At 28.8% G+C, this 133,119-nt stretch overlaps 4 protein-coding genes and 3 non-coding genes across 8 annotated transcripts in view; 1 reads left to right on the top strand and 6 right to left on the bottom strand.

Moving 5' to 3' along the window:
• The first annotated feature begins 24,287 nt into the window (after positions 1-24,287).
• On the top strand, positions 24,288-63,050 carry LOC107455750 (somatomedin-B and thrombospondin type-1 domain-containing protein). The gene is made up of 4 exons (XM_016073433.4): positions 24,288-24,978; positions 50,671-50,865; positions 57,599-57,719; positions 61,146-63,050. The coding sequence occupies exons 1-4, from the start codon at positions 24,729-24,731 to the stop codon at positions 61,423-61,425; spliced, it is 846 nt and encodes a 281-aa protein (XP_015928919.1). The 5' UTR covers positions 24,288-24,728; the 3' UTR covers positions 61,426-63,050.
• Positions 63,051-70,866: 7,816 nt separating this feature from the next.
• On the bottom strand, positions 70,867-82,825 carry LOC107455762 (flotillin-2). Of its 2 annotated transcripts, none has more exons than XM_016073451.4 (10): positions 82,723-82,825; positions 82,367-82,482; positions 81,974-82,055; positions 78,775-78,989; positions 77,517-77,749; positions 75,731-75,850; positions 74,962-75,176; positions 73,031-73,214; positions 71,796-71,942; positions 70,867-71,137 (listed from the first exon to the last, which is right to left on the bottom strand). In XM_016073451.4, exons 2-10 carry the CDS (start codon positions 82,413-82,415, stop codon positions 71,108-71,110), a joined length of 1,275 nt encoding a protein of 424 aa, XP_015928937.1. In that variant the 5' UTR covers positions 82,416-82,482; positions 82,723-82,825; the 3' UTR covers positions 70,867-71,107. The 2 variants fall into 2 exon arrangements, with proteins under 2 accessions (XP_015928937.1, XP_015928936.1); XM_016073450.4 differs by having other exon boundaries at positions 82,603-82,805.
• A 7,775-nt stretch (positions 82,826-90,600) lies between these two features.
• Positions 90,601-98,511, bottom strand: LOC107455758 (negative elongation factor E-like). The gene is made up of 3 exons (XM_016073446.4): positions 98,300-98,511; positions 95,235-95,570; positions 90,601-93,593 (listed from the first exon to the last, which is right to left on the bottom strand). The coding sequence occupies exons 2-3, from the start codon at positions 95,552-95,554 to the stop codon at positions 92,936-92,938; spliced, it is 978 nt and encodes a 325-aa protein (XP_015928932.2). The 5' UTR covers positions 95,555-95,570; positions 98,300-98,511; the 3' UTR covers positions 90,601-92,935.
• Positions 98,512-108,670: 10,159 nt separating this feature from the next.
• TRNAN-GUU (transfer RNA asparagine (anticodon GUU)) lies at positions 108,671-108,744 on the bottom strand. Its single transcript has one exon. It is a non-coding gene; the product is annotated as a tRNA-Asn (tRNA).
• Positions 108,745-108,920: 176 nt separating this feature from the next.
• On the bottom strand, positions 108,921-108,994 carry TRNAN-GUU (transfer RNA asparagine (anticodon GUU)). The gene has a single exon. It is a non-coding gene; the product is annotated as a tRNA-Asn (tRNA).
• Positions 108,995-109,161: 167 nt separating this feature from the next.
• On the bottom strand, positions 109,162-109,235 carry TRNAN-GUU (transfer RNA asparagine (anticodon GUU)). Its single transcript has one exon. It is a non-coding gene; the product is annotated as a tRNA-Asn (tRNA).
• A 16,498-nt stretch (positions 109,236-125,733) lies between these two features.
• LOC107455759 (meteorin-like protein) overlaps positions 125,734-133,119 on the bottom strand; it is a 17,219-nt gene continuing 9,833 nt past the window's right edge. The window contains exons 3-4 of the mRNA XM_016073447.4: positions 129,270-129,326; positions 125,734-127,864 (exon numbers count right to left, since the gene is read on the bottom strand). Coding sequence (XP_015928933.1) covers positions 127,527-127,864; positions 129,270-129,326 — 395 coding nt within the window. The 3' untranslated portion in view covers positions 125,734-127,526. The remainder of the gene's footprint in view (positions 127,865-129,269; positions 129,327-133,119) is intronic.

Here is a 133,119-nt window from a genome sequence, read left to right as displayed (position 1 = left end):
CACAGCCCTAGAAATTTTTTGCCCAGAAATCAGACAAAAGGGTGTTTCTGTGGAGAAGGACAAAAGAGCCCACAGCAATTTAAAGAAGCTGAAAACATTTCCCACAGTGTAAAATTGAGGCAGCTATTTGACTACTCCATGGAGTCTAGAGTACCGCTTTTAAGGATCCATGGACTACTCCCATCACTGGTAGCTACGAAAGCTACAGGATATTTTCATCAGTCAAAAGGCCTTTTTATTGCTCTTTTGGTTAGAAAAGTGAAGAGTAACAATTATTTTATATTTGTAAACACTTCTATTAGATTTTGAAAAGCGTTCGCCAATGTAAAAAAGAAAAAAAAATGTATTTTAGTTTTCAGAAGGCTCCAGCTTTGAATAAAACTTTAAAAAAAGATGGAAAAAGTTGAATCTGGGGGCCCTTGCCATCTCGGGGCCCCAAGCTACAGCTTATTTAGCTTATAGGTAAATCCGGCCCTGGTTTTCATCAGTAATGAAAAACATGTTTTCGAATAGCTGAATGCATTCTAATAAAATACTTGCTTATTTATTACATATTTGTTTTAATTCACATTTTTCCAAAAGTAAAATAAATACTCAGTACCAAATTACTTAATTTTTATCAATAATTAAGACTAGGAACATTACTGTTATAACCTAGTATTTTTACTCTAGCATTTATTTAATTTAAAATACTTCTAGAAATTTTTAATTGAATGAAAAATAACAAAAATTAAATCTGAAATTACAGATACTTTTTAATGACTGAATCTAATCTACAGAAAAGAAAAACGACAATGATACGTAATAAACTATAACGACGTCTTTCATTCATTATATCAGACTATCATATTAGTTTACCTCTCTCCGAAAACACTGAGTCTTCAGTTTTTCCTCTATATTCCGTGGGTCAGTATCATTTCAATAAAGTAATAACAACAGTCTTCTTGTAGCTGAAGAAATAAACTGTAAACTAGCCGAGGTGGTATCATTTAGCTTTAGTTTTCGTGGTCAAAGCAGTAACAATGGAACAGTTGTCTGAAGGTCAAAAATACAAATATTTATTAATTAATTTATTGTTTTTCTTTTTGGAGGTTTTTAATGAAAAGAAAATGGTCTTTGACGTCACACAAACATAGCTTGAATTACATTCACTTCATGTTCATTTTTTTTTTTCGTTTTTACAACGAATTTTGCATCGGTTTCAATATTTTTATTACAAAATGCAAACGATCATTGGTTAAAATTAAGTGAATATCTAGAAACTGAGTAAAGTATCGTACGAAACTCTCAATAACCTTACACAATTTTAGAACATTTAACAAATTTCAATGTTTTATAAAACAGTATCGACAATATTTCTTTTAAATCCATATAGATAAAAAGCATTTCTTGCATCTATACAAAAATTTCTTTTATTTTAAATACTTATCAATCACTAAAACTTACAGTTTAGAACAAAATTATAAGAGAAAATGTTTTTGTTCAGTATTTAATAGCATATTATTTAAAAAATAATAACTTTCTGTTCTGAAAGTTAAAAATACTCTATTTAGTATTAATTCTTTAAAATATTTGAAATTTTTTTTTCTGAATGTGAATGAATATTCGCAATCGCAACGAACTATAGGGGTCGTTGCTTTATGAGACGAATACCTGCGATTTCTATATGAGCAGTCATTCAGTTACTCTGGAGGCATCTTTAATGTAGCGTTTAGCATTGTAACGTTCCTGCTTTATTATGGCTTATTAAATTTAAAAACGAAAAATGTTTGATATTCTTTCTTATGCAAACAAAAACAAAATGTTATCTTTTTTTTTTTTTTTTTTTTTTTTTTTTTTTTTTTTTTTTTTTTTTTTTTTTTTTTTNGGAAAAATATTTGTAAATAAACAGGAAAAAAAATATGTATCTTCTTATTAGAGTTAAAACCTATTGCCTGAGAAATAGTTCTACTAAATTTAATGATGTAACATGAAAGGCCTATTTAAACTTTACATTCCATAGTTTTAAGAATCATATTACTTCAAGCATTAAAATAAACAAAAAGTATACATAAGCCTCATAATTTTATGTAATTTAATTTTGCAAAAAAAGTTTTTTGACCCAATTTTTATGAAAAAATTTCAAGTTTGAATAAAAATCATTATTTAGAAACTAAATAAAGTAAAATAAAGAATGCTTACGAAAAAAAAACTAAAAATTCCTCACATTAAAATAAAAAAACTTTCATGTTTTTTGTGTGTGTGTTTTTTTTTTAACTGTAATCAGTATTTATTTTTTTTTTCAATTTATTTACAGGGAAGGGATTATTTATCAAGAAAGGAAATCGATTGAAAAATTTAAATCTGTGTCTCATATTAGATAACATAGGAGACTAATAAGAGATCATAATATTTTTAAATCGTTAAAGAAATAAGAAATTGCGAATCATGTTTCAAATAAACCCTTAACATATTGAATTAGTTGGGAAAGTCCGAAATCGCAATATGTTCAGATATAGCCAAAAAAATATATATTGTTTCAGTAAAAAATCTAAACTATAATGTATTTTTGTTGTTTGATGAAAGGGGATGGCTCGATCTATATTTGTAGGATAGCCTTCGGGGGAAATGGGCACCTTAAGAAGAATTGAACACTCTCTCAAGAAAGTTAGTTCAATTTGATAGATATTATGGTTCATATTAACAGTATATTAAGGTTTCAGAAATATAAAAGATATTATGGTTCACTTTAGCACTTTCTTAAGTTTGCTGAAATTTAAACGATATTATGGTTCAGTTTAGATCTAGACTAAAATTACCGAAATTTAAACGACATAGCCAATTTTCAAGATTGCAGAAATTCGATCGATACTATGATTCAATTTAGCCCTATACTAAAGTTGCAGAAAAATGAACGATATTATGGTTCAATTTAACACCACATTAAGGATAGATAACTTTTGAAGATATGTTCGATTGTGCACGATATTAAAGTTGCAGAAATTTGATCGATATGATAGTTCAACACGATCAAAAGTTTCCTACGAAGTTAGAAAAAAATTTCTGCATAAGTAATAACGAATATAATAAGCCATCAATTCAAAATATGACATTTATTTTTCGTTCTTTCTTTTCATAAATTCAAAATTAAAATAAATTACTTTACAGTTCAATGTAGTCTAAACTAATGACTATTTTGCGCCAATCATTCCTACATTTTTTTTTAAAGATTCGTGTTAAGATTTTTTGTTGTTGTCATAATTACATCAGGGTGTCATTTACGTTCCAGACAGTCGGTGTTCTTCTCTTTAATTTGCATTTTATTTTTGTGTCCTCTTGCCGGAAACGAAAGTCATCTTTAGAGGGGAAAAAATGCAAAAAAAACTACAAATAAACTCTTTCCCGAAATAATGAGGTTTTCATTTCCGTTGCAAGCATGGTGAACTCTTATGATAGATTCCCCACCTACAGCTACTTATGTTTCCTCTCCAAGTTTTAATTAACATGTAAATCTGCAAAAAAGCAAAACATATCATGTTTTCGAATGACTTTTTAACGAGATATATTGTGATTTTTCTTACTTTAAAATTGCCATATTCTTTTATAAGAAAAAGTGCTTGAAAATCGCATTTGGCGATGAATCCATTCTAATCTTTAATTTATAAATTATTCTGATTGAGCAAATAACTATAGCCGTATATTTCACTTAAATTTAAATCTTCAATAAATATTAAATGCCTACATTGTTAGTTATTTAAGAGCAGTGTTCCCCAACCCCCGGTCCGCGGATCAAATGATACCGGACCTCCCATTTCATTGAAACTGAATTTAAATTCCTAGGTTTATACCCCAAATTAAAAATATCTGTGCCCCATTAAAATTTTATTTATTTAAAAAAAGGGGTCCCCCGAAGATAGTGACATAAATTTTTTAATGTTTGTAATGTATCATTGTCTCCGATTACCCCCAGATGGAACCGTCTCATTGCAAAGAAACAAGCTCAGGGTTCTCATTGATTTAACGTTCTAGTAAGTTAAAATGTTAAATCACTTTATATTTATTTTTTGGTGTAACTCTATTTTATTTTGAAGGCATGGTTAAATACAATTAAATTAAAATTAATAAATCAAAATAATCTAAAATATGAACAATCAACGTCCCCCCCCCCCAGCGGGCCGCGATGAAATTATCAAACATTGTCAGGTCCGCTGTGATAAAAAGGTTGGGGAACACTGTTTTAGAGCACATCGAACCATATCCTTACTATGGTGTACAGTTGAACCTTATTATTGCACTTCTTAAACTTGATTGCATAGTTTAACTTGAAAGCATGGTTCAGTTTAACGTCTTATTAAATTTGCTGAAAATTTACACCGTACAGCGTAGCCTTTAAACAGAGTTTTTTGAGAGTTAGCAAATATAAGAGCTCTGTAAACATCCCTTACATTTATCTAAGTAGGGTTCTCTTTATGGTAACAAATAATTAACTAAATCAAAATCAATTAAAAACAGACAGCAGCCGCTTCGGTCCAATGAACTTTTAGCATTATTATCATTTTTATTTTCAGACCTGACTAAGAATTAGGTACTGTAGATACGAAAATAAAATTATATTTTTACATACTACACCTAGAAGTAACGTTTCACTCTGAGCTACTCTAACAATTAACGTTTAATTCTTTGATATTCAACCTACAAATAAAGTGTGAGTTACACAAACAAAAAATAATTTTATTCAAAATGATTAATCATTTGTCTACAATTCCTGATCTCCACAATTAACGATCTCTGAGACGCGGTGGCTCAGGAAGTAGAGCGTTCACCTCCCAATGAGATAACCCATGTTCGAATCCCAGCTGAGGATGGCTGATATGAATTTTGCTCTCAGTTCGCACCGACCTCACTGTTGAAGTAAAATATCCTCAGGGATAGACGGATCATCGGTAAGGATCCCCTAGCCATTGGTCATACCTTGGAAAAGTTTCGTGGTTTTCCTCCCGATGTAACTCAAATACGGGTTAGTTCCGTCAGAAAATCCTCTTCGAAAGCTAGTTTGCCTGAATGCTTGATCCAAGGGTCCCCTTGTCTTGTGGGTTGGGTTCAAAACTACAAGGCTACGGAGTTAAACACTGATAGTCATAAACTCAGAATCGGATCGGCTCTTAAATGCCGGTTAAGAAATAAAATAAAATTAACGATCTCTCTTAAACACAAGTTCAAGTTTCTCCTGAAAATCTTTATAAAGTTTCAGAATCTTGTATTTAATTTTAAAAAAAGTGTGCATTTATAAAACAAGTAAGTATTATAATTACAATATATATCAACTTCTAAGTTTAACGAGCACTTATTTCTTTGAGTAAAAACTTCTCCTAACAACGCCATTTTGTTAAATAATTCATACTGCAGACAGTACCGCTTTCATAACACCCCGCCTTCTAATTGTAAACGGAAATTCTTTTATAATAAGACGTTTGAAACTCAGAAATAAAGAATTTCGGCTTATCGAGAATTTGTTCTCGAAACTAAGACCATAGACCCCATTGAAGATTGTTAAAGCTTGTCTTCAAATTTATGCTCCTGATTGCTTTGTTCTGATAAAAATCGTCTGACTCACTACGGGTGTGAAAATGAGTAGGCAGTATGGGCGCCCCTTTTTTTTTTCTAAACCACAGAGGACGTCACCCAGTTTCTATTCCAAACGACATTTACTGAATTTTTGGTTTTTTTCTGAAAAAATAAAAACTGCCTTTTGTCCGTAAATCATCTATCCAGAGTTCTAATGTCGTTTGAAAAGGTTCTTATTCTTCGAATTAATTCATCTGTATCCTGAAGGCAACTTCTTTGTAAATTTGGTGAAACAACCTTTGAGGGTTTAATAGGAGCTTAAATGCTGCGGCGAGGAAAAAAAATCGATTAAGTTGAAATAATGCTAGCGCCATTTGGCGCGACAATAATAACCGAATAAAAAATCTTAATTTATATTGCATTACCATGACTTCTGCCGATTAATGCAATATTAAATACGCCAATTTATATTTAGCTTCCATAATTCTATTACAATAAAACTAAAATTACACCAATAAAATTACTATTTAATAATACTGTGTAATATTAGTGCAAACTTGTTTATCATTGATTTATGACTATACCTATACTTGATAGAACTTTTTTTTTAATTTTATTGCACAAATATGTTAACATAAAAAATTATTTTTTTAAAAAAAAATTTATAAATATTATTATTTATTATCATTGATATTTTTCTTTGATAATAAGTTATTTGATCTATATTATTATACTTATCATTGACGTTAACAATGGCTTCATTAATGTTTTTATTATTTTATTTCCTCTGAGGAATTCAATTTTGGAGTTTCATTTCGTTTTACTTCCTCCTAATTTTTGTATAACTTTGGAAATTAAATTTATATTATGATTAAAAGAATCTTTAACATTCTCCGTCAAAGCCCACGTGACTGTTTAATTCAGACTCTAGAATAGAGCCACCTTAAGTTAATTTTTCAATTCTTACTATTAGTTCACACTCTCCCTATATCTTGTTCAAATTTTTAATCGTTCATGAAATACTTTTTATTCAAGTTCAAATACAACTGCATTAACTTGATGTTAATGCAGTTTTTTTCAAATATTAATTAATTAATTAAATTAAATTAATTAATTTTATTTTTTTATGGAAGAAAAAATTATAGTTATTTAATAAAAAGTGACGCCCGGTGGCTGAGCGGTAGCGCTTCGCTCTGTCGTGCCACAGGTCCCTGGTTCGATCCTCGGGCCGGGCAAGGTTGACTCAGGCTTTCATCCCTTCAGTGGGTCGATAAATGAGTGCCATGAATGCTTGGGAACTAAACACTGGGGGTTCCGCGTTCGGCTGACCACCTGACCGGAACATCTGCTCCCGCACCCCAGAGCCTAAGGTCAAGAAAACTGAGATGGGTACAGTAGGCCTTGACCCTCTATGGGCTGTCGCGCCGCTGAGTTTAGTTTAGTATTTAATAAAAAGTAACTAAAAAAATTATTATCTGTTTCTTTTCAACTAATTCGTTAAAATCTATAATTTTTTTTAATTTGATTGACTGATTTTACTATTTTTTTTCACATTATTAAATTATTTCAAAATTAAGATTTTTTTTTTTTCCTTTTAAAATTTTGCTCATGCTGTTAAAAGTCAGTCCTCCTCTGAATCCACAAGACACAAGAAATCCACAAGAAAGTCCATAGACAAGAAATCCACAAGACACGGTTCCCAGAAGATCACCAAACTCATGTATATATCTGCGGTCTGTGAGCGGGTAGGTGACCACTTTGATCAGCATACGAAGTATCCGAGGATGCAACGAATCGGTCATCGTAAAACTGTTCTACTTTAAAGTGCTAGAATTCGAGCGCAGTTTGATAGTCTACTAAAGTGGTTGAGCCATTCACTCTGCAGAGGATCAAAATTATGAAGCTTCTTCGGATAATTATTAGGAATGTTTCCCAGACCACTAACCAATATCGTGCAGCTTTAGTGCAACGTAGAGAAAATTCTACTACCCTGAACCTTAAATTTTTTTTCAACTCGCTGTCATGGAATAGTTAAGTGTAACTAACCTGGATCTGCGTGGTATTGGAAAGGAAACCATGAAAAAACTTCATGGTTCCATGAAAAAACTTCAGCTAGACTATAGGTATTTTACTTATCTATGCAGATAATTTTATGTCATCCCTTTAGTCAATTAAAAAAAATTATGTATATATTATAAAAGTTATATAAATTAGCTTACGCTACAGGTATATCACGACTATAAAGCCTTCAAATTAAGGTCGTATGCAAAAATAATGATAATCCACGTTTTCAAATTCATTAGGAGAACAATTTTTGAGAAGCATTTTTTCGTAAGAAAAAAAAATCTAAATTTATATTTAATCCACTACACGTGTATTTTGCTATTTTCCTGTAGAAAATTCCTAAAACTTCTTACGCACATCTCCAAAAACTATTTACAACACAATTTGATAAAAAAATGTCACCTTAGAAAAAAAAATGTGGCTTGTCGGCACAAAGCCTTTTTTACATAGCCCTATGTTTCGCATGCCACGATTGAATTGTTCTTTAAATAACACCATCAGATTATAACAATTGGAATTCATATTTCAGGAGTACTTTCAAATCTATTCTGATTTATGCTACGTTCTTTAGAGAAACTTAACAAACAATTGAAAAATTAGGGTCCTAAATGGTTCTGTCATTCCATTAGTTCCTGACATTAGTGAATTCTATTAAGCAACGTAGAGGCAATTTGAAACTCAACACACTCGAGCTCTTTGGATTACTTCAATCCATTTTTAGCGCTAACGAATGAGCCTTTTCAACAACTTGAATATTCTTCAATATTCTGCAATTCTTCAATTGTTCTTCGATAACACCACCAGATTCTAAAAATCGGAATTCACTCTTCACGTCTACTTTCAAATCTATCCTGATTCATGCTACGGTTTTTTTTTTTTTTTTTTTNTTTTTTTTTTTTTTTTTTTTTTTTTTTTTTTTTTTTTTTTTTTTTTTTTTTGAGAAACTTGACAAACATTTGAAAAATTAGAATCCTAAATGGTTCTGTCATTCCATTAATTCCTGACATTAGTGAATACCATTCAAGCAACGGAGGAGGCAATTTGAAACTAAACACACTTCCAGCGTTTTGGATTACTTCAATCCATTTTGAACACTAAAGAATGTGCCTTTTCAACAACTTACTAAAAAACATCCAAGGTCCCAATCTGTCTAGTTATTATTTACAAAAAATAAGTAAATAAAATAAATAAATAAATAAAATAAAGAAAAAAAATACCATTAACTTTCGACCTCCTCTATCAACAACATTGCTGGATCTTAAAAAAAAGGAAAAAAATTCACCCCCTCCCCTCCTTCTCATTTTCTCTTATCCTCTACAACGATCCAAGATTGCTGCGATTTATTCATTTTTATTTAATGGCATGTCTGCAAAAGCTATTATTACGTTCGTCGAAAATTTAATTTCAATGCAATTTTTGAGTAGAATCCTGGTTTGAAATATTGCAATTATGCATAGATGCACTGCATTTCAATTTATATAATTTAAAGTTAGTTTTGAACACTATGCACTTAGCTTTCTTTTTTAATGTTTTTATTGTTAGTGACTTATCTTTTAAAATGGATCGTCCCATTAAAGTAACGGTAAACCTTTAACGTTTGATGTAAAAAATTTTTTCAAAACTCGAAATGTTAGATTTAAGGAGTAGAGGTTAAAACGTAATTGAAAGATCGACATGCAATATTCAAAGAAGTAAATAAATAAATAAATATTTTTATTTATTTATTATAATTGTAATTAAAAAAGAATTTTTTAATTTTAAAATAAAAAAAAGCCTTTGTCTAAGTTAATTTCAAGCATTTAAAAAAATTCTAAGTATTTACTGTTATTTAATTAAAATAAATTTTTAAGAGCATAAAAATTGAGTTTCGATAATAATAGTTTTAAAAAAATTTAAGAGTAAATTTCTGCTTTTGATTCAGTAATACCTCATGAAAATATCAAATACCTCCACAATGCATAACAAAATCGTTAATTTTAAAAAACATAAAGAAATATGATGGCTTATTTCTATAATTAATGTTGTTTATCAATTTAGTTAACAATACTAGCCACCTCCTGCAAACAGCTGGATAGCTTTTAAAATGTACCTCGGAGCATTAACACTTAAAAGAAAAAATCCTATAGCGTGCAAAGAATGCTTTTAAAAGTTGCTTTTTTAATAAAGAGTATAGGATAGAGGTATTTTTACTTGATACACATCTGTTAGAGTAAATGACTTAGCAGTACTATAAACATAAATCATTTGTGAAAGTACTTGAAGTAAGCTAGAAAACGTTTATCACGGACTAGTTATCATTTTTAACCACTTCTTTTCTTCTATTCTTGGTACGATTTCTTCTTCCTTCTAATAACTACAGCACACTATCAATTATTATTCATTCTCACCTTAAAATCAATTATGATTTGTTTTAGGTTAAACTAAGACAAATGAAAACATATGTTAAAAAATTTCAACATCCTCGTATAATTTTGAAAATGGTGTAAGATTTCGATGTTTGGCAAGAACATATTCAAGAAGGTTTTCTTAGTGAAATTTTTTATATGAATTACGAGTTTGCAAAAGATTTTGCTATATGGATAAGACATTTACTAAATATATACCGTCAGGATGCGTCTGTGCAAAGCATTTCCGATATTATTGCCTTTATTGTAATTATGCCCTTATTGTAAATAAAATACCTGCATTTTTTTTTTTTAAATAATTAACTTCTCCTCTAATACATATACTTAAATTAAAACGAAATTGCACCCTTATAACGTAAAATAATGTTTAAAAAAACACTTAACTATATTACCATTATTTTAAGGAAGTCTTTTTCTTTTTCCCTGTTGCTTAGATTAGTGATTCCCAATTTCATTTCTTTTATTCCGACTGTCAAACCATAAAGGATAGAACTTCTTTTGGCTGAACCCGGCTCGAATCTGAGCGATGGCTGGTCGATTCCACACCCGGCTTGCAATCGACCAAAGAGCTGATATAAAATATCCTCAGGGGTAGACGGATGATTGGTTAGTCTCCTGTATCATTAGCTAGTCCCCTTGCCGTCAAGCTAATTGTTGGAGGTTTTCGTGGTTTTCCTCACCATGCAACGCAAATGCGAGTTGGTTTCATCAAACGAGGACAAATTTTTTCCTAATACTTAATCCAGGAGTTCTCTTGTCTTCTCGAATAGGTTCAAAATTACAAGGCTACGGAGTTGAGCATTGGTAGTCATAAATTCAAAATTAGGTCGGCTTTTCAACGACTGTTTAAAAAAAAAAGAATTATTTTAAATTATGAATTAGCTCATGGTGTATGCATACGTTGAAAGTTAATTAAATAAGCTGAATTACGGTTTTTCAAAAAAGAACAGTTATTGACATTGTGAATAACTATCAGAGAAACGTTATTCTTGAATTAAGTTATTTTATTTTTAATTGGAAAGTTCGATGAAAAATTCCTTTTAGAATTTTTTATAAATGCATGGATTATTGATTGGATATAAATGTAATATCCTAATTTTTGGAAACCTGTAATCCTTCCATAGATCCCTACGGTTCCGTGGAACACCTTTTGAAAATCGTTTGATTAGATCACTTAAATTCGTATAACTAATCTTTGAATTCTGGTTTGTACCATTTTAGACCAAATTCACCTTGTTTAGTGATGAAATTTTTTCATTGGAATTAGCCACATTATTAACCACATTCACCTTCATAAGCGTCAAAGCTGGAGCTCTACATAATTGTAAATTCGCCATCAAAAGTGGTGACAAAATTTTTTTTGACAAAATGACAAAATTTTGACAAATCATGGCAAAATTTTTGTTTAAAAGTCGCTAAGATAAGTAAGTGGGGATATTTTTTCATTATATATTTGTGAACAGATTAATAAAAATATCTGCAGGTTTATCTATTGAAATAAAGTAGATAAAGCATACGTGCTTTGCATCGAATTTGTTTTGTATGTAACTGATACGTTACTAAACAAAATGAATACAGAGATAGAGAAAGTTTTTATTTTTTGTTAAGAGCTACAGTTAAATTTTATTTAAAGAATATAAAAATAAAAATCAATTAAAAACTAAAAAATGCATCTTTTCTTAAATTTTTAAAAATTGTTTACTACTTTATTAGCAATATCCTTTGGAATGCTTAAACCCTAAATTAGACTACACTAAAAACTTTCAGGTAGTTGTTGCCGCAGCTAAGTAATATTACAATTTAATCTGTATTTTAAAAACAAACTATGAAAGACTGTTTTAACTTCTATCAAGTAGTAAATAAAAAATAAATAACGCTTTATTTCACGTGTATCTTAAAGCACTTCTCGACCAATGATTTTGAAATATTTTTTATGTGTTTAAGATTTGATAACTAATACTTTTGACATGCTTGAAATGAAATGTTTAAGTATAGTAAAAATTGCGTATTCTTTCAAGTAAGGTTTTTTCAATGTTACTTAAAAATCGAATACTATTTTATTTCCTTTGTCTCCAAATTGAATTAGTAAATACGCATTAATTTCTTTCTTAATTGAATTCACAACACCTATTATGAGTCATGATGGTACAATGGTCATTTTTTATGCATTACTGTTCACTGCGTACTTTGAATTTAAAACCACTTGATGACGATTTTAATTTATTCAATTTTGAAATTAAATGCGCACTAGAAAACCGCTATTTGTTTATTTGTTCGATGTAATGTAATATTTGACATTGATAAGCTTTATGGTTCAATCAGATAGTAAATCTACTCAAAATAAATCTTGATCAAATCCGATATTTTTGCTATGCCAAAAATACAACTTAGACGAAAAAAAATATGAAATTCGATGATATAAAGAGAAGAGTATATTGAGCGCTTGCTTTTATACAAATTAGTTTTATAATTATGCACTGACAGTTTCTATCAAGTTAATAGAGTTTAATCTGTCAAATAGGGAAGAAACGCAGCAAAATGAATATTTTAAATAACTAGCATTTGCTTTATGATTTTGCGTTTTAATCAAGGTCGAGATGTCAACGACTTCCGGCTTTATTTTGATGTTTATTTATTCAGATTGATAAAATATTCACTTGAAATAAGTGACTTATAAAAATTCAACAGATGTTGCCTTCCTAATTTGTATAAGGCGTAATATTACTCTTATTTCTGCCCTCGTAAACTAAGAATTTTTTTTTTTTTGAAAAATATTTCAGGTGTATCACATTAAGGATACTAAACTACTATGAATTGTGTGTTCTTATTTTTATATTATACATCAACATAAAAAGTTTAAAATTAAAAATTAGAAAACGATCATTGAATGAAATATCTTGCTGAAATAATTATTTCAGCAAACGATTCTATAAATCCGTAAATTCGTTTGATCTGAAATCTAATAAAACCATTTAAATCTTCTGCGTTTTAAACTTCATAACATCACAGTGAGAACCAACGTCGATTGTTTCATTCTAAATTTCACTACACAATATGTATGCATTTTTTTAAGTAACTGATATTTTGTATGGAGAGGCTACCCACTCCATAGAAAAATTGTTCTTTCTTTTTCAAAGAAATAAATTTTGAAACATTTTCACAGTCTCGTAAAATCTATTTCTGCAAGTATTTTTGTAATCCAAGCCTGTCCTAATTAACCTTATTTTATTCAAATATATTAATATATCTTGCTTTATTAAAATTTCTTAATATTTCTTTATTCGTTATTAAAATTGAATTGAACATGCTGGTCACCGGTAGTGGCTAGTTTTATTTAAAACTCTTAATTTGTTTAATTTCATTAAACGTCTCACTTTATTAAAATGTCATAATATTTTTTGTTTTCATTAAACTATCTTTATACCTCTTACTATGTAAATATTTAAATAGTTCCTTATTTTATAAAAAAATTCTTTTACTACCGTTTAAAGTGAAAAATTTGAAAAGTATTCTAAAATCATTATGTAAGAGAATTTTTTTTTTTAAATTTTGTATTCTGTTTCTTAATGCTAAGCATTTTTTAATAAAATAAAACACAGCAAGAGACTTTTTTGACTAACAAATTATTCGGCGGAAATAATTTGCGAGCTATGTAAAATCTGATTGTTCATTGGGACATATTATTTTTAATAGAAAAATGTTTCATTTAAAATGAAAGGAAACCAATTTATCAACAAACCATCATATTTAGACCCCAACAGATTGTTGTACCTCTAATGAAAATTGAACTTTAAAAAGGAATTAAAATAGTTTTTTTTTCAACTTAAAGCATTTGTTGTCATTAAAATACGATAAAGTGCTGGTGAATGCGACATTCACTTAGTGGCAACTAATTCGATACATGCTTAAATTATTATCATCTCGCATTCAAACGCATATAGAGGCATTCAGCATGCATTGATATTAAACAAAATATTTAAATTAATACTGTTTCTTATTTAACCCTGTCATCAAAACTTCTTAGTACGTTATTTATCGTTGGGTGTGCGAAATAATTATTAGCAAAAATATTCAAATCAACTTTTACCATCAATGTCGATCATATACAGTTTAAATTTTAAAAAAACCTGTTACAATTAATTAAATTTTTCTGACATTCCCTAAAGCTACTATGTAAATGTCAGCATTTAATAAATTCTATCATACACAGTAGCATACATAAGACAACACTTAAAACAGGCTATATTGTATTCCATTTTCACCTTTATTCTATGCCTAAGATTAAATAACTTACAGTTTTAAATGAAAAATAATTTTATAATTAAATTATAAAACTATTTGATAACAAAGTAAGCATAGCAACCGATAACGTGTCACACATTTCTCATCTTTAAACAATATCTTTCTCCTTAGTTCGATTTGTTTGGAGTTTGTTCAGATTACGGCAAGTGTTACAACAATAAGCTACTCCGGTTCAACACAGTAACACATATATAACTGAAAACAAAATTTAAGGCAAAATATTCCAAAGTTGAATGATTCTTTTGAGTCAAGCGTGATTTGAGGTAGAAAAATAAAACTTGGTCATTATTTTATTATTTTAATTTTTTTTTAAAAATATAAAATACAAAGTAAACATAACAACCGATAAGGTGTCACAAATTTCTCATCTTACACAACATCTTTCTTCTCAGTTCGATTTGTCTGGGGTTTGTTTAGATTACAGCAAGTGTTAAGAAAACTATGCAAGGACAAAAAAAAATCTCTCCACCTTCTTATCAAAAAGTTTTTTTTTTACTCCCCAGGGCAGTGAAATTTTTTTTATCATTATTTTTTTTCTTCATCTTTTTCTTTGTGAGAGCCTCCCATTATATTTCTTGTTTAGTTGTTTGATGTGTGTGTACACACGGAGATATGCTCACGCGCATTGACAGTAATCAAGTCCTTTTTCTGCATCACGTGTGTTCAGAAATCCAGATGAAGAGAACTCCAAGAGCGAAGTTCAAGCAACCTCTAGCGAAGGTTGCATTGATGGAGGGAAGAAAATTTTCAATGCCAAATTATCGCCAAGAGACAAAAACCTTACAGTCTGGTTTTCCTTTATTATTTGTTAGAATTGTTATTAGAGATTTTTTTTTAAATAATGCAAGAAAAATAATTAATGCTAAAATATCTTTCACTTTAGTGAAAATTAGAATTCTACTTGCATATAAGAAAAGTTAGTTGCCACTTAATAATCCCCAGAAACTGAAGTTTTTACTTGAAAATGTATTACTTTATTCACAACTTTATTTGCTTCAGAAATCATTATGGTGGAAGTAGTCAACATGTTTCGAGCGCTCAAAAATAGAAGCTCATTCTCACGACTCCTTCTGACGTGACGGAGGAAAATATATTTAAAATAGAAATCGGAATGACAGAGAAATAAAGCTTTAGAAACAAACTAGAAAAACCGCGATAGCTGAGGTGAGGATCTTTTGTCGTTAACTAGGGCATCTGCATTCATATAAATGAAACAAGATTCCAGGACGTCAAGATGAGCTGATGTGTCAGGAGTGGAAAGAATTTTTGCATTATCGAAAATATAATTTTGCTCAAGGTTCAAATAATGTGCGACAATAGATGATTTATTGAATTTTCAGTAGCGAACATATTTGTCTTGTTCCTTTCATATAAATTTTAGAACAGTTCTGGTTCGTTCGATGCATTCAGATAGCATTGGTAAGGTATCTGGGTTCGATTTTCAATGCTGAAAGTGAAATGAACTTAAAAACTTAAACGGAATGGTATATTAACTATGTTGCATTAAATGGAGGAGAAAACGTAAAATAACGTAATTAGGTACCACGTTTGGAACTAAATCATTAATATGTGTTAGAAAAGCATGTATTAATTAATTTCCATCAAAATTATTACGGATCGAAATCTGCATTAAAAAAATCCCTGATTTATAAACAAAAAAAAAATATTTCTTTTTAATCTGTTTTTATCCCAATTTATTGGTGGTAAACTTTTTTTTAGAAATTTTGGTATGAAAACAGCAAATTATGGCAAAATTAAAAAAACTTAAAACTCCAGCTGACTACGCAAATTACTTAAATTTAAATTGAAAACATTATTTAGTGTAATATTTTTTCTACTAATAAATATATTCCGATATGCAGTCCAACCTTGTTAATTTGAAGTCAAAGAGTAGCAAAACTCTGATAAAACTATCCGTATAAAATGTTATAAACCGATTCGAATTCACAAGAATTCGTGTATAAACAAACTGATATAACAGCAAAAGTTATCTAGATTGATTTTAAAAAACAGAGCACTTAAGGGGACACTTCACGATGAAAAACCCAAAAATCGACCAAATTATACTTTTTTCAATTTTTGTTTCAAAAAATAATAGTTATATCTAGCTACAATTTAAAAGAAAAATTTTTCAATTTCAGTCATTTTTTGCAAAGTTATAAGCATTTCAAGATTTGTAAACAAGGTTATGTAAACTGTCTGTTTTTATAGTTAAACTGTTTTTTCTCAATGTTGTTTTTTACGATAATATTCAAACTTCGAAAAGTTCCTTGCGCATGAGTTTTGAATAAATCTTTATTTTTTTCTCATATATATGATTGGTCTAATGTTCCGTAACCAATGTGATATAAATAAAAGCTGAATACTCACTGAATATTTTTTAAATTACTTTAAATTGTTATTTAAATTTCAATTTTTAAAAATTATATAAAGACTATGATATTTTGATTTTTTATTTGTTTAAAATTAAGTGCTAAGTTGTTCAAACATATCCAATTTTATTTATACTTATTCAAACTGTAATATAAATGAGTTTCATACAGCTACGATAAAAACTCATGCGCAGGAAACATTTTGAAATATTGGAACATTTAGTAATTTAACTTGCGGATAAATTATTAAAAAAATTATAACTTTTCAACAAATTAATATTTTTGCTTCAAATTTTGGGAATATCTTTCTAAATGCTTTATTCACAATCTATGAAATTTTCATTAAAATTGGTTGATATTTAAAAAAAATCATTCTGAACCTGAAGTGTCCCCTTAAGCAGAGAATACAAATTTAAATGACAGCTATAATGAAATTTTTTATGGTCATTCTAAATTATGCAAAGTTATATTTTTTATGCAAGGAGTTACCCTTCTAGTATGATCCTAGAATACAAGTTCATATTAAAGAATGCAACTATATTTTCCCCAGATAATGCTTAAGTCTACGAAGGTCATTGGCTTATAAAAGATTGCTTATAAAATATGCTTATAAAGGATTGATGGATTGATCTAATTGATTTATTGAGACTAAAGGAAATAATTAGCAATTAAGTTTCGCTTCGAATTATGGAACGTAACTTATAAACAGCTCTCACAAAAATATTGTTTTATGTATCATATTGTTTAGAGGCAATTAAATGAAATTGCGTGGAAACACTAATGTGCTTTTTCTTTCTTTTCTTTTTTTTTTTCATTACAACTATGGAACAAATTTTTTTGTTGCGTATATACAATGTACTTTATGTACATATGTACTTAATCTTACCTAAGTTGTATGTGAGAATTTAAAAGCTAAAATTAGTTTTGTTCGAAGGGCTACAAATATTTTACAAAATGGTATTTTTATTTTAGTTTATTTTTGTTTGAATATCTAAGCTTATAAGAAACGCATAGGTTTATATACATGCGTATACACTTGTCTGATCTTTTAAAAATATCACTTAAGACACAAAAAAAACTAATGACCTTAACGTATCGCATCACAAACTGAAATGCATTATGCCCTTCTTCCTACAACGCCTTACGTAGCAGAGAAGTGGGTACATTATATTCACCTGAGTGAATTTAAAAAATCATGGTTACGAATATTTTTATTAAAATGCATGCAAACCATAGCTTATTAATAGACACAGATTGCAATTTTGAAATTAGTGGGCACGAATATATAAACGAAATATTTGAAATCCATTCAAAAATCTCTTGCAACAAAAAAAAAATTTCCCAGCATTATTCATAAAGAATATTTACGTTCAAAGTCTTTTTTATACTTTGAACTTGTTATGAATTTAGTCGTAAAAATGATTGACTTTCTCCGGTTCAAATATAATGTTAAATTTACAATAAAATAAAAAAAATGCAGCAATTTACACTCAAATGAATACTATTACTCACTATTCCCGACTATTATCCGCAAAATATTTTAGAAAAGCATCAGTTCATCTCTTCCAAGAATAACATTTATTTTAAATTTATAATAAAATTTAGAAAAACTTCAAATTAGCAATTTCCACAAAAATTAACTATTACCCTTAACTACCACATTTCTTTATACCTACATTAAAACGTGTGCCCTCCCCCCGAATTTAATGTGCCGGTCCTCTAGCATAAAAGGATCAAGACCCCTACTCTAGGTGGTCCTGTTGCTTATATTACTATAAATTTTAAATTTTAGAAACAATTTTGAATTTTAATATTGTACAATTCTTAAATTTAAAAAAAAAATAGTAGTATAATATATCATATTGTTTCATAATAGTAAATAGTCTAATGGCTTTAAAATGAAGTTTATAAGTTTATTAAAAAAATTAAGCTCATTTCCAACAGGTAGTCTTATTATCTTTTAAATCTTCTTATAATTTCCCACAAGGTCACACAAACCTTTAAGGTTTCTTTTTTGCTATCTTCTCAAAGTGCAATTGAGTAAATGATCGTTATCTGAATCTTCCATAGTCTTCTACGCAAAATATTACAGAAAATTATCATTTCTCTTAGATGAAAAATTATCGTCGAAGACAAGGATATAAAAAGAAATTCTATAATATCGTCTAGTACAGATTAAAAGAACTTATATTCCTGATATGCAGTGATCAAAGTGATAGCCCCTATTTATATTCAAGGAATATACTAACCTCATTTTTCATTATAGTTTACAGTCATTATGTTTTTTCTCTACATGCTAATCGTAGAGCTAAAGGTACTCTATCTTCATTCGAACAACAGCTTTGATAGCTTCAGGTAAAATATAATAAAATAAAGAAAATGTTTTATAATTGTCTCATTTAATGCACTACAGCATTAGCAACAGCGGCGATAAGACGATTTTGGGAAAAAAAAACTTGAAGGATCAGCTTTTTAAATTACGTAATACATGCATGCCTTATTTATTGGTTGATTTTAGTGATAAAAGAGTCAAAAGTGGCTTTCCTGAGCCAAACAAAAACCACATTAAGTTCTCCATCTCACAAAATTAAATGGTGTTATAAACTAAGTCTGGCACAAATTAAAATGAGGATTACTGATTAGGCTGTCTTCAAAGCTGTTTTGTATTTCTTTTACCAAACTTGAGGCTAATGCAAGAGAAGTTTAAAGATTTTGCAATTAATTTCAAAGATGTGAACTAAAATGCGAAAACTGAAATATTAAAAGTAACTTAACGACGTTGGTATTTTAACTTGTCTCCTTACTAAATGGAATCTTTTTGTCATATTCTCTAATTTAGACTGCCCCCTCCTATTTTAATACAACCAAAATTTAATACTAGAAGATGCATTTTTGTATACTGCTCAAAATAAAAAGAGATTTTTTAAAGCTCGACTAAAGATACGACTTTTTTTAAAGTTATATTTCTCAGAAACTATTCTTCCGATTTTGTTGAAGTTTTATAATTTGCTAGAAAAAAAATACATTCTTTAAAATGATATAAAAATTTGTATACCTCACAATTCAATATTTAAGACGATAGATCAAGGAGGGCGAACCAATGGCACGCGCGACACAATATTTTGGGCACACTACCGATCACATTAAATATTAAATTAAAATTCACAAAAAACAAACAATGATTGACAGAAGAATTAACAATTAATGCCAAAAAAAGCAATTAATAACCATAAAAAACAAGCTAACAATAAATGACTATCAAAAAAAATTAACAGTCCTTCCTAAGCTAACATCTTACAATCTAATATAAGTTATTTGTCATCTAATCTGCAATACCAGAGCAGTAACACTGATGTTACTTTAAGTTGAATTACGCGTAAAACTGAGACAGTGCAAAATGTATTTTTTTTCTCAGTAAATAAGGAGTTTTGAGTTGACACTATTTTGTATTATTATTTTCCCAATAATCACGAAGTCAAAATTATTTGACGGCACTTCTATGACCTCATTAAACAATTTTTTAGGAAAAATTGCGCGTTGGTGCATAGTGGTTCGCCACCCCTGCGATAGATATTCGTAACTATTCTAACAATTCTAAATTTTTTCGACTATTTATTAAAATAAAATATAATAAATAATTATTAGAACTTTTTTTTGCACGGAAGTATCTTTGAATAAACGAAATATACATTATTATACGCTAAAACTTTTCTATTCGCTACAAAACTTATCGATATAAGGAGAAAATTCACAAAAAAGTAAAATTAATTTCATGGGTTCAAAATTGAGACCGCTCTCCTGACCTAACTATTCGTATCATATTTTGCAGATTGCGTCTGTCTTCTACACTTTGGGGGTCAGGAATCATAATCCATTCCGTCGAAAAAAAGACATGTTTAATCAAAGAAAGTACGTTTTTGTGTCTGATTTCATTATTAAAATATTTTCTGCACTAACTAATGAGCTAAGTTGAGGCCACCCCCTCGAACCATCAAAATTGAGTTCAAGTACATAACAAGCCGAATATTAGATTAAAAGTTATTCGGGGAGATAAGATTATTTTGTGCATTGTACTTTATTATTTAGCTTAATTGTCAGTGTCATTAATTAACCCTTTGATGCAGATGGGACGCCGGTATCCCTTTTATATATAGTTTCTCTGACTCTCCAATTACAAGCAAAAATGTATTATGGTATTTTTAATTTTAAAAAAAATAATCTAATAGTTAATGAAAAAATCTGTCGGATTCTTAAATGTATGTACTTAAAAATAAAATCCTAAAAAAAGTAGTTAGAATTTTTTTTAAATTTTTACTCGAAATCTTATTAATAATTGATTTTGCAAATTGAATAAATTTCAATGTTGGATAACTATTTCTCTTAGATCTAAATAACAGCAAATAAGGGCGAATTTGAAAAATTATTATTTTAAAGCTTTTGACACAGAAGAAAACACCGATGTTTCATGCTGTATTGTCAGCATAAAACATATTATATTTAGCATTTTAGCAACCTTAAGTAATTAAAATGCTAAATCTAATATTTTTCACCTAATTTGACCTAAATTAAAGCAAAATTATGAAGAAAATATGAGATATGTGTTTAATAAAATGTCTGCATCAAAGGGTTAAGGAAGCATAAGAATAATGAAAATTTTAATTGAGAAATTCTTCACACATTTTCTTAAATTAAATGCATTTAAGTTTATGTAATAATGAAGTATGTCAGGATAATTAGAAACTATTGGAGACATTTATAATTAGACAGGCGCATCGCATAATTCAGGTGACAAGAAGTCGGAATTTTCAAATAGTTGACATCTGTACAATTAAAAATTATTTTTACTCAATACAAATACTTTGAACTCATTGGAAAAGCCACGAAAAAAAGTGTTCTACTTTAAATAAATTTATTTAACAATAAAATAAATGTTTCACATTTAAAAATACACGCATGAAAAAATAATATCGATTAGACATATAAAATGGATTTGCCCCAATTAACATTTACGAATGCATATATTTTAATTATCTGTAAAAAAAAGTATTCCACTGTAATTCAAGTTTGTTCAGTATAAAAATAAATAATTTTTAATTAAAAACATGACACCCACATTAAAAATATCTCTCATATCACAATTAAACATGCGACTTTGCTCTAAAAAGCAATTAGATTTATTAAGTTGTAATTATTTTTAAGGGGTCTTAACTTTTTGTAAAACATTCGCATCACTAAAAATAACTTGAACTCATAAAGAGGGTTTTTTATGCAAAAAAAAAAATTTATTTTACTATAAACAAATTTAATAACATTAAAATAAATATTTTACATTTTGAAACTAAAATATAAGTTTGAAATACATTATCAATGCAGCACTCTGCATTACAAAACTGATTTGCACTTAAATATATTTTTAAACTCATTAATGGCGTAAGTAGGTATTTATATTTCATTTAGTATAATATTGACATCACTAAAATAATAATTGAGCCCAAAATAAATATTTTTTCACGAAAAAGAAGAATTATTAGTTAAACAATTTATAAAAAAAATACTTTGCATTTAACATTAGATACAAGCATGAAAAATATCACTTTGCACCTTAAAAGTTAAAACAAACTTGCACTACATTTATAAGTGGTAATTATTTGTACATAGCTTATGATTCGTAACAATAATTATTTGACTCAAAGCAAATAGTTTGATTTCACAACAAATATTATAATTTAAACTTACAACAAATTATTTGAATTTATATCAAACAATTCGATCTCATAACAATTAATTTGAACTCATAGCAAACCTTTGCAAGTGAAAAAGTATTACTGTAAATAAAATTAATCTAATTTGAAAATAAATATTTTGCCATTAAAATATGACACACACATGAAAAATACCGCTTTTAACAGTTTAGCGGCGTGAAACGGATATTTTGCATTAAAAAATTAATGCTTTCCTTCCTGAGAAAATTGAATTGATTATATATAATTCTCTAACGTGGCTCCCAAATTTTGGCTGTATTTTTTTCCGCCGGTGGCAACGTTTGCTTAGTTTTGTTTACGTTACTATTTCTCTTACACGGCGAATCGACCAATGATTGTCGCTAAAAATGTCACATGCCAAATCTAGCTGAGGTGGCTCAACATATAGCGCTTTTAAAAACGGAAACTGAAACAACCAGAGAGCATCAGCTGCGGCAACTTCGAACTATTAAGCTAGGCAGAAGTGAGTAGTCTTTGTATATGGATCTCTATTTTAGTATTTGGTCGAAAGCGCTTTTTCTCACGAATTTAGGCTCCCAAATTTTGGCTGTATTTCTTTTCCGCCAATCGCAACGTTTGCATTGTTTTGTTTACGTTACTGATTGCCGCTAAAAATGTCGCATGCCAAATCTAGCTGAGATGGCTCAACATATAGCGCTTTTAAACGGAAACTGAAATAACCAGAGAGCATCAGCTGCGGCAATCTCATACTATTAAGCTAGGCAGAAGTGAGTAGTCTTTGTCGATAGATCTCTATTTTAGTATTTTGTCGAAAGCGCTTTTTTTCACGAATTTATATATTACGAATTTATTTGACGATTTTTGATTTATATCACGAATTTATTTGTTTTACTAGAATTTATTTGTTTATGCAGGTTTTTCCATTGCAATTCACTTATTTCAATTTTTAATAGACTTAATTATAGCCAAAATTTTAACCTTTTTAAAGAGATATCAGTTTTAGAAATTTTATCTTAAGATTTTATACTATAGCACATTTCTAATAGGTTTAACGAATTACATGTCATTTATTTGAATTCAAATTTATTTTAATGACTTAGTATTTACTAAAAAGATGTAATTTTTTTTTTAAAAAAAAGTTGTTATATGGATTTGAATGATTGTTTTGAATTCTTAAAATTTTGTGCATTTGCAATGTACCTAAGTTAGTAGCGAGCGAAGCGAGCTTGGTTTGCGAAGCAAACCATATAAGATTGCGTAGCAATTTTCGGGGGTTGGCGAGCGTTAGCGAGCAGGGGGCACAGCCCACTAGTTTATGGTAATTTTATTTATTAACAGCAATTAAACAGAGGATAAAACCAGATACTTTTTTTTCACATATTATAGAGGAAGAGTTATTTACGAAGCATAATGCTATTAAGTTAACTGCGCAACTTTAAAATACTCAGGCTAAACTACTTAGCGAAATACTCAAAAATCGAAGTAATGAATAAGTGCCTCTTTTTTCTACTTTGAGTTTTCTTTTCAATTTTTACCGTTTTATATAGAGAAGAAAATTTTCCTTTAACTTAAATTGTAGAAGTCATTTAAAGCTTTAAACAATAATGAATGGTGTTTGTATAATTTCTTCCATTTAATCAGATATTTAAGCGCCCTTTTTCCTATTGTCCTACATCTATGTTATTCCTTAAATATCTATGGTAAAAAAAAAATCACCAAGATAATCACGCACTAATTATTCTCGGTATTTAGCGCAATGCCATTCGCAAACAAATAAGCTCCAGAGCTAATTAATATCAAATTCACTAGCGTTATCGAACGTGCCAAACTGGCGATAAAAGCAACAATCTGTTATTCCAAAATGGAGCCAAGTCCCACCCGTCATCACTGTTTCTTCCAAATTCATTGGCCGCGGATCATATTCCTTTCTTTATTTTTATTTTTACTCTCGCTCTCTCGTTCTTGAATCATCTGGGGGCCTTGTTTTTACTCTTCTTTTTCTATAAACCTTCGCACTCCATTTCTCTTTCAACCCTACACCCCCTGCTCCCACTCACCCCGAAACCGAACTATTTTATACACCCGACACAGCTAAACAAATTTTAAATGCAACTCAGGCCTCTCGAAAGCCAGCAATACATTCAATAAGTTCTCTTACCTATATATTACCTTAATTCGAACATAATTTGTTTATGATTATTCGATGAAAACATTAATCAATCTTAATTTATGAAATGCGTTGTTAATTTATTTAATTTTTGTGTAAGTCGCTAATCTATTTTTAATTAGTTTTTTTTTTTTAAGAGAACCTTATCATTATGTTTTGGGTGGCTTTTGCAACCTTGCTGGCTTTCGGGTCCTGCCATATGAACCAGCCCTCAAAAGGTCCCGGGGCGGGATCGTGTCTGCGAGCGGGGCTTTGTTGCCCGGGCAGGGACAGCACGTGTGTGGTTCAGGAAGCGCCCCTTAATGCCATTATCGAAGATTTGAGTGACAAGCCCTGTTATTGTGATCACGCCTGTCTAAAAGTGGGTGATTGTTGTCATGATTTTAAGGAAGCTTGTGAAGGTATGTCGTCTTATGTTTTTTTTTTTTCTTCTTATTTTTTTGTAGTGGTGTTAATTGTTGCAAATATAATACATCTCATATTAATTAATTATACTTGCACCATTTAATTTTTACATGTTTCAAGCAAATAAAAATCTAGAAAAAAATTTTCGAATTGCTTTACTTTATTCATGATATTTTTTAAGACTTAGCATAGATTTATGTTAAAAGAATTTTTTGAATAAACTTTGTACAAGAAGGAATAGTGAATTATTTTACTTTTTCTTTTCAAAATTTTAATTTCAAAAGCAAAAATGTATAAAAAAAAATTTCTTTTTTTTTTTAAATTTTATGTATTTTATACTTAAGTGAGAGCGTTGTCGTATAGACTTGGAAAAAGCGAACTATATGCGCATTTACTAGCATTCGCTGCATTTCTTAACATCGATTTTTAAAAAGAAAACCTTCAAAAAAACTTTTTTTTCTTCAATTTTGCATGTTCTGACAGTTTTTATTTGTGAAATAATTGTTTTAAAAGTTTAAATTCATATTACGAAAGGGCCTATTGACTTGGTGCTCACGCGTATGGATAAAATAAACCTACGCAAACTAGTGTTTTCTCTATACAACCATTTTATACTAAACTCCTATAACTTAGACACAATAACTTTATTTTCCACCCGATTCATTTTTAAATTTAGGGGCATGCATAAAAATTATGTTAACTTCCTTGAAAAAAGGATTTTGTTCTTATTATGCTTACAATTTTTGATTAAGGAACAGTTAAGCCATAACTTTCAGAAAAGACAAAAGTTAGGAGTTGTATCCGTATCTATTGTTCTCAGATGCCTCAATATGTGAGCCATACATTATCGACTGAGTGGCCATTTTGTCTTCTATGCTTTATATTATTAACCAGTTTAGATTTAGTTTAAAATATACTAATTAATGCAAAAAATAAATGTGTACGTTTTTATTTACTTAGCGATTTTAAATTCACTGGGGGAAAAAACATCTTTCTTTTATACTATCACGGTGTTCTTCTCTTCAAGAACTGCAAAAGTTATAAATCAAATAAACTCTTGAATCAAATAATTGACTTTACTAATTAAATTGCTTTTATATACGAAATACGCGTAGATATTACGTTAAAATACGTCATCGATATTTTGTGGGAAACAAAGTATTTAAAGAACTTTTTTTCCCTACCTATAGTAATATGAATAATAATAAAAATAATAATAATAAAGATAATATAATAATAAGGAATGTAGTTAATCAAAAGTTAACAATGTTGCTAACAGCTTTTTAAAATTGTTTTTGCGGTAAATGTAAAATTAATAAATATTATATTCTTTGCATTAAAATAAATATATAAAATATGATTTGGGTACAATGTTGCCTTATCATTAAAATATTCATAAAGTATTAAAGAGGGTTATTTTAAATTTTATTTCAATGTCCATGAAAAGTCATGATTCTTTAAAATATAATCTTCAATTTTATTTACCTAATTGACTCAAATTTCAATAAGGAAGATACATAAGTATCTTTAACTTTGAATCTAATTATACGAAGAAAGATTGTGCTTCTAATCAGGTATTTATGTTATAAACACTGCGAATGACATACAATAAATAAGTCTTAATTGCGAGGAAATATTATTAACGATTCTTATATTTTGGTATGTGCGTTCATGCAGTATGATTATCCCAAAACTTAATTATTTATTCCTAAATTTCGTTATTTTATTTTGAATTTCAAAGTTCGATGAGAAATACTGATGCAATAATTTGTTAATGCATATCGTTTAGCAATTTATTCAGTGCATTGATATTAAAAAAATTATTTTTTAAAATTTCCTATTTCAATTTCATTACAATTTTACAAAATAATTTCATAAAAATAACTTTAGTATTAAGTAAATAATGGATTATTGGTGGAGCCTATTATTCCAGTCCAGTACAGTCCATCAGTTACCAAATGAAAACCGGACCAAATGGAATAACTTTTGATCTAATGATCGGATCTCTACGTCCTAGGACTCATTCTTAATGGTTCGAGGGGGTGACCTCAAATATGCTAATTAATTAGTGCAGGCGATATATTAAGTTACGTAATCAGACACAAAACACATTTTCTCTGAATAAACATACCCTTGTTTCGACGTATTCGGATTACTGATCTCCAAAACATAGGGGGGTAGCCGCAATCTTGGAAATATAGCCCTCATAGTTTGGTCAAGAGAGCGGTCCAAAATTTACACCCCCTAATGTTAATTTTAATTTTTGCATATTTCCATACATCTCGAGAACTTTTTAAGAGAACTGAAAAATGTTAGCATGAAATTATGAAACTCGTTTATCCAAAGATAATTCCATGCAAAAAATAACTTTAAGTAAATATTTATTTATTTTGTATTACTTTATTTAATAACAGTCGAAAATATTTTGCGTTGTAAAGTATACAATTCTTTAGATCATTTCAAAGGATGTAATTTTGCATGGAAAAATGCAAAATGTGAGCTACATCTGTTGAATAGTTCTTAAGAAAATAAATTTTCAAAAGATTCATTTTGAAAAAATGAATCTTTTAATAATAATGAATAATTAATTAGTATATTTGAGGTCACCCCCTCGAACCATTCAGATTGAGTGCAAAAATTTTGAGATCCGATCATTAGATCAAAAGTAATTCAACGTGATCCGTTTTTCTTTTATTTTGGGCGCTGTACGTGGTAACTAAAACGAAAAACTGACATGCTAACACAACGGTTTATAAACCATCGATGCCGAAAATATCGCAATGAGCCTAAAGAATGCGTTTGTTAAACATTTGGTACCCTAAGTTAATGTGAGACTAAAAAAATTTTTACCTTCGGTTGTGAAAAAAGAAACTTAGTATCGTTTTTTTTTAATTGTGTGTAACCTTATTTTCAAATATATAAGTATTAATAAGTATGTGCTTATCCAGAATAAAAAGAAATGCGATATTAGAATATTTTGTTTCAGAGGAAGGTATTTCATACTAGTTTTCATAGACCTTAATAATTTTATAATGTTTAGAATTGTATGCTTATAATTTATATAAAATATTTCCATATTATAAAATATAATAAATTTTCATAATGTGTAAATCTTTTTTTCACAGAAAAAGCATTAGTTTAAAAAAAAATCATTGATGTATTTCAAAAATTATTTTACAATTTCCGTTAGTATTGCGGGGTTAGTTTTCACAAATCTATATAAAACTATTCCTTAAAGCACGAAACAAAGCAAGATTTAGAGAATAATATTACCTTTTCTAACTTTTTATGAACATTATTTACATTATACATACAGTCGAAACTTTTAAAATAAGGAGAGTAATTTTTGTTCGATTTTTTAATCAACTCAGAGAGAATTGAGTTAGCATTTAACTTACTTTTTCCGGATAATTTTTCTTTAAAAATCACAAAAAAGGTCGTATTCGTAAATTATAATCGAATGCAAAACGCATCCTATCCAAATTGTTGAGAAAGCAGTTTTCAAAAATGAACGGCTATTTTTAATACCCTGTTAAATTAAGAACCTTAAGATTGTTTGGATATCTTCCGTTTATAAATTACTTCAATTCATGAAACTCTCCAAATGCATTCAATGCTTTAAAAATAATTTTAAAGAACCTGAGGAATTATCTTATTTTAAATGCTATGCCACATCTATACAAAATGGAATATGATTTTTTTTTTTTTTTTTTTTTTTTAATTTTCAATAGTTGCCAGTCTCATTTGCATAAGGTANTAAATTACTTCAATTCATGAAACTCTCCAAATGCATTCAATGCTTTAAAAATAATTTTAAAGAACCTGAGGAATTATCTTATTTTAAATGCTATGCCACATCTATACAAAATGGAATATGATTTTTTTTTTAATTTTAATAGTTGCCAGTCTCATTTGCATAATGTAAGTATTAAAAAATAAATAAACTCTTTAATACTTTTAGCGAGTAACCGACAAAATTTATTCAATGCATTTTTAAAATCAAGCTTTTTCTCAAAGAAAAATGAATGTGGACCGTTATATTCTAATTTACTATAATAATTAAAAAATTATCTGAATTGAAATATTCGTTCAAAATATTTTTAGCTGCAATAAGTAAATCATAAATACGAGCACTAAAATAAAATGTGTTTTCGTTTTGTGAAAATATTTGTTTCATTTTCGTAATAAACAATTAAATATTGATCATGCTAATATTGTTGCTGTCCGTATTTCTATTTTCAGAAAGGAAATATAAAACACTTTTTATATTTCTTTATATGATAAAGATATATTCTAAAAATATATCTTTGTTATATATAAAGAATCGCTGGAAATATTTTTATGTGATAATTTTTACACAATAATATTGACACAAATTGTTTTTAATTTCTTTTAAATTAATAAAAAGTGCTCAAGCTCTAAAAAGTGTTTACTTAATAATGTTGCATTTTCTTATTTTTTTAATTCTGATCCAAATTAAGTTTTTTTGTTACATCAAGAAAAGAAGTTAATAGTTCGTTTAATTGTTGGCTCATCAGCAAGTCCCGACGATCTCGCCAACTTTGAGCCAGATAGCTTTTAATTTAACTGCCTTTAAATGAATGAAATGAACAATTAAAAACTCTCAGTGTCTCACAATTTAAATAATTACATATAAATCATATTACATTGTAAATGTTGTAAATACTACACTTAAATTCAAGAAGATACAATGGCTGATGGCCAGTCATTAAAATATTAAATTACTTATTATTTTAAAAAATATTAAATTATTACTTTATAACAAAATTTGAATGCAGTAAACAGTAAATTAAATTCAGTTTTCTTTAAAAATAATTTTAGATTTAATAACTTTTTGCTATTTTGCATACCGGTATTAAATTTTGGAGATTTTTAACCTTTTTTATAAAAAAAAGAGGAAGATTTTAAAGAAACATCAATTTTTAAACTAATTTTAAAAAATGTTTCATTACATTTAACATTTTTATACAAAATAGTATTCCAGATTATGATCTGGATACAAGAAAAATAATGTAAGGAAATTTCAGAATATATTTAGTTTATTTTTCTGAAGTAATTTTTTCAAGCATTTTTAATTTCTATTGTTAATAATATTTCTTTAAGACATTAATTTTTTGATTTTAAAATGCGCAGCTTTAATTTTGTTAAAAATTCAATGCCTGCAAATATCAAAAAAGTCAACTCAAAGGTAAAAATTACAGTTTTTCTTTCGTATACAGTTATCGGGTAAAAAAAAACGTTGAAACAAATTGCATGCGTTCCATAAAATTTTATAAATTTCATTACTTTTATTGGGATGAAACTTATGAAATGTGAATAGGATATTTTTAAATTTCGTTTCTTCATTTTTTTTCTTCATTAACTAACATTTCCTTCGTTTCTTTTTAATTTTAGTGTCATTTTCCATTAAAATCCATCATTTTCCTCTTTAATGTGTTTCAAGTGACGCTATTATTGACATTTTAGCTCATTACTTTCCTGCTAGACGCAAGGAAACAATTTTCATGGAAAAAAATGTCAAAAACTCTTACGTCATTCTTTTTACCTAAGGTAAATAAATTATACTAAATATGTATTTAGTGACGGCAAAAGAAGAACGAAAACATTTTAAGTTTAATAGAAATACAAGCGTTAAGTTTTTTTATTGTTTTGTAACATGTATGTATAAAAATTCAAGTTCGGACGCAGCACATTAATTCTTGAGTAATTCTAAAGCATAATTATCTAAATAATTTTCAAGTTGTTTTGTTCAGCGTTCGTTAGGCGACAATGAATTTAGTTTTTATGTTAATTGATAATAATTCAATTTTTACTTGGTGTAATAAAAACAATATTAATTTAGCATAAAAATTAAAACCTAAAAGTATAGGAAATAAACATAATATTTAACAAGTATAAGATTAGTGTTTCTAAATAAAAATAAATAAATAAATGAAGTTTTGCACACTTTGTCTTCTTTTAAAATAATAAAATTACAGCAGATTTTTAACTTTTACTGCGGAAATAATAATTTTATATTTTTTAACTTATATTGGGGAAAAAATAATTTTACATATATCTCTAAAAATCTTATTCATTTTTAAATTTTAAACAAATATTTTGACTGCATTTGTTTCAATGTGTATTTGTTATAAAAAAAAGTTAAATGAAAACATAATTTTCTTAGAAGATTCCAAGATATAAACGTTTTTGTGTAGATATTGTCCAATTTTGAGTCGAATATTGTCCCATTCAAGGAAGGCTACATTTGGTTCCCAAGCTGCCAATTGTTCACCCCCAACGAAAGAATATAAGAAGGAAAAAATAACGATGAATAAAAATAATAAAATCTCATAAGTGATATATATACCCCTCCAAAATTATTATTCACAAAATTTATGAACAGGATGTTTATTTGAAAAACGACATTTTCTCGATCCTTCCATAATTTTTAACAGCATTCCACCACCAACCCTTCAGTTTTCAAAGAACCTGACCCCATTGTGTCTTCTACTGTTAATTGTTCCCTCTCATTTTGGGTTGCTGTTTCTTTGTGCAGCTGTTTCTTTTTCGATCATTGCATTCTATTAATTGGACATATTTTTTACTCCCCTTCCGACATCTGATGATTGAAAGTAATTGAGACACGTGATTAGGTAATTTAAGGTTATCAAATCATTTAGCGTTACTTTGGAAAGAAACAGTTTCTTGATCTTATTTGGAAATTACTGAGAACTGATTTTCTAGTCTTGATATTGATCGTAGCTTTTCTAGAACTAAATTAACGAGTTCTACAATGTGAGAAAAGACATAATCAGCCTAGTTCTAGTTTTTTTTTTTTCTTTTTTAAAGAAAAAAAGAAAAGACAAAATAAACAGATAAAGGATTTATTTGGATAAACCTGGGAAATACTTAAAGAACTTCGTTAAACATATCTGATTTTTTTAGGACTATTATGCCAACCATTCAGAAGCTTGCTATTTCCATTATATTGGTTAGATATTTTAGAGGTTTAGAAAACATGGTAATTTGAAAAGCAATTAAAGGACTTTATAACATGTCTGATCTTTTAGGACTTTTAAAGCCAACCGTCCATAAGCTTGCTATTTCCATTATATTTGTTGCATATTTTAGAGGTTTAGAAAACATGGTAATTTGGAAAGCAATTAAAGGACTTTATAACATGTCTGATTTTTTAGGACTTTTAAAGCCAACCTTTCATAAGCTTGCTATTTCCATTATATTTGTTAGATATTTTAGAGGTTTAGAAAACATGGTAATTTGGAAAGCAATTAAAGGACTTTATAACATGTCTGATTTTTAAGAACTTTTAAAGCCAACCGTTCATAAGCTTGCTATTTCCATTATATTTGTTGCATATTTAAAAGGTTCAAAAAACGTGGTAAAGTAAATAGAAGACTTTTATAGCATGCCAGACTTTTTAGAACTATTATGCAAATCATTCATAAGCTGGCCATTATCTTTATATTTGTAAAATATTTTAAAGTTTCAAAATTTGATATTTTAAAAAAAAAACTCATTAACATCATTTTTAAGTTAGCCCTCCCTCTTAAGACATTGCACTTGAATATTGTAATATCAATAAAAATACTGACCATAACATCAATAAAATATTATAAATGTATAAATGTCAGTAAAAATATAACCTATAACTATTAAATATTATTTGGGAGAAATAATTAAGTTACATTAAATTCTCTAATTTAATTTTTTTCAGTGCTTTAATAAACTATAAAATAATTTCATCAAAATGAATTATTATGTAATTTTTTTATTTATTCCAAATTGTATACACAAATCGTTTTCCTAAAAACTACCAACCATCAAGATAAAAAAAAAATTATGAATACAGATACATAACCTGTTTCGTGTAAGCATGCTTTTAGAGATAATAGCTCGCCTTTGAGGGTGTGTCTGTGAAAAAATTTCTGAATTTTATTTTGTTATTTTAATCAGAATTTTTTTCCATCCTAAAAGCTTTCTAATTTGATTTACAGGTTATCAGAAACATTGGCAACACCCCTAGAATCATTTTTTTAATCTCTTCGTCTTCTGCTCTTAAGGATTAAGAAGGTTTTTTAGGTTAATCCTTAATCCTATCAGTCATTTCGAAATAAACGTACATCTAAAATACTGCATTAAATGTTCTTCAACTATTTTTTTATCTAAGTAGTTAACGAATATTTTAAAAACGTTTTTGCAAACGTTATTTATCCTGTTAATATATCTTTGTGATTGAAACAAAAAATTACTTTATAATATAAAATGAGTTTTAAATTTATTCCAAATGTAACTTCTATCAATCTAAGGTATAAGGAAAACAGTAAAACCTGAATTAATCTTGTTTTTTTCCCTCTTTCTTTTCTTTTTACTCTCACAAATTGAAAAATCATGTTTTCTCCCTTGTTTTGGGCGTAAGAGGAAAATAACAATTTTTTTTCCTTTTTATTTCAATAAAAGAGATTTAAAAAATTATCCTCTAAAACGAATACTATGTTCTACAATATTTTGCATGATTGCGCTTGTGATTTCTAGCGTGCAATATATAATTTTTTTTTAATTCGAAATCAATGGCAGGGGAGAATATAGAGTTTTTAATTTTTTCTTTTCTTTTCTTACACCCAGACCTATGATAGCTTATGTTTAAATATTTCTTAGTTTTTTCTCTATTTTTAAATAGCTTTTGACTATTTGACAGGTCGATAATTAATTCGAAACTTGTTTAATCCATTATGAATAAACTCAACTTTATCAATTCCTCTTCTTTAAGGCGTATAAATTGGATTTTATTTTCATATACATTTACCCAAATAACCTTTTTTTAAGCAAACACTGCAGCAAGATAGATAGATATGGCATTTCTTAAGTAAATTGTCAATTTTTTGTGTTTGAAATTCTATGTCAGCTTGTGTAAAGAGAATATGGATTAGCAATCATCATTTCATGCATTTTATTGATAGCGCTCGCAACTGCAATCGTTACCCTGAATGATTCTTAATATGCGAGTAAATAAAGGATGAAAAAAAGGAGGGACGAATTGACAACTATCTGCTAGTATTAGTGTATCAGTGTGTCTGCGTATGTGAGTGAACGAATTAATGAATCAAGGAATCAGAAAATAAAAGGAAGACAGAAATCAGTTAGTTGGTCTAGTGATGAATCGGCGAATCAGTTTGTGAATATTTAAAAGTGTATTGGGTCATTTCAAATTTGAGAATTGTGGGAACATCTTAATAAATTACTCTTTATTTGCTAGCAATGCCCCTGTTCTGAAATTTACTTTTTTTTCTTAATATTAAAGTAGCTTGAGCTAATTTTGTCTAATCTTGGCCCCCCAGTAGGACTTAAAATTGGCTCATCATGGATCCTACAAGAATATAAGGTTCAGAATATAAGGTCATGGGGTGTTAAGAGTTTGCATTATTGGTCCTAGAATGGCTTTCAATATTGGACCATGATTAATTTATATCTAGGACTAGTATTACAAAATATAGTGTTGGCCTTATCTGGAAGAAATTAAACTTAACCCATTACTGAAAGCCATTCTGGTACAATTTGGAATCTAAACATTTGTTATCTTTTTCTGACTAACTTATTAGAAAACTGTTATATAATTCTATTAAACTGCATCTTCCAAATTAAATAGGCCTAAATCCAGTTAAGTTTCCAAGCTATATGTATTCCACTTAGAAAAAAAAAAGACTGCAGTATTTTTGTCTTCTCGATTACGACGAAACCATGGCTCTCAACTGTTTTACTACCTGAAGAAGAATTTTTACAACAGTAGCGAAACAAGAGATAAATTGACGCTACAATTCACATAGGAACCTCAATTGTAAACCTGGAACCTCCCGAGTAAAGATATATTGAGAAGCCCCGTTGAATTTCATAGCTCAAAGTCTGACAATATTGTAATGCGTGATAATTGTCGGAGTACTACGTTTCAAATACTAATTGCCGCATTACAGTAGATATATTAGCTTGTTTCAAAATCAGGCAACACCTTAAACAATAATTATTCATGTCCTAATAGGAACCATACATTTCCTCCCTTATTACCCGTTGAGAAAGCAATAGCTTTACTCCCAAATCTCCCCCCAAAACTACATCTTTTTTGGATACTAACGGGAAAGAAATATGGTAGGAAACCAGAAAAAGATTTGTGAAGAGTAATAATCGTAATTTATATTGCCTAAAAAAAAGGAGAGAGAAAAAAAACTGTAAGAGGGCGACGACGTGCATCAAATAGGTTTCAAGACGTGGGCGCTGACGTTCATTTACTGTGGATCTGAATTAAGAGTTTCCGGATCTTAAGTCTTCTTTGAACTTTTGAGGAAATTTCCATCCGCGGGTTGTAAATATTATTTTCACTGTATAAAAAGGCCCCTTTTGTACTCCTTTTTATTAACAGATCATAAGGAAAAGAAATTGCAACATTCGTCAAATTTGCAAAAAGAAGAAAGACACAAGAGTTTGCCCATCTGTTATTGTTTTGATTGGCTTTGTCGTTGTTAAAAACTAAAAATACTCTACTTGAACACTCTAGAATAGAAGAATATTGAAGATAATCTCTTGAATTCTCTTAAATAGGATTTAAAAAAATACTCTAGAATAGAAGAATATCTCGTGAATACTCTTAAATAAGATTAAAAAAAAACAATACTCTAGAATAGAGGAATATTGAAGATAATCTCTTGAATACTCTTAAATAGGATTAAAAAAATACTCTAGACTAGAAGAATATTGACGATAATCTCTTGAATACTCTTAAAGGATTTTAAAAAATACTCTAGAATAGAAGAATATTGAAGATGATCTCTTGAATACTCTTAAATAGGATAAAAAACAATACTCTAGAATAGAAGAATATTGAAGATAATCTCTTGAATACTCTTAAATAGGATTTTAAAAAAATACTCCAGAGTAGAAAAATATTGAAGATAATCTCTTGAATGCTCTTAAATAGGATTTTAAAAAAATACTCTAGAATAGAAGAATATTGAAGATAATCTGTTGAATACTCTTAAATAGAATTAAAAAAATACTCTAGAATAAAAGAATATTGAGGATATCTCTTGAATACTCCTAATTAGGATTTTAAAAAAATACTCTAGAATAGAAGAATATTCTTTTTAAAAACTAAGAATCTTGAAGTTTAAAGAACTTTTATTACTCAAGACTATCTATTACTCAAGACTATTACTCAAGAACTTATTACTCAAAACTACCTTTTAAATTAATATCTGGTTCTTAAGATAGTCTATTATTATGCTAGTCAGAAATTGTAAAATAATTAACTGACGCGCTGTAAGAAATTCCGGATCAAATTGCGGTAAAAAGTACTGGAACTCAAGAGTGCCGGTACTTATTACGGCAAAATATATTTTTACCGGAACATGCTACGGAACAAAAAATCTGATAAATTGTAATTTTTAGAGTAATAATTGCGTAAAATCACAGAATCACGCTCATTAAGTAAATATCACTGCAAAGATTATGCTATAATATTTTACGGATAAAAATGGATGTTTTAGTAACCGTTGATGCTGTAAAAGTACCCATAATTCACACCATAATGTAATCCGGATTTTTTTTTACAGTGAACGCTTTCAAGATTTGTTAAATTAAATGATTTTTGTGACAACGCATCTTTTAGAATTCGCAAAATTAAATTTTTTTTCTCACATTCAAAAAGATATTGTAGTTAAAAACTCTGTAATTGGTCGTAATTAGACTGTAATCGTCATAAATTAAATGGTTTTATATTTTTTATTAAACTTATTCGTTTTATTAATGACTAAGCCGCTTTCAGTTAAAGTAAATCTACTAATTTCTTTACATTTCAACAAAGATCTTTTAGCTAAAAATCTGTAATTATACAAAATAGCAATCATAATTTAAGGGTGTGCTAAATTATTATTTTTTTGTGTATATATGAAATATTTTTATATGTTTATGAATCTTTCCTTCCCCGTAACTCAACTACATTTTTTAACGTTAACTAAGATCTATTACACCCGTCGTTGAACAGTTGACCCAATTTTTTGGGTTTAAGACTACTAATGTTCAACTCCGTAGCCTTGTGATTTTGAACCCAATCCAGAAGACGAGAGAACTTCCGGATCAAGTATTGGAAGAAATTTGCCTTCGTGAAGGACCTTTTGTGGAACTAACCCGCATTTGTGTTACATGGAGAGGAAGACCATGAGAACTTCCCACGGTTAGCCTGTCAGCAAAGGAACTAACTAAGATCTAGTAAATAAAAAGTAGTTAAGNATCTTTCCTTTCACGTAACTCAACTACATTTTTTAACGTTAACTAAGATCTATTACACCCGTCGTTGAACAGTTGACCCAATTTTTTGGGTTTGCGACTACTAATGTTCAACTCTGTAGCCTTGTGATTTTGAACCCAATCCAGAAGACAAGGGAACTCCTGGATCAAGTATTGGGAGAAATTGCCTTCGTGGAGAACTTTTTGATGGAACTAACCGGAATTTGCGTTACATGGAAAGGAAAACCTGCCACGGTTAGCCTGACGACAAGGAGACTCTAACTCATGATACGTCTACCACTGAGGGTATTTTACGTCAGCACTGTGGTCGGTGAAAGCCGGATGCGGAATTCGTTCAAATCCCGGTTCACCTCATTGAAGGCGAACGCTCTATCCCCAGAGCCGTCACGGCTATTAGCTAAGATCTATGATCTTATGTTATTTAATAACCATCGTTGAACAGCCGACCCAATTTTTTGGGTTTACGACAACTAATGTTGAACTCCGTAGCCTTGCAATTTCGAACCCAATCCAGAAGACGAGAGAACTTTCGGATCAAGTATAGGAAGAAATTTGCCTTCGTGAAGGACCTTTTGATGGAACTAACCCGCATTTGTGTTACATGGAGAGGAAGACCACAAGAACTTCCCACGGTTAGCCTGTCAGCAAAGGAACTAACTAAGATCTAGTAAAAAAAAAATTGTCAAGTAAGATATATTAGTTAACAATAATCTATAATTATTCACAATTTATCATTTCACGCTCATGTATCCTATATATATTATATAAAATTCATATAGTACATATAGGATACATTTTTAGCATTCAATTTATATTATAAATTGGATGTTAAATATTTTTTATAAAATATCAATGGATGTGCCACTTTTCTACTTTTTTTAAAAATAATGAGAAAAAAAAAGGATTTATATTAAATTTTTTTATGACTCAAATAGGTTTTTTATGCTAAGAATAATTATGATATAAAATATAAAGTACCTTCAATGACCCCGAGTAAATTATCAACTGTCAATGGTTTTTCAAAAATGTTTCTCGTCTAAAAATGAAAAACTATATCTCTAACATACTGTTCTTTATCTTACCCCTGCCGTTTCATGTCAATGTCAATAAATCCGATCTCTTCATTTATGGGAACTGCCATTGGAGTCCCACTGATATCTTTTAAATTTAATTGGTGACCTGACTCTGTAATGTTGCACGAATCAAAAGACTTCTTTCATTAAAGTACCACTAAAAAACTTAAGACGATTGAATTGAAGAAGTAGTTTTGCACCTGCATTAATGATGTTAAAAAGAAATGATCTCTGATTTTAATAAACTTAAAATGAAAAGATGAGCTTACCGAAGAAATCTAGTACTAGCCTAATCTAATTTAAACTATATTTAAACGAATTTTCTTTCAAATCATGTTGTTTTATGATGAATAAAAAAAAAACTATCTCGGGCATTGGTTTTAATAATTCTGAAATGGCAAACATCTCATTATAATGTTTATAAAAATTACGACGAAAACATCCGTTTTGTAGTGGAGCGCAAACATTTTATTATGGAATATATTTATTTTATCGGAGAAATTATTCATGAAAATATACGTTTTACAGTGGAACGTATCCATTTTATAGTGGAATAAATTGATTTTATTGTAGAGAATATATGTGTTAATGGTACAATGAATAGATTTTATAGTGGAATGTATACGTTTTATAGTGGAACGTAACAATTTTATTGTAGAATGCGTATCCATTTTAGAGGGGAATGTAAAATTTGTGGACAATATTCATTAATTCTTGAAAATATAGCAAAAAAGAGGGTATGTCCCAATTTGCGATTTACTTTATTTAACAGTGTAGTTGCTTTACGGATCGATAGGTGGCGCTAATTAAATTTTTATAAATATAATTTTTCAAAAATGCAATACATATTAAATAAAATAATAAATTAAAAAAGAAAAAAAAACTGAAGAATTATTTTTTCATTTTATCATTTTTTTAGTTATATATGTGTACTTCCCGACGCTATATAGTTAGATATAGCATCGCTATATAGTTGTCACACCATATAGTTAGAAAGTATAAAATGATCGGAGATAGATAAAATGACGGAAGAAAAAAATTTGTAAAAATGATTCTTATGGCTCCACTTATTATATCCGTAAAATAAATTCACACTTAAATATATATCGTATATTGGAATGATATGAAAAATAATCCGTTTTATAATGCACAAAACTAGTGCGAGTTAATCTATTTTTGTTGTGTCCGTGATATTTTCTACATTCTTATTTTCAGTGTTAGAAAACTTAATTGTAGTGGAATGTTTCATTTTTATATGTGTAATGTATCGATTAGTAGCTAATATTATTTTATTTAATAAATGAATATGCTTCAAGCTATAGTACAAATACTTACCATTCATTTTTTTTATTACTTCACTTTGTTGAGACTCTGGAAACAATCACAAAAGAGGTAATTCTCAAGGTCATTAATGTTATGATTTTTTTTCCCCTTACATTGCCAAGTTCATCTAAACTAGCTTTTTTTATAGCAACCATGAATCATTCTGATCTGGCTCTTTTTTTTTTCTTTTAAAACGACGCTCATAAATTTAACTGGAGAGTTGCCCACTTGTTGAGCATCTGCTTGTAATAGATCCCAGCGATTAAAATCGCAGCTAAAAACAGCTGCAAACACGTATAATTGTGGCCGTTTTAGATATGACATTTACAATAATAGTTCCACTTTTAATGCCCGTGCTTCAAGGTGCGTTATAAAAGTTGGATAATTGGATGTTCTGAGAACTTTTTATTCGTCAATTGTTTGCAGAACTGGATTTGCATAAATCTAATCTCATTGTCAAGTTTGTGCAGAGCTCTGAAATAAGGTTTGATAATTAATTGTGTTGTTCTAGATTTTAGCGTGCACACAAATAAACGGGTTGTCTGACCAATCATAATATTTCAAGTGATAATTTAATGGCAACGTTTCATTTGAAAAATGTTCGTCATTCAGGCTCTTGTAAATGAGTCAAAAAGAACAATTTATATTCGTTTATTTTTAAGTATGCATCCGGTATTTTTGTCTTTTTCTGATAACCCAGAAATTATGTAGGATTAACATGCAATAGTAAAATAATATTTTTCTGTCACGCCAAATATTATGCGAGGACATAAACATGGCTAAAATATTATCTTTTAAAACATGGCTAAAATATTTGATAGCCTACTATATTTGATATATTCAATATGGTAATTCGGATTCAATTTACCTAACCACGATAAGTGCAAACACTTTACAATAGCATCTTAATTGTTATCAATAGCACATGTCACAAACTCGAATATTCCGATAGGACAATGATAGCGCAAAAAAGATTTTCCCACTATTTTTAGTTTAAAATAATATTGTGAATTTCATTCCATTTACCTAACCACAATAGTAAAAGCAAACATTTTATTCTAGCATTTTAATTATTTTCAATAGCATATATTACATACTCAAATATTCCGATGTGGCAATAAAGCCGCCATTTAAAATTTTTCCACTATATTTATTTTTAAATAACATTGTGATTCGTATTCCATTTGCTTGATATAAAATGGTAAATTTAAACGCTTCATAATAGCATTTCGGAGCTTTTCAAATATTCCGATGAAACTAAAATGCATCTTTTTAAAAAAATTTCTACGATATTTAGTTTAAAATAATACTGTGATTCGCATTCCATTTATTTAATATAAAATGGTAGGTGCAGGCGCTTCATAACAGCATGTTGACTTTTTTTCAATAGCATATACACCGAAGAGCCATTACATTATAACCACCCTGCTAATAACATGTAGGACCACCTTTAGCCCTCAAAACTGCTAGTACCCGCCGTGGCATTGATTCCACAAGGTGCTGATAGGTAGTCTGAGGTATCTGGTACCAAGCGCTCACCAACTGGTCCTGCAATTCCCTCACATTGCGAGGGGGTAGCGTGGCAGCACGAATTTGGTTTTCCAAGTAGGACCACAAATGCTCTATTGGATTAAGGTCAGGTGAATTTGGGGGCCAAGACATGACTTGAAAGTCACTGGAATGTTCCTCGAACCAATCCATGACGATTCGACCCTTATGACATAGTGCATTATCCTGTTGGTAAACACCGTCCCCCGCAGGAAAAACTGTTGTCATGAATGGGTGAACCTGGTCTGCAACTATTTTCAAGTAGCTTACAGATGTCAGGAATTGTTCTATGAGGATTATGGGTCCTAATGTGCCCTATGAAAACATTGTTCCTCGGCGAGAAACCATGAAAACCTGGGCGAGCCCATTGTTATAGACGGAGGGTGGTCATAATGTAATGGCTCTTCGGTGTATATTAAACTTCAATAGCATATATATTCCAATAATAATAAGGGCAATAACATAAGGCTGCCGTGTTGATTTTTCTCACTATATTTCGAAAATAATATTGTGATTCACGTTCCAATTACCCAAACAAAATATGATAAATGCAAATACTTCACAATAATATTTAAATTGCCTTCAATAGCATTTATCACATACTTACTTATTCCGATGTGGCAATAATACCAGCATTTTATCACTCATTTTTCACCGACTCAGCTAAATTGATCTGAAGTGGTGCCATTCAAATAATAAAGGTGAAGTGGCCCTTACATCGAACTATTCAAATAATAAATGTCTATCACTTTCCAAGTATTTCATAATGCTAAAATAACCTCTGTTTTATTTTTATTTTTTTTTCTTATCACATTTCTCAAATAATAGATCTTCACACTCATAGAGCGCGAAGTGTTGATGTGTTTAGTGTTTTGGGTTATACAAACCTTTTCCTTATTAAATCTGTTATCTAAGCACATGCCGCGCTTGATAATCTATCCTTGCCGAAAAGTAAATTCGCTGAAAAGTGAGGCTTCAATATCAAAACAAGCCCGCTAGGTCAACAACCCAGTTGTTATGATGCAGCCAGTGTTTGTTATCCCACAACAAATTTATTGTGTTATTTATTCCTATGTATATTACGATCGCCTTGGAAGATATATAAATGAACTCGGATAGATGGAAAAAAAATTATTTTGGTGCTGTTGGGAGCATCGGAGTTAAAATACAAAAGTATATTTTTCGAACGTCGAAAGTATTATTTTTGAAGGCTGAAATTTTCGTTGGAAACCTGCCAAAACTTAAAATACTTTTTTTTTTCTTTTTTTGTTAGAAAAAAACAATGCTTTTGAAATATTGAGACTCGAAATTGAGAACACCGTGTTTCACGGTTTAAAAATTTATTTTTTCTGGAAGCTATTAGTTTTAAAAAAGTTGGATATTCGCCATTTTTTTTTTACGTTCTTAAAGGTAATTTAAAAAGGGGGTTTAAAATTCTTCTTATTGTTATTGAAATACGTTATTTACTCATAATATAATTGCTATTCTTCTTGAAATCTAGTTTTATATTATCAATTGGGTCCTGACTTCATTTTTTTTTTTTTTTATTTACTTTACTTTTCATTTCTACTTACTGACTTACTTGAATAAACGTAAGTCATACCCAAACTGGTTTTAAAGAGCCAGAATAGTTCTTCTTATTTTATTTTTTTTAGGATTTTATTTTGTGAGAATGCAATTAAATTAAACGATTTTAAGAATTAGATATTACTTTATTTTACAAAAGAAAAGGAAGATTGATGAAGAATGAAAAAAAGAAAGAAAAACTGTTATTTCATTTGAAAGAAAAAATTTTTTGAAAGAGTTCGTGATCTAGAACATAGGTTCCCAAAGTGGTCCAGGTGGACCCCCAGGGATCCATAGGAGACCACACGGGGTCCACGTAGATGTGAAAAGAAAACAGGGGTTCACAAGTTGTAATTGGGGGTTCACGAAACATTTTTTGGTTTGCATAATAAAGAACAAAATTTTGGCTTGGATTTATTTATCAACGTAGGCAGGTAGCATCATTCACTAGGTAGGTACTCAAAAATATTCGAGACTCAGTTCAAACATAGAATTGAATAGAACAATAGATAATAGTACAAGTGTACACCACATGTCGAGACTTGCAAAGTGCCGCCCGTACGCCCTCTCGCTTTTAAATACCCTGCATGATGACTTCAAAAATATATTTGAAGATATTCTGACAACGGAAATACCACCATTTGATGAAACGGAAGAGGCGAATGTGGTATAGAGGAGCTACTTGAGCTCAGCACCAACGAGAAACTGAAGGTGAAATTTAAAAAAGGATATCAAACATTTTGGCTGCAGGCAGAAATCCCCGAAAAATATCCTGGGCTGTGGGAAATTGCGGGAAAATTTTTGATACCGTTTCCCTCGTCATATCTTGTCGAAAGAAGTTTTAGTGATGTTACCAACCTGTTAACAAAAAAANAATATCATTGCTATTCTTCTTGAAATCTAGTTTTATATTATCAACTGGGTCCTGATTTCATTTAATTTTTTTTTATTTACTTAACTTACTTTACTTTTCTTTTTTACTTACTGACTTACTTGAATAAACTAAAGTCATACCCAAACTGGTTTTAAAGAGCCAGAATAGTTTTTTTTTTCAATTAATTGGACATCTGAGAGGGGGAAAAACACAATTACATTATTATTTTTAAATATATTTATTATTTAAAATGTTACTGTAATTTATGTTATTTCATTGGTACATTTTTAACTGATCCATTCGCAAAAGTAGACTTGAGTTCGTTGAAAAATTTATGTTTGTTTAATGTATGTTTTTATTTAATCCAACTAAATGTTTAAACTAAAATTTAACAGAAAGAATGTACTGGTTCAGTGTTATGTTTTTAATTAATCCAATCGAAAAAATTAAACTTGAAATCGATCAAAAAATTTATAAAAAATCTAAAAACTTATGAACTAATTCTATTAAAAGAAAAACATTATTTCAATGTTGTGTTTATTAATTAATCCTTTCTCAAAGCTAGGCTTGAATTCAGTCAAAAAATGCGTATTGATTCAATGATATGTTTCCATTTAATCCGTATAAAAGGTTAAACTTGAATTTAACTTCAAAGATAAACAAAAAGAGTGCTATTTCAATGTTATGTTGTTGTTTTTTTTAATTATTCTATAGAAATAATGCCGAATGCTCATATTTATGTGTATATACCTTACACAAATCCGCAATTCTGAACCGATCCGTACTAAATTTGGTGTTCGAAATCTATATTACTATCTACTTTAAAACACCTTTTCCGTAGGATTTGGAAGACTCCAAAGGATTATTTCTGGGGGTACTGATCCAGGAGTTTCCGTGTCTTCTGGATTGGGTTCAAAATTAAGGTTGCGGAGTTGAACATTGGTAGTCGTAAACTCGGAATTGGGTCAAATGTTCAACGACCGTTATAAAATAAAATAAAATATTTCGTACGAGACGTGGTGGCTCAAGGGATAGAGTGTTCGTTTTCCAATAAGGTGAACCGGGTTCGAATCCAAGCGATGACTAGTCGATACCAATTCCGCCGTTACCCGTTTCGCATCGACCACAGTGCTACGTAAAATATTTACACTGGTAGACGGATCACGGGTTTGAGCCCCCTTGCCGTGAGAGGTTTTTGTGGTTTCCCTCTCCGTGTAATGCTGGTGAGTTCCATCGAAAAATCCACCGCGAAAGCAAAATTTTTCCCATTACTTCATCCTAGGCCGGGATAGCCTGGTCGGTAGGACGTGTGTTTGATCCTTGCCGGCCGAAGACTCCTCGTGTTGTAAATGGTGACTGACGCACGTTAAATCTGTCGAGTCACAAAGTCCTCCATGTTCCTATAACAAATCAATACCTCTGGGAGTACTGCTCCATCTGAATTAGTTCAATAATACAAGGCTACGGAGTTGAACATTGATAGTCGTAAACCCAAAAACTGGGTCGGCTGTTCAACGATGGATATTTAAAAAAATATATATAATATTTGAATAAGTCTACTCATAAAACTACATAGCAGCCTTATATACCCATTTGTTAATTATTCATAATTCCAGACAAACATTTAGACATTATGAAAAAATGAGCGCCAAAACTTTCATTTCATGAACGACGCAATGAATTACGTTTTTGTTTTCAGTACTGGATGACCTTTTAGATAAACTCGTGTGTTTGTGTACTCTGTGTTCCCCCACAAAACTTTGATTTTAGCGCCAAGACTTAAATTATCTATCTCTTTGATAAAACCGCTTATCACGCAATTCTTTGTTCGCCCTATCTTGGGAGCTACTCAAATAGTTCGTTTACACACACTTAACGAGTTCAAAATTGATTACAGTGAGAAATAGTTACTAAATGTGATGATGACTAAATTCTTTCGAGATAGATAATGAGCTTGAGAATCAGCATAAGCATCGAATTAGTCTCTTAGTCGAATTAGCAACAAAAACCTATATTTGTGATAAGATCGTTTTCTTTTTTATACACCATTTAAATCTAATTTTAACACGCTTTATCACTAACTTCTTATGCTGAGAGGCTACTTTATTTTGCCAATAGAGAGATTTAGCACTTTCACGTGACATCCTGCACGTCACGTATTTAAACTATACGCCAGCTGTTGAGAATCGATATTTTTGTGCCGGACAGTTCACGTAGCGATGTATACCATACGCAGCGCAATTACTAGAGAACAATCTCGGCTCTCAGCAGAGCTTATTAGAGAGAGATTTAGAATTTTCTTGTTAGGTAGTATCTGGCAAACTCGCGTATGTTCTATGCTACGTATTTCTACGGAACAACATTGTTTCTCGTGCAGAGTTCGAGCAGAACTTATGTACGTCGACGTGCGAGATACTACGTATAAAGTACTAAATCTTTCTACTCTAGTAGAGAAATTTGTAGACTAGTAGAATCTACCCTCTCAAATTTTTCCTTATCGTTTTTTAGAAGACTTTGTTTTAATATGAAATAACGTTTTTTTAGCGAATAATTTGTTATTTTCATAACTTCTGTGAGTTTACAACAGTTACTAAATCGTTTGCAGTTGGTACTACTTTATCATGCGCATTTGGCGATATTTTGTCTTTCGTCAATTTAGGCTTCTTGAAGTCAAAACCGCTAACAGCCATCGAAATTCTCTGTTCACTTCCTACCTCACTTCTCATAAATGACATCAGACCATCAAGTCTATCTTTCGGAGTGTCGCCAATTTTCGACTGTCTTTGCCACACTCTAAGAAGCTCCTCAGGATACATGACTCCACTACAATGAACTGAATACATGACTCCACTAACGGGAATAAAATTGCATCATACATTTTAGTGGTTATACCTAATAATTCTAAAGCCCTTAATTGTGATTCTATTATCTAAAGTGAAAAAACCATTTGTGATTTTGTATGACTAAAGATAGAAGTTCTCTAATGTAAAACTCAACTAAAACATCATCTTTGCCAAATCGAGATGTGAAGCTTTCTATGACGTTTGAATAATTTTCGGCTGTTGCCGGATAACTTAAAACAAGTTCTCTAGCACGAGAATTGTCAACCGTACACTGTATAAGATACTGAAATTTATCACCAGGATCTAGAGATAAATCTTCATCTATTTTTTTAAACAATGACCAAAATGATAACCAGCCTTTTATACTACCGTCATATTTGGCAAGCTCTATTTTAGGAAGTTTGAATTTACGCTTCGGCTGTTCTAAGTTTATCGATGAATTTTCTTCATTAAGCTCTTTAAAATATTCATCAAAAATTGTTTCAACTTCATAATAAAAATTACAATAATCATAAATTGACTTACTTTCATTTTCAATTTCTTCTTCTGTAATATCATCGGACTGCAGCATAAGTTCCAATAATTCGTTATCCAACTTTTGAAGTTCTTTCTTTATTTTCAACGTTTTAAATTTAGCTTTAACGTGTACCAAATTTTTGATTTCGGCTGATTTCATTTCATTTAAAATCTGATTACTTAACCGAGTGAAGGAGCTTCGAACAATCTTTCGTTGTTTTTGAATTTTATCCATCGTATTATTGAAAATACTTCATATGCAAGTTCGGATTACTTCTTAATATCACGTCAGGGTCACCAAAATGTTACGAGACTCAATCAGAAAGTAAAATATTCTGTCGTTCTCTACTTCTAATCTAAATAATAAATCTGACTCCAACTTTTAGTAAAAAAGAACAATATTTTATTAGTATATAATTTTCAGACGATTATTTCTTGTTCCACGAAAAGACGAATGAAAACGTTGCCATGACAACTCGGCAGTTTTAACAGAAAACAAAAGTTAGCTTTTAGCTTACATAAAAAGTAATTACCAACTTTTAACCAAGTTAAGCCTATCAACGTCAATGTGGTGAAAAGTCTCAGTTTTGATAGTCTTAACATTTAACAGTCTATTTTTTGACATTTAAAAACTTAATCCAATACTGCATAATCTGATATAATAAAAATTTGCTAAAAAAAAGAGAATAATGCTGCGATTTTGATAATTTTCGTCTAGGTGGGAAAATATCGCCTAATTAGTGATTTTTGAAACTGTATGATAACTTTTAAAGTGTTTAAGTTATTTATCATTTCTAAAGACCACAGATAATTCTTCACAACAAGTTGATATATACATCGAAGAGTCATTGCATTATGACCACCCTGCTAATAACATGTAGGACCACCTTTAGCCCTCAAAAAACTGCTAGCACCCGCCGTGGCATTGATTCCACAAGGTGCTGGTCTGAGGTATCTGGTATCAAGCACTCACCAACTGGGGGTAGCGTGGCAGCACGAATTTGGTTTTCCAAGTAGGACCACAAATGCTCTATTGGATTAAGGTCAAGTGAATTTGGGGGACAAGACATGACTTGAAAGTCACTGGAATGTTCCTCGAACATTCCAGTGACCGTTCGACGGTTCCATGTCGATTCGACCCTTATGACATGGTGCATTATCCTATTGGTAAACACCATCCCCCGCAGGAAAAACTGTTGCCATGAATGGGTGAACCTGGTCTGCAACTATGTTCAAGTAGCTTACAGATGTCGGGGATTGTTCTATGAGGATTATGAGTCCTAATGTGCCCCATGAAAACATTGTTCCTGGGCGAGTAACCATGAAAACCTGGGCGAGCCCATCGTTATAGATGGAGGGTGGTCATAATGTAATGAATCTTCGGTAAAAGCGTAAGGCACTTAAACTATGGCTCTTTTATTTTCCTTGGCTATAAAGCTTCGAAAAACCATCTTAAGTGGTATCAAGAAGTCAACCGTCAGAATAGATGCAAAATATCAACATACTTGGTAACCTTTTGTCTTTGGTGCATCATAAATTCTTCTTGGAGTAGACTATGAAATGTTGAAAGGTCGTTTAGGACAGGAATCATGCTTGACGAATAGCATTCTTCAATAGTATGAGACTCGATGGTTGAGGTTCTAAATGTCGAATGGCTCTTACACCTTCATCGCAGAAATGCTGCATAAGATTGAGATGTGGAGATGATAGGGGCATATGAAACAAAATGAAATCTCCACTGTACCCTACTATACTATAAATGTAATCCCCACACCCAAACCAACCAATCCTTTACAAGATCCTCACATGATTATACACACTCAATAAGATGCGTCCAGCAAGTATGGCAGGAAGCATCTTATTGAATGTGCCGTTGCCGACTCAGGGGATAGAGCTTTCGCTTTCCAATGGCGTGAGACGGGTTCGAATCTTAGCGTGGTCCATTATTGATACGAACTCCGCACCCGACTCGTACCGACCACAGTGCTGCCGTAAAATATCCTCTGTGGTAGACTGATAGTAGGTAAAAATCCCCTTGTCATTGGGTCTTACCGTGGGAAGTTTCGTAGTTTTCCCCTCCATGTAATGCAAATATGGGTTTGTTTCGTCAATAAGAAGTTCTTTTCGTCCGCCACGAAGGCAAATTTCTCCCAATACTTGATCCGGGAGTCCCCTTGTCTTCTGGATTGGGTTCAAAATTACAGGGCTACGAAGTCGTAAACCCAAAAAATTGGGCAGACTGCTCAACGACGGTAATAATATCTATTAGCAAAATTAATTGTATATCATTGGCCTGGTAACTTTTTACGCTTTTCCAAAACGAATTAGAACCATTTCTCCATTAATGTTGCTTTTTAGTATAATGCTTCTAGCCTTATTTTAATTAGTACCAATCGCTAAACTTAAGCTTCAGAAACAGTTGGCGAGTTTTTACTTTTCTCCAAACCGAAACGAATTAGTATTGTTTCTCCTTTAAGTTGGCATTTTAGTACGTAGCTTTTTCTTTGTTTTAATCAGAAAATATTAGCGAAATTAATAGACATTAATAATAGTGTGACGATTTACTACGTTTCTCCTAAATAAATTAGCATAATTGCTCCATTAATTTTGCTCTTTAGTACGTAGTAATAAAAAGCAAATAATTTTTTATGTTTATACACATTCTAAAAATGCTTTTTATAAACGTCAAAAATATCATTTACTACTTTCACTTCATTAAGTTCTCCGATTGTGTTTGAGTACCAAACATGTGAAGTTTGTATAGTAATTTTTTGACGTTGAATAAATTCCCCTCGGGTCATAATTGGTAATGATTTTTACCAGACATTTTTTCGACTTCTTTACATTGATAATAATTGTAGCAAAATCAAAATGATTACAAAAAATTCTTTTTTTACAGGGCATGTACAAAAACCACATTTCAACAGTGTCCAACTACATTTGCATTTTCGTATTTTTAATCATAAATTAAATATTAAATAAACAAACCCAAGAAACTGAGAGGATAAAAATATACATGATAATATAAAATCTTTATAATTTACTTAAGTTATAAAGTGGAAAAAGTCTACATTTTTCGAGCACTCAAAAATAAGTGCCATTCTAAAGACTCGCCAGACTTGAATGAAAAAAACGAAAAGAGATTTGAAACAAAAAACGTAAACTTGCCAACAATCATGTTTCATTCTGTGCATGTCAATTTATTTGTAAACGACATGGGTTCTTCACGACATCCATAAAGCGTGGAAGTGCATTCGGCCCTGATTTCCCTCTCTTAACCACTGTATTTTCTGCTTCAATCTCAGCTACTGCGGATTTCCTAAATTTGTTTTTAATCTTTATTTTATGCTTTTTTATTGGTAACCTTACGTTCTCTGTTTAAAATCTCTTTTGTTTTCTTAATCACGTCTGGCGAGTCTTTAGAATGGGCGCCTATTTTTGAGCGCTCGAAGCATATTTACTTTTATTATAACTTTTGAAGCCAATGGTGTTTTTATATTATCAAGCATTAATGAAAGATATAGATTCAAATTTTAGAAAATTTAAAGATATGTATATAAGTTGTTTGCACATTTGTTACTGTTTATCGATTCCTGTATATCGATTAATCTTTTTCATTTGTCCTACTAGTTATCGATTGCGAGGTTTCTGGTTGGGGACACTGGTCCGATTGCAGCTCGAATTGTGGTGCCGGACAAATGGTTCGAGAAAGGTCTATCCTGAGAGCACCAAGAAATGGTGGCACTCCATGTCCTGACCAAATGCAGACCAGAGGGTGCTATGGTAACCGCTGTGAAGTTAAATCCATTGCTAAAGCTAAGAGGGGTGAGTAAACTATCGTTTCATCAACTAGTATAATTCAATGAGTTTTCTTAAGGTCACACTACTACTACTTTTGAAATTTTTAATAATTTTCTTTATTTTCAATTTAAGATATTTTTTTGTTACCTGAATTTTATGCCATATATTTAAAAACTCATAATCCTAAATTTCAAATATTGATTTCTTACTTTTTACACCGTATTATTCAATTAAGTTTTAAAACTTTTAATAGAACTTGTAAAGTGTATTTAAAAACAAAAAAAAGCGCTATCAAAATCTAATGAATGACTACTAAGAAGGATGGGACCGAGACCATCAAAACCTGTTTTGTCACTGGAGAAAACAAAGAAATAGAAAGATCTCACTTTCTTCAGTAGTGATTCCTTAAATTTCCATCGTATTTTTGCAGTTAAACTTAGAATTACGCATGTAGCTAACCAGTGTATTTATACACCGATGTTTATTCCTACCATAAATATCTAATTCTAAATAATTAAACTTGTTTTAATACTAAAAGGAAACAATAAAATTTTAAAATCTTAAATAGATATATCTTCCTTGAAAAAAACGCGCTAAAAAGCAGCAGAAATTTCAAAAAAAGAATAAAAGTAGCAATAAAGGAAACGAAGGAAATAAAAATAAAACTATGACCACCGAAGCAGACGTCTTCAGGGGGTACCGGCCCCGGTAGCCATAAAACAAAACCATTTCTATTAAGGGAGAAGCAAATGCCTGAATTAACTCCCTCAGTACCCAGATGGTTTTGTATAGAAGTTCAGGAAAAAAATATGAAATACATTGGTTAGAAATAAATTGGTGTTATACATGAAAAATTGGTGTTGCTAAATTTGTTTTAATATATTTTTATTCGATGCCTTTTTTTTTCTTCATTTCCAGCAAGCTTATATGTTAGGCTAAAACATACCAGGGCTAAAAACTAAACTCTAGAAAAAGCGATGAAAAATTAAGAGCTATTGCAAAGTATAAAAAGCACTATTTTGAAACAGTTCTCTTTAAAAATCTGCGTAAACCTGTTTCATCCATATGAAACAAAGCGCAAAATGAAATGATCAAGCGCTTATGAAATCTCTTACTCAATTTTGTGAAATTAGATATCCTATAAACATGTGCATGGTGTCAATTTCTAAAATCTAAATGAGCCATGAAACAGAACTTTCCACACGGGGTCGTCGTCCTTTCATTCCACAGAAACCCCCAACTGATGCCACAAAATTTCAATGAATAATATTTCCTTTTTCATAACGCTTTTCTTCGCTGTATGTGCTTGCTTAATGATTTAAACGTGTCGTTGAATACAAGGTTGTTTTCGTTAGTCTTAATTACTGCCGGCATGATGCTAACTAAATTAATCCTCGCAGAAAACGAAATATTTTAATTAAAATTTTCTGCATTTAGAATTAATCAAGTCTAGAGGTTTCTAAGAATTGTTTTGTAATTTTAAATTTATCTTACACAAACGCATAATTTCTCACATAATACATCCATCAACAAAATCTATACTAATAATAATAAAAAGGTGCACGCGTGTATGTCTTTAACTCCAGAACAATTTTTGTTAGGGTTTTGAAATATGAATACTAAGTGAAAGGGGCAATTTTAGCCCCAGATCCTAAAAATCGTTTTAAAATTTTTGTTAGTCCGTTTCGGAGGGATGTTTCAAAAATGAGATTTTGTTATTGATTTAAAATAAACATGGTTATAAATTAAAACGATTTTTTTAACATAGGGTTATTCATAATCGAAACGTTATAGTAAAAAAAACGAAGACGAATATGGCGAAAAAGAACATATGAAATTATTCCGAAAGTATTCAAGTTTTAATTTAAGCAGTTGCCGGTAGATGGCAGTAACATGTACCACTGAAGCTAGTTGTAGTAAAGATAAATGGCGTTTACAGGCGGAGGGAATTATGAATAACCCTGTATATTTAACGGAAAACATCAATGATAATTGCTAGCTTAAAACTCTGTTTAATGAAAAAAGAGTTTATTATGCGCTAATGTGTCAATATTTGATTTTAATATGTCAATATTATTTGTCAGTATTATTTAATATGTCAATATAATATTTGATTTTAATATGTCAATATTTTTTTTTCTTTATTCTTTATGTCGGGTGAGTTCAAGCATCAATGTAGATAGCATGTGAAGGCTACATCTTCGAATTAGTATTTTTTAAGTTGTCTGAAACCTCATGATTATTTTGTTTATAGTAGTTATGCTTTTGGGGTTTATACTAAAGCAAATAATTTTAAATCAGCGGTATTTAAAATTTAAAAAAAAGCTGCTCACACAAAAAAAAATGATTTTAAAATGCTAAATTTGATTTTCATTTAGAACTCGTGAAACAGTATTTTTTGACTGGTGGTTATTTTATTTTGACAAATGGCTATTTTATCATATTGTAAAACTAATACAAGCTGTGAGCTTAATAAAAATGTATGAAACTACTCGAAATTAGAAATTTATAACAGGCTTGTGTAACACTAATATAACATAATCTTGTGTAACATAATGGAAATGTTAAACTAATGACGAACCTGATAAAAATACATAACACTAATCTAAGCTAATGGCTTTCGTTTTGCCTAGTGTAAAACGATAAAATATGTGTAATAATGGCATGAAACTAATTTCTATCTTAATAAAAAATATATTACCCCGCCTAAATTAATAACTTTTACTAAATCTTATATTTTATGGTGTACTAATGTGTCTATGATAATCGTAATGTAACACTAATGACTAATGCGTCATTATTATTGTAATGTAAAACTTATGACAATAATTAAAAATATATTGCACCGTTAAAAACTAATTTTAAAGGTATTCGTAAGACAAATAACTAATGTGTTAATATAACTTAAAACGTGAAACAAATGTCGATTTCAATTGAAATATTCAACACCGGTCAAAACTTTTATTAAAAACTTAACGACGCTTTATGTTTCAAAAATATTTTATACGAATTTATTTTTTTTTATAAGTTACAAAATTTGAAACATGTGTCAACACATTAAACCTGGTTCCATCCCAGTTTGTATTACACCAAGGCTGTTTTACATATTAAATAACATTTATGTGAGGAGAACTTAGCGATAAAGTAATCAATAACACTTAAAAACTAAAAGAAAAATGATACCATAAATTTTGAAACTGAAAAAAGAAACTTGACAACATTTTTTCATCTCCGAGGCAAAGTGGAGTTGGATTTCGAACCAATATGTCTTTTCCCACATCCACAACTCCACTGTCATAAATAAGATAGCGCATCATTTGATCTCTTGGGGTTGTGGTACTCGAGATAAAGAAGTCTGAAAGATGCTGAATGAAAATTCTATTTCAAAAACTTTTTTTTTGCCATCGAGGATCCCTTTCGTACCCATCTTTCTTCATCGAAATCCTTGTTCTCTTTCTTTCTCAGAGGAATCTTTGATCATCTTCAAGGTCACTAAAGAAAACAAAAGTGAGGACACACATTGGAACAAATGCTAATGTATTCTAATCAGCTGAAAATCGGCAGTCATTCCTCTCAGATCTAATAGGAGATGCAAGGTTGTTCTTTTTTCTTTCTCCAAACCTTTGCATCGTGTTACAGATGCAAAAAAAAAAAAAGAAAAGGGTTGTAATTTGTGTTCTTTGACCTCTTCTGAATTCATCTCGCTGGAGAACTGCGTCGGAAGTTTGCCAGCAATAAAAAAGGTTGTTATAATTTGAATTTATTTTTTTCCAACTTGGATACCAGGAATGACAAGGACCATACGAACTAAGTTCTTTTTGTTGGCATGCAAAATTTAGGGGGAATGGTCGATATCAGCTGCCAATTTTCTTCGCCTATGAAACCCTAAATGGTCGACCTTTTTTATTCGAAACCCCAAACCTTATTAATATAAAGACATTTGTTAAAGTATTAACCGATAAAAACTTCAATATTTTTCACTTATAAGAGGAATTATAAGTGAAAATAATGATCTCATTGGCTTTTTCATCGTTTTATCATTTATAAGGGTTTCATAACCGATAGTTGAATTCGCACTCCTTATAGTTTAGTTCGGAATTTCTTTCTGGGAATATACGTAAGCTGAAAATAAAATAAACTGAATTACGGTCTTCGTAGAATTGAAAGCTAAAAAGTACTGTCAAAAATGGCTATTAGAGAAAGATATTGCTTTATTAGAGAATTTAGTCATTTTATTTTGATTTAACTCTAGATTGCCCAAGTAAGTCATTATGACTGCTTTTTAATTTCAATTAGAAAAATAATGATGCATATAATGACTCAATTTCTTAGAATTTTGTGACTTTCTGAACAACATATAATTTTTTTATTGTTAATATTTACTAACAACTTGCTATATAGCTGAAAATAATATAAAAAATATTAAAAAATAATTTTAAACAAATTTCTTTGTAGATTAGTTATTCTTACACAATGCAGTCATTTTGACTGCTTTTAGGCAATATAGGTACATACCAAGTTTCAGTCTTTTTAGTGTTAAGAAGAGTGATGGAAATACTAATGCAACTTTTATAAATGCATGCGCTTTTCATAGTTTAATTGAGATATTATTGTAAGAAAAATTAAAAAATTTTAAAAATAAATTCGTGCATGTCTTTTTGATATTTTACTCAAAATAATTTCGTACATACTATCAAAATATTAAATAAATAAAGGATTATTGATTGGAATAGTATAAATAAAACATAAATATAGATTTCAAAAATCATTACTGGTTAAAATAAAACGTCTAACTCTCGGAACCCTTTTAATCATTCTATGGAATCCTAGGGCTCCGCGAAATACCATTTGGGAACCGCTTGTCTATATAACATTCTTAAAAGAGAAGGTTAAAGGATCTCAATAAATATAAATCAAATATTGAACAAATTTTATTTCCAGTAATACTTGATATCCCTTCAAATATGTCGCTAATATAATTTAGAATTAAAAAAATAATAATAAATAAATAAAGTTTAGGTCTATACTGAACTAAGTGATTCGCGGCGTCACAAAGAACACACGTTAACAAAAAGTTACGTCTTCTCAAAGAAAAATTTCATCGACTTTCAGTAAAACTATGTATGCATTCATTTAAATATGTCGCACACATAATTTGTTCATTAGAAGAATTTTTTTCTTTTTGAAAAGAGATGTTAAATACAATATATTTACGTCGATAATTATATTATTTGATCCACCTGAAATAAATAAATGAATAAGCAAATTTTCAAACATATAAATGCAGCTCGACATGAATGTAACATTAATAAGTTTTTTTTTTAAATTCATTAAAACGCGGCATTTAAGTACCTTATTTAAGTCAAGCATTATCAGGCAGATAAAAAAATGGCTCGCAACATCGTGTTTAATTAAGTCGAGCATTATTAGGCAGATAAAAAAATGGCTCACAACATAGTGTTTAATTAAGTCGAGCATTATTAGGCAGATAAAAAATTGGCTCACAACATAGTGTTTAATTATGTCGAGCATTATTAGGTAAATAATATGTAAAAGTAGAGGGACTCATAACACGGAGTTAAGACATTTTGTTTAAAACAGAGCATCTCCAAAAGATAAAGTACACGGATGAGAGCTGGTTTTTAAGAAATTTTATTACGCTGGATATTTGTGAAGAACTTAAAATTTAACTTTGGACAATTGTTGAGGACTTAAGTATTTCAATTGCAAAGAAGTCTACCTCCTAAAAATATTAGCACAAATGGATAAACTAAGAAAAGAATGGAGCTTATTTGTAAATGCTTGAGAAGACGTTCCCTGGTTAAACTGTGTATGCACATGCATTTTATATTAAAAATGTTCAAAAAATAGAAGAGCTTGTTTCAAGTAGCTTCAAAGGTTAGATGCTTGAAAAAAAAAACTGGTTTCGAAATCTCCAATTCAAATTAATACTGGTTCCATTTTTTTCTCTCACTGGCTAAGAAATTTCTAGCGTGATTTCAAAATGTCCATTATGGCTTCATATGAGGTTTTAAAATTCCAGTTTGTTTATACGAGTTCCAGTATCATTTTGATACGGGCTTTTTGAACTTTTTCCATTTGGATACCATATATGTATGCCTGTTGTTACAACAAAACCTTCACCTAGGATATGTTCCCATACACCTATGATACTACAATATTATTGCCATACATATGAGGAACACTACCATATGAATGACATATACGTAACCCTTTACTTTCCATATGTGCATGGTACTTCTCCATAAGCTTACCATAATTATCATCATAAATAGTGTGTCCCCATAATGTCATGTGTATGGTATATTGCCGTGAAAATTGCTATGGTTTCAGTAGGTTTATCTATTGCAAAGCGGAAATTAATTCAATACAAATGAAATATTACTTTATTGAATATAAACTGAAGATTAGAAGAGATATTTCTTTTTTTATCAACTTAAACGGCAAGTATGACAGAACAAAATAATTAGGGAATGATTCACTGTAATGAATAAAACTGATACTAATATTCCAAATGGTAATTAAATTTCATTAAATTAAATTAAATTTCAGAATTAAATTTAATTAAATTTCAAAATATTATCCCAATTAAATTTCAGAATATTTTCTTCCTTATAATATTAAAAAATAATATTTTCTTAATTAACATACCATAACTAAGAGTAGTGGCTCTAATACTTTTTTTTGTTTCGTCTCCATAGGTGGTATTTAAAAATATAATTATTTTTTCTTTCAGAGGTAGCTTTGCTTTTGCCTGGAAAATTCTCACAAGCACGAGCTATCAACGACAGTGCAGATATAAGGAAAAACCTAAGGCTGAAGTACCCAAAAAATCCCGCCAAAGAAGGTAGTAAAGAGTAAGTGAGTTTTGCTGACAAAATAAAATTAGTGATAGAAGTTATATTTTTTAAAATCACTCCTAGCTTATCACTATTAAATTAAAGTGTTTTGAAAACAAACTTTTAATTTTAATACAAAATATTTTCCAACTCTGCGTCGACAGTATTTTTTATGGTACCTTTTTATCAAAATAAAACTTCCTATGAAATAAGACATTTCGAATTTGATTGGTGCATTTCACGCAAAGCGAGCAAATCATATTCTGAAGTTTTTAAAAATTGTGAGCTGTATTATTCTTAAAATTTTGACTTTTTTTCATTATAGGTTGTTTTTCTGATAGAAATCTTTAAAATATTGATGAAAGAATTCTTATAAAATAAAGAATAATAACATCCTGTGAAAACTAGGAACTGAATAGCTTGATAAGTCATCAAACTATTGTTTGCTTTTCAAAAGTTGAAATGAGTTTAAAGTGAGCTCCTTAAAGCTCCGTGTTGCATGACTGATCGATCCAATAATAATATTTTAAGCGCAGTAGACAGTATTATTCATACTCCGTATTCTTTCACTAGTGAAGAATAACAGGTTCGTTGGCTAATAAATGTTTTANTTTGTTTAAACGTATGGAGTGTTACCCTTTGCTTTCCATATGTGCATGGTACTTCATAATAACTATCATCATAAATAGTGTGTCCCCATAATGTCATGTGTATGGTATATTGCAGTGCAAAATACCATGAAAATTGCTATGGTTTCAATAGGTTTATCTATTGCAAAACGGAAATTAATTCAATACAAATGAAATATTACTTTATTGAATATAAACTGAAGATTAGAAGAGATATTTCTTTTTTATCAACTTAAACGGCAAGTATGACAGAACAAAATAATTAGGGAATGATCCACTGTAATGAATAAAACTGATACTAATATTCCAAATGGTACGCCCAATTAAATTTCAGAATATTTTCTTCCTTATAATATTAAAAAATAATATTTTCTTAATTAACATACTATAACATAACATACCATAACTAAGAGTAGCGGCTCTAATACTTTTTTTATTTGTTTCGTCTCCATAGGTGGTATTTAAAAATATAATTGTTTTTTCTTTCAGAGGTAGCTTTGCTTTTGCCTGGAAAATTCTCACAAGCACGAGCTATCAACGACAGTGCAGATATAAGGAAAAACCTAAGGCTGAAGTACCCAAAAAATCCCGCCAAAGAAGGCAGTAAAGAGTAAGTGAGTTTTGCTGACAAAATAAAATTAGTGATAGAAGTTATATTTTTTAAAATCACTGCTACCTTATCACTGTTAAATTAAAATGTTTTGAAAACAAACATTTAATTTTTATACAAAGTATTTTCCGACGCAGTACCGACAGTATTTTTTATGGTTCCTTTTTTTATCAAAGTAAAACTTCTTATGAAATAAGACATTTCGAATGTTTTTTTTTTTTTTTTTTTTTTTCAAATGGCAGGCATTGAACATTATTATTCGCCTAAGAAGATGCCAGAGGTGTTACTCATTTCACGTTACCCAGTGGGCACCTGTGAACCAAAGTCACGGAGGCAAGCAACATTACCCACGCCACAAACCCGTTTATAGGGTGGGCCACATTCACACATCACAGGAGAAAGAAACATCCATGTCCAGAGCGGGATTCGAACCCACAGCCATTGGCTTCGCAGTCAGGCGCACTAACTGCTCGGCCATCTGGCCGGCAGACATTTCGAATTTGATTGGTGCATTTCACGCAAAGCGAGCAAATCATATTCTGAAGTTTTTAAAAATTGTGAACTGTATTATTCTTAAAATTTTGACTTTTTTTCATTATAGGTTGTTCTTCTGATAGAAATCTTTGAAATATTGATGAAAAAATTCTTATAAAATAAAGAATAATAACATCCTGTGAAAACTAGGAACTGAATAGTTTGATAAGTCGTCGAACTATTGTTTGCTTTTCAAAAGTTGAAACGAGTTTAAAGTGAGCTCCTTAAAGCTCCGTGTCGCATGACTGATCGATCCAATAATAATTTTTTAAGCGCTGTAGACAGTATTATTCATACTCGGTATTCTTTCACTAGTGAAGAATAACAGGTTCGTTGGCTAATAAATGTTTTAGCTCATGATAAAGTTTTTAGATGCTTTCTTTCTTGTTATCTCAAATTAAAACAGATGTATAAAAATGATATGGTTCAATTATTAAGCATGAACAATTAGTAATATCAAACATTTTAAGTAATCTCAAATGATGTATCTCTCTGCGATTACAGGCCTCATATCTTTTCAGAAATTTGGCTCAAAAAAATATTCTGATCGATCTTAGGCTCGGCTGAATTAGAGCCCATCTCTAGTGCATGAAATTCGTTCTTTTCAACATTAACCCTTTCACCTATATTGCGCAAGTCATAATTCCAAACGCATTCTATTTTTTGCCTGGAGATAGAAAGAATAACAATTTATCCATAATAATTGAACTGGAATTACCCAATCCGCTTTCCTCTCAACTTCTTCAGCAAGATCACAAGGTTTCTTTTTTTTTTTTTTTTGCTATTAGAATATTTGTACCGTTAATGGTCATATTGGCCTTGAAATCGTGATTTTTCTTTTATATTTTTAATAAATCATTTAAACCTTTTTATACCATTTTTGTAACTATTATTAAGTGCAATTTTATGTTTTAAATAGAAAAATTTTGTTACTTGTAAATTATATAAGTTAAAACTACTAAGATGATTTTAAAAATAAACCTAAACACGCATTTTTTAATATTTAAAACCCTTTTAACAAATTGATCAATGAGGAACTGCAGAAAAAGGTTTGCAAAACAAAAATTATGTACAAGGTGTTCCATAATGGCCATCCTTAATATGAACTTTTTAAATTTTATTTGAAATAAAACGAATATTATACATTTAAAGGGTCTCAAACAGAATGTTACAATAAAGTTATTAAAATTTGCTTTAAAAAATATATAATTATTAAAATTTTTAACCCCTAAGTTAAGATTTAACATGTTAAATCTTAATATGCACATATTAATAACTTATTAATTGTTTTACATATTAATAACCTAATATGTAAAACAAAACTTGTCGAAACATATTGTCAAAAGAAATTGACACTAAAATTAGACTATCAGAAGAGGGTCTCATTAATTCCAGTTTGCGATAAATAATTAAGAAAAAAAGAATTAACACGTTAAAAATAGAAAGAATTTTTAAATATACGAAGGACTTTTTTTTCTTTTACGAATATATCGAAGAATGGAGCTTATTGTTTTAAGTTATAATTTAAAATAGAAGAAAAATTTAAAATTCCAAATCAATTCAGAATTTTTTTTTTATTAAATTTAATAATTCCCTTACATTCAAGCCCTATTTATAAACACAATTCCTCATTCTATTTTGTTTTTGAGAAACATTTTCGAAATATTTCAGGTACTGTGTCATGTTTGAAGTGACAAAAATCCGAAAAGCTTGCGAAAGCATCATTGCAGACAATGTTTCGACCCTACTCGTAAAAGGTGCCCACCTCTGCATCAGCTGTGAAGATGCTGCCATGCGGGGTCACTTAGGTTACAGATGCAATGGTCACGGAGTAGATGGTAAAGCAACCAGGTGGACATTCGTACCTAACCCGAGATGTAATGGTCGCTGGACAAGAGTTGAAACAAGAGACAAGTGCAAGGCCGAAAAACCAGACTTCATCTTTGTTTAAGTAATGGTCGTGATGATACGTTTCTTTTAATTATTGTACGTGGAGACAAGCTTTCTGGTGTGGTATAGCTACTTCTATAAATGTGTGCATGCATGAAGCAGACACAATAGACGCTGTGAAGTACAAAAACTGATTTTGTGCGAGTCATTAGAATCATTGATGAAAAGACGATTGCAGTTTCATAAATCCATCATCTGCCCATAAAACACTTATTAATTTTAGTATTTTATTTCAGTAGTGAAAAAAAATATTTTTCCACAAATTTCTAATTACATCAATCTTGGTTTTATTGATACTATTCAGTTTCAAATTAAGTTATGCCTATGCGTTTTTTCTCCAAGATTTAAACATACCAAATATTTTACAAAATCAGAACATACGGAATATTTTTTTTAAAACAAAATTAGAACATACCGATTTTTTTATTATTTTTTTTTTTTACAAAATCAGAACGTACGGAATATTTTTTTTTACAAGATCAGAATATACGGATTTTTTTTTAGAAAATCAGAACATACGGAACAATTTTCTTTTTTTACAAGCTCAGAACATACAGAATAATTTTTCCCGTTAACAGCATCATCAATTTTTAATTTGTTATAGCTATACCCTGTTTATTTAATATCTAAACTAGGCATGAAGTATTTTTGTTTTTTGTAAAAGACATTATACATTAATCTTGCTTTTATAGATTGAATTCCATTTCAAATTAAGTTGCGTTTCAACATTTGTTTTGTATCACATTCTAAATAATATATTGTCTGAGTCATTAGCACAATAAATATCATATCCAATATAAACTATTTGTTTTAACTAGACATGTTAGATATTGATTACTAGTGAAACTATGTTTAATATACTAAGACCAATATGTATAATAATGTTTATCACCCTTTTTTGTTATAAAATATTAAAGAACTTGTTTGTTCTTTCAAGCTATTTGACTAGTTTAATTTTGAGTCTATGTCAAAACAAAGATAGCAGTTTACGACATAAAAGCTTTAGTTATCTTTCCAATTATTGTCTGTTATTTAGACTTCTCAAGACACTATATTGTATAAACTTCCAGTAGTCCCATCCAGATTTATTTTTATCTTAGTTAAGTAAGAAAAGTAGTTTCTTCTGTTTCAGATTTAATTTACGACTCTGTTACAAACAGGTAACTTATTAAAAATAACATTTGTTTAGGAAGTTATTTTTGCTTAAAGTAAAAATAATTTGGTTAATATAAAGTTTTTGCAATAAGATAACTCGTATATTGGCTACCTCTGAAAATATCGTTGTTGCTAAACAGTTTCACTGAAAAATGAATATCAAAACATGAGAATATTTGTCATAAAGATTTCATATTCCTAAAATGTAAATATTAATTACATGAAAATAAAAAATAAACATATTGGCAGCTAGTTTTGAATATCATGTTTTTATATTTTTGAAAATGTTTTTCTATCTAGTGTTCATGTTAGAAATCTTCAGTAATTTGTCAATATGCATAAGTTAGTATCTGACGCAAATATACATTTTACAAATGTTTGTGTTTTTGATGTTCTGTACTTTTCATATTTGCAATTCTTTTATGTTAAGTCAAATGTATTTTGCATTTTAAATAAAGAAAAGCTATACAACTTAGTAAATAATTCCTACATTCAAACCATACGTAAGAAATATGGTTTCGTAGTTATGTTTAAATGCTTACTATTGATATAGATGTATATTTTTGTGACAATAAACATTTTACACAAAATATCATCAAGAGCTAATACAAATAGTTTAACATCAGTTTTATTTGCAATAAAAAATACTTTGGTACACCTGTGTATCAAGCAAAATAGAGAAATAAAGAGAAAAATCACACAAATAATACAGACGGTATAAAAGCTTTAAAGGCACTGTACATGATAATGAAAGATAATGCTTTGTTTTGCAAATGAGTTTTGCAATATCATTTAGATAATTGCTGCTTCGCTGAGAATCATAATCTAAATGAGTTTTGCAATATCATTTAGATAATTGCTGCTTCGCTGAGAATCATAAGTCATGCAATGTGCTACATAGTACTAAGCTTCCTACTTTGTAAAAGTGCTTAACTTTTCCTATTTTGCGCGATGAGTTTAAGAATCTAATTCGAGCTTATGGAGAAAAAAATATGTATAGAAATTAAAGATAGATAATTTCATATGCTTAAAAACTATCAAAAAGTGAGTACTAAAAAGAAATATACAAGCAGTACAATATATATTTTATATTTACAGTGAAAATGCACTACTAAAAATAGATTAAACCCAAAAGTGAGGTCTCAAAAATATGAGTGAGGGGTTATTTAAATATTTTGCAAGTACCTTAATGGGGGTTAGGGTTGCCTTTTATTTATTTTTGCGGACAAGGCAGGATGAGAAATATGAGCAATGCTTATGTAAGGCACTATCCCTTTACTTTAAATTTTCTTTTACAATGAAGGGGGGGGGGAGTAACACTCAGAAAATTTTTTATTCAATTTGATTTTAATTTCTAATTTTTTATGACATTTTTGGCAATATAATTCCATAAAATGGAGCTGATTATAGCCAAATAATGAAGTCAGGTAAATGATTTTAATATGTGAGAAGTGGTACACTGATCAAAATTCATCAATTCACAAAACCAAGGACATCAAAAATATCACAAATGATGTAGAGAACTTGCCTACCAAACAATTCAACAAGTCCTGTAGAGACTTTGTTTCATCTACCATCCTATTAGCCAAAGTTAGAAGTTACATCTTGTGACTACAATTCGTTTTTCAACTAAAAGAACATTTAACTGGGACATGGTAGACTAATGACAATGAGGTTGAATACTTTTTCAATGACATAGAAGTGAGCTGGTATAACAAAAACCTGGGGTCAAAATATTTTATTTTCATAACTGGGATAGAACAGCTGACCCATTTTTGAATTTACGATTGTTCAACTCTATGGCCGCCCTTGTAATTTTGAACCTAAAGCGAAAGACGAGGGAACTGGAACAAGCATTGGGAGTAACTAGCATTCGTGAAGGACTTGCCCACAAAGTATTAAATAGTTTCCAATCCCAGATGCTATTGCATGCTAAATGGCAACAGTTCCTGTTAAAACACGTTCAGCACCCTTCAGATAGTAAGCTTAGCAACTTGTTGGAGAATAATTTAAACATTTTATTATTTTTAACTGAATTTATGAAATTGGCAGTAATCTCTGGGTTATCTGAAAATGCTTAGATGTTTAATGATAAATATTATAAGAAATGAAAGTTTTTTAGTTTAAAGTATTTTCCCTTTATTTTTTCATGTACTTAAATATATTTACATACTTGAACATGCACCACTAATCGTTTTAAATGAATCTAAGAATAAAAATTTACAATATTTCTTTCATTTAGTACATAATTGCTTTTCAAGAAACTATCAAGAAAAAAAACTTTTTTTTTTCTCTGTTCTTAGTAATAACATAAAACAGAATTATATAAAAAAGAAGTAATAATTAAAAATAACAAAAGTATAAATTAACGCATAATTAATATTATACGTTAAAGTATAATTAATATTACCTTTCCTTTAACAGTTGCGAGAAGGCTTTATTGTGACCTTGATATAAAAAAATTTAATAAAATGTGATACGTCACAGTGAAGTGTCTTTTATTTATCTATGGGATGCCTGAATTGTTGCAGTGTCTGAGAAAGTGTATATTGATCAAATAAACAATTGCACAGAAAATTTTAAAAAAATTCCAAACCGTAAAATGAAGTAACCATAAAAACCATTTTACAGTTTATCAGATCTAATTTTTTGTGGTTTTTCTTAATAGAGACCTTACTTTTGAGATTAATCTCAATTACATAAATAAAAATGTTCAAGATTACAGTAAAACTAATGCAAACTATACATTGAATAAAACATAATTTTTCCTTTGATTAAGTAATATCATATAAAGTAAAAAAGGCAAATGTCAACGAGTTCAAAATTTTTATACTTTCCTTGATCATATTATTTCTGTAGAATTCTTTTTTAAGTAATAAAACCTAGTATTTTTAAAAATACATTTGAATGATTTTAAAAGTTTTAAATTTTTTTTATATAAAAATGAGCACAAATTAATGACAATTGTGCTATGTCAATCATATAAACTTATGTGATTAACATTAAATGATGTTGTGTAACATGTGATGTGCAACATTATGTAATGCTAATCATTTAACATTTAATTTTTGCAATGAAGATTAATCACAAGACATGCATAACAGGATTATGTGTTTACAAAAATTATTGGTGCGGTTAACACAAATCCTTTCTTCACAATGAAAAGATTATGGGATTAAACAACTCAAGGATTTTGGATAAAAATTTTATTTGTATGCATAACCAAAAACAAGTTATTTTTAACCAAACCTAATAACTGCAGACGCTGCTAGTTGGATTGTAATTTCTTCAAGAAGAAAAGCTTCATCAGAAAAAAAACTCAACCGCAACATCTTGTTTTATATTTGTAAAATTTAATTTTTAAGGTTAACTAGTTGTAATATGGACTTTTTTCAGAATTTAAAGTTATTCCATGGCCTTGCTTTCTATGGTCTGGTAGAAAAAAAAAACTCAATTTTTTTTTTCTACTGAGAGTGGACTAACACTTTAAAAAAGCAATTACAATCCATTACTATTATTTACCTTACCTTGTTAACAGTAACTTTCACAATCTAGTACATAAAAGTTTCATAACTAAGTACACAGACGCACACAAACTACGTAGAAATTTAGAAAGCATTATAAATCTACATACATTAATAAAGGCAGTGTTGAAAGGCAGGCTTTATTTATCCAAAAATCGCACCATCAAAAATGCAATCACTAAATAACTAATGATTGTCTTGTATCCTTAAAGACAGAAACTATGACAATCTTGTTGCATTTTTTGTAAATTAAAAGGAAAAAAACCTGATTATGCTACAGTTTAAGCACATCAAATTTAAAATATATAAAAACAAATTAACATGAAAATCACAAAATTAAATAGGGTACAACTGGTATAAGCTTGGTGCTTACAGTCAGTAATCCTAGTCTTAATCTCAGATTTAAACTTGATTGACTTAAGCCATTTAATATTAAAGGCAGCCTTTTTATGCAAAAAAGAAAAATATAAAAATTACAGAGTGTATGACCTACCTAATAAGAGACCTTAAAAAAATTTTGTTTTTCCTTGCCAAAATCAAGTAAAAAATGTACAACATAAAATTATACAAATTATTTAAATGGGAAAAAAACACTAACATAATTAAAACTAGACAAATTATTATCAAAATTATATGGAAAAGCTGGATTAAAAGAAACAAAACTAGTTTGATTATCAAATGAAAGTCAAAGGTGTTTTTAACAATTGCCTAACACCTCTTTTCAATTTCATCTAACGAACTAATTTCGTAACTGCCAATACTGCTTTAATTGCAATATTAAAATGCCTTATTTTTTAAAAAAAAATTCCTCCTTATTTAAGCTTTTGCAATCTCAAATGTGCATAATTAAGGTGAGTTATAATTAAATGTAATAAAATAATTAATAACTGTCGAAATGTTAAAGGATGCGCCTACCTTTTTTAATGAATATTTATAATAAAATATAAAAAAATAAAATAATGACATTTTAATAAAATAATAAATTTTGAAGATTATAATAAACATATAAATGTTTTTTAAATAAAAATTACTGTGGAAGTATATTAGCTGTTGGTATCCCAAAACTTACTGTAACCCATAAAAGTTGCATACTATGATAAATTATAAATATTACAACTTAAATTGCAGAACAATCTGTCAAAAATAAAAACTGTGTCTATAGGAAAAGTTAGTTTAGATTTTCGTAAACAATTTGTAACTTTTCCTCAAGAACTAAATATAATTTACAAATTAGCCTCAAAACTACCATTGAAAGCTAAACTTTTTTATGCTTATTATTAACAGTGCATATTTTATCTTTATAAAAAAAAAGTATACATAGAACAAAACATGTTTAAATAATAGGATAATATTGAGCATATGTTTTAAGAAAATTCATTCTTCTAAATAATATTTAATATCAGTCATGAAAAATATCAAAAATTTATAAAGTGTCATATAAATTAAAGTACAAGAACTAGTAAAGAAAAATGTTTGCTGTTTATAAGTTTATAAAAGAATATACAAGTTTCATTAATAGCACAAGTTTTTTGTAAAATTTCCAAAAATGTAAATATATAACTTTAAGATTACGATTATTATTGGAGTGTTTCAGCTAGGCAAATTTTGTAGTGGGTAACATGGACCGTGTATTTTTGCTGGTTGTGGTGAAAATTTACTCTTATATTATTAAATACTTCAATAATCAATTACTTTTAGTATTTTTTCAGATGAAAGGAGAAAAATAAATTAATATCAAATGTGTATATTTTAACCATTGAGCATTTAAACCATGAAATGTGAGTCTTAAAGTATTTTAAAAATGACAAATTTATATTTAACCTAAAATATTTTATGAAGAAATGTTTAGAATGTTTTAAACTCTTCACACACATTTTCAAAATACTAATGAATTATCAAAATGATAAAGATAAGTCGAGCAGAATTATGTTATACATAAAAATTTCACAACACAACTTTACATAAAAATGAAAGCAAAATAAATCATGAAAATCTCTCAAAAACAAAGTTTAAAAATGATAACAAAATATAATCTAGCAAAATGAAAAAAAAAAGAAAAAAGAAAGACTAGAATATGCTATAAAATTTAGTAAGGAAAAATTCGATTTCCTAAGTAAATAAAACATAAATATTTAACTAACTTGACACTTTTAAAATTGCTCATGAAATAGATTGAATTGACTAGACACAAAAAATTGGAAATTTAAAAATCTAGAGAAAAACTTACACAATATGGAAAAAATACAAAGGTTGAAATTTTTATAGTGGTAACAATGCTCTAGAGATTACATTCAACAGAATTGAATAATGTCGCTTATGCTTGCAACAGCATCAGGTACATCACAGTATTGGGGGTTTAATATCCAAGAGAAATGATCATGATGTTCTTGAAACAGGAATAATCAAGTTTAAAAAAGATTGAATACGTCAGAGATCTTAGAGCACAGCAGCTTCTTAAAAGGTTTTTACAGAACCTGCATTGCCTTATGGAACAGAGGCGAGATTAGGGGTGATAACCTTCATCAAGAAACACCAATATACTGCAGACGGACGAGGCTGCTGGTGTCAGTGATGAAAAAAACAAAAAGATAAATGGAATAGAGAAGTGCTTTATCATCAAACATACTACTCGGACTTTGTGACCTGATATCACAAAACCTTTTTGTAGCATTAGCTTTAAAAATGTTTTAGAGATTCTTCAAACTGCAAATTGCTGCACCCAAATTATCAGCACTGCTTTAAATGTATCTAGCGACTATGAATACTACTTGCAACGTTTAGTATCTTATACCAGTATCTCAGAGTAATCCTATCAAATATTCTTTGATTGTCGGCAATCAGTATATTTGGTGAGTGCATCAAAGTAAGATAATAAAATGTGATAACATATATTTTTTGTAACAGTAGTAAAAAAAATAGTTGCCACTATTAAAGTTTCGACTTTCATGTTTTAACCAATACTTAAAAAATAGAAAAATTGGAACATACATTGTAATGCATGATTTATACATTTTTCATTTATATATTGTTACAAAACAGCTCTGATTTTCTTGTAAACTTTATCATAATAAAGTGATGAAATAATGTGGAGAAATATGCCAATTTCTTTTCTAACATACACAAATTTTTTAATGCCCCAGTTATTTCTTTTAATAATCAACTGTTTTTCATAAATTTCTTACTTCTTGCACAATATTCTACTTCTTAATTTAAAACAAACATAGATCGTATTAGAATGCATATGAAATTTATTACATAATAAATAAATGTTAAGCTTTAAACTCTCAAAATTTTCTTATTTTTTAAATTTAAATGCTTTGCAGTAATTTATGGCACTGTTTTAAAAATATTGATATAACTGTTATATAAATAATTACATATTTATTGTATTAATAGCAATAAATTTGAAATAATAAATATTGTTTGTTAAAATATAAGTTATGTGTCCTTTTATATACAGGTTTTTTATGCCAATTACCTGAAGGACATATAAATGGTGCTTTACTGTACATTTAAAATCATGCACACACATTAAAATGATATAATTGCTTCTTAATGTAATATTATATCAGATTTGTAATAAATATAATGTAGAATTACATTAGAAAACCTTATTTTTTAACACAAATAATTATTTTATGTATTTGAACCTTATTCCTCAGTGAAATTATAATAATAAGAACCTAAACAAAACTTTAAAAAATAAAATTTTCATAACGTCAAAAAGCTAATATAATAAACACATTGCTAAAATAATAGCCTACTTAATATGGTTTAAAAATATGTACATATTTCGTGAAACGTAAAATCAAAATGTTCTTAAACCCTAAAACTTGAATAATTTAGAATTTTCTTTTAAATCAATGTGAAATAAGATTATAAAATACAACTAATTGTGCACACCATTATAAGTGCTGCAATGGATTTCAACTTAATTAAGGTGATATGCACCAAATCATCAGAAACCAACAAAAAATGCTCTAAAACAAGTTACACATTAAAAAAAAAATTTAAAAAAGTAAAATAGGATGTCTCTCCAGTGAGCTCTGTACCAGTGAGCGAATACCACTTTTTTTTCTTTAAAAAAAAGTTGTTTTCTTTTTTCATATAAATATGTGTATTTTAAAAAATATTTTAATAACCTGTTTAACTTTTTCAGTATGTATAAATATAAAACATTTTTCCAATTGTTTTAAAACTTGTTAGTGTGGGCTTAATAGAATTTGATATGAAACCTTTAGAGCTTTGTAGAAAGAAAAAAATTTTTGAGAAAGATCTTATTTAAGCCTTATTTAATAATAAAACATAAATTTATTTTGTCAAGTTTTTAATTTTTTGCAGATCTCAGTGTATAAAAGTATGAAGTGACAATCGAGTGCTTTCATTTTTGGTAAGATATTTGAAATCATTAAAAAAAACTACAAGAATTTTTTCTAAAAAATCAAAATCAAAGAAATAGACTCCTAACAGCACTGCCAAAATATATTTGAAATCATATTCAATTATAAAACAGCCTTTTAAAAACAATTTCTATAAAAAAAAAGATGCACAGATCTTAATTTCAAAATGAAATGGGTAAAATGAGAATTTCAGTATACAATAATCAGAGAAATATTTTAACACTCAGCATTGCCGATTTAAGGACATAAAAAGCTTCAAAAATACTCAATATTGGGCTCAATTTTGACAAGACAAAAAAAAAATTATTTACTCACTTTTGAATACATGGGTTCATCAATTTTTCGAATTTTTCAAAAAAAATTTTAAAACTATTTTGCAAATGCCCCTTGAAGCTTTATTTTTCGACACATTTCAAGCAACTTAAGTTTTTATATAATAAAATATTCAAGATTTCAGTTGATTGAAGTTCAAATAACCAATTCAAGCATAAAAACCTTGAGTATATATTTACAAAAGACAGGCAATAAAAATACATTATGCAAAGTAGATACTTCAGTACACTTGGGTGCATTATAAATATTTACGAGTCTTCATTAAAGCTTTTCATTTAGAGGAAATTACTTTATTAACCACCTAAAAATAAAAGTAATATATCATTCATATATAACCTGAAATTTATAAATTTCTAGAAATCTGTAAATGCAGTTATTTATTAAATCAGAAAAATATAAAGTTGTAATTCAAGTCTCTTTATTTGACAATATTAATTTAGAAAAACTAATACAAATGACTATATTAATGTAGATCAAAAATAGTGAATGTCAGCATTTACATAGTATGTCTAAAACATTTGTTAGAAATTGTTACTTCTCCTTTTCACAGCAAATGTTGATAACGTTTTGTTAAATATCGAAAACACTATCAAATGCTGACATTCAACATGCATTTATGGTGACAGTTGGATATAAGTTTTTTTTTGGGAAAAAGAAGGAAAGAAATCATGATTTTCTTTCCCCTTTCTAAATCATTTTGGGCATTTATAAAGGCTGACTAGATATGCTAGCAGTCAGCCTTCGTAAATACCCAGAGTAACAAAGATATGTGCTACTGTATATCTTAAATTTTACTAACAATTCCTGTTAGCTTATTATAAGGTAGATAGAAAACAAAAATTTCTAAACAAATTTAAACTGCATTTTTCCTATAAATCGAAATTTCAAAAGTTTTTTTCTTTTTTTTTAACAATTTCAATGAAATTTAATCCAGTTGACAGAAACCAATAAATACTTACTTTAGTCAAATCCACTCCTGTTATAGCTTGTACACTCGGAGGTAACTGACTTAGTAACTTTGTGACTTCTCCTGTAATCTTATCATCACCACCAAGTAATACTATTTCATCTGTTTTAGCAAGAGGAGCAGCAATTTCAGCAGCAATCTAATATACACGAAAAAGAAATCAAATATAAAAAGTAAGTGATAATGAACACAGAGTAAGTAAAAATCAACAAAAAGTATTAATGAAATAAATCAATTTAAATTAAATACATATCATTGAAATACAATTAACTCTTTCACTCGGGGAGCAATCAGTAGCTAACAAAAATTGCATTTTAGACATTTTCTGACTAATGCAAATTCACATTTTAATAAAATATAAAAGATTAAGATTATAAATGATCATTTTTAAAAAATTACGACTTTTCTTATAATTAAATTAAATGTTAAAATTTATACACTGTGAAATGCATTTTTTTGTAGTCTTATCCTCTGGTTCTTATTGAATAATATATTAACTTAGGAATAGAACATTGCATGTACATTACAATGAAAAATATTTCTGTGTTTCCATTCAAAATAAAAAAATAAATATTTAAAGCCATTGTGTTTTTAAGCTTGGCAGCTTTCTTTTGTGGCCAGTATTTGTGAGGTACTACATTTGGCTCCAGTAGTATACCACATTGTTACTTTTACACATGTGACATAGTGAAAAACAGTAACTTTTTGGTTCACCACTTCCCAGTCATAGGGAGAAAGAATTCAGGGAGTAATACACCCTCAATATGTTCCAAATAAATAGACATTAGTATAAAAAAATAAATAAAAGTCACTGCACAAATCATTAAAAGGTTTCTGTTTTAAGACAAATTTTCAAATATTTTGCAGTTAGGTAAATTCCAAGTTATGCAAACTAAATAAATACTATTTAATATTAAGATGGCCATGGTTAGGAAAAGTTTTTGCTTTAGATGGAATACTGCTTTATATAGTTTCTGTCTTAAACTAAGTTTCAAGTATATAATATAAAATTTCATAATTTCTTGTCTTAAAACAAAAAGTTTTCAGGAAAAAATTTTCTTAAAAATTTTTTTATATTGTATACAATTTATCTTCAGATGGGATAAAAATACAGAAAACATTTTTTTTGTTTATATGTATTTTAATATTTTTGTTGGAATTAAGTTATAATTAACAATAACACATTTATTAAAAAAAATGTAAACAAAAAGTGTAAGGTTTAGTTACTTTAGGCAAAGAATCTAACACTAAACTCATGATGGCAGCGTCACCATATTGCTTATAAGCTGCAGCTTTCATTCTCATTTGTTCAGCTTCTGCTTTTCCTACAGCTTCAATGGCATAAGCTTCAGCTGCACCTAACATTTTAATTTTTTCTGCTTCGGCTCTAGCTTGATCCATCGTTTGTGTCCTAAATATTTCAATAAATGTGCATAAAAATAATATAACATAAAATTAAATGAGGTTCTAATTGAACAAACAAATCACATGACCAGATTCTTGATAGTTAAAGAAAAACCAGTTACGTTCAGCTTAGATAATAGTAGTTCCAAAACTTTTATAGGACACATCAGCATATAATTAATAAAAGTTTTTAAGTAGGTTACTATTATTTTAGTTTGTTATTTATAAAGTTTTAAAATAAGTTGCTAGTCTTTATTACCTTAATATTTAGCAATATTTTCTTGCAGTTATTACATCTTTGATATTGTTAGACGGATTACAAAGAAGTGAAAAAGACACAAAATAAAAAACAAGTGGAAAAGAAAAGTTCGAAAAAGAATGAAAGATTATTTCATATGATTTTAAATTTATCGCATTGACTAATGATATTTTCATTTAAATGCTGTGCTTCATAGGTAAGAAATAAAGCTGATATTGTATAATAATAAAGTTTGAAAAGTGCATGATAAAAAAAGTTTTGATAGCATGATAATTTTTCAGCTTCCTCAGAAATATAATGAAAAATTAGAAAAATGATCGGTAATAAAAAAAATAAAAATATATTGCAGATTCAAAGAAGAATATAATGCCTTTTTTGTGTATTAGTCAAGATTTAAACATAAATTAATAGTGGGAATGGAGTCTATTTATTACTTTAGATAATACTACAATATTAGATTATGGATAATCCTTTAACAGAGAGATAATACGATAAACTTTGTTAATACACTATTTAACAATTATTAAATTCCCAACCATTAATAGGATGTTCTTCGTAAATAAATAAAACTACATTTTAATACATTTTTTAAAGCTTAGTTCTGTAAGCAAATGATTACATTATTAAAATGTATATAAAATAAGTTCATTTTAATACATTATTATTATTGCAATTTTGTCAAATATTTTTATTTATTTATTTTATTTTGCATTAAGTTGCAACCATATGTTCCCTATTCGGTAAACGAAATTATCAAACAATGACTGTGAATGCAACAAATTTGATTTAACTGAAATGATTTACATTATTTCATTGATTTACATTATTTCACCCAAGTCATAACCAATGGGAAAAGGATTTCAGCTTATGATGAGATTGAATAGAATAAAAAAAATGTTTGAAGGGGTGAAAAGAAAGTTAATAATTTAATTTTCTTTAATAATTTAATTTGAAGAAATTGATTAACAAAACTGATTAACAAGCAATCAAGGAAGTTGGGGAGCTGCCGTTCATAATCATTAGAATCTTTGCCCAGCAATCATTAGAAAATTTTAAATCATCTTTGCTTGGTAATCATAACTCTTAAACCAAGTAAAATCAAATTCAAAGTTAAAATTCCATCAAAATTTAACTAAATAAGATTTTCAAAATAAATAAAAAGACATTACAATTACGAAAAAAATCAACTAAACAACGATATAGAGTATTAAAATAATTGCTGCCAACAATTTAAAATCTTAGTTGTTATATATCTTTTTTTTCAATGTGGGTTTTGCTTAACTATAAAAAATAAATTGCAATTTGGGAATTTATCATCTGATTAAGTTAAATTATAAAACACAATAGAAAATACTTTTTATAAAGTTATAAAATAATTTGTATATAATGCAAAAATTAGAACAGCTAAAAAAGTCCTAAGTTAATAATGAACCTGGTATCTGGTTCCAAGTTAATAGTATAAATTAATTGCCAAAATAACTATATGTTCAATTACCTTTTGCCCTGGGCAATCATTTCAACTCGGAAGGCTTCAGCTTCAGCTGGTAATCGGACAGTAGCACTCAGTTCTTTCTCTTTACGAAGAATCTCTTTTTCTTGTATAGATATCTGCTTTCTTCTCTCAACAACCTCAATTTCTATTTCTTCACTACGAATTTTTTGTTTCATTTTAGCTGCCTGTAGTTCATATGCCAACTGAGCTTCAGCTTTCTGTAATACAAACAACAGAATAAGCAACACAAATATTAATAAACTGTTATTTATTATTTAAACAAAATAATACTAATTTCTAATTCAAATAATTGACAAGTAAATTACTCCATACTATTATTGAATCACGGAATCTGAATTCTTTAATTTTTTCTTAAAATAAATTATTATTGACAAAATAATATTGCATAAAACTACAATAATTGTATATTTTGTTCTAAAGTTATATTCTTTGCTTTCATGGAAAATTTTGACTTTTAAGAAAAAAACAATGATGAATAAGAAATACTTATATGGGTTGATGAGTCAAGCCTCCTTGTATAGCAAAAAGGGATTAAATATAAGATTAATTTAAAATCAGGCAAAGCTTTTGTTTTTTGCATTTATTTATTTATGGTAATTTAAATAAAAACATGTGACAAATTTTTAAATTTAACCATGCTACAATGCTAAATATTTTCAATCAATAAAAAGAATTCCCACAATAATTAGAGCATAATAAATATTATCAAAATCTTCTTTAACACAATATTCAGAAAAAGAAAATTTTTTACCTTAGTATTAACTTCTGCATCAAAGTTGGACTTTTGCAGTTGATACATTCTATGAGAATCCTCAACTTTGGTGTTGGTATTATACTTCACATCCATGGCAGACTTTTCACATTCAGCTTCCTGCAAGAAATATTGCATGCTTAGAACTTCAACAACAAAAAATATATCATTTCAAATACAAATAAAATAGTAACTACACCCAATATCAGATTCTCTAGGTCGAGTGTAATAACCTGGTAAATACAATTCTATTGTATTTATTGAAATACATTGTTCTCATAGGTTAGAACACAACACTTGCAACACTTGTCACACACAACACTTGTCTCTTTAGCTTCAAAATTTATAATTAATACTAAGATGAACTGTTTCATTTAATATATAATTGTTTTGAATTCATGACATCATTTAAAATAACTTCATATTTCAATTAAATCAGTGGTGCACAGCATAAAACATGTAACCAAAGAATTGAACTATTGCAATTCAAATTTAAGAGTTGGTAAACACAAAATATCTAATTTAAAAGTTAACACAAGTTTTTTTCAGAAATGGAAAAAAAAGTCAATGTAAATATTTTTCTGAAAACTATGATCAGAACAAATAGTCATCAATGAGTCAGACACTTGGACTTAGAACCAAAAATATAAAAAGTTACTAATTACTTGACTAAGAAAATCTTGAAAGTCATTTTTAGACCAGTGAGAATAGATGGTGGATCGAAGAAATAATTGGACAACAATATTCAAAAATTTTAGAGAAGAAAATTATAAACAATTTAAAATCAAAAAGAACCCAATAGTTATCCAAGGCCCTACTTAAGAGGGGAGAAGATAGGGTCAATTGGCTCAAGGACCAAGACTGCAGTCGGCCAGGTCTAAATTCTTCAATCATATATATATATATATACCTGTTTGTATACACACACTATTTTAGTTCTGAGGAAGAGGCCCTGAAATAAATTTATTCTTGAGTCAGTAAAACCTGTATCCAGCCTAGGTGGGAACGCATGATGAGGATAAGTGACAACTGATGCACAAAAAAAAAATCTTTAAAGGTATATTCCAAGGTCAGCAAAAATGAGGAAGAGAGAGACAGACAAGGATGCCCTAAGATCAAAAAAATAAAGAATTTCTCAAAAATAAGAAAACTAAGTTATGAGACAGATTACTTCGTAGTTGAAGATTGAGCTGTTAAAGAGGTTGCGATCCAACATGAACTGTTATACTCAGGATTTTGAAATTATCTACCATTATCCAAAAATTGAATTATAGAAATCTGACTGCTTCATGGGCTGTATAAATTTTGCAGCTGTTAAAAAATATAGAGGTACAATTTTATTTCTTTATGCATACAGAATTTGTACATGCTACAACAGTCTGAATTTAAATAAATTTCACTGGCTGCAGTCAGTTAGCGGGTAGGTGACCACTTTGATCAGCCTGCGTAGGGATAAAGGGTGCACGGTATCAGTCCTCGTTAAATTGTTCTACCATAAAGTGCTCGACTTTGTGCGCAGATCGTTAGGCTACGAAAGCAGGGGAGCCATCCCCTCTATAGAGGATCAAAATTGTGAAGGCATGTCTTCAAATCATCCTCGGGAATGTTTCCCAGACCGTCGCCTATAGCCCATTGTGCAAATCCTGCATGTCGAAAGTAAAGTACCTACCTGAATTTCAATATGCTGCAACTAATACAAGTTTTTTTCAGAGACTGATAACAACAACATAGCAATGCACCTTAAAAAATGAATAACTCTCAAACAGAGTAAATAAAATGTAGTTACTCTGATTCCAGCATCTCTTTCAGCTTGTGCAACGCCTACATCTGCATCCCTTTTGACAGCAGCCGTCCTGGCCTTTCCAAGTGAAGACAAATATTCAACCTGGTCAAATACATCTTTGATGGTGAAGCTCAGAATCTCAATACCCATCCTACCTACATCTGGTGCAGCGACTTCTCTCACCAGAGATGCAAATTGATCCCTATCTCTGTAAACCTCCTCAACAGTCAGAGTACCTAATTTAACAACATAAAACACTTAACACTAACACTTAAAACGCAAAAAAAAATATTAAACATGTATCATTGCACAAAATTTTGACTCGTCAGTTCACCATTCAAGATCAAATAGTTAAGGCTGGCCAGTAAATTTTATATTTTAAAATGAAATTAGATATGCTTAGGTTATCGTGCCTTAAGGAAGCAGAGTATGGAAGTGTTTTAAAATGAAACAATGGTATTTTCTTATATTTTGAACGAAAAAAGCTGGTTTACTTACTTCTTATCTTTGAAATTACTTCTAGAAGCATTTAAACCTAATGACAACCATATTTTATAAAACATTACTATTGTAATAAATATATTTCACACTTTTAAATTTCTACATTTGTTTTCTTCCTACGTTTTTATCATTTTTTTATATTTGATTTTTTTTATACAACGAAAAAAATAGGCATTAAGATTTAAATTTTTCTTTTTATATTTTTCGTGAATATTAAATGGTGGTGAGCAAGAATTTCAGTTCATTTAGTATCTTTATAAATGAAATTCCACACCCCGACATGCGTCATGAGCATTGAAAAAATACCCAATCCACATTTAATTTATACTAGCAGCTTTTGACGACTAGATTGGTCAATTATTTTCCAATGAACAATTGTGAATAATTGTTTTGTAATCTGAAAACTACAATATTGTATCACAAATCACAAGTTGCAAAAGGTTTTAAAATCAAATCTTAAAATATTATTAAAGGATACATTTTAATAAAATGAAATTACATCAAATAAGAAAATGACTTGAAAAAACAATTTATATCCTCAAGTTGATTTTAAAAATAAAAAAATCAAGCTTGTATTAGTCATTATTATTATTTTATAAATTGCTTATTCATATTTACTACTAAATTAAAAAAAATAACAGAATTAATACAAAAAATTATTTAAATGCAATTTTGGTATCAATGCAAATTATGAAATTTTAAAATATAAAATAAATGTAGAATATTCTTTGTACAGCAGAGAAACTAAAGCTTGTTTTACCTAAAATTGCTCTAAGATGACCTTCCAAAGTTTGAAGTATGACAGACTTTATATGATCAACCCTTTTACCAAGAAACTGTTCAGCAGCTGTTGATAAAAATTCTTTTTCAGTCATGACTTTACACTGTGCAACACCAGTCACTGTGAGTGGAACACCTTGAGCAGTCTCAACATGCTCGCATTTAGGCATCAAAGTCATCACCTCAAGAGAAAGTCTAAAAAATAATTTTTAAACTAAGCATAAATTCACAGAAATCGAATTATTAAGTAGAAGTACATATTCAATGAAAAAGTTATAAGTGAACTGTAAGTCTCTTAAATTAAAATGTGTTTTTCAATGGCAAGGAAGGATAACAAATATAGAAATGTTTAGTAGTAGAACATGTTCAATAAAAATGCGTTAAGTAAACAAGTTAAAAAGAGGCGCTCAATTATGCAGAAAGTTTAGACAGCTTCCTCTTATTTTTATACACATTAAAGCTGATTTTCTCCAGTTCACAAAAATATCACATAACATGTTCATCCATTAATCTTCAATTAATTAACAAATCAGTTAAATAAATCACTTTAAAGATAACTTTAGCCTAGACGTGTACTAGACGAATACTTTACCAAGACGAATACTTTAGACTAGACATGTCGACGGCAATTATGTTAATTTCATAAATGTCAGTTTTTCAGAAACAATTCCTTTTAATAGACAACTTAGTAAAATATTTGTATGAAATTTAATTCTTTTAAATAATTAATAATCCTTTTTTTAACTTAATTCTTTTTTATTTATTCCTTTCATTGGTCAACTTAGTAATATATTTGCATAAATTAAATTCACTTAAATGCAAAAAAAAAATCATTCAAAACTAAAAAATACCAAAATACCAAAACTAAAAAATACCAATTTTTTTTTTTCTTCTTCTTATCAAAAAACAGATTTGTTGAAAAAAATATGAAGATATCGTTTTTTATCATATCCCATAGCACAAAAGTTTATTTTAAAATAAATTAACTCTAATGTTCCTGAATGAAAGTAAAAAATAAAAAATAGATAAATATTTTATTGAGTAACACAATAGCAAATTAAATATATTAATTAAAAAAATAGCATGAGGTCTAAAATGATTTAAAATAAAACAAACGCATTCTAGCTCTAAATGAGATTCAACATTCAGTTGAGATTCAGTTTATTTTGAGCTTTAGAATATTTATGTTTAGTGAATTATAAGAGATTTTATGAATGTTAAATCTTAAAATGGTCTTTTTTAACATTAAGTTACAAAAAATTAGAAAAAGTTCAAAAACAGTTTAAAAAACCCACGTTTTCATTTTGTGTGTTACAATAATACAGGATTCCGAATATCGAGATTTAAAAAGTGTGGAATAACTGATAGCAACTAAAAATACATTATACATTGACAATGAAATTGGCACAAATGAAACATGTCAACAGTGATGATTAAAATGCCTGATTTGAAAATCGAAAGCCATTATAATACCGGATGAAAAATATCAGGATTTTTGAAACCTAAGAAAAAGCCTAGCAATTACTGTTGAAAGAACAAACAACAGCAACAAAAAAGTCCCTTAGGTTTGTGATGCAATCATCACAAATAAAGCGCACATTTAAATGCACGATTCGAGTCTCATAGTAATATATATTCAGGATTTACATAACCATGTGGAAATGTGGTAATAATAAGTGATTGAAAATAGAAAAAAATTCTTAGAGATACAATATTTAGAAAAACAAGTAACAGTCAAAACCTAGTTACCAGTTAAACTTATATAAACATACTTAGAGAAATAACACCTAGAAAGAGAGTACTGAGAAAATAGTATGATAATATTGACACAAATAAAGTGCATCAAAAATGATTACTATTTGTAGAAACTCGCAAGTCATAATTATGTATGTATGAAAAAGATCAGGATTTTGAGGACCCATGAAAACACTGTCAGAAAGTCACTTGGATTAACTATAAACTGAACAACAAAAAAAAAGTTTCAAAAATTCCAGAATGAACTTTTTTATTTGTGTCCAGAAACTGAACACAAATAAAAAGTTTCAAAAATTACTAAAATTTGAAATTTATGCATCATAATTTTATCGAATTAAAGATATTTGAATTTTCAAAACTTTGGAAATTTGTAGCGATTACTACCAAAAACAGCGTTTGAAAAACTACATTAATTCAGATTTGGTGAGTTAAAAACTTAAATGTGCAATTTAGAATTTCTGATACTTTTTCATTTTCTAAAATAATATAATATCCTCCCTATCATAGTGTATTATTTCTGTATCCTGCACCTTCAAACCTCAGGCCCCAATGGATAATGCAGTAATGAATGTGCATAATGCAATAATTCCTGATCTCTATAAAAAAAAAACACATCACTAACTAAGAATAGAAGTCTTGCACCTACAATGTACTAAGATTCTGAGCATATCTCTTCAAAATTAATTTTATCATTCTTAACCTATCTGGGCATTGTATAAGGATTGAAAAAAATGCTTAACAAATCGTTTCTTTTCTTTTTTTCATAGTAATTTAAACATTTTTTGTGTGACTATTATGAACTTTTACTATGCATATACTAGATTCTTTTATTATAATATACAAAAATTACATTTATATAAATTACACAAATTATAAGGAGTCATTATAGGAGCTTAATACAAATTTTAAACGATTATTACAATATTGTATCAAACGACATTATTTATTACAATTTCTACACATAATACAAATTATACTTACATAAATAATACAAAAATATACTTACATAAACAATACATTTTTAAAAATAAGAAATATGATCAGTATAACTGCCATTCAAAAAAGAGCTAAGCTTTAAACTTTACCTTGTTAGTATAATTGGCAAAAGTAAATAGCACTGTTTGTACACAAAGTCAGTTGGAATAGGTTTTAAAATATTTCCAAAGATAATACAGTAAGAAGAAATTCTATTTACTGAGATCTTTTTAATACAATTTCTATAGATTCACAAATTAAGTAAGTAAATCATAGGAACAGTGTCATACACACAGGCTATTACTTATTAAAAAACTTTGAAAAGAATTTTAAAAACTTATTTAGTATCATTTTTAAATTATATGCTAATATTACATTTCTATAGATGTAATATGAATAAGATAAGTGTTTTTATAAATTTGCTATAAAAAAGATCACACAATACTCACCGCTGTATATCAGTAACTAACCACCAGGCCCATGCCCAACCGCCTACAACTGTTCGTTTATCTAAAGATCCACAACAACCTCCTACAAGCAAAAAAATTTATTTTAAATGTGTAACTTGCATTCAGTTTGTTCTACAAATTTACTTTACTAAGCAACTCCATATTACAAATAAAATCGTCAAAATAAAAATACAAAAAAGCATAAATGCAATTTGAAATTTTAAAATAGAAAAGTATACACCGATAAAATCTAAAGAAAAAATTCAAATATTCACGATTATTAAATTCTTCTAAATAAGCTTAAAACAGAAATTAATAAGAAAAAATTTAATGTACTAAAGACATCCCTGGACTAAAAATTACTGAAAATAATATAAAAATTTAATACAATACCTGATACAATTAGGGCTTCATTAGGTCCAACAGTGTAAATATTGCCCATTTTGAATGCCTAGAGAAGTGTTCACTTGTACTTTAAGTTACACAGGAAAAACTCTTCTAAAGCATATCTAAAAATAATACCGAAATAAATAAATATTAGTACAAATACGCTGCATTAATAAAAAACGAGCAATAACAATTTTGAGCAAAATATCTCGATCAAAAGTTTAATGTCAAAGAGAACTTGCCAATCGATAATTATGAAGAAATTGATGCGATAAGAAGTCGAACGAAAAGCGTATAAATGTGGTAATCGTTTAATTCGTAATTATTTTATAAAATTACTATATTTCAGTGAAATGCCTCACCCCCTTTAATTGTTATTTCACTAACGTCAAGTCAGATTGCGAAACCAAACAATAACAAACATTTAATGAAACTTGATATTCTTAACTCTTAACCGTAATAAATTTTCACTACAAATTGAAAGTGACTGAAAAATTTTGAAAAGAAAATTTCGAAAATATTTCTGTAATCTTTTTTTATTTATTTCTTCTTCAAATCATTGATAAGTGAAAATTAATTTTATTTTAATAACGTTTGTAAATTTACAACTTTTAATTGTAATCGAAAATAACTAAAATTGCTAGTACCTCCATCTATCGATTTAAATTGAAACTAATTGTGAAATGGAAAATTATTAGTTCACAAAGTATTTTGAAATTAAATAATACCATACAGAAAGAAAGTGTAAAATAAAATGAATTGCTTCTTAGAAATTATAAACGTTTTCTACGAACTCAATTAAATAATCATCAAAGATTAATCGTCTTTTCATAAATTACATTTTCAATATCCTGAAAAGTACTAAACCCCAAGAACTTTCAGAGAACTTTACCTCAAGAGAGACACTTCAAGTCAAATTTATATCGAAATTTTTTTTAAATTTTCTCATTCTTTAATTAATTTATGGTTTTTGACCGTTGAACTCGTTCTGCTCGTTTTTTTTTTAATGTGTTGCGTGATAATATTAAATATGTGAATGCACAGAGATATTAACAAATATTTTTTATTACCTCTAAATTTTTTTTAATTTAAATTACATTCAACTAAGAAATCTTTCTTACTTATTTTGTGCTTGTTTTGTCAATTACTTTTGTGTATTTTTGTAAGATTAATTAATAATTAATCTTCTCTTCATCTCACAAAGAACGACGTGTTGAAAAAGATATGTTTTTATCTCTGAAACTTGCATATAAAAATCTAAACACAAATATATATATCTATATATCTTGTCAGTGATAAATCAACAAATTGAATGAATTGATTCAAATAACTGGAATTGTAATTTCTTCCCATTTAAAAAAAAAAAAAAAAATTTTGATTTCATTTTTTAAATATTATTTTAAGTATAAATAATTTTCTCAGATCCCAGGTTATGTTATTAGATCCTAGAAAAAACAAAAATTCTGTTTTTCTTTGTTCAAATAAGAAAGAGATATTATTTTTCTGATTAAGGCGAATTTACCACAAAATTGCTTTAAGATACATAGGTTCCAAAGCTTTTTTGGAACTTTGCGAGACAAAAGAATTTCAACAGTTCACCTTCCATCCCAAGGGTTAAAAAAAATTGATAAATAATCATATTTGCATTCTTTTTCCGCACTTTTTTGAGCAAAGTTGCGAAAAAGCTGTAAGTTCTTACATAAAATTTAATTTAATGCATCGCCTTATTTAAATTAAATAATCCATAATATATTTCTACTCTTTATAATAATATTTTATCAAGTCTATGAAGAAAGTTGTATGGTTTAATTATGAATTAATAGGAAGGATAGAGTCAACCGTTTCCACTCCTTTTCCGTCGTTTTCCAGTCCATGTAGAACATTTAAAATTAGTTCAAACAGTTATATTTTATAGTTAAACTAGATTCCAAAATTCGGTGAAACAAAAGGGCAAAGAAAGTTTAAATATCTTCAAATACTTGAAAATTGAAATTCGAACTTTTTATTTAAAAAAAAATGGTTTGTTTTAATTAAATCGAAAAGTATATCAACTATTTATGTAAAATTGGAATCGATGATTATTGGGAGGTAGAATAGTCTCTTAATTTCAAAAAAATTTTACTAAGCGGGCTCTTCAACTCTCAGATAACGCTACACAACGGGCGAAACATTTCATGACAAATTCTTTTTTACCTGCTTTAATAATTTAAAGAAAAGAAAAAAGTGAGTTCATTTAAACTATAAAGTTTAAAATGCTGAAATTTTATTCTTCGAAATATCAAAATGCAAACAAATTATGGTAGAATAACTCAAAAAGGAAGTAATCCTGCGATAATTTGTTTTCATTTTGATATTTTTAAGAGAGAAAAAATTTCAGCATATGAAACTTCCTTTACTCCTGTTGGCTTACCTGAACTCCATTTTTATGTATTTTAAATTACTAATGTTCAGTAAAAGAGAATTTAAAATGAAGCGTTTCTCCCGCGGGGTAGTGTCTTCGAAAGAAGATATTGCAAACAATGATTTTTAAGGTAGCTATTAAAAGCTAAGCGTTTAAATCAAAGAATTAGTGCACATATTTTACAGAAAAATACGGCTTCAGTGCAAAGTAAGAAAATTGCAATGTTATGTGAATTTTATTTTATTTTATAACCGTCGATGAACAGCCGACCCTATTATGAGTTTACGATTACATTGTTTAACTTAGTAGCCTTATAATATTGAACCCAATCCAGAAGACCAAGTATTGGGAGAAACTTCACTTTGGACTTTTGGAACTAACCTGCATTTCCGTTACATGGAGAGGAAAACAACAGAAATCTCCCACGGTTAGTTTGATGGGCTGGGGTCTCTAACCCATGATCCGTCTACCACGTAAAATATTTTACGTCAGCACTGTGGTCTGTGCTAGCCGGGTGCGGAATCGTTTCGGGCACTCGCCCCTGGGATTTGAACTCAGTTCACCTCATTGGGAGGATGAGCGCTCTATCGCCTGAGCCACCATGGCTCAGTAATGAGAATTAGTGAATGGTATAGCATATATCAGGGATGGCGAACCTTTATACACCAACGTGCCAATTATTCTAAAAAAATTGTTTAATGAGGTCATAGACGTGCTTTCAAATAATTTTGACTTCGTGATTATTGAGAAAATAATAATACTAAATACTATCAACTCANAAACGTTTTCTACGAACTCAATTAAATAATCACCAAAGATTGATCGTCTTTTCATAAATTACATTTTCAATATCCTGAAAAGTACTAAACCCCAAGAACTTTCAGAGAACTTTACCTCAAGAGAGACACTTCAAGTCAAATTTATATCGAAATTTTTTTTAAATTTTCTCATTCTTTAATTAATTTATGGTTTTTGACCGTTGAACTCGTTCTGCTCGTTTTTTTTTTAATGTGTTGCGTGATAATATTAAATATGTGAATGCACAGAGATATTAACAAATATTTTTTATTACCTCTAAATTCTTTTTAATTTAAATTACAATCAACTAAGAAATTTTTCTTACTTATTTTGTGCTTGTTTTGTCAATTACTTTTGTGTATTTTTGTAAGATTAATTAATAATAACATTCAACCCGCAGGACATTGCGGATTGCAAGTCAATCTGAATAAATGCTAGAGAAATTAAATTTCCTGTCATAAATTTTTTTTTTAGACGTATCGCATTAGAAGTTGAATTATCAACCTAATTTACGTGCAGCATAGATTGAAATTATACATTCATTAGTCTCTATATTTTTAAGAGTACAGTTTAGAATTAAAAGAAAATGAATGAATAAATAAAATTTAAAAAAGAAAAAATGAAACTTTTAAAGTTTCGCATTTTTACGGATTTTTGACCCCTGGATAGTTTACAACAGCAATTTCTAGTTATATCTGATATATCTATCTCAGTTTGAGTCACTGTTAAAAAATATTTTGTAAAATGTTATTTTCAGAAGACTAAGACAGCAATGCGAAATTGGCTCAAAAAGTGGTTCCCTTTAAAAATTACATCAATTTAAGGACCAATTCGGTTCAGATCGGTGAGAACAAATATTATGTAATTAAACATTTATACAAATATAAATAGATATTTTTTAAAAAAGCTAATTTATATACAGGGATTAATTTGAAGTATGTGAAAAGAAATTTTTAAACTTTTATATTTTTTTTAATTATATATCTCCTGAGATAGCATATTGCCATATATTATGTATCAATTAACAGTATTTTTTCAGGATGTTAATCTTCAGGTTAGTTGAAAATATTTTTAAAAAAAATTTAAATATTTCATTAATTTGCATATATTTTTTTAAAAAAATAATAAATAATTTTTAAATAATAAAAATTGAAACATGTTTGGAATTTATAAAATAATAACGAAAATTAGTTTTAAGCATCGAATTCCATGCATTTAAAAAAATTTTTTTTTTTACTAATTTAGTTGTTCTCCGTGTGGTATGGAATTTAAATGCGAGATATTCAATAGAAATAACAGAGTGCCTGTACGNATTTCATTAATTTGCATATATTTTTTTAAAAAAATAATAAATAATTTTTAAATAATAAAAATTGAAACATGTTTGGAATTTATAAAATAATAACGAAAATTAGTTTTAAGCATCGAATTCCATGCATTTAAAAAAAAATTTTTTTTTACTAATTTAGTTGTTCTCCGTGTGGTTTTAACGATGAAATTTCAAATTTATATCTTGTGCTCCGCTTTGAATTCATGTATTATTAATCATCATGTATAATTATTGCTAATTAGGCATTATATAAAATAATATTTTTTGCTCTTTTGCAACTGACTTTATTTCAAATTTTATAATTTTTAGATAATTAATTTTTAATTTAATATTTTGTCAGATCTTATTTTCTCTGTTTTCCTCATTTATTTATTTATTTGGCCTCAACATTCTAATCTCCATGTTGGATCTATTTACTAATATTATTTTAGCTTTTTTTATACCTAATTTTAATAAATACTAATCTTCAATTTTTATAGGCTAATGAACCTAATTAGTTTTAGAATGTTATAAATGGCAATTAATACATTTTGATGTGTAGCATAACATGAATTGAGTAATTCAAATGTTCATAGTTTTTTCTCAAGTTTGTCTACCTTTAATAAACTTTTGGACCACTAAATGAATACCTAAGTGGTCCAAATGAACCACTAAATTTTCTCTGCTGGTACTAAATAAAATTTCCATTGCCTTCGTATAACATTACGATTAGTGTTAGAAAGTTTTTGAAGCTCATATAAGAAAATGAAAAAGTATTAAAAATATGAAATGGGAAAAGTTCTAACTTTCCTCAAACTTCTAACTAATGCTTATATATTAATTAATTTTAAAAATATTATTAAATGTATCCATCAGTGTTTAATTAATTAACATAATACCTAATTAATTCGTAATATTTTATTAATTCAGGTTCAATTTTGCGTAGCAGTGTCTTTTCAGTTTTTCATAATGCTTTATTTTCTTTTGATTTTTTTCGGGTTGTTTTGCTGGTGCTTTTTTTTTTGTTTCCTGTTAGAATATTAATTCACAAGCAAGACGGAGGATGTTTTTTTTTCTTTCTTCCTTTTTTAAGTTTAATTTTGCTTAATGCCCCTTCTGTAGAACAAATTGCAACAGTAACCCGAAATATACCCGAAATGCATAATTACTATCTTCTTAGGAAGAAGACTTGTTAAGAGAACGCTGAAACTTTTCAGTGCAAATTCTTTTTCACCTCCATCAGTAATTTAAAATTTAAAGTATAGAAAAAGTTAGTTCATTCAATCCTTGAGTCAGTCATGAAGTTTAAAAATACTGAAAATAAATTTTTGAAACAACTAAATGAAAACAAATTATTAGAGAATTACTTAGGATTACGGAATGGGGAAATTTTCTTCCAATAATTTGTTTGAATTTTAATGTTTTGAAATTCCTTTTTCATCAATTGAAACTTCATGGGTTACTCTAGGTTTGTCCGAACTCACTTTTTCTACACTTTTAATTTTAAATTAGTTATGGAGGGGTAATAGAATTTGTAATGAATAGTTTCTCCCGTCGTATAGCAACTATTACAGCTTTTATTCAAAAACATTTGATCTCTAAAACTTAATAGAGTATGTTATTTAGTTTAATTTATTTATATATTTTCCAACGGAACAACGAATTGTTTTTAGGTCTTTTTTTAATGTTTGAATAAAACTGTTCTTTGGCAACTTTAAATTTAAATCGCTTTCTTTAATGGTGATTCACTAAATTGTGAAAACGTTTTGTATTTAATTCCTAACATATTAATGGTCCATCTCCTAATGTGGATATTCATTTTTAGACTTCTTTTCAAGGATTTTAAAACTATGTATTAATGTTGTTTTTAGAAGGCTCCGTCGTAATATAAAATGATGCTTCTTTGCGAATAATATGCTATTTTTATAACTGTTGTAAGTTTGCAACTGTTACTCATGATTGGTAGGTCAAGTAAGCACTAAGCCAGTGCTGTCTACGCTTATTTTGAAAATGGCGCAAAACATATGGAGAAGACACAGTTTTTACGAAAATGAAAAGCGTTTGTGGTCTAATGTTTTAATATTTAATTACAAACTTCTATGCTGCATTACCTGGGCTCATGAAAATTTGCAAAAACTGAGAATAAGGTAGTGATTTTGAAAATTTTCATCTAGGTGGAAAAATGTCGTCAAATTGACGATTTTTAAAAAAGTTTAATAACTTTCAAAATATTTATGTTATTCGTCTGTTCTAAAGCCCAGATAACTCTTAACAGCAAGATTATATACATAGTTTAAAATCTTTGCATTGGTTTAATTATACTTAAAGCAGTTAAATTATGGCTTTTTTTCCTCTTTGGCGACTGATCTTCGAAAAACAGCGTTAAGTGTGGTGATTTCAGAATATTCCAGAACAAGAAAGTTTTATTTTCCCACTCTATAACCGTAATAACTTCCTTAACCGAAGTACCTCTTTAATTAAAAATAAAATTAATAAAATACCTTATATCAACTTTTACAGCGGCAAGACACCATGATGGCAAACCTCTAACCTCTGGAATAAATTGCTGTTAATAGTACAAATGTTTAAACAGTAATTGAAGAAGGTTTTGCGTGCCAATTTCTTGCGAGAAAATCTATTTTAGTCTTACTTAACTGCACAATATTCACTTATTTCACTGTCTTAAATTTCACAGGAATACATGAAAGTATAGTATTTGAATATGCTTGGAATGGAAAAATATTCGAATGTATTTGGTTACAAGAGACCTAAGGAAACTTGTCCTTCGGCAGTCATATAAAACGACAAGAGGGTAAAACCTATGACGCGAACAGTTTAAATAAGTGTTAATCAATTTATGGATATCAACAATTGAAAATTTGCTTACAGAAAATAATGGCGAAGCATAATCGTTAAGTTTTATTGAGTGAATTTCCTCAAAGATAATTTCCTCAAATTCTTTAAAATGACTGTTTTGCAATTATAAAAGTCATTTACTCAAATATAACTTCAATAAATATTTTTTTATTATTATTTATTATGTTTTTATTACATAAATTTAATAAAGATCAGAAAATGTTTAATATGGATGACATATTTCGCACAATATTTAGCTGTGTAATTTTAAAAGTCAAAACTCAAAGTTTATTTCTAAAAAAAAAAAAAAAAAAATCAGTTGAACAGTGTCCGAGAAGTAAAATTGAAAACTATAACTTAGTATTACTATTTCAATTCAAAATTATTCTTCAAATTTAATATAATAAACTTAATATATCATCAAAATAGATCAAGAAATTAGGAGGAAAACGATTGCAAATGACCTTTATGATACATCTCGAAAGATTTGAGTTCAAAATATCCTTTTCTTCATTCTTAATTCTTAAATACAATGCGTAAATTCTTTGTTAAGTGTGCAATTTTTCAAAAATGATTTCAGATTGTTAAAATTAAAAATAATTGAAAATTCAATAATTAACACTTACCTACAAAATTCTTCTGAAAATACCATTATCATAATGATTCTTTTTATGTTAAAAATGTGTTAACCTTAATGGAATACTAGATGTAGAATTAAATGTTAGTCGATTAGAGCGCCACCGAATGAATGAGTGGATGGTTTTTGTTCGTTGTTATAGCAATGAAATCAGCGTGTTCGACCTACTTTATATTCACGCAACGAAGCTATTTTTGAAAAATATAATACAACAATCCATGAAATTTATCAGAAGTAAATAAAGCTTAAAGGACACTTATTAACATAGATATTCATAATAATTTGCAATAGAATACTATTATTAAATTATTTAACAGAAGTACCTTTTGGTAATCACATTTCTTTTAATATTTACTAGAAACTTATAAATAATAATAAAAAAAAAGGAAGAAGAAATCGGCCTTTTTATCCCCTTTGATTAACGGCTGTTTTACTAGTTTTTCATTTTAACCTTTATTAAATCTATCTTACGCCGAATCTATCTGAAACTACTATTTTACACCCAACACCTATTGTGTATCACCCTCAAACAAAAATCTATTAAATGTAGTTGTGATTGTTTGTTCATCTGAAGATATGCTAGGAATTACTTGAAACTCTCCCCCAAACAGCCCCCCAAAAAAAGTGTTGCTGGTTGTAATAACCAATTTTAATAAAAAGTATTGTATTTCTAATTAACTCATTTAATAAAAAAGATCTCGTNTTTTTTTTTTTTTTTTTTTTTTTTTTTTTTTTTTTTTTTTTTTTAATGTTGAAATTATTACTAAAATTTCAACATAAAAAAATGATGAGGTAGTAGCAGTTAACATTAATAAGTAAAATATATATTATGAGCGATGACGATTTGAACTATATGAACGATTTGAACACATTTAGTACAGGGGACATCGCAAACTTTTTTTTAAAAAAATACTCTTTTTTTCCCCCTATAAATATAAACAACTTAAACAGTGGTAGCATTCAAGAAAAGTGATTTGTTGAATGTTTGTAGAAACTTTGACTCATTTATTAATAACTAGTGATGTAATGATTTAAAAGCCTAGATATAGTACACGGATATATCTTTCAAAACACTAAATTGCCTAAATATTATGTAGTGGTAAAAAAAAAAAAATTTCAATATATCATAACAATCTTCTAGCGTGCACTCTGAAAAATTTCACCGATAGATTACTGTCAGCGATGGGCAAAATGTCTTCCAATAATTGACCTTAAGAAATTAGTTCATGCCCGCAAAACTATTATGCTAATTAAATACAGGTCTGCCTGTGAATTTTTTATCGTAAAATATAAGGTCATTGGCTTTAAATTAACTTTATACACGTAACAAACACGATATTGTTTGAGATTCAGATATGCTTGTCGAATCAAGGGAAACAGTGGAAGAAAGCGACATATAGCAATGCTGTTTATCTGCTGAAGAATTGAGAGAGTTAGGTAATCATTGTTCGTGGTCACCTATGTGGAGGCAGTAATCACTATGTTTGATTTGGCACCGGCCGGGGATGAACTCAGAATCCTTGTGCCCGTAACCTAAAGCTGTAACCACTACAGTAAAATGTGTACTCCCTTCCCCGAATTGAGTTAGGAAGCTTTTTATAATGATTGCCGGTAGAGGAGAAGTTGTTTGAAATTAATTTATTTCGATTCGACAAAACATTAAATTCTGTTTTGAGTATGAAATAGTTTTGATTTAGTATGACTTCGTATGAAAAATAAAAAAACATTAATTTCATTAACAAACATTTAATTTAACTTTTTTTTTTGTCGTCATAATTTTGTGTAAATGTAGTTTTTTTTATGGCAAAAGTGAATAATAATAATATATTTAATTACACTGAGCTTTTCTTTTCAAAATGGTAGCTGAGGGTACAAATTAACCGTCAAGTTTGCAGAAGTTTATTACAATTCCAGTAACTAGGTCTTTCCTTTTTCTTCTTTTTCTTTTTTGATGAACCGTCAGCTCTCCGAATTTTACGCAAATGCATCAATGAATTCTATTTTATGTATCATATAAAAAAAAATTGAGTATGCAAATAAATAATATGAAGCCATAAGAATAGAAGCATTAAAAAACAATGCTGCTTCTGGCTTATCATTGAAAACTTCGCAGGGAAATGTTACAATTATTTTTAGGTTATGAAATGATTGCAAAGAAGCATCAAAATGTCTTAACAGTACCTCCTCTGCAATGTGACAAAATACTATTTTATGAAGAAACTGAGCATGCAAGCAAATTGTATAAAATCATAATAAAGAAGCACTGAAATATACAGAGTTGAAGCAATGTTTTTTTTACCTTATTACCAAAAGTGATCAAAACAGAATGTGCAATTTTTTCATGAATTAGAGACGTTGCAAAAAAACATTTTCAAAGGAACATTTCCATTCAAAAGAACGAAAGAAACATTTTCATCAACAAAAGGAACAATTCATATAACTGCACATCATCGCTTCTGCAATGGCCATATTACTATAACGTCGATGCAGGAATTATAAATTCTTACAAATGTTATGAAACATCTGAGCAGGACATCACAATATGAAAGGAGTCTCGAACATCATGAGTTAATCTTAAACATAATCATTAAAAGCTATTAAATCACGCGTACAATCTTCTTGAGCAACAACTGTATCTTCCAAAGTATCATCGCGAGATACTTTCTGTGGTGATACAGTTAGATGCATGCCTTTCCACAAAGTTCCGTTGAAAAGCTGAACAGCTTTTATAGCTTCTTCCTCACGCATAAATGTGACAAAGCCAGATGATTTAGTATGCTCACTGAATTGTCTTTCATTTCTCTCTGGCATGTAAACAGCTTTTACTGTCCCGGTGGTACAAAATAGCTGACGAAGATCTTTAAAAGACAATATGCCACTGTATGAAACATGCACAGTTTTTTTCTTTTGAGACAAGATTTGATCGTTGGAGATTTTTTTATCCTGAGCAAGAATTTCCTCCCAAAACTGGTTCTTTTTCTTGGCGCTACTTACACACAATCTCTGACCACTTTCAGTCATCAACCCATCCATGCTAAAAGCCATGCAAGCTCTTTCAGGAGTTTCGAACGTCACGACTCCGGAATTGAACGTCTCAGAGATTCTCAAATTCCGTATTGTACCAATTCGGGCGAAAAAATGTCTCAAAATACTTGGCGTTATCTTCTCTCCTCTCACTATCACAGACCTTGCTTGCGTGCTAGCGTTGGGTATGTATCCATCTTTAGCGCTTCTGCGAAAGACAAACACAAATGAAAAATTAGTGTTTAATACGAGTATAAATATTAAAAATAAGTTTTAGATATAAACACAATACACAAATTTGAAATTGTCATAAATCAATACTGGTTCTCTACGACTGATGAAGAAAATATCCTCCATCAATGGTTTTGCAATTAATGTTATTGAAAAAGAATTTCAGTTAGGTTAAAGTAAAAATTAGTTGAATTTAGTTTTAGATATCTAACTTTACCTTTTAAGTAAATAAAATAAAAAATTCCAAAAATTTTTTTTAGTTTATTAATTGAAAATTTATTTTGGACCATCACCTCTTCATCGGTATTTTATTATTGTATTTCCAAAAAAAATTGTTGAAATTAATCGAAAATTAATTTTGAATACCTAGCCTAGCATCACTTAGGTACACCCTTCTCACTGGTATTTTATCATAGTGCCATTAATTAGTCAAAAAAAAAAAAAAGAAGAAAAAGTTTTGTTGAAAATCAAGATAGAATTTTAGTGATAGACCTCCTCAACGATATCAGACGAATCGATAACTTCGTCGCCAGACTCAAAAGTCAGAAACTGCGCAACTTCCCATGTTAAAGTCGAAATTGATTTTATCTGGGAAACTGAATTTCGTAGAATAATAAAAGAAAAAAAAATACCATGGAAAAATATTGACTACATTTTTAAACAGAAAAAAATTTGCTTATCTAGGACTAAACACAACAGATAACAATTATTGAAATTTCCGAAAACGAAGTGGTCGGTAGAATTAAAATCCTTTTAACAAGTGGAATTTTGATCAGAGCGTCTGACCCAACGAAGCTATGAATCTAGAAGCGGATTAAAGTGTCTGATTTTTAATAGTGTTCCCTTTTTGTGATGCAGTGATCTTCTTCTACCTCGGCTATTGAAAACAAAATAAAAAATAATAATTATCAAAACTACATAAGTAACGGCAATTTATTTCTTGACTTCGGGAGGTTGTTGTTCCCAACCGCACTCCACTATTACGCCTTTGAAGAATGGGAAAAAAGGAATCTTCCCACAATTAACAATTTCTAAATACTTAATTGCAATTTAAAATTCCTGATCTTCTGTCACTGGTAATAGTAAATAAATAATTCAATAAACTAAAATAAAGTTATATTTAAGATGAGTAAAGCATAACCACTGTAACAGAAAATAGAGTAAGATATGGGATAGAAATTCTATATCAAAATAGACAAATCAAATTAGTTGGTTGGTGGTTGGTTCTAATGCCACTTGCCATACTAGCAAGCCTGCTTGGCGAAACCGAGCAGATTTAAGGCAGAGGGTGCGATTCTTGTTTTTCAGTGGCGCCATCTATGGCCAAGAATTCGACTTCTGCCACATCATACGTCACACCTGTTTATAAGACGGGCCCATTCATTCATCCACAGATCGTAATTTTGATCTGAATCAGAGAACGATCGATCTTCAATCCAGTACCCCGGCCGGAGATGGAAAAGGGACCAAAACGACAACGCGGGACTGAAACGATAATAGAACCAAAACCACAATAGAACCGAAACGGCAATGGAATAGAAACGGTGAGACTGAAATGTCAGGAAACGTAATCAAATCTTCAGCTGTTGTTCTTTCAATAAATTAATTAGTTACTCACTTTTTATAGCCGCTTTGTAATTCTTTACTTTGAGACGAAGGTTTCTTAAAGTTCTGAGTCTTACCCTCTTCATGCTTAATATTCTTGAGGTTAAGTAGTTCACCCTTTTTCTTCAAAATTTTAACGGCCTCTGTTTTAGATGCCTCCAGGTACTTCTTTTTATCATTAATTCCACTTTGAGGAATAATACTTTCCTGTTTAGTTTTCCTCCGTGAATTTACAGATTGCTTTAGTTTTCGCAACATTTCATACTTAGATTTCAACATCAATTCTTCCTGAGTATATTCTTTTGGAAATACCAAGTTCCATTTTGCGGACATTTACGTATCTTTTTTCCTGAAAAATCAATGACAGTACATTTGGATAACTGACATTCGAATGAAAACATAGTAGACGTTTAGATGACTAATTTTTGAAGAAAAAAAATCAAAGAGATTTGAACATGTGTTATCTAGATGATAAGTAAAATTTAAAGGATCTAAAACTCCTAGGAAATAAATCGAAGCTATCTAAATATATGAATATCACTAAATATATATTAGATAGGCATTTAAATATTTGATTGCAGCTTCAACCAATGTTTAACGACATAGCTTTGTAATTTTGAAGACAGCATAGAAGACATGGAATCTACTGAATCCAGTATTGTATATTAACATGGATATTAATTTTCCTTTTAATCATTTCAGTATGATGAAAAGTAAAATTTTCAATCATATTCAGCACATTTGAGTAACTGGTTTCGGAAAGATGAATGAAGGGCATTTCAATGTTGGAAAATCGAAATATGTAGATGCCATTTAGACATTTGGTTTCAACATCGATCAATATTAATTTAGACAGCTTTATAATTTTGACCTTAACAGAGAAGACATTAACAAAGATGAGACTGTCTATTGATCTAATTACAAGAAGTTTTTCATCTAGTATTAGAAGGCATCTAGTATAAAATATTTTAGACACAAATTAGTTTTTTTATTTTTTTTTTTTTTTTTTTTGAAATTGTGATGCTTGAAAACAGTTTCAAAAGAATTTTGCGCAAAATAATAATCACAATAATAACGTCTCTTTGTCCTTCAGATAATTTAACACAAATGTTTAAATTCAACTAATTAGTCAAGGAAATGCAAAGTAACAATTTTGAGGAAGCCTCCTTCCACCCCTAATTTATCATTTTTCACGAACGGTGGTGAAACCAATGCTTTAGATCTAAATTTAAAAAAATATATATATATCATGTAGAATGAAAATTTCAGGACATATGTGGTAATTTTCGGAAATTATGATGTCAATTCTCTGAATATGAAAATAATTTCCAATTAATCATGCAGTGTAAGATATTTGCCAAGTGTCATCAGTTATTATGAATTAATCAGACTCTACTAATCATAAGTAAATTTTTTTTAAAAATAGACAAGGAAACCAAAATAACAAAGTGGTAAAAATTGCTTAACCAAATATAGTTTTCCCTTCCTACATAGCGTATTTTGCTGTATACTATGGCCTTACTTAGTGGAGACGCCTTCTGAATATTTTTGTTTGTTAATTATATATAATTAACAAACAAAAACATTCTGGCATAACATAAACATAATATATTAATCTTCTTCAAGGATAAATACTAATATATTTTGGCTGCGTTGAAGTTTTGAGATATGCAGGTTTAAAAACGGTTAAACTTGCAAAAGCTAGCTCTATTGTTTTAACTCCTGGAAAACGTATTAGAGTTACCATATTAGTTCATGCGTAATTTGTGAAACAAAAGTTTGGCATGATGCTAAAATATAATCCTCAGTAAAAATTCAGAAGTTAGTCAAATTTTAGAAAATAGCTCACCGGACCCTTTTTTAACATTTTTGCTAACTTAAGTAATGTTCAGAGAATTTATAATGCTTGAAATTTGGTATGTAAGATTTTAATGTAAATCTGAAGTTTTAATGGAATTTAAAACCTTGTTTGTCGTAGCTCAATTGTCAATGTATTAGGATAAACAAACAAATTCACTGTCTAAATAGTGAAATTTAAACTCGTTGATTTTGCTTTCTAGAAATTTTTGATCTCAAAGTTTTTTTCTATGATCTCAAGACCACGAAAGACTTGAAGGAGGATGCAAGACACTGTATCACTGAAATACAGAAACAAATGAGCAAAAGATGCTTGTACCTGATAATATCCCCAATAGAATGCAAATGTGGTAGCAAAACTGAGGTCGGCCTTTATCAAATATATTGTTACACTACACTAAATGAAAAATGGGTACTTTTCAAGTGAAGAATTTAGACCACCACCAACGTTCTTTAATTTCTAATTAATTTTTTTTAAACTAATAAACATTAAATTTAATTAAAAAATTAATTAAATTAAAATTTTTTTTTTGAGATTTAATGCTTTTGTGATCAGCTAAGCAAAAAACACCGAAAATTGTCCTTTCAATGAAAAGATGTGTATTTTTGCACACTTTTGGCTGAATATAGCAAATATTTCGTTTACCACCTATCATTTACCTAATAATACACATTTTGTGATTGTCACTTGGTGACGATACGTATTTTAACAGCACACAAAAATAAATTACAGGCAAAGGATTAACTTCCCTTCTCATCGAGAGTTTTACCATCGGTAACTTCAAGCACTTGGGCAATCATGGTGACTTTAGTGACATGTTTGGCGACAAAAGCCTTTTCTTTCACCCTGAGGTTTCGAAGCTTTGTTACAGAACAGGAGTTGCGTTAGGAAACGGTATTCCGAGATCCGAGAATTCACTTGATGTAAAGCTATTGATCTTCAGCAAAAACAGTACGTGATGGACATTTTTGTTTTGAAGTATGAATCAGATTTTTTATTCTCAGAATCGCATAGTTTTATCTTTTATCTATGGAATAGCGTTGAAATTTCTCTACTCTATAACATCAAATATAGATTTCGGAATTACATTACATTTAAGTGAGCTAAATATGGTTATAAGGTTTTGTATGAGTAAATAATATTAAAATTAAGTAATCTACTACATAAAATTTGAGAATTGAAATCAAATAAATAACATACAAATTACTGAGTAAACTTACTTAAAACAAACTCTAGTGCAACAGATTGCGACGTATATGTTAAACTTATTAATGCGAAGATACGACGTTTACAACCTTTTACTAGTAAATGTCGTCACCTTATATCTTAATTATGGCTACAGGCTTTGCGTAGACTTGTAAAGTTCATTAGTAGATTCTAAATATTTTTCTATGAGAAAAGATTGTCTGTTTTTTTTAACTAACTTGAAGCTCACTTACCTAATTATATTTGTACAGAAATAAGAAAGTGCAAGTGACATAAAGCGTAATCTAACAAATCATAAAAGAAGTTTCAAAATTACGCATGACTTTGCCGACGAAATGACCTTATCTACAAATCGATCCAGTCGACGAAATGACACTGTCTGCGAAATGACCTTGTCGATGAAATTACCTGTCGATTAAATAACCTTGTCGATGAAACGGCATGGTCACGAATTGACTTTGTCGACGAAATGACCTGTCGTCGAAATAACCCTGTCGACGAAATGGCCTGCCGATTGTCGCTGAAATGAACGCGATTCATTTTATTCACATTTTATGGTTAAAGAAATCATAACGCGCATACTGAGGGAAATGCACTTAGAACACTTTAGTGATTTCTATTTCTTTTCCTTCCTTCTTCCTTTCGTTTCTTCTTTTTTTTCTCCTTAATTTGAAAAAAAAAAATCTTTTCTATTGCTATGCGCCTCGAAGTAATAAATTATGTTTTATTTTAATGTCTGCAGCAAGGGAAAAGGTTTCCATGCGTGGGCGTTTGAAGTAATGTGAATCTAGTTGAATAGCCGCAAAGCCCATAAGGTCAAGCAGGTGTTATAGAGATTATCATTATTATTTTTTTATTTCGATACCCGTCTACTCATCAGGGGGAAAAAAATATAGGCCTTGCATTTAACTCAGATGGAGAAAAAAAAAACCTTATAATTGCAATACACTTATTTTGTTTTTTAATTTTTGCTAGGGTAAATGAAGGTGTGTGCATTTGAAAGAGAACGTTAAACAAGTATTGTAGAAATAATCTTGTGCCTCGAGGCAAGATCCGTTAATTCGCTCGCTGTTTGAAATAACACGATTTTATCCAATTTTAATTTGGATTATACAGCAAAAATTTCCGAAAAACTTAGTTTATTGATTTTGTCTTACATAGTACATTCATCCTTCAGTCATCGATTAACATTACAACGTGCTGTAAAGAGAGGAATACATTTGACTAATTTAAAAAATAACTTTCAGGAATTACATCAAAAACAGCACATTTGTTTTTGAAAAAATACTTATTGCTGTTATTTATTAAATTTATCTACATAGTTTTAGCCACGCAAGTCGATCTTGATAATTCGAAAATGTTTCTATGGAAGTGTTAGGTGACATACAGAAGTAACCAAACATGATTTATTATTACATTCCACCTTAAATATATTATGCATACCGATAAATATACAAGTTTTCATTTTAATGCCAGAACACATAAAAAAGAGATGTGAGGAGAAAAGGTAAAACTCTCAAGAGAGTGATTTCAGCGCCACCCTACGGTAAAAAGCTTAACTGCTAGTTAGATAGATTTCTTTTATTACTTTTTATTGAATTTATGAAGTTATTTGTAATCGTTTGGTTATTCGCGATAGCAACGCTTGAGTACGCCCTCTAGTACGCTCCCTGAAAATATCAGGCGATTATTTATTAAGTTTTCATTTAGTTCTATCAGAATCATTGGCAGAGTCAGATGCCATTTTCTTAGCAGCAAATATAAGAAGCAAAATTTCCCTAAGGAAGAGGTAGAATAACTTGAAAAACTCTCCAGAGCATTGGTATATCTTTCAGAAACAGAACACGCCAAACATTTGAGGAAAAATTTCTCAAGTATTTTTAACTTCTATTATCAACAAACTTGCAACTGATAACTTCCGATTTTGGGATTGCATACTGTGACAGAAGTCAACATTTCTTACTTTATTTCAATGAATAAATATATGTTTTCAGAACGTGCAAAACTGCAATAGTTATAGAATATTCTTCTTCTTTATAGAATAGTATATATTTCTGTATCTATATAATTCGGAAAGCAACAGTAAAGAATCATCCGAATTATCCGGAATAGTATCATTTATGCTGATTATTAATAAATTTTTTATCGTTTTCTTGGTAAGTTTTTTTTTTTAGTTTCGAAAGAATAATTTCAACTAGAATTCAGCTATTCTAATTTTAAGCTACATATTAAAATTCATATCGAGATCTTACAATTATAAAATTTTGCTGTGTGGTATGTTATCTAAAAGTAATGAACGGATGATCTATGTATATATTATTTGAAAATAAAATTTTCTAACGAAGAACATTTCAATCGGAATTCTCCGGATTTATAAAGCAAGTAAGTATTTATGATTTTTACAATAAAAAATTTGCTTGTAAGCACATTTTTTTCTATTTGATAATAGTTCTCTACAAAATGGTTTTTTACGTCTGATTAAGAACTATCGTTTTTTAGTTTATTATTTTTCGATAAAAATTGTTGTCAAAATAAATTTTTTTTAAAATTAAATGATATAACATTGTGTGTTTATGTATACTTCTAGCACATTCTAATGTTTGAAGTAATATGATTCAGAAAAGTAGGGAATAAAAATTCAACTATAATTCAGCTATTCTGTTTTTAAGTTACATATTGAAATTCATATCCAGATCTTGCAATTATAAAATTTTATTGTGTGGTATGTCATCTTAAGGTAATGAGTTGATAATCTATGTATATATTATTTGAGAATAAAGTTTTCAAACGAAGAAAACATCATTTTGGAATTCTCCGGATTTATAAATAAGGTAAATGTTATGATTTTTATAATAAAAAATTTACTTGTAAGATATTATTTTTCAAATTTGATGATAATTCTTTATAGAATGGTTTTCTACGTCCGATTGAAAAAAAAATCGAAAGTTTATTATTTTAATTAGAGAAATTTTTAGAATCTTTTTTTTCGTACGCGTTCATTATTTTGCGATTTCTAGTTTATAAATAATGATTTTTATTGAAACCTAAAATTTTTCGATAAAAATTTTTGTCGAAAAACTTTTTTTGCAAAATTAAATGATATAAAATTATGGACTTAATATGTATACTTTTTGCATATTTAAATGTTTGACGTAATATGATTCATAAAACTACTGAATGTAAAGTTTAAACAGGCCTTTCATGTTTTATCATTAAATTTAGTAAAATGATTCCGCAGGCAGTAGGTTTTAATTCTAATAAGAGGATACATATTTTTATCTGTTTATTTACAAATTTTTTTCCGATGTCTTTTGGATGTTCCTTCTCTAAAAAAAAAAGAAAAAAAAAAGAGATACCATTTTGTTTTCGCTTGCGTAAGAAAGAATATCAAACATTTTTCTTTTTTAAATTTAATAAGCCACAATAAAGAAGGAACGTTACAATGCTACAACGTCTCCAGAGCAACTGAATGACTGTTCATATAGAAATCGCAGGTATTCATCTCATACAACAACGCCCCCTACAGTTCCTTGCAATCGCGTATTATTTTATGTTAGTTAAAATGAAAGAAAAAAAGTCGTCAGTTAGTTAGGAAATAAGATTTATCTGTCACTGTATAAAATTAAAAATCGTTTGCTAAAACGAATAAATGGAAAATGGAATTTTTCTTTGTATTGAAAACTTCGTTATTGTACATATTTTTTTTACAGTTCAGAATTTTGTTGTTATAGATAATATAATTTCGTAATAAATATATATATTACACTATAAAATGTGTTACTGTATAAAAGAAAGTATTTCTTCCATCATCGTCGGATTTTTCAAAGACTTGAGGTATTTCCCGAAGATCAGTGTAAAATTACTACTTTTGAATAGAAGTTGAAAGAAAAATTTGCAAATTAAACTAAACATTACCTTCTTTATCTTCCATTACTGATGACAAATTAATTTAGAACGAACTCATAATTAAGTTCTTGATTTCTTCAAGTCACATTCAGGTAATTATGTATTAATTTTAAAATCATGTTTTCTTCTCGTTTGTTCTTTTAGTTGTTCTTCCATGTTTTCTGTACATTTTTAAAGGCTTTAATCATTTTTTAACAGCAAATTCATTCATTTTACTGTAAATATGCTAATTTTTTCCACATACGAAATTGAATTAATTTTAAATCAATAGAAATTGTTACCGATTCCTGTTGAGCATATAATTTGATAACAATTTCTATGCATAGGATACATCTCTATTTTCTTTATTATAACTTTTGTTCTTTTGAAAGAAATATATCTATTTCAATTACTAGATTTTAAGAATAGTGTTTAGATATTTCTTCAAGTTGTGTTCCATGTTATGCAAAGTTTTTACTAATAAATCGGTAAACTCATTCAAAATCAACATAATTTTTTGAAATATTCATTCCTACCTTCTCTTTACTATCCAATTTGATAAAAACTAAATCTTATGCCAAACTTCGTCATTAAGCAAGATCTGTATTTTTTGTTAATTTTAAATTCGTAGTTTTTTTCTTTTGCAAATATGTTTCATTAGTATTATCATGGTGTGTCATGTGTAAAAAGCTTTCGAATGAACTGTCAACTTATTCTGCAAATTTCGATTCCGCATAACAATGTTTTTAAAACCTCAACTTCACAAAATAAATAATTTTAGGAATAGGTAGTAATGTTTTTCATTAATTTGCTACTTGCTTAACAGTTCAATTATACATAGTCTGATGAACAATAAAAGGTTAAGCATTTCTTTATTTATGCCTGCAATATTTTTAGAAATTGTTGTATCTCTTATTCTTGTGGACTCTCCATTTCTTTAAGAAAACGTTCAAATAGAGACCATTTAAATCATTTAATAAATATCTCAAAGTTCAATGAGACTGACTATTTGTTAATCATAAAATAAAATCTTGTAAAAACTCACTATGCGTAATTAGATTTTAATATGAACTCCTGTTTCTGTGTTCTTTTTTTATTTATTCATTTCAAACAAGCTAAATATTTGAAATGAACACTTCTACGTAAGAAGTAAAAAAAAAAAACGGAAATAATCAATGAGTTAGTAACACTTTGAAAGTACGAAATCGTGCACATAACTGAAAGAAAACTGCCACCACTATTAAAAATTATAAATTATTACTTGTTTAATTATTATTTGTTGTCCTTATATGTATATATATATTCAGAGATTTGAAGGAGGTGACCCAATTTCTATCTGCTCCCGACTCCAGTGAAGACGTACAATATCCTCAATTGGGGATGAATCATGGGATTTAATTCCCTTGCCTTCAGACTAACTGCAAGAGGTTTTCGTGATTTTTTCTACCAAATAACGCAAATGGGAGTTAGTTCTATGAAAAAGTCCTCCACAAAGGGTAGTTTGATCCAGGAATGCCCTACTTGTCTTTCGGGTTGGGCTCAACTACAAACTACGGAGTTGAACATTGGTAGTCTCAAAGCCTAAAATGATTCGGTGGTTCAATGCAGCTATAAAAAATAAAGTAATAAAATTCTGAACTTGTCTAACAGTCTGAAAGCTCGTTTTTTTAAGAATAATAAAAAAGTGAAGCTGAAAATGTGAAACTAAACAACAAGAAATAAATATTTTTAACAAACGTAAACTAAAATTTAAAAAATAAGACTTTTTATTAATTTCTTTCTTTCTTTTCATTTTTTTATTCATTCTCTCCTCTTTCCTTTAAGAAAAGAAATAAAAGGGAAGAATGAAAAAAACTCCCTTTTTTTTATTCTTCCCTTTTATTTATTTTAATTTTTCTCTTTCTGTAATATAGTAAGCGAGTTCTCCATTTCCGTCTCAAGAAATAAAGCAGAATATTCTTACATCAGAAAGCACATTCTTACATCAGATTTCCGAGAATTCAAGTATATTCTGTAACCACGAAACAAAACAAAAAATTAATGATAAGTCGTTTAATATGTTCTCAGTAGTAGTCGACTTTTGTATGCTTGTTTTCACCTGTTAGAAATCGATGCCCTGAGCAGGATTTCCGAAGCCTCACATATATATAACTTCCTTTCTCCTCGACCAGGGGATGAAAATTTTTGAGAGATACTTGATACTGCCTGAAAGTGCTGATCTTTCATCCATAAAACAATGCCTGTCGTGGCGGATTGGACATGAACGTTCTGCGTACTTCCTTATGCGTCATCTTGAATAAGAAGCTATTCAGTTCAAATAAAAAATTGGGATAAATTGGATTGAAAGTGCAAGGAGCCCTTGAATTACATCTCTCCTCTTTAATTCTTAAGAATAAAAAAATTAATAAATATAGTTTGATTTATAACGCATCAAAATTAATAAGAGAGGCTTTTACTTTAAAATCTTCAACGAGAAAATTTATATCATTCGTATAAATCAATATAATCTTCCCGTTCAGATATTGTTTACACTTTTTACACTTGGTAAATAAAAATAACTTACTTTATAAAAAAGAAATGCTGAGGTTTTAATAATAATTTTTTTCTTAAAATAATTTTAATTCCTTTGAAGCATCTTGCTCAAGAAACCAAAAAAAGAGAGATAAATGAGCTGGAAACTTAACAGATTGTTTCTCATAAGTAAGTTATTTTAGAGAGTACTTTAAAAATTTAAAGCAATTATAATTTTATGAAAAAAAGCTCTCTTAAATAGATAATGTAGTATTTGTGTTTTTAAGCTCTTCGTGCAGAAAAGTAAATCTTGAATGAAATCTTGAGGAAATTTAAAGAAAATCTTGAAGTTCTAAAATTTAATAAAAAAATCTTAACTGTGATTATAAAGTAATATGAAGTACAGTAAAGATCATTTTTATTAGATTTTGCACAATTATGAGAGAAGTAAAATTATTTTAAAAAAATATCTTAAAGGTATCCTAATTTATATACTTTAATTTAAATAAATGCTTTGCTCAAACACTGTCGAAAATAAGCTACTAAAATTTAACAGCAGAAAAAAAATTGAAATGTAATTTTTTTAATTTTATATATGTAAATGTCTGACAAAGAAATCAGACGCACAATATTTTTCGCATAATTAGGGATTGGAAGTTGGATTTTTTTATTCTTAAATCACTGCAAAGCTTACATTCTCACTTCATTTCATTATTATTTTTGTCTGAAGTAAATTAAATCTCAAGTAAATATATGTTATACTTATGATTCAGGTAATTAATGAATTCGATTAGGAAATTATGTATGTTATAAACTTTTCATATTCTTAACTTTTAACAGTCGCTGTTCTTAAATTTGACTTTATTTTGATTAGTAGACGGAAAAAAAGGTCCCGGAAAAAAAGGTCCCTGGAAAAAAAGATCTCGGAAAAAAAGGTCCCTGGAAAAAAAGGTACGGAAAAAAGGGTCCCTGGAAAAAAAAGGTACCTCCATAGGGAAAATCTGTAGGGATATTTCCCGTCTCGCTTTCTGGGCAGCATGAATGCTTCTCGCTGTTTCAATGAATATTCTTTTTATCTGTAAAAATTCAGATTAGATCATTGAGGTAAGGAGAAGGGTAAGGGGAGGGGACTTATGGGCTGGTTGTATTACGCTTTTTTTTTTAAATTTTATTTCATTTATTTATTTTTCTTTGATTATTTTTTAAAGCCGGAAGATACTATTTAAATTTTTCAATAATGCTTTACTTTTTTTTTGTAATTTTTTTAAGTGAAAAATTTGTTCAACTTCCCCGATTGGCTACTTTAAGTCTCACATTAGCAACTTCTTCACAAAATATAATTTAAAATAGAAAACAACACATTTTTCACTTAATAGACAACTAAAATAGAAAAAGCGCTTCAATCTAATCTTCTCATTTCAAATATTTTCCCCTACAGAATTTTCTCTACACAGGTACCTTTTTTACCGGGACCTTTTTTTCCGAGGAGTTTTTTTTCCGTACCTTTTTTTCCGGGACCTTTCTTTCCAGGTACCTTTTTTTCCGGGGACCTTTTTTTCCTAGAATCATTTTGATCATATTGTTTCTTAAATACAGAAATAAATATCGAAGTGATCATTTTAGATTTTATTCTCTCTTTTTTTAAGGTAATTTTTTTTAGTCTGTAAACGAAAATCGGTACTGTTCAGAATAATTCTCAATCCTGTATACCAGGCTTTTCAATTCTCGCTCTCAAATGAAATGACTCATTTTTATGGAATCACGGGGGGAAAAAACGTGAGAAAATATTGTGTTTTTTTTTTTAAATCTAAGAAAAAAACTTTTTTTTTCATTTTTTACCATTTTCTATCAAAATAATATTTTATAACAATCGAAATTCAGTTTGTTATGTTAAGGAAGTTACATTTTATTCAACATTTAAGGTACAAAACTTAAAATGAAACGTTTAAAAAACGTAAAAAAAAAGTAAGTGGAGAAATAAAATAATAAAGGTTCTTATTTCCGCTTATAAAATCCAGACTGCCTCCCTTCGAGTGGGTGGTCTCAGGTAGTTGGGGGACCCCCTGGGACAGGAAATGAGAGCAGTGGATGTGCGCCTAAACTCATCTCTAACGAAGCATAATAAATTTTTCAATTGTAAGTCTTCCATCCTTTCTTATTACTGTCTGCTGCTTCAATTAAACTTTACTGAACTTCCTTTCTCATTTAATACGCTTAACAATTTTACGAGTGGAATATATTTCGATACTTCAATCAATGTGAACCTGGAATTAGAATTAGATAGTTTTTGTTGAGTGCATTTATTTTAATTTTTACGGTCTTTCGAATCAAATACGCTGAACAATTTTATGAGTAAAATATACTTAGTTACTTCAGTTTAATTAGAGTGGGATAGATTTCGTTTAATTGGATTCATTTTGATTTGAAAATTTTTAAGACCATAATCTCGGACTGGCTTTAGATCTGAAATTGCAATCGCAATTTCACATCTATGACTTGAACCTGGTCCCCAGCCACTTTAATGATGAACTAACTGTCTTTGAATCTTAAGCCCTGTGACTTCATACTTATCTCAATTAAAAAGCATATTTAAAAAAATATAACCTAGTTCTTGAACGAATTTGTTTCATTATTATCATCATAAATAAATACTTTTATTGAACTTTTTACAATGAATCAGATTTGAAGGCACAAACTTACTTAACTATTTAAATTTCTTATGGGTTACAACATATCAACTATCATATCAATTAACATAGCAATCCATAGCGTAATTGTAAAATCTGCATTAACAGCTTAGGGCCTCTCCAAACAAATGATTAAATCCAAGTGATCCCTCAAAAAATAAATAAATAAAATAAAACGAAGCATGAACCTGATATTTATGAATTATCGATCAAAACCACGCGCTTGTTTCCTGTTATTCTTATAAACAACGCTGTAGTGGACTAACAAAAGTGATTCTGTAATTTGTAACAACAAATTCAATTTTCAAGGGAAAAATATTTACAAGGTCATTTGTCAATTAAAAAAGAAAGTTTTAAAAAATGAAACATAATTTATATAGCTTGTTATAGAAAATTTGAAATTTCTAATAAGTTCTCTATTCTTTGCATTCTGTGAACATAATGTTAAAAATATTTATAACTAGAAAATAACGTGTCGTATAAAATAACATATACATATATAACAATAATGTACAACATAGGAAAAATGAAAGCATAAATTTAGTAATTAAAATAATCTTTACAAAAGGAAAATATGAAACAGACGGAAATTCATCAGCTTTTATTTGTCCTTGAGAATAAAAATCAATTAAGCAGAATGTTTAAGGATGCAGTTAAAATTATTGAACTTTTTAAATTTGTAGATAAAGGAGAAGCTTGTCGCACCAAGCCTCAAACTTTCCAGTTAACAGCCGCATTGCACTAAGAAAGCCTTTTTTTATTGTATTTTATTATTTTTTTTCTTTTAAAATAGTTCACGGGCAAATTCGACCTCTCTATCGGTTTCTTATGAATTAAATTTTGGTGTCCAATATACGCCTATTTAAAGCAACTTTCATTAATTTAAAAAAAAATTTCAAAATTAAAAGCAGGGTGTTATGAACCTAACACACTGTATTATATCCATAACCACCATTTTTTAATAATTTAAATATTAAAATTTAATTAAAATTGGAGTCAGCGTACATGTTAGCAATAATTGTTTTAATAAAAATTATTTGAACTGTTTATTTTTTTTAAAATTGAGTTATGTGTATTTGAAGTTTGCAAACATGAAATTCGTAAAGGGCACAATTGCCCTCCCATTAACTGCAGATAATTTTAAAAGCAATTAATAGTTAATTGGCGTGTAACAGATTTGCGATGATTAAAGGTCTGTTATCCTAGTATTAAAATAGTTTGTTAAAAAGATTGAAAAGAAAGGAAAAATGGAATGTATAATATAAAACAAAATGAAGAAAAAACATGAACAAAATAAAAGTGCGCCCCCGGGTGGGCTCGAACCACCAACCTTTCGGTTAACAGCCGAACGCGCTAGCCAATTGCGCCACGGAGGCTCGATTTCAAAATTAAAACACTAATATAATATTCGCTATAAATAAAATAAAAATTGTAATAAAATAACAATTTAACAATTATTATAACATTTATGCCAACTTAAATATGATAAGAAAATTGAGGGAACAAGATTGTATTGGGAAGTAGTTGAAAGAAATTTTAAGAAAAAGTAACACGCCCCCGGGTGGGCTCGAACCACCAACCTTTCGGTTAACAGCCGAACGCGCTAGCCAATTGCGCCACGGAGGCTCGATATCAAAATTAAACACTAAAATAATATTCGCTATAAATAAAAAAATGATAATAAAATAACAATTATTATAACATTTATGCCAACTTAAAATATTTTAAGAAAATTGAGGGAACAAGATATGTATTGGGAAGTAGTTGAAAGAAATTTTAAAAAAAAAGTAACACGCCCCCGGGTGGGCTCGAACCACCAACCTTTCGGTTAACAGCCGAACGCGCTAGCCAATTGCGCCACGGAGGCTTGACCTTAAAATTAAACACTAAAACAATATTCGCTATAAATAAAAAAATGGTAATAAAATAACAATTCTTATAACATTTTTGTCAACTTAAAATATTTTAAGAAAATTGAGAGAAAAAAATATGTATTGGGAGGTTAAACAAAAACTAAGACGCCCCCGGGTGAGCTCGAACCACCAACATTTTAGTTCAGAAAGAAAAATGGATATAAATTTGATGGATTTCGATTTAGTCAGTTGTTTTAGTTTAATAATAAAAAAGAATGTAATAATAATTTATTTTGTAAAAAAAAATTTATAAATATATTTTTCTCCTAGTCTTGAAACTAAACAGAAAAACCTTTTAATATTCTTATTAATTATTTTTGAATTTTTTTAAAGTTTAAGTCTGAATTTGGTAAAGAAAAAAAGCTGTAAATAACAACGTTTGTTCTTAAATTTTAAAAACAAAATTAAAAAAAACCATAGTTCTCTAAGTTTTTATTTAATTATTATTTTTAAATTATGTTCCAAAAATATATAAAACAAATGTTTTGAAAAGAAATTAGAAACGCTACATTTTTTTAAGATTACTAAAAATATTTTTGAAAAAGGAAAAAACAATTTACCACAAAATGGTTCAATTTTTTCATTTATTGTTACTTATTTATTTATTTATTTGTTTTTTTTGAACCGGGATGGGATATTTTATTTGCTTTGTTTTGAAATAATCTTTTCTTTTTTAAATTTAAAATTTAGTTCGGTAAATATTTTTTTCCTTTTTTTATATACATGGATAGGTAGATATTAATCAAAGATTCAAAATAAAGCAAAGCACTAAGATTGTTTTAAAAGCAACAGCAATTCGAATGAAATTTGAATAAGTATCTGCCCAAGGAATCTGACAAGGAAAAACTATTTACTTCGTTTTTATCGAATAACATGTTACCACAAATTACCTTTTTGTCTACTAATTTCCATTTTTCAGACTATCAAAAAAATAAAAATGGTGATTACAAGATGTCCCCAGGGTGACTTCGGGTTCTGTTCAGTCATGCCCAACCGTGCAGAAACAGGTGTTACGAATATTTGTTTCTTTGAACTCATAGTTAAAACCTCTTTAGTGAGTTTGCATTCCACTAATTTGAAGAAATTCAGACTAGCTCGAAAATAAGTTATATAAAGTTTCAAAACTAAAAATCTCTTTTTTTACAATTTTAAACCACGTTGAAAAAAGTTATCGAATAATGCACAATGCATTAAAAAAATGAAAAAACGGATTACCCTGAATAACTTTTGATCTAATGATCGTATCTTCACGTTCTAGGACTCAATCTTAATGGTTTGAGGGGGTGACCTAAAATATTCTAATTAATTAGTGCAGACGATATTTTAGGTTAAAAAATCAGATACAAAAACTTACATTCTCTGAATAAACACTTCTTTTCAACTAATTCCTATTTATTAGCTATATTCGGATATATTAATTTTACTTTTTGTGCATTTCGCATTATCTCGAGATTTTATCAGGCGAATATTTATTTAATAATAGTTGACAAAATTTTGAATTGTAATGTATACAACTCTTACGTTATTTTAAAGTAAGTAATTTTACAAGGCAAAATATAAAATATGGACGAAATCATCCAACTTTAAATATTCGACTCCTTTGAGATTCGATTTCTCAGGAACTATTTAACCGATTTCACCCAAATTTTGTATTTTGCTGTGCATAAAAAATTGTAGACCTCACATTTCAAAATTTTTTCGACTATTATTTAATAAAATATTAAAAAATAATAAATATTCACTAAAATGTATTTTTTGCATGGAATTATCTTTGGAAAAACAAATTTTATAATTGTGTGCAAATTTTTTTTAATTCGCTTGAAAAGCTCTCAAGAGATTGCGACAACCCTCTGTATTTTGGGGGTCAGAAATCCGAATCCGTTGGGAAAAAAGGTATGTTTATTCAGAGAAAGTACATTCAAAGAACCTTTTTGTGTCTGATTTCGTAGCTTAAAATATCGTCTACACTAATTAATTAGTATATTTGGGATCACCACCCCCCAAAACATAAAGTGTGAATCCTATAACGTGAAGATTAATATATAACGTCTTTAGATCAAATGTTATTTATTCACTGTGGTTCGTTTTTTCTTCTTCTTTTTTTTTTTCTTTCCTTTTCTTGGCACACTTTGCTTACATAATTTTCGAACAATTTTTTGCTTTAATTAAAGGTAAAAATAAAATCCATTCATGCATATAAGTTTACTTTCAAAATTATTTTATTTAAACGTTTACATTTGAATATTTATGTTATTAAATTTTTTTTTATATATATTTATAACTAATTTGAACAATGAATTCAGCCATCGAAGGAGAAAAGATAGAGGTGGGATTTAAATAATATGTTTTCAACCATTGTCTTATAATATTATCAAGCAAATTGGTAGTTGTTTTTAACTGTAATTGACAATATCTTTTGAAATAGGTAAAATTAAAATCTATTGTCCAATTCGAATCGAAGAAAAGATAGCATGCGATGTTTCAGAATTTCAATAAATGTTTCTAATTCACATTCAGTATTTTAAGGTAAATAGTTTAGTTATTATGATGTAGTTAATTTTCTTNAATTTTTTTTTTTTTTTTCTTTTTTTTTTTGTTTAAAAAATATCACTGTGTTTACTTAGTTTACGTTAAAAGAATTTTTGAATTTCATGGAATCGGTTTTCTTCCGTTTAAATAAAAATATACTTAAAATTTTAAACTTTTCACTCCTGAGTATTAAATTACCTATCAAAAGTTAATAAACACATAATTTTATTATTTTGTTTTTTATGCGAAAAAAAAGAACCTTAGAAGTCTTAAAAAATATCTAGCTTTATTTTTCTAATCTAATAAAGCAATCTAATAATAAATACCGTTATCTACACTTTTTTTAAAAACATATTGTGCAAGCAAATGATATTCTGTCATCAAAACTATGTTTTAAAAATAAAATAAAAAATGAGAAAGATTTATAAAATGACGTAAAAGTAATGATAATCCAGCTAGCCTTGTTTAAACTTTAAAACTTAGAATAAGCCACAATTATATTTATATACCAACACAAAATCAATCGTAATTCTATAACAATATTTTTAATTTATTGTGATCAGTTAAAAAAAAAATAGAAGGTTTTAGTAGCTTTTGATTTAATGCTCGGATTTTCACATACTGAAAGATGAGATTCTAATGATTTGAACAGCTAACTATCCTAACTAATTTGTGCAGACAATATTTAAGGTTACGAAATCAGTCTTTCTGTGAATAACCTGTAATCTGTCCAATGAGTACAAACAGATCAGTCATTTTTTACCTGACTTTTAGGTGTATATATAACCCACCCCATAGTGGGTGCTACCCATTCCAAAATAGAATTTCTGAGAATAGGCCTGACTGACTAATGCCGTATCAAATCGTGTCAGTATCGGTCCTGTCATGTGAAATCCAACTTTCAGAAAAAGTTATAATTTCAAGTTATTTTTTAAAATGAAAATATTAGTTATCAAGTCTAAAAACTATCAGCATGTTTCAGTTTAGCTTTAAAAATTCTCTATAAAATTAAGAAGTATAAAATTAATATTTCTCTATTATAATAAAACAATCTATGAAAATATTGGCAAATTATATTTCTCTGGGGTTGTAAGTAACATTTAAGCGATTTGTGCTATTATTTACCTCCATCTACATTCTGCAGGATTTAGGGAAGTTTGGTCCCAACATGAACTCGCACAGCGATTAAAAATACTAATGTTTAATATAAATAAATATGCAAAATATGAATAAATAATGTTAAATATACAGTGAATTCGCGATAACTCGAATCTGATAGGACTGCCGAAAAACTTCGACATATCGGAAGTTCGACTTACCGTTAGTTTCGGTTTTGGACTTTCAAAATATTGTCGGATTATTTAATTAATGCTTATTTATTAATTACAAATCTTCTAAATGCTTGCAATATTTAAGATAATTTTTCTGACAAGCCATTTACGATAAGACTGTTTGAAGCACTTTATGATACCCTGGTCCATCGGCTGCAGCTTTGCTGTTGCGTTTGGCGGGAGAAACTGCAAGTTTACTGCTTTCAAATTAGGTAGATCACTATGCGTTGTGCATTTATCCATAAAGAGTATCACTTCTCTTTTTTTAGCGAAGAATTTCCGATCCAATTTTCTTAAATAGTCTTCAAATAAAACTGATGTCATCCAACACTTTTTGTTAGACTTGTAATCCGAAGGATACGTTTTTACATTCTTGAAACATCGGGGATTTCGGTATTTTCCGATAACAACTAAGGGCAATTTCTCTGTCCCAGAAGCATTTCCTCCAACTAGGACAGTCAAACGTTCCTTGCTCATTTTATCCCCTCAGCAGTTTTCCTCCTTAAACATCATAGTCTTATTTGGAAGACATTTAAAAAGTAAACCCATTTCATCAATATTGAAAACATCATTTTAACTGTATCCTTTAAGTAAATTTGGTAACGTTTTCATTTAACCATTGTTCACATACTTCAAGAGAGACAGCTTTAGCTTCTCCATGAAGAGTGCGAAAGACATTGTGTGTGTGTTGCAAAGGAAGGGGCAAGATATCAGCTCCTAGTTTTTTTTCTTTTTGTTTTTTTTTGTTTTTTTAAAAAGATCCAAAAAAAATCGAGTTAAAGGGAGTAAAGTTCGAGTAATCGAGAATAATTAACATGAAATTGAATATAAAAGGGTCGGACCCTCATACAAAATCGAGTTATAGTAATATTCGAGTTATCGTACTTCGAGTTATAGCGAATTGACTGTAAATACTAATGCAATACTTAAATACTAATGTTAAGGATTCAGAACAATATTGTCCAAAGTAGTAGTAAAATGTGGAATCGTGCAACTATGAGTTCGCTTTAACTGAGGCGCTTTGTTAAAAAATTAAATTTAAAAAAATATTAATATTAATAAAAAGTCTTAATCTATTTATTAATTCGTAAATTAATTTTTCTCTTACGTCATAATGCCATTTATGTCTCTTTCACTTAGATGCTTTCAAGCTAAATGCTACGGTACTTTTTTTTTTCATTATCGCGATTTTATCCGCATAAATCAACACATCTAAGCTGACGAGGGAAAGATCTTTATCTCACCATCTTAGCCACTAATCTAAAATTACGATTCACTGGGCACGTTCCATAAGAATAAGGCGATTATCACACAAAAAAAAAAAAAAAATCGCATAAAAAAATCGCCACACGTCTTCGGCTATGGAGTCACACGTGTTTATATTATTTTAATATTAATATGTTCTACTCGGCCCGACGAAGCTGGACATTTTTCCTGTGAGCTACTTCTTCTACACTTTTGGAATGGAAAATATATATACATATATATAAAAATGTCAAGAAGTATCTGTGGTGATTGTTCTCAGATAAATTATTTTTATTTTCTTATTGAAGTCATTCGATCTCATCTTTCGTGGATAAGAAATACGACGAAAAAAATGTCATATGATAAACTTCTAATGTCAATGGAACAGACAGCAATTTCACCTTATGGAATTTATAATGGACAGTTGGAATCTGAATCTGACTATTATTTCAGATTCCACTCGTCCTTTATTGTTGCTATTTATCTTCGATGCATTAAAACAGATTTGACTAATACCCTAGCTGCTAGTCAAACGTGGCCCGCCGAGTCAAATATGCCTGGCAAAAACTGATAAATATATAGATTAATATTTTTTTTTAACGCTTGTTTATTCTACTTCGCATGGGTTCTTCGCATTTTTAAGGTTGCCCATTTAAAGCAAGTCACCATAGCTATTCGTGTGGGTTAAGGTACTTTTTTTTTAAAATTTTTTTTAAAAAAAAACACAGTTTTCTAGTTTTTAAACTATAAATTAAAGTAATAATTTTGATTATTTAAGAGTGCATTTGTTTTTAATATTTGAGGGAGGATAATTTTAAAAATGATAAAAAAAGAACTACTTATTATATTGAAATATTTCATCAGTTTTGGGAATATTTTGAATTTATCATGATTAACATTCTGAAAGAGTATTGCATACAAAATATATTATAATATACTATCGTAGAGGATATATATTTAAAGAAAATATAAAAATATATTAATTAGCTTCAAATTTATCTCTGTATGCATGTATTTTTTTTTTTTTTAAAAAGTATCTAGCTATTATTGAATAAATGTTTAATTACACTAAATTTGGATTTAACGGCCTGAATCAAATTTATCGTTAAATTGATGTAACTTATAAAGAGAACAACATATGACATTTTTGCCCGCTAGTTTTGCATTGTGATCATAAAGGGACAGTTCAGAGATTTTTTCAGTGTTTTTTTATTTTCTATGATATTTTTCATGATGTCAATCTTGGGTTCTAAATTATGTTTCACAAAACATTTCTATCAGCGAATCTTGTAGAAATGTATCAGACGCGGCTAATCGAATATAGCTGAAAATTTGCTGTTGTTTAAATAAAAAAATTAAATGTATAACTTTTGTTTGTGTAAATAGTGAAATTTTTCGAATTTGGAGGGCTGGGCATCCCTGCACAATTTGTTTAATCTTTTAGAAGACTATTTTTTTCCCGCTCTTTTTATAGGATGTTAATTGGTTTTAAAATACTATACAGAGTATTCCGTTATCTTCTACTTTAATGTGCATTTTAAGAATCCTTGCCAAAAATGAAGGCAAAAAATTATTACACCGTTGGCCTCTAAAAATGAGGAAGAAACAAAAACGCTATTGAAATCTAACGAATCGCCACTGCTGAATAGATCTAAAAAATTCATAATGTACTTGAATGCCGACGGAAATGAACGCTATTAATAGAAACTGCTTCGAGTTTCCTAATGCAATGAAAGGCTTTCATCTCACTTTTATCGTTAGTGATTCTACCGATTTCGACAGACTGTTTGTTACTTCCTTGCTTAAGTACTCATTTTCGCTCCTTATTTTTTAAAAAAATTTATTTTTGACAATGCTAGGATTATATTTAATGGTTTGGAGGGGTAGTCATTCAGTATGCTAAATAATTAGAGCAGAAGATATTTTAAGTTACGAAATAAAATACAGAAACATAATTTCCCTGTATAAACACACTTTTTTTGGTAGATTCGATTTCTGGACCCTCTAAACATCGGGGAGGGGGGGGAGTAATCGACTGAATAGTGGAAGATATAGTGCCAGTAGTTTGGAATATTTGATTTCACCATATCATGAAGCTAATCTAAACATTTTTGCTTACTGCTACAAGACGTGCTTATACAAAGGTAATTCCAAGCAAAAAATAATTATTAATTATCTTTTATTACTTAATATAATATTGAGCTAAAGAAAATTGAGTTCTTAGGTATTCAAATTTTTACACTATTTTTAACTAATTAGTTTTAAATGACTAAATTCAAAATTTTATTGAATTAAATAATTTTCGTGAGGAAAAAATTAAAAAATTCGACTTCTTTGATATGGAAACATAATGCAAAAAAATATAATTAGCACGAAGAAGTTCAAACTTTCAACTTAAGCAATTGGGACCATATTTTCCACAATGCTTTAAAGATGTTAAATTGAATTTAAATTGATAAATAGATGGAAAAGAGAGATAGCGAAAATATAAATTAATTACTTATAATCATTATATAAAAAGTATATTTATCAAAGGAGTCCAATTATTATGAGCTATTTTTTAAATCATTAATCTTTTAAACCATTAAAACCCACGTAACAGGTAGACATTGCATCATTTTCTTTCCTCTTGGTGCACTAATACTTTGCATAATGTATTCATATTTTCATCATTTTCTTAAATAACACCTGCATCAGGTTTGCAAATCTGTTTCTTCGGGGAGTTTTCCGCAGGAAACAAAGAGAGAAAAAAAATCAAGATATAAATGACAAATGTTTGTGTCTGATATTTTGATCACGCTCTCGTTTCTTGTTCTGACATGAAACTGCATGCGCGATATTAAATCAATTTCATATCAAGCCATCTTGTTCTTGTATTTTCATGCAATATCTTGAAATCAAGATTTCATCAGCTGTTAAAGTTTAAATATTATTTTCCAGCTCAGCGTCTTTTCCAAACTTCTATTTCTCTTCTGCCTACACGTTACTTTTGCCATTTCTTCTCGTGTTAGTTTGTTCTTGAAAATCTTGAAATATAGAGCATTTAATTGCTGTATAACATTTTCTAACTAAGCAATTTTTTTTCCGTGTTTATTTTTTGTTGTAATTTGAAACTGATGCATACGCGTTATTTTAGCAATTCCTAACATGCCCTTCTATTCTTACATATTTTTGTAATATCTGAGAAATCAAGATTTTATTAAAAAAAACTATTACTATAAACTCAAAACTATAAAAAAATATATCAATTTTTTATAGTTTTATAAGATAAAATGAGTTTCCATCATAGCAATATTTTTCCCACGCTTATTTTATCCTGTGATACACGTTTGTTTTCTGCTGTGATTCAAAATTGCATAGACGTTTCTTTAGAAATTTCCTATCATGACAATTTATTTGTGTGTTTTCAAGCAATATTTTTTGTATTTCCATGCAATATACCATGTAATTGTGTTTCCTTGCAAGTCGAGTCAAGATAGTTCAGGACAAGCGTTCGTACGTGAAGTTCCTCAATTGGTAGACTGATCATGTGTTACAGTCTCTTTGTAGCTGGGCTTACCGTAAGAGATTTTCGGAGGTTTTATAAAGCACAAATAAATATAAAAAGCAGAACAATATTAAATTTAAAAAAATGGATCACAAAATTCCGAGCTAAAACAGCGCCAAACTGCTGATGTTGTAATTAGACGAAAATGTTTAAGGAAATTGTAATTTATTTCAGGAAAATATAAATTGATATAAAATACCTGGGAAAAAAGTTCTATAAGTTACAGCTACAAAGATTTTGTCTTCTCCCTTAAAAATAAATATGTTTATAAGCTTCAAAATCTTGTTAACTTTTCTTTTACTAATTTACACTTCAAAATTCTTGGATTCGATCTTGTGATGGTCAAAATGAGTAAAATTTCACCAAATAGTAAGAAAAATTTAGATAACTTTTATTTTGCTATTAACTTTCAAAACCCAATTTTTGATTTTTTTAAATTTCATAATATTTTTGGTAATTTAAAAAATTTGTTTCCATTAAAAGACTTTAACATAATTAAAAGCTATAAATATAATAAAACTCTTGGTCGAACGATTTTTACACTGATATTAGCAAAAATTTAGGGAAAATCAATATATCCGATTATGAATGTCACTGTGAAGAAGAGAAATATTTTGAATTTGTTGATAAACACCATAAAGGAATTATTATTAGTAATTTAAATATTATAAAAAACTTAGAACTAAGAAATTTAATGTTAAAAAGCACAAAATTTAGTCCCATTAACCATATATTAATTAATACAATTCGAAAATTCTTTTTTAATGACCTCAATAAATTTTATTTAAAAATATCAAATAGATTCTCTTTACCTTTAGGTATGTTAACAGAGGAAATGGGTTGTTTAGTATTACTTTAAAACCTTATTTTTAATAATAAGGAAAATTTAAATAATTGTAACCATTCAACAAATTTTTCCAAAATTGATTAAGCAACTACTAAAAAATTTTGCAATTACCCCATAGGCAAAGCTAGCATTAATTATGCAATCTTCTGTAAAAAATACTATTTTGAACTTTTAATACTAAATAATACTAAAACCTTTAAGCATTGTAATTTAAATAATAATATTATCATCAAATTAAAAAGTTTTAGGTTTATATAAGAGGTTAAAAATTAAAACTAATAATAGTATAATTTCCGTACTTAATACAAAATTTCATAAAATTCCTATTAAATGTAGAACAATCACCTGTAGGTCTAATTCTTACGTAACTAAACCTGGCACCATTTTCTCTAATTACTTAAATAAAATTACTAACAATATTATTAAAGTAGGTTTTTCTTGGAGTATAACTAATAGTCAACCTATTTTAGAATTTATTAAACAAAATAAAATTAATTCTATTGCGACTTTTGATTTCCAAAATCTCAGTAATAGCATTCCCCTTTCTAAATTAAAAGAGGTTCTTTTGAGTTATTACTATAATTATAAAAATTTCGTTAATTGCGGTTTTGATTATTGGGAAATTCTAATTAATTTTTGTGTTTTTATCTTTTTAATAATTATCTTTACAATGGAAAACATATTTTTTTTTCAAATCGATGGAAAGCCACATGGATCTAATTATTCATCACTCCTAGCTAACTTATTTTTATACTATTATGAAGAAAAAAAATTATACTCTAAAATTTGTTTTTTGATTTATTGATGATTTAATTATCTTTAATTTTCAAAATTATAAAACTTTTTTAAATAATATTTACCCCGAGGAATTCATCTTGCTTCGTAATCATGACGATAATATTAATTTTAATTTTTTTGGATTTACGTAAGTACTAAAAAAGAACAAAATATCCGCATTGTTAATTTTTACGATAGAAGAAATGATTTCAAATTTTTCATAACTAAACTAATTACATGGAATTCTAATGTTTCTAAAATTATTTATTTAAATACCATAAATCATTTTTAACAAAATTGATAGAATTAAAAGAATTTGTAATAAAGTTTATTTATCGAAAAAACAAATTGACGAACTCTTACAAAATTCAAAAATAAAAAAATAGAAAAACATGGATATCTAACTAATATAATTAAATTCTATGTAAAAACGCTGCGTTAATTATTTGTTATAATTTTTAAAAAAATTGTAACTAAATTCGTATTTTTACCATGTGAAAATGCAATTCTGTGGCTAAAAATCTTCTAAAATTTAATAAAGAATTTTTTAAGTCATTTTTTTTTTCATTCTATTCTTCATTAAATGTTAATAATTTAGCTAAAATCATTGAGATGAAAAATTTTGTAATTAAAATTCGACCTCATAAATATTAAAATTTTATGATAAAATTTATTTTTATGAATTATAAACTTTGAATTATCCAGTGTAATATTAATACCTTGCACACATCCAAATTCGGATCAATCGAAGGTAACTAGCAAATCAAACGCACTTCTGTACTTCAGTAAGAATGCGTCCTAAATTGATCCCATCATCCTCTATTTACGCTTCTATTTTCATATTTTACAATCTGGCAAACAACTCGCTTTATATATTACATTTTGAGTTTTATTCTGTATTTTCTTGAATTTCTATTTTTTGCTTGATTGTGAGCTAATAACGAGATTATTATATCTTTTTCCTTTTTTTGTTTCTGGCTTTTATTTATATATTTATTTTTTAAATTTAAAAAAAAACCTATATATATATACATAAATTAGTCGTTAAATATAGTACTTGACTGACAAAAATCCACGTTTTTATTATATTTTTTTTCCTTGCCTAATTTGTTCCGTGCGGTTTTATCTGTTGACAGGAAAAAAATTTACGACTATTTTTACGATTTCTCATGAATTTTGATGAAGTCGAATCGTTTAATTATTTTATAATGTTCTTAAGTGAAATGACTGAAATGTCTTTATAAAGTCTTAACATGCGCACTCATCTCAACGGGTAAAATCATAAATCCGACTTGTTCATGATTCAACCATTAACTTTGAGCAATTCTTGTAGAGCAGCAATAAGTATAACTGCACATAAATCAACGCAGCGTTGAATGACCTAAACACTGCTTTATCGAATCGGAAATTTTAAAGAATTTAAGGGGGGGAAAAAATCAAAAATATTATTAATATAAAGCAAATCTAACGAATAGAACATGCTTGTTATTTTCTAAATATAAAGAATCGGTTGAGGATGCTCAGTAGAAATTTCTTAAAGATATTGATCTTTTTAATATTGTTTTTATCGTGTATATTTTAGTAGATAATCTTCACTAGAAAAAAAAATCTTGGTTGATAAATATAAAATTTTTGGTTTCGTTCTTAGCTGAAAAATTCTCTGGTCTTATCCGTTTCTATGCAAACCTATGATAGTTTTAAGAAATTTCTGTTTCTCCCACGAAATTTTTTTCGCATTTTCAAAAAATTGAATCAACTGCAACTGTAATGCGAAGAAAAAACAATTGAGATACTTTTATGAACTAAATAGCTCCAGCTAATGGAAACATCAGCATCAAATATTTTAAATACTTTTGATGTTTGTAAGTTCTGATTTTCGAGAGTTTAAGAAATTCGAAAAAATAGGTAAATAATTTAAGTTTAAAAAAAAAACTATTTAAAATAGCAGGAAAAAGTAAATAAATAATAAAATGTAGTTAAAAACACTTTTTGTGACATGTTAACTAATTTATTTTTAAAAGAAAATTTTATTAAAAAAACTTAGTGTCGCAAAATTTGGAGTTTTATAGATATATAAAAGTATTTTGAATAATATCTTAACTTTAAAACTGCGAAATCGCGTAATAGATGTATAATTTCTTTTTCTGCTCTGTAAGTCCAATGATGGTCAGAATCACAAAAAGAGCAGAACAAACGCGTAGCTTTATTTGCCTTATGCTTGAGGCAAACCTATGATTTTAAATCATAAAAGTCATCCTGCCGTAAAGAATTATTTGGGCTCTGAAAAAGACAATTAACGTATAATATTTTAAAAGTTAAAATTTTCAAACATTGCTTATTTGGCTAGATTTTCTTAGCTAGAGGAAAATAATTATATTTAATGAACAACTCTCAAAAGTTGAAATTTTTTATGATCCCAAATAATGTAACGTTGGAGTAACTTTTTAAATATTAAAAAATTAGCTCAAATCACTTTTCATTTTTGCAATTCTGGCTTTTCTTCATATTGACGTTTTATGCTAATTTTAGAATTAACATAGAGGGCACTGGCTAAAGTAAACAGGCGTGAATAACTGTTGAAAACCCACAACAGTTAATAAAATATCATATTATTTGTTAAAAAAGAGCATATTGTAGTTTCGTATTCTATTTGATAGGCCGTAACTTCTACATGAAGTTCGTGAATCCGTCCGAATTTAAATTAAGAAGAGCCATTTCGGGACTGGAGAACAGTTGGCTCTTCCAGCAACAGATGCAGGTCAAGATGAGAGCATAGATGGCTTGAGTCATATTACATTACAGATAATATTGCAATTTAGGCTGTCTGTGAGCATTTGCTGTTAGCCTTGCAATCATACCACTCATGAACGGGGACCATTCTCCACAAGGAGTTAATAACCCAGTTTGATCCGTGAAGCGATTTTGGAGGAAGTACCATCTATCACCAACAGCATTTTTAAAACTACCCTTTTCAGCTAGTCCATTCGCAATCGCATTAACACAAACATTCACGTGTTATGGTACCCCCAAACCTACTAAAAATAAATCTCATCATTGTTGCTCATGCATATCAAAGACTTGACAATATTCTCAGCTGGTTTGTCACCATGTTCAAACAATTCAAATAAATGCTGAGTTGAACTTCGACTATCGTTAAGAATCCAGATACCTGAATTGATACTCTCATCGACACAATACTTCTAGCCCTCCTCAAGAGATATGAGCTCCGCCCGAAAAACGGAGCATAGTCGGGAATTCTCACACAAATCCTTAAGTTAAATCCATACTTGATTAACACTCCAGTCGCTGAAGAAGCACCATCACCACACCTGATGTCTGATTTTAACTACTTCTCCAGGAATGTTATGAATATTTTCTAAAGTGAGTTGATCAAGATACTCCGGGTACTGTGTACCTTTATTAGTGTAAGAGTCCAGTTCGGTTCTAAAAAGACCCACTCGCAGATTGCTATTTTTCTTTTCAAACACCCCAAATGGTTTTACCTGTCAATTCTTACTTTCAATTCTCTGATTACCAAGTCGATAAATTTTATTTTACTTTTTTTAAACCAGAAGCAGAACTCAGTAAAATCTTTTCAAAATTTTATGATTTAAAAAAAAAAAAAATTGAGATGGGTAGCAATTTTTTCTCATGCAAAAGTCAGTTTACAATTTCTTTATCAGGTGTTTTTCTTCTTTCTCTCTCTTTGAAATTACGAATATATTCTGAATTAGGACATCTTCACAGAGCTTGATCATAAAATCTATTATAAATTATCTATCAGCACTTAAACCAGTATTTCTTCGTTAAAATGTTTTTTTCAGCAAGAAAAAAGGACATAAAATATATTATTTTTCAATAATATAATATATCTCATCACTTCCTGATGTAACTAAACACACACGCAATCTCCCATCGCATTATCCAAAGAACGAGAGCTGGAGGCGAATTAAAGGTAAAAAGGGCGGTAATGCCTTTGAAGTTCAAGCTATTTCTACTGATTACAGCAGAGGGACCACACACACAAAACGGACCCTCGTCGTAAACTAGTCCTACAAATGACCGCGCTCAACATTTATTGCGGGCATGTGAGCACAAGTACTTATTGCAATGACAGGATTTGAATTCCGTGGATTAGACACAGGGGTGTGTTTTGTGTTCTTCTCTTACAGTCGTAATCGAATTTTTCGGTAAAAGCTCATTTTAATATTGGAATTTCCATCGGTTCGACAACAGTTAAGCCTCGTCTTTCAGTGAAAATATAGGCTATTTTCTAATATGGAGTCTTCTTTTTTCTAAAGTTAACTGAGTTTTATGGAGAAAAAAATATAAAATCGTGTTTTGTAGTTCAGCAGCATTCTTTTAGTTCAAATTTTTTTTAATCAGCTTTAGCGAGAGAAAAAAAAATCACATTACAATAGGTAATTATTTTAAAACTTATTTACCTCGGGAAATTTTCCTTTCTCGCCAAAAGGAGCGAAAATAAAAAAGGCGATAAGAAGTCTCCTTCAAATATATGATTTTTAAATAATGTTTTTCCATAATATTTTATTCTTCTCAAACGAACGTTTCATCATTATTCAGCGATTCAACGAATCGGGAATTCATACGAAACACCCTCCTGCAATGGTTTAGGATTAGGTGATAGAGTGTTCAACAGAAGAATTTTGTACCGAACGTTTGATTCCTGAAATTCTTTCTCCTCAAATTCTAAGAAAATGAATAGATAAGCATGAGCCATAATTGTGGGTGTCATAACTTAAGAATAGGGAACCGAAAAAGAAATATTTAATTGTTTTCAAAAGTTAGTGTAAGAATCCATGTTATATATCTTTCAATTAATCGAAAACACTGATGTAATTGCACTACTCATGATATGAACATATACGTATCTTGAATACAATAGGCATGCAGACAAAAACAATATTTTTTTAACAAAGAAATATGCACCAAATTTTGTAGCAAGTATGGAAAATATTATAGATAAATTTAAATATTGTCTTAGACAAGTAATTTCTTTCCTTAAATAATATCGTACCGTAATTCAATCGGCCATTGGAAATCGACGAATAATTGAAAAGAAAAATTGCGTGAGAAATAGAATTTCCTATTTATACATGAAAGTTGTTTTTTCTCCGTACAAAGGTCAATGGTTCGTCTTACATTTTCGAGAATTAAAAAGTATATAAAAAAGAATAATTCTTCTCTTATAGAAAATTAATGATTTTTTCTGTAAAACGCAGAAGAAAAAGTCAAGAAATAAAATAAGCATAAATCGTATAAAAAATGTCTGAGTAAAGAATAAGATAGTATTCTTTTGACTTAGAAACAACATGAACGAAGTCATACTTTCACGGAAGCAATTTTTTTTTTTTTTTGGCCGAACTAATATTTAATTTCTAAGATCCGCAATCAATCCTTTTATATCAGTTTTTATTGCTAATTAAATATTAATGTTTCTGAACCTATTAAAATTTATTTTCTTAAAGTATTGTTAATAGTGTGTGCAATATTAAAGTTCTAAATTAATGACATATTTTAATCACGCTTAAAAATAACTAACTAGATTATTAAATTAGCAGTCCGCATAAATTTTTTTCCCCACTTCATTCAAAATTCTGAAATTAATTTCAAATTTATTCATAAACAAATCCGTGAGGCATTTGTTTATGAAATATCGTTGATAATATAGTTTTGTAATATCCACTTTAGAAAGGAAATTCTTACAGCTTTTGCAAGGCAATGCCTGTCTCAAAAGTACACATTTAATCAATCAAAAGCAAGTCTTTTAAACAATAAATAAGAATTTCAATAAATAATATCTTAGAATAATTTTGCATATTTTAATTATAAGAACTTATATTAGTCAGTGAATGATATTATTGGTTTGCCAAAAAAGATGCTGGAGTAAATCATTCCTAAAAAATTGTCAATTTGACATAAAAATTCCGTTACACGTTAATAAGATTTTCTTCTACAATTTTAAAAAACTCGAAATTTCGAACAAAAGTAAGAATATTTCAAAATATTCTAATCTGATTTTCTAAAATTAATTAATTTATTACTTAACATATTCTTCCTAGAAGCTTTTTTAATTATGAAAATCTCAGACATCTTAAACTTCAATAATACGGAATTAAAAACTCACAGATATAACAAGGCAGAAACACAAAATATTAAAATAAAATTGCTACTTTATTTGTCCAAATAAATAACTGACTATTTACATTAATTGGTCAACTCTATCAAAACAATAGTAGTATTATTTCCATCATCAAGTGAAAAAAAAAAGTTTGTCAAGTACAACATATTTATTGAAGTACAATACTTCTGTACAAATAATATATACAACTGAGATCAAATGGCACTAGTAGTTCCACGAAAAATATTTTTACTCTTCTAACAATATCACAACACAAACATTGAAAAAAAAAATGGCAGTGCAAACTTCAAGAAAATTTAGAAATATTTATTTTAAAACTATTTTTTTCTTAAAATCAAAAACTGATAAAAGTAAAAATATTTGGAAGGAGAAATACTATTCGAAATTTATTGATACTCAAAATCAAGTTGTTTAATGTATATAAAATACTCATTTAAATTATTTCTTTTCAAAAAATGAATTAAAACTATCTGTAAAGCTATTACATTATGATTTTTATATTTTAAAATTAAAGGAAAAAAAAGTCTGTATAGTAGATGATTGTTCAAAAGTTAACAATTTATGATGACATTTAAAATCACCATTTTCATTTAAAAGTTTCAAGAATAAGATTATTGATTTAAAAATGCATTGGTATTAAGACTGAAAAACTTTGCGGCTCCAATATGCAAACGCATTGAATTAAAGCATAAACAAAAATAATTTTAAGTATTTACCCCCCTTTGATAGGTACAGTAAACAAGCATTATCTTAAACATTCAGACTGCCAATTTATAACTTAGAAATAGCTGCACAATCCTAATAATATTCATTCGTTTTCTACTTAATAAACCGAAAGTCTGCATTAAAATATCATTTCTTGGATAATTACATTACAAAATTTCTTAAATGTTATTAACTTGTGAATTAGTAAATAATGTCAGTAAGTCTTAATAAACATTAAATCAAAATTACTTTTTACAAGATATAAAACTATATCTAATCACAATTTGCTTTTGATCATATTAATGCTTTATTTACAAGTGCTTTATGAGTTAACTAAATACACAGCTTCCAACATGGAAAGGAAAAGATACAATAGTTTTTACTAGATACTTTAAGTTTCATGCTGTCATGTAAGTAATATCTAAAATATTTTAAGGACAGGGAATTTTAGACATTTATATATTCAATAAAAATATAGGCAAATTTTTTATGTGCAATATGTTCCATTTATGATTGACATTGGAATTAAAATTTTGCTTATGCATTCATTGTTTTGAATACTTACAGAAATTATATTCATTTCAGACATTTAGAATATAATATATTCTGTAATTTAAATAATTCACATTAAAAGAGTGATTTTAAAAACAACAAAATACTCTAATTGATGACTATCCATTCAATAATTATTTCAATATTCAAGCAAGCACTGAACTGAGTAAAAAAATTATTTTTCAACATATAGTTTATCTACGGTAAGAACTCCCCCCGCCGCAAAGTCTGACGCTGTCTGCTGCTATGGAAACATGAATTGCGCATTTTAGAGAGGGTAGTTTCTCTTCACTCTAGGGCTAACACAATAGATAGAAGAAAAAGTTTCCCTTTCTCTCGCCGTTGTTACCATAGTCACCACCACGGGTTCAGACGATTGGCTAGGGGTGTTCTAATTTTAGACAAACTATAAGGACTTTCAAAAATATTATTTTTTTTCTTAAATTTCTTCAATAAATCAGAAAAAATTGGAATAATCCAATAAAGTTGGAAGCTATGTAAATGTAAATATGCAACAAACATCAGGACAACAATAGCTTGAATCACAGATTAGAGCAGACACTCATTGGATCCTGTTAGAAGCGCTTTCCTTCTGACCTTCTTCCATTCTGATACTCTGGGAACGCAGTTCAGATTTGCATTACCCAGCAACCATTTGCCTAGGAACAAGTATTCACCTGATCCAGCTTTTGTGCCACATTTCAACGGCCGGTACATTACGACATAGTTTGTCTTTTGCACAATGTCATTATCACTTGAAATGTGAGATTCTCGAATAGGATTATTCAGATCTTTGTTAGTTCGAAGGATTTGTGAGACACGAACAGTCAGCTCCGTCATTTGAAGCGCTTTGTTGTGGAACAAACTCGTTACTGTGCCTTGAACAACTGCAAAAACAAGTGAAGAGTTAGGCTTGTTATTTAGTGGTTTAGATAAATTAATAATTTATAACAATTTCAATGGTGGAGAAAAAATAACATCTCCAAGTCGTATGATTGTTGATCAATTTAAAATTGAAAAACTGTAAAGAAATGGGTGAAAAAGATATTATTGTAACAAATGTTTATTTAAAATTACCCTTTTTCTAAATCCACTCTTTAATTGGAAACAGAATAATAAGAAGGATCAATTTTTAATTTTATGAAAAAATCAGCGATCCCAACAGTTTTTCAAACTAAAGAGATACCAAAAACAGTGAAAAACGGTCGGACCAAATGTTGTTCGAATAATAATTCACTTCTAATACATAAATAGTTTTATAAAAATAACTTTATAATTAACATTGATTAAAGTTATTTAAATATTATGGTTAACAGATGAAATGCAAAAGTATTATGCTGTGATAAAAAGCTAACAGGAAAAAAATAATGGTTGTTTTAAAATTTAATTATTTATGGAGTTACTGATTGAGTTTTAATTCTTTTAAACGCTAAAAAATACATTTAAAAATGATTAAGAATCTTATATTTATTTGTTTAAAAATGTCGATTAGTTTAAAAACAATGCCTTAATCCCTTATTTTCTTAAAATTCGTAAATATGTTCTCGTAAATATGTATAATCTTTCTTTATCTATTGCTTCGTATTAAAGTAGAGTTTCAATAATTTCATACTAAAAATAATGAGAGTATGTTATAAAATTTTTTTGAGCAAAAATAATTTTGTGGATGTTACCTCAGTTTACCATTAAATTTTATGTGGCTATTGAATTGTTCACTGGGATATGTTAGTTTTAAATCAAATGATAGAGGCAAATCATAAGTTTTGAGACTACAAAGTTCCACTTCTCAAAATCTGTTACGGAAGTGTAAATAACTTATTAATTCCTTTTTTTTTTTTATAAATAATGAGTAAAAAAATACACACACACAGAAAGAAAGTTGTAAAAATGTTAATCACATTTCACGGTGACAATAATTTGGCGGCTGTGATGCATCACCACTGAACTGTTGCGAGTATTAGTTGAAAAATTTTTATATTTAAGAGAATGACCCTTTTGCTAAGTTCAGTTTTTGTATTCGCGATATTTGTTTGCATTTGATAAATGTGAGGTTAAGGCACAAACAAGCCACGGTCCAGTTTAAATATTTCATAATAACAGTTTTCAAATCCTAGAAAAATATTGAACTTTCTCTCGAATAAAATAAAATTATTTTTATAATAATCAAACACAATCATGCATTACTCTTACAAATATAAACGTTCCTAATTTATAACAGATTAATTATGATAAAAACAGTTGTAGATACTATGCATATGTTCATAGTAAGTTAAAATGAATTAAATAAATTACCGAAATCACTTGAGCAAAAATGGCGAAGAAGTTGCTCTTCAGAACATGGCTGACATTCTGTAAGGAAAAATACCTAATTAGTAACGTTGTTAACATTTTAAAATATAAAAATCAATGAAACATGAATAAGACACTGAGATTAATGAATTATTTATGTTTTGTAAACAGATGCTAGTAAAAATTGTAAACTGAAATGTAGTTAAATTATAAACATTTTGATAACCCATTTGTCATAATTTCTCTTTCATGGTAAAAAAATTATATGGTCAACGTCACTGCCGTATTAATAAAACAAAGAACTTCTCATACATAATCAAATGAAAATAAAACTATACACAAATATAATTACTTCTCAAGCTAATATTAAGACTTAGTACTCTTTAACTCTGTTATAACTCAAGCATAACAAACAACAAATGAAATAGGGAGAGAGAGGGGAAAAAAAATCCATTTTCTCATGTCATCAAATTAATGTAATAAAAGAAGATATCCAATATTAAGTATCTTTACAGCAGACGAAATTACAACTTCTCGTTATATACAGCTGCGGGGCTACAAGAACAACAACTTATTAACAATTAATCAAGTTAGTTGGATGGGGAACATAATATGCGCAGAAACCCTCCTTCCAAAAAGTGTGCAAAAAAGAAACCTGTATCTGGTTTCCATCATCCTCCACAACAGATTATCTATCTTGAAAGGAAAAAAAATAAAAAAGCTTTTTCCCTCTACTTTTCTGTACACAATCACCCTTTTTGCAGAAGACACACTCCATGACGAACGGGATAGAATTTCTTTTGAAGATTCTCACGTGTGTAGAAGATCTTTTCATCGAACCCCCATTTATCCCTCTTGAAAGTATCTTTATCAAAGTTGTAAATAAGGAAATGTTATGCTCTCTTTTTGCATGCTGATGACGTAAACATTGTACCAAAAAAGATACAACACATAAATAAATAAACTACACGTAAGATTGATTCGATGGTGTGTTGAAAAACAAAATGGCTAAAGCAGCGACACAAAGAAATGCAACCGTTGCTGTCCACTTTTGAGGATTCGTGAAATTTAAAACGTAACATTTTAAATATTTCTCAACAGATTTTTAAACATTTAGCCGAAATATCACTTCACCCAAAAAGCAATTTCTGATTAAAAAAAATAGTGTTTTTCGGTATATCTAAAATGAAGTCAGCATTAGTCAGATTAGCACAGACATATCGCTGGTTCAAAGTTAAAACGACACTTCTGCACTCACTTCTCATTCAAATAACGTGAGAAGTGGGTGCAGAAGTGTCGTTTTAACTTTGAACCAGCGATATGCACTCTCTAGAAGAGAAATTCTGCATTCAGTATATATAATAGATATCTAAAGGAGCAGGTATAATATATTTAGTGAATTATTTCAGATTTTCTAGGCCTGTGCTTATTATCATTATATTTTTTTTATTTATATTATTAATTTTTCCATCAGTTTGATTGAAAATGTGAAAAAGAATATCCTTTAATACTTGCATTTGAAAACAAAACTAAGATTCAAAAGAATGAAATGTCATTTTTAATAAGATAATAAATATTTTCTTTTAAATAAAACAATTTCTTTTTTCCAATTCATACAAAATTAAATGGAATGAGTCAGACCTGTACATAACACACGTGCAACAGGTGTTTCTGAATGCCAGTTGGCAACGCATTTAAAAAAATTTATGTTCCAAGTAAATATATAAATTAGGAAAATATTCCACTTTTATGATTCTTGCAAATTATTTTTGCTAATACATACTGCTTGAAAACTTTTTAAAAATAAGTTTCAATTGCAAGGATATTCAACTTTAGAAAACTTTCGATTCAACCCACTCCCGAGTCTATATGAAAAAAAAAAACAAAAAAAAAAACATAATGAGCGTTATACAAGGCGTGACCAGATATTTTTGTTTAATTTCTTTCCGTGATTTAGAGATTTAAAGTTATGTAATAAATTAGAGCAAAAAAAATTTTTTCAAATGCTAATAAATGTTCGCAGTTTTTTGAAAATTATTTTCATCAATGTGTTAACACATAAAAAACCTATTGAATAAACTTAATTCCATAAAATAATATTATTTAGTTCCACAAAATAACATTCGATCAAAATTTAAACTATCGATTTTTCCTGTTATAGTTGAGAAGTTATTGCGCGATTCATTCATCATTTTATAAACGTTTATCAATTTCGCTCTCAGAACCTTCAGATGCGAAATCGCAAAATAAATTTGTTCCCAAGTGCCAAAACTGTAAATACTCTCCACACATAAGCACGGGCCCCCTCCCTGTTTATCGTCTGCGAGTAGAAGTAAACAGGTTCCCCAGCACCGGGATCAAAGAAGATGGGTCACCGCCTTTTCTGGAACTGAGCGAGCCGAGCTTTCTTTTTTGATACTCTGTTTGCGGTAACAAAATGGCGCGCAATTACCCATTCTGCCTGAAAAAAATAAATAAATAAGAATAACAGAATAGGCGGGAAGGCAGTTCCACAGTAAATAAATAAATGGCAGCGCTGACTGTAATGTTTTTTTACGGACGCTTAGCAGGCAGCTCTCTCCCCCTCCCCTTCAATTCAAATCAAACCTGCTTTTCAGAATCCTTGCTTTATGCGTTTCTTTGAAACGAAAAGAGGGAAGACAAAATAAAAAGATTTTTCTATCTTTTCAAACTTCTATCAGGGATTGATTTATCTAAATTAGAACAAATCTTGAATTTCAGATACATATTATAACACCTTGACGCAGATGGAACATTCTTTTTTCTGATTCTCTGATTACATGTTTTTTTTTATCTTACATCTAAATAAGTGCAAATAAATGAAAGTTTGAAAAATTGTTCCGTGTTTGGAATATTTTGCCTTTAACGCCGAAAAAACACCAGTGGTTTATGCTGTATTTCAAAACCATAAATTATTCAAATGCTAAATATAATTTTTTTTCATTTATTTTGATTAAAATAATGAAAAAAAGAAAGAAAAATGCAAACAGTTATTTTTTCATTAATTTATTTTTTAAAAAAAGAAGTAACTTTATGAGGAAATAAGGGATAATTAATCTTTTTTTTAAACCGAAATAAATATAATTTTTTTTAAATTTAATACAAGTTTTAAAATAATCATAAATACAGATATTTTTGTTAAAACATTTTCGAGTTTCTTCGAATTTAGAATAACCTATTTCATCATAAATTCGATTCATTAATACTTGTGTGAAAAATATTCAAACAGTACTAAAATTTTCCAATCTTCTTTGTTACTTCATGATCCTCAATATACAACCGCATTTGAATTGTAAAATTACTTATGATGCAATATAAGTTAACCTACTAATACTTAAACAAATGTATCCAGTGAATTATCATTCTTGTAGTTCGCTGTTTTGTGCATGTATTATCAGAGTACAAAATGTATACTCAAATGTATATAAATGTATACAAAGTGGCACGAAAATTGCCGAATGAAAAATTTAGTTAGTTTATAAGTTAGCTTTTCATGATTTCATGCCTAAAATTCCGAGACACAAAACTTACAACTCGCTGATAATTACGCGGTCTGAAAATAATTTTTAACTAGAAAGTAATTCTCACAATGTTCAATTTATAGATTTCGCTTCAGCTTTACAAAATTATTTTACAAGTTTTTTATACATGCATGTTTTTGGCACTCTAATTTGCTAAAACTTTTTATTTTTCTCCTGACCCTTTATTAGGGGTAATTGTGAGCCCAAGTCAAAATTCCAGAAAATTTCTTGGGTAAAAAAAAAGAAACAGTTTAAATCAAAAAAATAGAAAAAAATTATAGAAAAACAAGGTTTTAATCCTTTTTCTCAAT

This window comes from Parasteatoda tepidariorum, chromosome 2, assembly GCF_043381705.1.
Source record: "Parasteatoda tepidariorum isolate YZ-2023 chromosome 2, CAS_Ptep_4.0, whole genome shotgun sequence".
In the NCBI taxonomy this organism is placed as follows: Eukaryota; Metazoa; Arthropoda; class Arachnida; order Araneae; family Theridiidae; genus Parasteatoda; species Parasteatoda tepidariorum.
The sequence above is the reverse complement of the archived record's forward strand: the minus strand, read 5'-3'. Positions and strand labels throughout refer to the sequence as shown.

Bases quoted from the DNA above. Each gene is read 5' to 3' on its own strand.
- LOC107455750 (XM_016073433.4), top strand. From the start codon at position 24,729: ATGTTTTGGGTGGCTTTTGCAACCTTGCTGGCTTTCGGGTCCTGCCAT. The intron at 24,979-50,670 runs GTATGTCGTCTT...TTGTCCTACTAG, and splicing joins TTTTAAGGAAGCTTGTGAAG to TTATCGATTGCGAGGTTTCT. The intron at 57,720-61,145 runs GTAAGTGAGTTT...GAAATATTTCAG, and splicing joins GCCAAAGAAGGTAGTAAAGA to GTACTGTGTCATGTTTGAAG.
- LOC107455762 (XM_016073451.4), bottom strand. From the start codon at position 82,415: ATGGGCAATATTTACACTGTTGGACCTAATGAAGCCCTAATTGTATCA. The intron at 82,056-82,366 runs GTATTGTATTAA...TTTTGCTTGTAG, and splicing joins TGAAGCCCTAATTGTATCAG to GAGGTTGTTGTGGATCTTTA. The intron at 71,138-71,795 runs GTAAGTATTTAT...TTTTATTTTTAG, and splicing joins CAGGAGTGGATTTGACTAAA to GTGGTTAATAAAGTAATTTC.
- LOC107455758 (XM_016073446.4), bottom strand. From the start codon at position 95,554: ATGTCCGCAAAATGGAACTTGGTATTTCCAAAAGAATATACTCAGGAA. The intron at 93,594-95,234 runs GTGAGTAACTAA...TGTCTTTCGCAG, and splicing joins TTACAAAGCGGCTATAAAAA to AAGCGCTAAAGATGGATACA.